This window comes from Stegodyphus dumicola, chromosome 11 (assembly GCF_044657685.1).
Source record: "Stegodyphus dumicola isolate Sdum_Otavi_A_Nest chromosome 11, ASM4465768v1".
In the NCBI taxonomy this organism is placed as follows: Eukaryota; Metazoa; Arthropoda; class Arachnida; order Araneae; family Eresidae; genus Stegodyphus; species Stegodyphus dumicola.
This window is the reverse complement of record NC_140778.1, coordinates 46,503,284-46,647,462: the sequence shown is the minus strand read 5'-3', so window position 1 is coordinate 46,647,462 and position 144,179 is coordinate 46,503,284. Positions and strand designations below refer to the sequence as shown.

General features: G+C 35.0%; 2 protein-coding genes across 4 annotated transcripts; both read right to left on the bottom strand.

The window, feature by feature from the left end:
• Positions 1–35,531: 35,531 nt before the first annotated feature.
• LOC118203771 (protein FRA10AC1 homolog) lies at positions 35,532–82,215 on the bottom strand. Of its 2 annotated transcripts, none has more exons than XM_085826644.1 (2): positions 80,953–82,215; positions 35,532–36,849 (listed from the first exon to the last, which is right to left on the bottom strand). In XM_085826644.1, the coding sequence occupies exon 1, from the start codon at positions 81,937–81,939 to the stop codon at positions 81,040–81,042; it is 900 nt and encodes a 299-aa protein (XP_085682770.1). In that variant the 5' UTR covers positions 81,940–82,215; the 3' UTR covers positions 35,532–36,849; positions 80,953–81,039. The 2 variants fall into 2 exon arrangements, with proteins under 2 accessions (XP_085682770.1, XP_085682771.1); XM_085826645.1 differs by lacking the exon at positions 35,532–36,849 and adding an exon at positions 68,348–72,441.
• Positions 82,216–99,164: 16,949 nt separating this feature from the next.
• LOC118189474 (uncharacterized) lies at positions 99,165–116,357 on the bottom strand. Of its 2 annotated transcripts, none has more exons than XM_085826431.1 (4): positions 116,218–116,357; positions 116,085–116,131; positions 114,944–115,996; positions 99,165–99,801 (listed from the first exon to the last, which is right to left on the bottom strand). In XM_085826431.1, exons 3-4 carry the CDS (start codon positions 115,259–115,261, stop codon positions 99,673–99,675), a joined length of 447 nt encoding a protein of 148 aa, XP_085682557.1. In that variant the 5' UTR covers positions 115,262–115,996; positions 116,085–116,131; positions 116,218–116,357; the 3' UTR covers positions 99,165–99,672. The 2 variants fall into 2 exon arrangements, with proteins under 2 accessions (XP_085682557.1, XP_085682558.1); XM_085826432.1 differs by having other exon boundaries at positions 99,165–99,820; positions 116,218–116,355.
• Between the last annotated feature and the right edge of the window lie 27,822 nt (positions 116,358–144,179).

The following is a 144,179-nucleotide window of genomic DNA, read 5'->3' as shown; positions in this document are numbered from 1 at the left end:
ATCTAGCTTTCGCTCTTTCCATTTTGTAGATGTTTTTATTGATTCTTTAACAGTTACGTAAAGTTCATTCTCGAGTCGTCTCATCGACCGGGAAAATGTTTCTGATATTTCCCAAAATAATACCTGAGGGGATTAGGTGAATAAAGAGGTTTAACAAATTTCTGGGGAAAAAATTATGATCTCTTAGAGAAAAATCTATAACACAAATCAATGTGTCTTCTTTTAGAAGGGGGGGGACATTTTTAAATTTGGCTGGAAGCTATCCTTAATAATGTTCGAAAAATCTCTGACTCGTGTGGCATGTCTCTCATACCTTTCTAATCCTCAAGAGTGTTGTCTGTAATGGAAACGAAAATTTATATCACTGTCTGTCTCTGACACGTCAATATGGTTTGAGGTAAAAGCTGGAAACCCGGTATGAAAAATCTCTTTCACTTCACTTCTGAAGATGGCGTGTGATAGACGGATTACGTAATGCAAAAAAAATTGAAGATGCCTTTAAACATAATGGCATCTCATTTCAAAGGTTGAAAGATTTTCTTGAACTGTGTTGAAATCTTATAAATCCAAACTTTTTGCAGAAAATTCTGATAAACGGATGGATGATAAAATTTGGTTAGAACAGATGCTGGAGATTCTGATAAACGAAAACTGATGAAATCCATACTATGGGCAATACCTTTTCAAATGCAACATTTTTCTATAAATTGAGGGAATATTTCTATTCTGTGAAACGCAAGAGAATGGAAGGAAACATATCTTCACAGAAGTTCTTTCCAGGATGATGGAATTTGTATCCTGGTTAATCCAAAGCACGGAGTGATCTGAAGCGAAACTCGAATGACTTAAATAGATGAGCGAGAGTCCATTCTTAAAAAATGGTGTCTTGTCGATCGAGTACGTTCGAAAAAATTTCTGATAGCTGAGAAAAAAAAAATATCTCTGTCTGGCTGGTTCGAGAGGGGAGAAAAACAAATTAGTCGCACAAGTCTGTTTTTTATTAAGGTGGCAAACGAAATCTCTGTTGCATTCTTCCTGCACCGCCTGTTTCATACTTCCGACACATAAAACTGTCATAATTAAGAAGGGTCTTATTTAAAACGTATAGTGAAACATATGAAACATGTCTGGTATAACAATAACACTAGGAACTGAAATTTGTTTTAGTGGTACATTACATCTTACAATGCTTTACTCGGAAATGTTTAAAAGAATACTTTGAGTAAATATTTGAAAGGACTTACCTTTCATGATAACCATGTCTATTCCAGACGAAAGCAGGAATAGATTTCGAAAAGCATTCTCATCCTAAAACTTTCGGGGCGTTCCATTATCGACTGAAATGATTTCTGTTTCCCAATCTACAAAAGGCTACATGTTCAAAATCCATAAACGATTCCATTGGAATCTTCTTCTTAGACAAATTGTTTCGAAATACAAAAAGAAATATCCTGCTCGTGTAAGGTTTACAAGTTGCAAGAGATTCCCAAGGAATTCCTCTTATTAAGAAAGAACATGAGTCCAGATTTGGGTAGAGAGAGAAAGACATGTTGCATCTTCGACAGCCCGCTCTGTTCTGAACGGAAACGCGGATTGCTTTTGTAGATGAGACTAGAAAGTAAAAACCAAAACACATAGGCTCGAAAAATTTCTCTTCTGATTGCACTGGAAAAAATTTCTAATAGCTCAGAAAAAAATTCTAAGACAGTATTAAAAAAAAACCTTTTTGTTAACTTTAATAATGTCTTCAGACATTATTAAAATTAACTGTACCCCCTTTTTGTTCGAATGATGTCTCAACATGTTGTCTTAATTGTTTCTAAAAATAGATTTCTTTGAAGTCTATTTTTAGAAACAGGGTTCTATTTTTAGAAACATTGCTCTATTTTTAGAAACATTGTTCTGTTTTTAGAAACATGGTTCTATTTTTAGAAACATGGTTCTATTTTTAGAAACATGGTTCTATTTTTAGAAACATTGTTCTATTTTCAGAAACATGGTTTTATTTTTAGAAACATTGTTCTATTTTTAGAAACATGGTGAGACACTATCAAAACAAAAAGGGGGTAGTTATTTTTTATAATGTCTGAAGACATTAAAAAAATTATCAAAAAGATTTTATTTAGTACTGACTCAGAATTTTTTCTGAGCTCTAAGAAATTTTTTCCAGTCGACTCAGCCGAAAAAATTTTCTAACCGATACGAGTGAGTGAGTGAGTGAGTGATTATGGCGCAAAAACCAGAGATGATTATGACGCGCCAAACAAAAGATGAGATGATTACAATTGATGACATTAAAATTCAATAAATAAAAACAAGTAGATAAATGTACCAAATCCAGAGGATGAAGTCATATAAACACAAGTTAAAAGCACATATTAAAATTCAAGACACAGTCTTCAAAACAAATTACATTTGGTAATAAAAGCCAATCTCTTTTAAATAATAAAATTAATTAGAATTGACCTCTCTTCCGATTAAACGGTCGAGAGGTAAGTCACAGCTATTAAAATATTTCTGGCGAAGACTATTAAAACATGGACACTCAATTAAAATATGACGAACAGATAAACGAACATTACAATTAAAACAAACAGGCTCATTTTCAGCTTTGAGAAGATAGTTATGTGTGACTCTAGTGTGACCAATTCTGAGGCGAGTCAAAAGAACGTCCTCCTTACGATTTCCAACAAAATCCCAATGCTCAATTCTAGGCTTGACGTTTCTCAACTTGTTGTGATGCTGAACATCCCAAAATTGCTGCCATTTTTTTCGGACCTTTCCCTTGATGACACTGCCGATATCTCTAAAAGGTATAAGGCGACTAGCCAGTTCAACAGCAGATTTGGCTGCGATATCTGCAAGCTCATTTCCCTTTATTCCACCATGTCCAGGAACCCAGCAGTACAGGACTTCATAACCTCGAATCGTTAAATTTATATGAATTTTGAGAACATCCACTACCACAGGATTCTGAGTGTTGGGAAAAGCTTCCAAGGATTTAAGAGCACTATACGAGTCTGTGTAAACTATGAACTTTTTGTGGCAGAGCTTTGAGATGTACAAAAGACCATAATATATTGCAGTTAGTTCAGATGTTAGGACTGAGAAAGCATGGTGCAGGCATCTGCCCTCTATGTAATTTTCAAATACAAAAGCCATCCCGACATGATCATTTGGCTTTGATCCATCTGTGTATATCGGATAATAACTGCTATATTTGTGCCTACGCTCAGCAAAGAGTTGTCTGTAAACGATCTCATTAGTGCTTGCCTTCACGTGATGTTTAAAAACATCAAGAAGCTGAATCCGTGAATTTTCCTAAGGTGGGATTTCAAAGTTCTGTACTGCTTGGGGGCGCATATCAGAGAGGGAATGTTCCTCAATGATAGGGCGAAGTCTTAAAGGAAAGGTAGGAACACAGGATGGACGTGTTTCAAATAAAGTGTTACACTCATTATCAAGTAAGCACAGCTTATTGGGATGTTCAGGTTGGGATAAGATATTAAAATATTGTAAAAGGGACAATTGTTCACGCCTCATATAAAGTGATGGTTCGTTAGAGTCAACGTATAGGCTCTGTACAGGAGAAGTCCTGAAAGTTCCTGAACAAATCCGCAAACCTTGATGGTGAACAGGATCCAGTTTTAACAAAACAGATGAGCGAGCGGATCCATAAACCACTGAGACATAGTCCAGTCTAGAGCGGATAAGCGCTCTGTAAATGCGAAGCATGGAGCAACGCTCTGCACCCCAGAAGGTGTTCGCCAACACTTTTAAAATATTTAGTGTTTTTAGACACTTCTTTCTCAGGTTTAAAACTTGAGAAAAAAAAGTCAATTTCTGGTCGAACGTCACTCCTAAAAATTTTACTTCGGGCGCAACTGGAATAATTGTACCTTTTAGATAACTCAGGTTCAGGATGGACACCGCGCTTCCTACAAAAGTGCACGCACACAGTTTTCTGTTTTGAAAAGGTAAATCCCTGTTTGTCTGACCATTCTTGGATCTTATTCAGAGCCATCTGCAATTGCCTCTCTATGTATCTCATGTCTGCTCCTCGACAGCTGATCTGTAAATCATCTACATATAGTGATCCCAAGATGGTAGGAGGAAGTTCTTTTAATACAGAATTTATTTTTAAACTGAACAGCGTTACACTAAGCACACAGCCTTGAGGCACACCGTCTTCCTGTTGGAAAACATCCGAAAAAATAGAGCCAATCCTTACTTGAAAAGTTCTACTATTCAAGAAATTCTGAATGAAAATTGGTAGGTTGCCGCGCAAGCCACTCTCGTGAAGATCGCGAAGTATACCGTAAGTCCATGCCTTATCATAAACCTTTTCAATGTCGAAGAATATCGAGACAAGGTGGCTTCTTTTTACAAATGATTTTCGAATAGATGTCTCTAAGAGGAGCATGTTATCTACAGTTGTTCTTCCCTTTCGAAAACCGCTCTGATAAGGCGATATAATATCATTCTTTTCCAAGAAGTAGACTAGGGGGCTGTTTACCATTTTTTCAAAGAGTTTGCAGAGGCAACTCGTAAGGGCAATTGGTCGATAGTTGGAGGGATTCCTTGGATCTTTCCCTGGCTTAGCAATGGTAATGACAACAGCTCTCCTCCATGCACTGGGAAAAATACACTTCTTCCACACTCTATTGTAAAGAGTGAGAAGGGCAGTCAGTGACTTATAGGACAGATGCTTTAGCATTTCATAATTTATGCCATCAAAACCCGGAGAAGACGTATGTCTCTGCAGTAAAGCTCTCTTTAATTCCAGCATAGTAAATGCTCTATTGTAAGGCTCAAATTTGGTAGAGTTGAATGCAGAGAAATGCAGGTGAATAGTTTCTGCTGGAAGAAACGGCAGCAAATGTCTCACCAATAGTATTCGCAATTTCTTCTATGGAGCTAATCACTCGGCCATCTTTTTCCAAAAAGGAAAGTGAGTGGTCTTTATATATGCCGCATGCTTTTTGAACTCTTTCCCAAACCCGCTTACTAGGCGTGGAGGATGTTATTGACGACACATATGAAATCCAGGAATCCCTCTGGCTTTGCCTTCTTACTTTGCATGCATTTGCTTTGGCTCTTTTAAAGGCTATGAGGTTTCGCAGAGTAGGATATCTACGAAAAATACCCCATGCTTTTTTCTGTTTTTTCAGTGCTTCATGACAGTCGCGATTCCACCACGGATTCGAATATTTTAGTATTTTTCCTGATGTTCTAGGAATCAAAAGCATAGCTGCCTGAATAATAGTATTAGTAAAAGCTTCCACAGCGTCATCGATATGCACATCCTCTACCGTTTCCTCTGTCAGTTCTGCGGAGAAAGAGAAGAGTTCCCAGTCTGTCCTATCGAGTATGAATCGAGGGGATCTCGATATGGGGTTATCTCCTCTTCGTGCAAGAGATATAAAAATGGGATAGTGATCGCTGTTGTAAAGATCATTTCCCACACTAAACGTGCAAAATGGCAGCAGAGATGGTGAATAGATGGCAAGGTCGAGAGCATGGAATGTCCTTGAAGGCTCGTGGAAGTAAGTATTCTGCCCATTATTCAGGAGACAAAGACTATGATCTTCGATCATCTGCTCAATTTGTCTTCCACGGCAATTTGTATTTTTACTACCCCAGAGCGGACTATGGCCGTTAAAATCTCCTATTATTATGAAAGGCTCAGGCAGCTGCTCTAAAAGATCATTTAAATCTTGCTGATCAATGTGCTCATTAGGAGGCAAATAAAGAGAAACGACTGAAACTACAATATGAAAGTTTACTTGTACAGCGACAACTTGGAGAGAAGTCGTCAAAAGAAAGGAACTTAGGAGGGATAGTCCAGTGAGGTTAGGAGACATACACCTCCACTGCCACGCTCACTTGCAAGGTTATCCTTCCTTACGAGAGAAAATCTCCGAAGTTTTGCATGTTGATCTGGTTTCAGATTCGTCTCTTGTATTACGAAGCACACAGCATGATAACTATTGATCATAGCTTTGATGTCAAGGAAATTTCGGTGGAAACCGCGACAGTTTCATGAGACGAGGGTGGCCATTATGATTGATGTTTGTCCTTCCTGTGTTCCTTTTTAGTTTTGCGCGGGAGCAGATGTTCAGGAATTTCCAATCCATCCTCCACTTCCATACTGTCTGAATCTGCGGATTCAGAGATCGTTTCATTTACAGAACTATTGCTGGGACTTCTATTTTTGTTAATTGGTTTTGGAGGGATATGTTTTGTTGTGCTTTGAATAACTATTTCTTTATTTTGTACGACATGTGTTGCATTTTCCTTTTTCTTGTTTGCAGATTGTTGGGTTTTATTTGGTGGAGTCTGTGTACTTATGGAAGTTTGAGTGGCTATAGTGCGTGTTGATTAAACGGCGCCGGCATATGATTTGTTTGACTGAGGCTGTGTGCTTTGAACTTGTCTTCTGGCTTCGGCATAGGAAATGTTTTTAGAAACTTTTATGGTCTGAACTTCCTTTTCTAATTTCCATTTTGGACAGGAACGGGAAAATGCTGGATGGTTGCCCTTGCAATTAATACACAGTGCTGCAGCGGTACAATTTTCGCTATCGTGGCCAACCGACGGGCATCGAGCGCACGTCAGGGTCCCACGACAGGACATCTTGGAATGGCCAAAACGCTGGCACTGGGATCATCGCATGGGGTTGGAATATATGGCCTTACGGGGCAATTTAGATATCCAGCCTTAATATTCTTCGGCAGATCAGGCGATTTGAAGGTCAGGATCACATATTTTGTGTCAATCAACTGACCTTCGTTACGCATCTTGATCCGCCTAGCACCACAGACTTTTTGGTCGGCTAACTCGGAAAGGAACTCTTCTGAAACACACAGAAGGTCGATTTCCGAGATCACACCTCTACAAAAATTCAGAGATTTATGCGCTGAGACAGTTATAGCTATATTTCCAAGTTTCGTTTGTGACAAAAGGGAAGCAGATTGGGTTGGCGAGACAGTATCTATAAGCAGGTCTCCAGAACGGAGACGCTTTATGTTCTTTGGTTCGCCTACGCAAGAATGGATATATTTGTTTATCAGAAAAGGAGACATCTTTTTAAATTCTTCAGAGGCACTGGAAACAACAACAAAGCGAGGACATTCAGAAGTTGCTTTGGCATTTGCATCGGTACGAATTTTCTTGCTCACTGATTTGTCTATGATTTCAATGTCTTGATTGGTGTCATTTGACTCAGGTTCTTTTAAAATGAAAAAGGAAGCCATGATAGAAAATATAAGATTCGGGTCCGACGGCCCCGCCCACCACGGAGCCCAACAAGGGAACACAGATTCCTGTGTTAGGGCTAGCCGGACCTATACGCAAACTGAAGCCCCACAGTCGGCTTTCCCGAAAGCAGGTACTCCCGAGAGCTTGACCCCAAGCCACTAACACAAGGACTAGTGACCAGCCGATTGACGCCCGTGAGGACGACTAAGGTGCCTCCCGTTTAGCTGAAGCAGAGGCCAAAGCACTGTGTTGGGGACAGTACCTCGCCCCTCAACTACCAGGACCCTCCTTTCCAGCGACACGGGTCTCCACGCACGGCAAACACGTGGGCAGTTTTCTCGCCACTCGAAAACTAGAAACAAGGTCTGTTCCAGCCTCTCGTGACAAGCCCCAAACTCCGTAGAGAGAAACCACAAGGGAGAAGGGAAGGGAAAAAGTTCCAGCCAAGAGGAGAGGAGACGGAAAAAAGGAAAGATCACTGGGGCTCCAGGATCGTGACACCCGTCTCATCAAGAAGATGATCCCCTGAAGGGCTAGGGTACTTCGGGGTTGCCACACCCATACTCACAAAAGTGAGCCCCCTGAGGGATCTAACCGATACGATTTGGCTTTTACTTTCACTTTCAGTTCATCTCTTATCTATAAAAGCATTCCGTGTTTCTGTTCAGATCAGTGCGGGTTGATGCAGATGCAAGATGTCTAACCCATCTCAATCCTGCACTCATGAAGAATAGATGTTCTCAAGAGGAAGTTTTTGGCCAGAAATTTGAAAAACGATGACATGGCTATTGCGATATTAGAATGAATGATTATTTTGTGCTATGTGATAAACCTTTTTATATTGATCCCCTTCTAAACATCCAAGGTATTGTTTAAATGGATAAGGAAAAACAAAACAGATCCCACTCGTATGAGGGCCACAAAAACGTTTCATTCTAACCTTTTGGAACCTCAACGATGTGATTTGAAAGAAACATGACGACCTGAGTGGAGGTGAGGAGGGACCACGAATAGATACAAGTTCAAAAGGTCATTTTCGAGAAGGGTATTGAGGATTGGCTAAGAAAATATTTTTCTTAGAAAAATGATCTAGCTTTGGCTCTTTCCATTCCGAAGATATCGAAACTTCAACACTCCGGAAGGTTTATATGGAGCTGTCTCACTGACTCGGTTCATATTTCTCGGATTCCCCAAAATAATATCTGTAGGAGTTAGGAGTGAAAAACATTTGGACACATTTCTAAAGGACTGGTTCTTGTAGTATTCCTTTGAACACGTCTCTCATACCTTTCTAAAAGTCAAGATTGTTGTCTGTAGTGGAAATCAGCTAAAACGTTCTCTAAATTATCTCTCCTATAGAATCCAATGGGTGGACCTTTGTCCATCCCAGCGGTATTGTTTAAAATGGAAAGGGATCTTCTCGGGTCATTTCTGAAACGGTGTTTTTGGAATGGGCGGTACTGTGGCAGACAAATCGATAAACATTTTTTGAGTCCTTTTGAAAATCTCAAGGGACACGGAAATGGGTAGATCTCTCACAAAACCGCGACAATGAATCGACATGATAGACAGCACGTCTCAGCTAAAACTTTCAACAGTATAGTCTGAAACGGTAGACAAAACCGCGACAGGGAACCGACACAATAGACAACACGTCTCAGCTAAAACCTTCAACAGTATAGTATGAAATGGTAGAAAAATCTCTGACGATGAACCGACATGATAGAGAACACGTCTGATCTAAAACCATCAACAGTATAGTCTGAAATGTTAGACAAAACCGCGACAGTGAATCTACATGATAGACAACACGTCTCAGATAAAACCTTCAACAATATGGCGTGAAACTGTAGACAAATCTCTGACGATGAACCGACATGACACTTCTCGGGTAAAAATCTCAACAGTATGGTCTGACAAATCTCTAAAGACTTTCAAGCGAAACGCCAAAGAGTTGAAAGGAAATGGTAATATAATTTCTATAAAAAACGACTACTGAGTAAACATTTCTAGACTGTGAAAAGCAAACGAATGGGAGGGAAAAAAATGTTAACATACTTCAAAGTAAAACGTCAAAGTATTGAAAGGAAATAGTAAGACATTTTCTATAAAATTGGTGACTGAATAAACATTTCTAGCCTACGAAACGCAAAAGAGTGCAAGAAAACAATGTTAACGTACCTTCACAGAAGCTCTTTCCAGGAAAGAGAAGCGTATATCCAGGTTGAATGAACAGCACCAGACTGATCTGAAGCCAAAACTCGAGTGGCTTAAATAGATAAGTGAGAGTTCCTTCTAGAAACAATTTTGATATGTCTCGTTTTGTTGATCTAGTCGACTAGGAAAAATTCTCAGAGCTCAGAAAAAATTCTGAGTTGGTATCCAGGTGGGTTAGCAAAAAGAATCTTCTCCAACGTTTCGTGGTCGCTGAAACGAGTCTCAAGAGAAATGGTTGGACTCCAGTCGTTACCGTTCTCCAGGCTCTCTTTTCTGTTAACACTACGAAGTTTCCAAATTTCAAAGCTCGCACGCGTATCTTTTAGGAAGAAACCATTATATTCAGGTTGGAGTTGAAGTCAACCCATCTTTGAATACTAGAGAAAGGTCGTATTTAAAGATCATGTTCTATTTTCACAAGCCACAATGGTCAATTTGAGATTGGTCTCAAAAATATTTTCCGAGAAATTTGAAAAATATAGAGTAGTAACACAGAAGCGTGTCTTCTTTCGGAAATGAGTAAGTACGGTCATTTTGAGACTGAGCCGGAAAATAATTTCTGAGAAATTTGAAAAAAAAATCTACGAATACATAATATATATTATACAATATATATCTTAACTTAATACCTTAATATCCTTTTTTATATGAAGACATACAGTGTGTCTTTTTGTGTCTTCTCAACCACATTATTATTATTATTATTATTATTATTATTTGATATCTTCTCCAACGTCTAGTGGAACTCTTTTTTCCTGAAATGGGTTGGTCAGAGAAAAAAAATTCTCTCAAGCGAAACGGATGTACTAATGGACTAAAGTCATTTCCATTTTTTAGGTTTCTTCCCCCTGCTTTCCGTTAACACTGCGAAGTTTCCAAATTTCAAAGCTCTCACGCGTATCTGTCAGGAGGAAACCATTATTCAGGTTGGAAGCTCTGAGTTGAAGTCAACCCATCTTTAAACACTCTAGAAAGGTCGTGTTTAGAGATAATGTTCTATTTTCTCAAACCACAGTGGTATGGCTAAAGCGAAACTCGGAATGCTTTATTCTGAAAAAACATTTCTTAGCTTTGCTTTCAAGAGGTTGAGCTAAATCTGTCAGGATAATGCTTGAGCCCCGATGATCGCTCTCGAACCTCAATGGTATAATTTGAAAGGAATAGGGTAAACAAATCGTCACAGATATCCAAAGAAACGCAAAAAGAGCTACGAGGATCTGAAAGAGCTACGAGAATTTCAGAAGTATGAAACTGGCATCCAGGTGGGTCCACAGCACGGACTGAACGGAAGCGAAACGGGAAATACTTAAATAGATAGCAGATCAATCTAAAAGGGTTTATCCCATAGCACAATATAATCATTCAATTCTAATAACATCACAATAGCCATGCCATCGTTTTTCAAATTTCTGGCCAAAGAATTCCTCTTGAGAAAATCTATTCTTCATGGGTGCGAGATCCAGATGGGGTAGACGTGGTACATCTTCAACAACCCGCACTGATCTGAACAGAAACTCGGAATTCTTTTATAGCTAGGAGTAAATTGAAAGTGAAAGTAAAAACCAAATCGTATCGCCCAGAAAAAGGTTTTGGCTGAGTCGACTGGAAAAAGTTTCTGAGAGCTCATAAAAAATTCTGAGTCAGTATTAAAAAAAGAAATCTTCTTGTTAATTTTTTAATGTCTTCAGACATTATAAAAATTAACTACCCCACTTTTTGTTTTCATGATGTCTCACCATGTTTCTAAAAACAGAACAATGTTTCTGAAAATAGAACCATCGTTCTAAAATATAACCATGTTTCTAAAAATAGATTTCTGAGAAATCTATTTTTAGAAACATGGAGACAACATGTTGACATATCATTCGAACAAAAAGGGGGTAGAGTTAATTTTAATAATGACCGAAGATATTACTAAAATTGACAAAAAGTTTTTTTTTTCTCTTTTTTCTAATTCTAAATGAGAATTTTTTTCTGAGCTCTCAGAAATTTTTTCCAGTCGACTCAGCCGAAAACATTTTTCTACCCGATACGATTTGGATTTTACTTTCAGTTTCAACTCTTCTCTTATCTATAAAAGCATTCCGCGCTTCCGTTCAGAACAGAGCGGGCTGTCGAAGATGCAACATGTCTTTCTCTCTTTACCCAAATCTGGACTCATTATGTTCTTTCTTAAGAAGAGGAATTCCTTGGGAATCTCTTGCAACTTGTAAACCTTACACGAGCAAGATGTTTCTTTTTGTATTTCGAAGCAATTTGTCTAAGAAGGAGATTCCAATGGAATCGTTTATGGATTTTGAACATGTAGCCTTTTGTAGATTGGGAAACACATATCATTTCAGTCGATAATGGAACGCCCCGAAAGTTTTAGGATGAGAATGCTTTTCGAAATCTATTCCTGCTTTCGTCTGGAATAGACATGGTTTTCATGAAAGGTAAGTCCTTTCAAATATTTACTCAAAGTATTTTTTTAAACATTACCGAGTAAAGCATTGTAAGATATAATGGACCTGTAAAACAAATTTCAGTTCCTACTGTTATTGTCATACCAGAGATGATTGATATGTTTCACTATACATTTTAGATAAGACCCCTTCTTAAATATGAATTTTATGTGTCGGAAGTATGAAACAGGCGCTGAAGAAAGAATGAAATAGAGATTTTGTTTCCCGCCTCATTAAAAAATGGACTTTTTTGTGACTTTTTCGTTTTTCTCTCCTCTGGAACCAGATAGACGGAGATATTTTTTTCCTAAGCTATCAGAAATTTTTTCCAACCAACTCAATCGACAAGACATCACCATTTTTTAAGAATGGACTCTCGCTCATCTATTTAAGTCATTCGAGTTTCGCTTCAGATCACTCCGTGGTCTGGACTAACCTGGATACAAACTCCATCATCCTGGAAAGAGCTTCTGTGAAGATATGTTTCCTTCCATTCTTTTGCGTTTCACAGAATAGAAATATTCCCTCAGTTTATTGAAAAATGTTTCCATTTGAAAAGGTAATGCCCATAGTATGGATTTCATTAGTTTCCGTTTATCAGAACCTCCAGCATCTGTTCTATCCAAATTTTATCATCCATCCGTTTATCAGAATTTCCTGCAAATAGTTTGGATTTATAAGATTTCAACACAGTTCAAGAAAATCTTTCAACCTTTGAAATGAGATGCCATTATGTTTAAAGGCATTTTCAATTTTTTTTTCATTACGTAATCCGTCTATTACACGCCATCTTCAGAAGTGAAGTGAAAGAGATTTTTCATACCGGTTTTTCAGTTTTGACCTCAAACCATATTGACGTGTCAGAGACAGACCGTGATATAAATTTCCGCTTCCATTACAGACAACACTCTTGAGGTTTAGAAAGGTACGAGAGGCATGCCACACGAGTCAGAGATTTTTCTAAAGAATAGCTTTCTAGCGAAATTTTAAAAAAATTCTCCCCCCTAGCACAAATGAAGAAGACAGGATTTCTTAATTTGTGTTTCAGATTTGTTTTTAAGATATCAGAATTTTTTTTCTAGAAATTTGTTAAACCGTTTTATTCATCTAACTCTTTTAGATATTATTTTGAAGCATCTGAGAAACGTTTTCCCGGTCGATGAGACGACTCGAGAATGAACTTTACGGAACTATTTAAGAATCGATAAAAACATCTACAAAATAGAAAAAGCCAAAGCTATATTATTTTCTAATAAAATATTTTTTGTAGACTTCTGAAAGACGATATGTCTGACCTGTTGTCCATTTGAGGCCCCTCCTTCAGCCTTACACAAATCATGATGTCTTTTTCAAACCATATCGTTGAAGGTTAGAATGAAACGTTTTGGGCAGCCTTCATACAAGCCAATCGGGTTTGTTGAAGATTCGCTTCATCCTGTTTTTCTTTCAAACAAAACGCAGGAATAGAATTCTTAAGATTTACTCAGAAACCCGCGATAATCTTTCATGGAACTCTGTAAGCGAAGCTCGGTGCGCATGATGCTGGAGGCCCACTCCTCTCTTTATCATTTGTGGGTAAGTAAAAAAGGGAGAACGATTCCCGTTACGTCCGTTCCGATAACACTGTTGAGGAGTTGTCCAATGGTTCCATGGGAAGATCCATTTTTTATCCATTTCAGGTTATCAAGAACATCGTTGAAGACACTTTTCCTGTAAAAAAAAATCGGTTTTGTTTTCTCTCATCCATCTAAACAGTACCTTGGATGTTTAGAAGGAGACGGGCTTAAAAAGACTTGCCCAATAACGCAAAATAAAAATTCGTTCTAATATCACAACAGCTATGTCATCGTTTTTCAAAATTCAGGCCAAACTATTCCTTTTGAAAACATGTTCTCTTCATGGGTGTTGGATTGGGTAGAGATGTTGCATCTTCAACAAGCCGCACTTATCTGAACGGAAACATATTACAATCGTCATGTCATCGTTGTTTTAAAATTTCAGGACAATGGACCTTTTTGGCGTCGAGTGCAATCTCTAAGAGTCTTAAAGTCTGCTGACTGGTAACTCTCAAAAAGCTAAAACTTTCGCATTGACAAGTTTTTTTCGCTAAATTCTAAAAGTTTAGCATTCCTAAATTTCGTGTTTCGATGCATTTCAAAATTCTGAATACATTGTCCCCAGTGCAGCTGGACGGGTTGCACTAGCTCTGACGTCGGCCCTGCTTTCAGTTACACAGTTCTACATTTTGAACGTTCTTCCCTTTCTACTAATTTGCATATCCTTATGGTTTGTGCGAATATACGTGACACGAATAAAAATGAAGTTAGGACAGTGACTAAATTGAGCTTAACTCTTCGTAAACCACCTTTACGTATGTTACGTAATATAATGTATAAAGTTTGTATAGGTTCATGGTTAATTCTTCCAGCACTCGTGTTACACCCCTCACCAATAATCTTGCAAAAACACAAGGAAATGTGTTTTCTGAACTTTTTAAAAGAACCGAAGCACATCAGCTTACCTCTTCACCAAACGTTGGAATGATGAGTCTTCTTTTCTACAAAAATTAATTCCGTGAACAGATTCATACATGGTCTTTGGTCTTGCGTACACGGTCATACACGAGCTTTGGCTTACAGAATTAATCATTCCAAGGTAAAAATTAAAGTCCATTTCATCACACGAATACTTCACTTGCGGAAGTAAAATTTTTCTGCCCGTTATAGTAGATTTCACTTCGGGCTTGGATAGGGTACTGTGTTTCTAGACTACATTCCTAGGGTTTGTACCACTAGAAGCGATCCGTGTTCCAAACTCAGAATGTGAGTCATATAATTCTCCCTCGTAAAAATGCATCTCTTGCGTCGAACCTTAACTCAGTATGGGAATGCCATGCGAAAGGTTTATCGTGCTTTCAGCGTCTGTGTGTGCGGAGATCTTGGCTTGTCAAAAAGGATATTTGTTTAGCAAAACGCAATTATATTTTTCGCGGGTGAGTTCTTCAAGTTCATTTTTAATTTGCTGCAGCGTAGGAGACCAGGGCTGGGCGGCTACCGACGTTCCCTAAAAAATGTAGGTCAGCAGTTCTCAACCTTTTGCTTAATGCGTACCATCTAAACAAAAATTGAAACCTTTAGTACCAACACTACAAAGTACCACTAGCAACATCACGCTTGAACAAAGCTCAGATCGCATAAATATACGAGTGTTAGAGAAAACATCAATCAGAATGTGGAGGTTTTAATTTTTGAATTTAATAGATAAAAATACTTTGCTTCTTTGCGTACCGCCTATTTTTCTCTTGCGTACCACCGGTTGAGAATCCCTGCTGTAGGTCATTCCCTCATCACCCCCGTAAACGCAGAAAAGTCGAGCTGAAACGTAGTGCCGTCCGTAAATATTCAGGTTTAAAAGCTGGAAAGGATAAGGGCACAATTCCATAAAGATGGAATCTGCTTTTCTTTGCCATGAAAATCTTTAAAATAGATCAGTATTAATTGATCATCAAATTTTCCAGTCATAGTGAGTATGGTAAGCGTTCAGAATGACTGCCTCGAAGTACAATCGTCTTGATTCAAACAGGAGGAGCGAACCACAGGCGGAAATTATATAAAATAACCCAAGCTTGGTCAGGCCTTGGTCGGGATCTACGAAAACCAATCACAAAGTATCTTGGGTGGGATTGCTGCACTATAACGGCCGTTGCTGAACTAGAAAGACTGCACTAGGAACTTCTAGCATGTTTCTAAATGTTGCAATCACGTGGCGGATACAGTATGACATCAGGGGCAGGTTGAGTTCTGCGTCAATAGATAAACGTGTACTTGGAACAGGACTGCAACACAAACAGGATGAAACATGTGGCTGACAGGATATGTCACGTCCAGACAGGAGCCATGTGGTTGATAACCTAGCAGCGATACGTTCCCCTGAGCCCCTCAGCAAATTCCTTCCGCCCGTGTGCGCCACACAGCAACAGCGCCACATGGCCCAAAACCGCTGTATTCTACTTACTGATAGTCCTCGAGGCTTTGTGTAATTAAATAAACCAAATGAAACCGTTCTTGGCGAACAAGTAGGGGTGCGAATTCTTCAGCTGCAGATCAGCTGTCTTCCCGATTACCATGCGAAGTCAGGTTTCTAAAGTACAATTTAAACGAAATGAAAACTTATTTTCTACAGAAGAAGGCACACAAATAATTGAAACAACTCTCCAAGTACTCTAAAATATGCTTTTATTCTGATCCTTTCAAATTTTGAAAACGTATTCTTGTAAATTATGATTCAAAGGTTTTGTACGTTCATCGCTGACGAAGTAAATTTTATAATAATATTAAGTAGTAATGACATTACAACGAACAACATATTCATAAACCTTTACATTTGTATTCCTTTTGCTATATATCTTAAACTGATTTCCAGCACAATAATTAAGATTGCAGCTGCTTAGGGTCAAGAACAGGTGACTTGAGTTTTTCCAAATTCGTTTCAATAAGACTGACGTCTTCGTCTTCTCTTTTACATAATCCTTTTTCTTTATAGATATTTAAAACCATAGATAAAAGTTCCTCTTGTTCTGCATCCCTCAGTTCGTAGTGAGTTTCGACATAGTCACTTGAATTATTCTCCTGTTCGTAACCGTCAATGATATTTTCTAAAGAATCCGGCATTATAGTTGAAATTCCGTGAGCGACGTTTTCTTTCAGTGTTACTGTATTGCTTTCAGTCCAGTTATTTCCACTGTCTGGTACAAACTGACTGGTGTCAGAGGAATCTGTTTCAAAATGTTCTGTCAATTGGCAGGCTAAGTTACAATCAGCTTTTTTGGGCAAATTTACACTGGTTCTGTTAATGCTCTTCTGTACCTGGTGGGTTCTTGCATTCGATATCAAATTCAGTCGTAGAGGAGATTTCATTTCCTGTGCATTGCTTATCAGATGCTTCACTGTTTTCTGCATGTACATCAGCAAGTCGTTCTGAATCAGAATAGCCAGATCCAGCGCAGGAATTATCCTCCAATCCTTCACCATTGGTAGCATGTTGATCCAAATCCAGCACTTGATAAGAAAACTCATGTCTGATATCTTCTTTAATGTTTTTTACTTCCGAAGACCCGTTTCTGTCTTTTAGAAGAATCTGACTGTTTGTAGAGGAGTCAGTTTCAACACATTCTTTCCACAGATCTGTTAAATTAATGTCATTTTGTTGGTTCATGTTTCTACTGAAGACGCTGCCTCGTAATACGCGAATGGATTCAAACACTGTACTCCTGATGTTTTTTCATCCAAACTTTGATGGTCACTATATCGCCCTTCAAGTGTTTCTGTACTTTTTATTAAAAGACTTCTACCACCATTCGCATTAACGTGAATTGGATCTCCACTTTCACCAATTTTAGTTTCGGTCATACCGACTATCTTCTGAGAAATGTTTTCATTTTTATTAGCAGTAGAATGCTCGTGAGAGATAATTTTTTCTTGAAAATATAAATCAAATTCTGTGGAGAGGTCTAAAAAGACAGTATCATTTTCAGGTTTGATAGTTTTGTTAGTTGACGATATTGACATATCGATAACATTACGTCATACATCAAAATATGCACTTTCATTAGGTTTCACATTATTTGCCTTAACTCTACGTGCGCGAAACGTTACAAAAATAATTATCACATAAAAGAGAAAAACCATGCAACTTGCCTGCAGTCCAAGATGTTTAAAAACAATAGCAGCAAAAGCATTGGTTGGTAAAAAGACCGCAACTGCTGTCGGTATCAAGAACAAAAAGGTATAAGTTATTCTACTCAACGGTTCATGCATTATGCACAGCAGAACGCCGTTTTACGGCTCACCCTCACCACCTAAAAGCAGTTTTATCTTACAAAATAGCTGTTCTCTAAAGCTTTAATTAGCAAAATAAATCACTTTCTAAAAGCAGTTCACTCCAGAAAGAAAATAAAACTTTATTTGAAGTTAATTGTTAAAATGAATTTTCCAACAATATTTTTCTCTTTCTTACGAAGAACAAACTTAAAAAATGCTGAAAGCTGTTGAAAATTTCGTCAGCAAATCCTCTTTGTTTGTTGCAAACTTTTCTGCATAATTAATAACAATAAGTATTTTAATGTCAGTTTTAGGATTGAATTATTTCATTGAAATGTTCAGTGTCCCGGCTGAAATATATGAGTTCAGAATAATAACTAACCGCGAAATTAAATTTTAAAGTACTGTAAATACAGAAAAGGGTGGCATATTAAAATCGTTATTAATAAAAATAATATAATCTTCGCAAAGTCAGGACTGTTCGAAGCCTTTTTGGCGTCGAGTCTTAAAGTCTGGTGCCTGGTAACTCTCCAAAATCTAAAACTTTCGCATTCACCAGTTTTTTTCGCTAAATACTAAAAGTTTAGCATTTCTAAATTTTGTGTTTCGATGCATTTCTAAAATTCTAAATATATTATGCAGCTGGACGGGTTACACTAGTTTTGACATCAGCCCCTCTTTCAGTTACATATCACCTTATCAAAGTGGTTTTCGAAAGGCGAGAACAACCGTAGATAACATGCTGCTCTTAGAGACATCCATTCGAAAAGCTTTTGTAAGAAGAAATCACCTTGTCTCAATTTTCTTCGATATAGAGAAAGCTTATGATAAGGCATGGAGTTACGGTATACTTCGCGATCTTCACGAGAGTGGCTTGCGCGGCAACCTACCAATTTTCATTCAGAATTTCTTGAATGCTAGAACTTTTCAAGTAAGAATTGGCTCTGTTTTATCAGATATTTTTGAAGAGGAAGAGGGTGTGCCTCAAGGCTGTGTGCTTAGTGTAACTCTGTTTAGTTTAAAAATAAACTCTGTATTAAAAGAACTTATTCCCACCATCTTGGGATCTCTATATGTAAATCTGCAGATTAGCTGTCGAGGGGCAGATATGAGATACGTAGAGAGGCAACTGCAGATGGCTCTGAATAAGATCGAAGAATGGTCAGACAAACAGGGATTTACATTTTCGAAGCAGAAAACATTGTGCGTGCACTTTTGTAGGAAGCGCGGTGTCCATCCTGAACCTGAGTTATATCTGAATGGTACAATTATTCCAGTTGCGGTCGAAGTAAAATTTCTAGGAGTTACATTCGATCGAAAATTGACTTTCCTTTCTCATGTTTTAAACCTGAGAAAGAAGTAACAAAAAAAAAAAACTAAATATTTTAAAAGTGTTGGCAAACACCTCATGGGGTGCAGAGCGTTGCTCTATGCTTAGCATTTACAGAGAGCTTGTCCGCTCTAAATTGGATTATGGCTGAGTTGTTTACGGATCCGCCCAGTCATCAGTATTGTTAAAACTGAATCCTGTTCACCATCAAGCTCTGCGGATTTGTTCAGGAGCTTTCAGGACTTCACCTGTCCAGAGCCTGTATGTTGACTCTAACGAACCATCACTTTATCTGAGGCGTGAGCAATTGTCCCTTTTGCAATATTTTAATATCCTATCGCAACCTGAACATCCCAATAAGCTGGACTTACTTGATAATGCGTGTAACACATTATTTGAAACATGTCCATCCTGTGTTCCTACCTTTGCTTTAAGAGTTCGCCCTATCGTTGAGGAACATTCCCTCTCTGATATGCGCCCCCAAGCAGTACAGAATTTTGAAATCCCACCTTGGAAAAATTCACGGATTCAGCTTCTTGATGTTTTCAAACATCACGTGAAGGCAAGCACTAACGAGATCGTTTACAGACAACTCTTCGCTGAGCACAGGCACAAATATAGCAGTTATCATCCGATATCAACAGATGGATCAAAGTCAAATGATCATGTCGGGATGGCATTTGTATTTGAAGATTACATAGAGGGCAGCTGCCTGCACCATGCTTGCTCAGTCCTAACATCTGAACTAACTGCAATATATTATTGTCTTCTGTACATCTCAAAGCTCTGCCACAAAAAATTCATAGTTTATACAGACTCGAATAGTGATCTTAAAACTTTGGAAGCTTTTCCCAACACTCAAAATCCTGTTGTAGTGGATGTTCTGAAAATTCATATAAACTTAAAGATTCGAGGATATGAAATCCTGTACTGCTGGATTCACGGGCATACGGTAATAAAGGGAAACGAGCTTGCAGACATCTCAGCAGAATCTGCTGTTGAACTGTCCAGTCGCCTTATCCCTTTTAGAGACATCTGCTGTGTCATCAAGGGGAAGATCCTAAAGAAATGGGAGCAAATTTGGGACGTTCAGTTTAACAACAAGTTGAGAAATGTAAAGCCCAGAATCGAGCATTTGGATTTTGCTGGAAATCGTAAGGAGGAAGTTCTTTTGACTCGCCTCAGAATTGGTCACACTAGAGTGACACATAACTATGTTTTAAAAGCTGAGAATGAGCTTGTTTGTTTAAATTGTAATGTTTGTTTATCTGTTCGTCATATTTTAATTGAGTGTCCATATTTTTATATGCTTTTACCTTGTTTTTATATGACTGCATCCTCTGGATTTGGTACTTTTGTTCACTTGTTTTTATTTATTGTATTTTAATTTCATAAATTTTGATCATCTCACTTTGTGTTTGGCGCGTCATAATCATCTTTGGTTTTGCGCCAAAACTCGACTCACTCACTTTCAGTTACATTTTTCTAGATTTTGAACGTTCTTTCCCTTGCGCTAATTTTCATATTCTTACGGTTTGTGCGAGTATACGTGACATGAATAAAAATGAAATTAGGACAATGACTATAATGTGCTTAACTGTTTGTAAACCACCTTAACGTATGTTTCCTAATATAATGTATAAAGTTTGTATAGGTTCATGGTTAATTCGTCCAGCACTCGCACCCCTCACCAATAATCTTGCAAAAACACACGGAAATGTGTTTTCTGAACTTTTTAAAAGAACCGAAGCACATCAGCTTACCTCTTCACCAAACGTTGGAATGATGAGTCTTCTTTTCTACAAAAATTAATTCCGTGAACAGATTCCTGCACGGTCTATGGTCATGTGTACACGGTCAAACACGGTCTTTGGTTTACGGAATTAATCATTCCACGGTAATAATTAAAGTCAATTTCGTCACACGAATACTTCACTTGCGGTCATACCGACTATCTAAAATTTTTCTGACCTTTCGACATATTCGAGTAGTTTTCACTTCGGGCTGGGATAGGGTACTGTGTTTGTAGACTACATTCCTAGGGTTTGTATCACTAGAAGCGATCCGTGTTCCAAACTCAGAATGCGAGTCATATAATTCTCCCTCGTAAAATGCATCTCTTGCGTCGAACCTTAACTCAGTATGGGAATGCTATGCGAAAGGTCTAGATTGCTTTCAGCGTCTCTGTGTACATTGATCTTGGCTTCTCAAAAAGGGTATTTGTTTGGCAAAACGTAATTATATTTTTCGCAGGTGAGTGCTTCAAGTTGATTTTTCCCCTCAGGGGGCTCACTTTTGTGAGTACGGGTGTGGCAATCTCGAGGTACACTAGCCCTACGGGGGATCATCTTGGTGAGACGGGTGTCACGATCCTGGAGCCCCAGTGATCTATCCTCTTTTCCGTCTCCTCTCCTCTTGTCTATAACTTTTTCCCTTCCCTTCTCCCTTGTGGTTTCTCTCTTCGGAGTTTGGGGTTCTTCACGAGAAACTGGAACAACCCTTGTCTCTAGTCTTCGAGTGGCGAGAAAACTGCCCACGTGTTTGCCGTGCGTGGAGCCCCGTGTCGCTGGAAAGGAGGGTCCTGGTAGTTGAGGGGCGAGGTACTGTCCCCAACACACTACTTTGGCCTCTGCTTCAGCTAAACGGGAGGCACCTTAGTCGTCCTCACAGGTGTCAATCGGCTGGTCACTAGTCCTTGTGTCAGTGGCTTGGGGTCAAGCTCTCGGGAGTACCTGCTTTCGGGAAAGCCGACTGTGGGGCTTCAGTTTGCGTATAGGTCCGGCTAGCCCTAACACAGGAATCTGTGTTCCCTTGTTGGGCTCTGTGGTGGGCGGGGCCGTCGGACCCGAATCTTATATTTTTCAATTATGGCTTCCTTATTTATTTTAAAAAAACCTGAAACAAACGACATGAATAAAGATATTGAAATCATTGACAAATCTGTGAGCAAGAAAATTCGTACCGATGCAAATGCCAAAGTAACTACTGAATGTCCTCGCTTTGTTGTTGTTAACAGTGCCTCTGAAGAATTTAAAAAGATCTCTCCTTTTCTGATAAACAAATACATTCATTCGTGCATAGGTGAGCCAAGGAACATAAAGAGTCTCCGTTCTGGAGACCTGCTTATTGAATACCTTTTCGGTCACCCAGTTCTGCTTCACTTTTACGACAAACCAAACTTGGACATGTATCTATAACTGCGTCAGCGCACAAAACACTTAATTTCTGTAGAGGCGTGATCTCGGAAATCGACCTTCTGTGTGTTTTAGAAGAAGACTTCGTCTCCGAGTTTGCTGATCAAAACGTTTGTGCTGCCAAGCGGATCAAGATGCGTAAAGAAGGTCAGCTGATTGACACCAAACACGTGATCCTGACCTTCAGTTCGCCTGATCTGCCGAAGAATATTAAGGCTGGATATCTAAATTGCACCGTAAGGCCTTATATTCCAAACCCCATGCGATGCTTCTAGATGCTTTCGTTTTGGCCATTCGAAGATGTCCTGTCGTGGGAACCTGATGTGCGCTCGGTGTTCGTCGGTTGCCACGATAGCGATAATTGCACTGCTGCAGCACTGTGTATTAATTGCAAGGGCGACCATCCAGCATTTTCCCGTTCCTGTCCAAAATGGAAATTTGAAAAGGATGTTTAGACCATAAAAGTTTCTAGGAACATTTCATATGCCGAAGCCAGGAGACAAGTTCAAAGCACACAGCCTCAATCAAACAAATCATATGCCAGTTCCGTTAAATCAACACGCACTATAGCCACCCAAACTTCCATAAGTACACAGACTCCACCAAATAAAACCCAGAAACCTGCAAACAAGAAAAAGAAAAATACAACACACATCGTACAAAATAAAGAAATAGCTATTCAAAGCAAACCAAAACATGTCCCTCCAAAACCAATTAACAGAAATAGAAGTCCCAGCAATAGTTCTGTAAATAAAACTATTTCTGAATCTGCAGATTCAGACAGTATGGAAGTGGATGACGGTCTGGAAGTTCCCGAACATCTGCTTCCGCGCAAAACTAAAAAGAACACAGAAAGAACAAACATCAATCAAAATGGCCACCCTCGTCTCCTGGAACTGTCGCGGGTTCCAACGAAATTTCCTTGACATCAAAGCTATGATCAATACTTATCATCCCGTGTGCTTCGCAATACAAGAGACAAATTTGAAACCAGATCAACATGCAAAACTTCGGAGATTTTCTCTCGTAAGGAAGGATAACCTTGCATGTGAGAGTGCCAGTGGAGGTGTATCTCTTCTCATCTCACTGGACTATCCCTCAAGTTCCTTTCTTTTGACAACTTCTCTCCAAGTTTTCGCTGTACAAGTAAACTTTCATATTGTAGTTTCAGTCATTTCTCTTTATTTGCCTCCTAATGAGCACATTGATCAGCAAGATTTAAATGATCTTTTAGAGCAGCTGCCTGAGTCTTTCATCATAATAGGAGATTTTAACGGCCATAGTTCTCTCTGGGGTAGTAAAAATACAAATTGCCGAGGAAGACAAATAGAGCAGATGATCGAAGATAATAGCCTTTGTCTCCTGAATAATGGGCAGGATACTTACTTCCATGAGCCTTCAAGGACATTCCACGCTCTCGACCTTGCCATCTGTTCACCATCTCTGTTGCCATTTTGTACTTTTAGTGTGGGAAATGATCTTTACAACAGCGATCACTATCCCATTTTTATATCTCTTGCACGAAGAGGAGCAAACCCCATGTCGAGATCCCCTCGATTCATACTCGATAGGGCAGACTCGGAAATCTTCTCTTCCATTGCAGAGCTCACAGATGAAATGGTAGAAGATGCGCATATCGATGAGGCTGTTGAAGCTGTTACTAATACTATTATTGAGGCAGCTATGCTTTCCATTCCTAGAACATCAGGAAAAATACTGAAATATTCGAAACCGTGGTGGAATCGCGATTGTCATGAAGCACTGAAAAAACAGAAAAAAGCATGGGGTATTTTTCGTAGATATCCTACTCTGCCAAAACTCATAGCCTTTAAAAGAGCCAAAGCAAATGCACGAAAAGTAAGAAGGCAGAGCCAGAGGAATTCCTGGATTTCGTATGTGTCGTCAATAACATCCTCGACGCCTAGTAAGCGGGTTTGGGAAAGAGTTCGAAAAGCATGCGGCATATATAAAGACCACTCACTTTCCTTTTTGGAAAAACGATGGCCGAGTGATTAGCTCCATAGAAGAAATTGCGAATACTAATGGTGAGGCATTTGCTGCCGTTTCTTCGAGCAGAAACTATTCACCTGCATTTCTCTCTATGAAGCAGCACTCTGAAATAAATCCCATCGCATTCAACTCTTCCAAATATGAGCCTTACAATAGAGACTTTACTATGCTTGAATTAAGGAATGCGTTGTTGCAGACACATAGGTCTTCTCCTGGTCTTGATGGCGTGAATTACGAAATGCTAAAGCATTTGTCCTATAAGTCACTGAATGCCCTTCTCACTCTTTACAATAGAGTGTGGAAGGAGCACACCTTTCCCAGTGCATGGAGGAGAGCTGTTGTAATTCCTATTGCTAAGCCAGGAAAAGATCCAAGGAATCCTTCCAACTATCGGCCAATTGCCCTTACGTGTTGCGTATGGAAGCTGTTTGAAAAAATGGTAAACAGCCGCCTAGTCTACTTCTTGGAAAAGAATAATATTATATCGCCTTATCAAAGCGGTTTTCGAAAGGGGAGAACAACAGTAGATAACATGCTCCTCTTAGAGACATCCATTCGCAAAGCATTTGTAAGAAGAACACCTTGTCTCGGTATTCTTCGGATATTCACAAAGTTTATGATGAGCCATGGATATATGGTATACTTCGCGATTTCCACGAGAGTGGCTTGCGCGGCAACCTACCAATTTTTATTCAGAATTTCTTCTACAATAGAACTTTTCAAGTAAGAATTGGCTCTGCTTTATCGAATGTTTTTGAACAGGAAGAGGGTGTGCCTCAAGGCTGTGTGCTTAGTGTAACGCTGTTTAGTTTAAAAATAAACTCTGTACTAAAAGAACCTCCTCCCACCATCTTGGGATCTCTATATGTAGATGATTTACAGATTAGCTGTCGAGGGGCAGACATGAGATACATAGAGAGGCAATTGCAGATGGCTCTGAATAAGATCTAGGAATGGTCAAACAAACAGGGATTTACTTTTTCAAAAGAGAAAACTGTGTGTGTTCTCTTTTGTAGGAAGCGAGGGCTCCATCCTGAGGCTGAGTTATATCTGAATGGTACAATTATTCCAGTTACGCCCGAAGTAAAATTTTTAGGAGTGACGTTGGACAGAAAATTGACCTTCCTTTCTCATGTTTTAACCTGAGAAAGAAGTGTCTGAAAACACTAAATATTTTAAAAGTGTTGGCGAACACCTCCTAGGGTGCAGAGCGATGCTCCATGCTTCGCATTTATAGAGCGCTTATCCGCTCTAGACTGGATTATGGCTCTGTTGTTTGTGGATCCGCTCGCTCATCTGTTTTGTTAAAACTGGATCCTGTTCACTATCAAGCTCTGCGGATTTGTTCAGGAGCTTTCAGGACTTCTCCTGTCGAGAGCCTATATGTTGACTCTAACGAACCATCACTTTATCTGAGGCGTGAGTAATTGTCCCTTTTGCAATATTTTAATATTATATCTCAACCTGAACATCCTAAGAAGCTATGCTTACTTGATAATGAGTGTAATACATTATTTGAAACACGTCCATCCTGTATTCCTACCTTTCCTTTAAGACTCCGCCGTATCATTGAGGAACATTCCCTCTCTGATATGCCCCCCCCCAAGCAGTACAGAACTTTGAAATTCCACCTTGGGAAAATTCACGGATTCAGCTTCTTGATGTTTTCAAACATCACGTGAAGGCAAGCACTAACGAGATCGTATACAAACGATTCTTCGCTGAGCACAGGCACAAATATTGCAGTTATCCAGTTTATACAGATGGATTAAAGTCAAAAGATCATGTTGAGATGGCATTTGTAATTGAAGATCACATGGAGGGCAAACGCTTGCACCGTGCTTTCTTTGTCTTAACATCCGAACTAACTGCGATATATTATTTTTTTTTGTACATCTCAAGACTCTGCCACAAAAAGTTTGTAGTTTATACAGACTCGTATAGTGCGCTTAAATCATTAGAACCTTTTTTTAACACTCAAAATCCAGTAATAGTGGATATTCTGAAGTTACATATAAACTTAACAAGTCGTGGATATGAAATTCTGTACTGCTGGGTTCCCGGGCATGTGGGAATAAAAGGGAATGAGCTGGCAAATATCACAACGAAATGTGCTGTTGAACTGTCCAGTTGTCTTATCCCTTTTGGAGACATCTGCTGTGTTGTGAAAGAGAAGATCCGAAAAAAAAAAAAGGGCAGCAACTTTGGGATGTTCAGCCTCTAAATAAGTTAAGACATGTAAAGCCTAGAATTGAGCATTGGGAATTAACCAAAAATCGTAATGAGGAAGTTCTTTTGACTCGCCTCTGAATTCGTCACACTAGAGTGACACATAACTATCTTCTTAAAGCTGAAAATGAGCCTGTTTGTTTTAATTGTAATGTTTGTTTATCTGTTCGTCATATTTTAATTGAGTGTCCATGTTTTAATAGGCTTCGCGAGAAATATTTTAATAGCTGTGACTTGGCTCTCGACCGTTTAATGGGAAGAAAGGTCAATTGCAATTTATTTTATTATTTAAAAGAGACTTGCTTTTATTACCTAATGTAATTTGTTTTGAAGACTGTGTCTTCAATATTCTTATATGCTTTTAACTTGTTTTTATATGACTTCATCCTCTGGATTTGGTACATTTGTCTACTTGTTTATTTATTGAATTTTAATATCATCAGTTGTAATCATCCCATCTCGTGTTTGGCGCGCTATAATCATCTTTGGTTTTTGCGCCATAATCTCTCACTCACTCAAGTTGATTTTTAATATGCTGCAGCGTAGGAGATCAGGGCTGTACGGCGACCGATGTTCCCGAAAAACTGTAGGTCAGCGGTTTTCAAACTTTTGACTAATGCGTACCATCTAAACAAAAATTGAAAACCTTTAGTACCAACACCACAAAGTACCACTAACAACACCACGCTTGAACAAAGCTCAGATCGCATAAATATACGACTGTTAGAGAAAAAACTCAATGAGGATGTTGGGGTTTAAATTTTTGAATTTAATAGATAAAAATACTTTGCTTCTTTGTGTACGACCTATTTTTCTCTTGCGTACCACCAGTGGTACGCGTACCACCGGTTGAGAACCCCTTCTGTAGATGATTCCCTCATCATGCCCGAAAACGCAGAAAAGTTGAACTGAAACGTATTGCCGTCCGTAAATATTCAGGTTTGAAGGCTGCAAGAGATAAGGGCACAATTCTGTAAAGATGGAATTTGCTTTTTCTTTGCCAGGAAAATCTTTAAAATAGAACATTATTAATTGATTGTCAAATTTTTCAATCATAGTGAGTATGGTAAGCATTCAGAATGACTGCCTCGAAGTACAATCGTCCTGATTGAAACAGGAAGAGCCAAAGCAGGAGCGAAACACAGGCGGAAGTGATATAAATAACTCAGGCATGGTCAAGCCTTGGTCGAGATCCACGAGAACCAATCAGAAAGCATCTTAGGTGGGAGTGCTGCCATGCAAGGGCCGTTGCTGAACTAGAAAGACTGCACTAAGAACATCTAGCATGTTTCTAAATGTTGCAATCACGTGGGGGATACGGTATGACAGGCACGTTTCAGATAACCGGCCCTTGGCGATTTTTCGGCCGCCATCTTGGATTTCAAAAATGCGCATTTTTGAAATCCAAGATGGCGACCAAAATTGTTATCCCTGTCCGAGGGAAAACAATTCTGAACTACCAAACATGCAACATGCAAAGAACAAGACAAAATTTAACTTACCCCAATTTATGCTGACATACTGACGATTATAATATTTTTTGCTGAGCACAAGTTTATGAGATATAAATTAAATTACTTAAATTGCCTTCAATGCGATTAATTTAATGTGGATGATCAAAATAAACTAAACATTAAAATTTTAATATTCTTGATTTTTCAATTATTTAGTAATTCTTAATTGATCTACATGACTATAATATATGTAATATTTGCTTTAAAAAATATTTTAAGCCTGAAATCACTTTAGACTTAAGTTTCATTAAGTATAGTTCTTATGTTTAAATGTTAAGATCGAAATACAGAAAGTGCAAAAAATTAGAGTTTTCTGCAAATCGCATATTTGAAAAAAGCATTAAAAAAATACAGTTTCATACATTAAAACTAAAAGAAATATGTTATAAAAACAATCAAGAACTGTACCCTTACATAAATAATAAATTTATAAACTATTTTGATATATCTAGGAAAGCTGTGAGCTTTAAAACATACAGTAAAAGTTTTTAAAAAAATTCTTTTAGTATCGTTAATAAAAGATTAAGTAAGGATGTTAAGTATTTACTTTATTCTGGTATCATCCTCCAACAATATACGGAATTAAAGTTAATTTATATTAGAATATAATTTAAAATAAAAATAATAAAGAATTGTACCTTTATATAAATAATAAATTTATAAACTATTTTTATAAATCTAGGAAAGCTGTAAGCTTTAAAACATACAGTAAAAGTTTTTTAAAAAATTCTTTTAGTATCGTTAATAAAAGATTAAGTAAGGATGTTAAGTATTTACTTTATTCTGGTATCATCCTCCAACAATATACGGAATTAAAGTTAATTTATATTAGACTATTATTTAAATACATGCAAATAAAATGTATTAAAATTAAAACTTACTTTAGCTCACAGGCTCGCAGCAATTTTTTTTCACCACGAGGTATAGTTCGCGCAAATTTAGCGCCAAAAAGCGGGTAACGAGTAGTTACGGTTGCAGTGAACAATGAATTCAGATCGTTAAGTTAATAATTTTGGGCAACATTTATTTTTTAGTTTGCATAATTTTTCTGATATTCAGACGCTTTTGTTTATACACAATCTACCTTTGTACTCATTCTAGAAACAAATATTTAAGGTCTTATCTGTACAGTTCATAATTAATAATACTGCTGTTTAATTTGATTAAAATAAAATAAATAAAAGTATTTCAAACAGAATGATACAGGTTATTTCGCTCCAAACAGTTATACTAATTAACCCTTTGCCATCCGGAACGTATTTGCGGTTCTACTTATGTAAAGTGCCCCAATAACATTATATTATAAAGCAGGGCACTTCGCGTAATGCGCAGTTATCGCGACGATACTTTAAGTAGATACCTTTCGCAGTTGAGAATTTAGCGCCGATCAGTAATTTCTATCAGTAATCTATCAGTTTCGATCAGTAATCAACTATTTGCAATTTCAAATTACAATTTTGGAATAAAAAATTTTAATTTTAAACTTTAAAATCTTTTTTAAGGAAAATGTAATTTTTTTAAGTGCCATTCTAGCTAATAACCTTTTTTAACCATTCCAGCTCCGGTTTATTTATTATATCTGTCTCCTATTTATCACAGTATAAATGGAGTCTTGGCCCAATTAAATAAATCTAAGATGATTAATTAAGAAAACTTATAGACATATATAATAGTAAGGTTGTTGTGTCCAGGTGGATTAACTTCCTTATCAGGAAACTGAGTTTCCTGATAAGGGTTTCAACCCTTCTTCTGTGTACAGAAGAAGGGTTCAAACCCTTTATTAACTCTTTAAAATTTACAATGCGTGAGCGTCAACTCGACGCTAACAAACTTCGCCTCTACTTGGGTGGTAATTGAAAGTCAGGTAATTGAAATTAAAATTTGAGATGTTTAACAAGTGATAAACTAGCCTACAGGGCTCAGCGAGGTCCCGAACTTCAACCCCTTACAAGCTAGCGCCAGCAAAGCAATGCAATTAAGCCACTTGAACCAGCAGTAAGTAAACGTATCTACGGCAGAGACAGCAGCTTTATCTCTCTCTTTATCTGTTGCCACTCTCAGGGCTACAACGTGTAGGTTACAAATTAAATAATTACAGCAGGGATAATTAATATAAAGATTTAATATGGATATCTCACACAAGCTGAAAACGTTACATTACTTTAACTAGTGCATACATATAACTGAGTGAAAAGGGAATTTCCCCGCTTAGTTCGCAGTTAAAGAAAAAATAAGAATAATAAAAAATAGTCCAATGAAATGCGGCGCTCCTGTCGACCTTCGCTGAGCCGTTACGTAATCGTTTGTCTGCAGCAGCCGTCTCCAACATTATCCTACCAACACTCGACTTTTAACTACTTCCTTCAACATAGAAAATTTGCATGCGTTCACGCGCGCATTTACAACATTTAACTGTTCTGGCACTGACAATTAGGGGAATGAAGGCTTACAGGAGATTTTTAATGAAAATTTTAAATTATTAGTTAAAATAAATATAAATCCCTACAAGGTTTTAAAAGTGATGTTTAAAATTTCAGCCAATTTTCAGTAATGCATCCCCGTCCTCAACTTCACATGGATTGCCAAATATTTTAAGGCACCTTCAATTTCGTAAATCAGTAGTAACAACTTTTGAGGTTTTACAGCAAGCCCTACATTAGAAACAACAGGCATTTAATACACATTGGACTCAAGTGTCTATGAGAACTTCGACACCGGTTCATCATGCCCCAATCCTACACTTCACAAAAGTTTCACTAAATACTCGCCTGTGTGATTAATGGGCTGGAGTCCCTTGGGGGTGGAATCGCAAACAGTGGAGTCATGGGATCATCGTTCAAAAGGTCATGCAAAATCTCGCATGCAAAATTCTTACACTTCGGAGTATCTAATTTGCATAGTAGTAGGAATTGACTCATTAAGCAGTTTCTTCCAAGTACCTAGTTTGGGTAGTAGTAGGTATAGACTCATTACACAGTCATCGACTTACATATTAAATGGTGAAGCGATGTTGAGTAATGTAACTGAATAGCAGTGCGTTCTTCTGGACCCATAGTTTGCGCTGGGATCGCGAAGACCTCTTTACAAGAAAAGGACTCCATAAATACATCTTCAAAATTCTAGATCCTGGAAAAAGAATCAAGACTGTTTGATAACTAGTCCATCATAAAGGTACTTGCACCCATGTGCAGATCGGCGGCTGCTTGAAAGGGTCTTGTTAGGAATGCCCCTGCCTGAAGATATACGTCCCTGATGAGTATCATTTTCTAACTTCAGAAAAGCGTCCTTCATAAACACAGATCGTATTTAATTCTCGAGTGCATCCTTATGTAAGTTCAATTTTTGTTTTCATTAATTAATTAAGCAGGGGATGAAATAAATTTCCGATACCGTTATGCAAATTCACTCCACTGGATTTGTATAAATATACCCTTTGCAGAAATGTGTGACGAGCGCTTTTGTAGAAATATCTTATTTTTCATAAAAGTGCCGAAAATTAATTTCATCCCTTGCGTCGTCAATCTATAATGCAAATGAAAACGACATTTGCAAATGTTTTTTTCATTTGCATAAATACCCCTGCCGTAAGTGTTCATATCCTTTTGGAGGTTGGATTTTTTTTAAAATTAGAGACTGATTTTTGTAAGGAACACACGTCTTTTGCCAAGGCACCCTTTTGAAGTATTTTATTTTTTCGAACATCGATCGATCTTTATAAAGGTATGTTTGCCTTTATATCTGGGTACCATTATGAAGGTGCTCATAAAGAGCCACTGCAAAAAATACCATACATTGAAATAACTAGACACATTGCAGATGAAATTAAGGAAAGGCGAGCTGCATAATATACACTGATTCTAGATACTCCTTTTAGACCCACAACTACATTTTAATCTTGACATTAGCTATATACAGCTTCCATAACATGCGGCCCATCCTCCTACATGCCAAGTGTTAGGGTTGATCTTCACCATTTGCCATTCTACACTCTTAACCTAAAAGGTTCATGTTCATTCACACAGGTTCTTTTGTAAATGCAAAAACATTAATATTATGATACACATATGATTGTATATATGTGTATCATAATATTAATGGTACATAATTCTTACGGTGGCTCGTTTTTTACCTTTCCCCGTATATTCTTACGGTGGCTCGTTCGTTACCGTCAACTATTCATTACATGAAGTCAATTTCTGGCAACTAAAGAGCTCTTGACAAAGAATCTTTAATCCTTAGAGATTCTTTGTTAAGAGTTCGTAAAGCGCTACATATTTTGCAGTTTTAATGAGAAAGCTCTCCAGGTGCCTACCAGGAGCGCCGACACAAAATGCAGATTTATCTGTTTTGCATTTTTGGCCTTGTTGCCCTATATAAATACGATTTATTTCTTGACGTTTCTTAAAGCTTAATCATAGATTTTTGAGTTAGCCTGTATATATAACAGAAAGATGAATTTTACTTTGTCGATGCATGTGACAGATGATCCCCTTAAGATGGGAAGCTTAGCAAAGTTATTCATATGTCATAATGGAAATTAAAGAAAAAATATTATACAGTCAAAAGTCTTTAATCCAGACTCGTCGGGACTTCGGCGATTCCGGATTATCGGTTTTTTCGGATTATAGATCATCAGTTTAAATCTGGTAAGATGGCATGCAGAAATTATAAAATTAAAAATATGAAACCGTAATTTATGAAATAAAGAGCAATTATGATCTAAAGGGTATCAAAATTTACAAAAAAAAAGTTTAATTTTTATTTGTTTACTTTATTAAACATTTCTTTCAACGCGCACACGCCTAAAGCATACATTACGCGTAGTCGAAATTAGAAAATTGCAACCAGAAAACTATTTGATGTGTATTCGTGATATTTATAATGACGAGGAATTTGATTTAAATCATATCAAAGACGGAGTACATCGAGGTGAAATACTGCATTTAGTAAGGAATTATAAGGTGAATAAAATAAAAACATCTGCCTTGAAGATAAGGATAATGCTGACAGATCAACTTCCAGTTCATTGCGCCGCCGCGACGTTCCCTCCCCCCCACAGAGCAGCGTGAAATTGATAAACAGATTCAGAATGGTTAGAGAAACAAAGGATATGCCTTTATCCATTTTTTGCAGCAATTCCACTTTTTGTTTGATGGACATTGAAACATGCTTTCGCTTTGTAGATCCTTTGGCAGCTCCAGAATCGGAAATTCTTTTTGACATAATCGAAAGTTCAAGCTTAGTTTTATAAAATTGCTTTAACAGTCTGCAAAAAATAATAAGCCGGATCCAATTAGAAGATTAAGGAACAACGCAATCTGCAACATTAACTGAAATAGATAATTAGATAATTTTAGCTTAGCATATAGCGTCCGTTATACATTAAACGCGCATGCGTAAACGTATTATGCGCATGCGTAAACGTATATGCGCATACCTTTGCGCAATTGCGTTTATGCATGCGCCGAAAGTTCGTAGCTTTGAGGTCCGGATTATAGATCATTCCGGATTATGGACGTCCGGATTAAAGACTTTTGACTGTATCATAAAACTATGGAACATGACTCCATATTAATTTAATTTACTGAAAAACAAGTCTAGAAAAATTTAATCATTATTAATAGGAAGAGTTGAAAGGTATTTCTTTCTCTTTAAGGGGGTCCTTTGTGGTATAATCGGAAGCACACTCCACTAGCAATCAGAGGTCCGGAGTTCGAAACTCGGCGAGGAAAACACATATTTTTCCTGACTGTTGGCTCCCGAACTAAAATGTGGTAGACTGTAATTTGTCAATATCAGGATTTAGCAAATGTGTCTCCACCTTCCTAGTCGCCCTTGAAGTGGGAGAGAATGTAAGGAATTTTTTCCTTTATTCCCAAGCGCCTTCGTAGAGTAATTGGAAATAAATCCTGCTAGCAATTGGAAATTAGGCTAGTGTGCTGCATCTTTTTCATATCCTGCCTAGGCAAAGGTGTAAAGGAAGGGCAGAACATACAGGCCACTTATTAAGGGATTGCCTCCGAAGAACCTTGATTTTTTAAGCATATGTTAAAAAGGACGAAGCTAAAAAGTTGTCTGTATTGTGAGAATCAGTTATATATTACATTTGCCGTTTAAGATTTTTTTACAGTGTATGTTTCAATTGCTCCTTGCTAGAGAAGTTTAACGAAGTTGAAGTTGATTAAAAGCTATCTTCCATCAACTATGTGCTAAGATTTAATGGTTTGGCAGTCTTTTGCATTGAAAATAAATACAGTAGCTAAAAACATTAATGAATTTTTGACGAAGCTATAAACAAATTTTCAGAAGTCAAAACTCACTAAAAACAGTTATAGCTTTTTTTTTTTTTATTATTATTCACAGAAAATTTAACATTTTTTAAATCATAAAAATGGCTGATTAATAAGACTTTTTTTAGCATAAATTTATCTGATTAATGTAAATTATTTTTTCCTTAATCTTAAGACTTTTGTTTTCCAAATCAATTCAAATATTTAATTTTATTTAAATAAATGTTAATTATATATTTCTGTTGACATTTTATATGTTGATTATTATAATAAGGGGTGGAGGAGCTAGTGAGATTTCCCTCCTGAGCCTCAATTACTAGGTCTGCTACTGCAGATAGGATTTTGCATGTTTGGCATATTTCTTGCTTTGACAAACCTAATGATTTTAGAAAATTACATTTTATGTTTGTACAGTTCTTCCATCCTTAGAACGGTCAATATACTAAGCATAAAAACCTATCTCAAACATTCTGTGCATGTATATTTTTATATGTTATGTAAGTTAATAGGAAATATTTAATAATGTAAATTTCCCTCATTCATAGTCAGTTTAGAATCCACAAAAGACAATAGGAGTGTTATAAATAATGTACATAAAGAAAAATGCGTAATATATTCTAAAAAATTGAGGAGGAAATTGCAGATATGTGAATGTTGAAATAAATATCGATAAACAAAACAACAGTAAACTCAAATTTATGCTTATTTTAAAATCGAATGATAGAGTTAAAAAAAATATATATCTGAAGAGTAAGATTACGTATACTACATTAAAAGGAACGATTAGCTTTATTTATGACTTTTCACTCATTAAAAAAAAATTAGAATTTTATTATTGGTTAAAGAAGCTAATGGGATAGATGAAGCTAACAGAATTATATATATGTTGTCCTCTATTGAAGACATATGTGTTATTTCGTTCGATTGACTAATCTTAATTTTCATGTTGTTCTTATATATGAATTTTAAATTAAGAAGGTATCTGTGTCCCTTTTTATTTCCAGGGTAGGGAAGCATCTTTTATAAAATTATAAGTATGCACTATTTACTATTGAACAGGAAATGAGAGCTGTATGAAAAACTACCACAAAAGGGAAATTAAATTTTTTGGGAGGATGAAATATAAAATACTTATCAACAATTAAAGTCCTTGTTAATAATATTTAGCTGAATTTTAAATATATATATATATAATTTAATGAATAAAAATTGAAGATAACACAATTAAAATAATAAATTAAAAAATTTATTTACATGCATACAATTTTATATTAAATACACAGATAATTTTCCTACCATTACAAAAAATAAACAGATGATTATTTCTTTCTCATACACTAACAGACAGGAATAAAGAATTATTTTATTAGAGTTTTGAAATAACAGCAGTACCCCCCCCTTCCTTTTAAATTCAACAACTTTTAAAATTACAGTGATTTTTTCTTAAAACATAATAAATATAGTTTGATTAAATATTCTTTTGACAAATATTTCAACTAATATTACATAGCTCATATTAAATGTCTCTACTATTAAATAAAGGATCTTTTTGAAAAATTCTTTTTTATATATAGACATATAATTATAAATGTATCAGTTCACTTCTTCTGTAATTATATTTTGTGAAAATATTCTTAAACTATTAAAAAGAAAGAAATTTCCTTCATTTTAAAATGGTTATGAGATGGATTTGAATGTAATGATGACAAAGAAGACATTTTTTAATAATAAAAAGAGAAAAAAAAATCGAAAATAGCTTAAACATAGACACCGTGGAAAAAAATTATAAATATTAATAAAAATAAAATTTTCACAGCACATCATTTTAGCACGAAAAAAAAAAATCTATCAAACTTTGCATACAGCCACTTTACCGAAATCTTCATTTCAGTATAAAATACATAAATTTCATCTTTCATTTCCTATTTATCTGTTTTGGTATTTTCTAATTTAAGAAATTTTGTCTCAAATCGCATTTCATCATGAATCATGATGCATTAATTCTAGATTCAATGGCAATTACTTTCACAGAGCATATATAAATTGAACTATATGCTATCAATTTCGTATGAAGGCTTTCCATATGAAAATGAAGTAATAACACATAAGCTAGAATTTTAATAGTAACAGCACTGTGAGACATTACAGTTGGCTTACTGTAGGAGCTATCCAGCAATGCAATCATTACCATACTTTTGCTTATCATCTGATAAGCTTGCTTTAAAATGATTTCATTGAAGGACACTATAAGTCAGTGTATTGCCATCTAGCAACTGAAGAATTGGTATGCAGGTTTTATGGCTTAATTGTCTGATTTATCAAGATTTAGGTATTAAGTTTTTATTTTGTTTAATGTTTCTTTTTAGAATGTTGCTTGGTTTGCTTGGTTCAGCCATTTGCCCTGGAGTTGTTGACCTTGGGTGATTACAGCTTAATGACACTACTAGAATGATGCTGACCGCAGGATGAATAATTTTGTTGCATAACTTAGCTGACAGCTCCTCCATATATACTAGTCTGCTGTTTCTGCTCACTAAATCAGCTGGAAGCATTAAAAATTATAAACATGAAACAATTTGCATAATAATTACAAAATAGAATTGTAATAAATTAATTTATATTTTTAGTTCATTTATTTATTGAACAAAATAAATGTTAAAGTTATTAAAATGCAGCACTAGATTGAAATATTAATAACACTTGTAGTATAGTATAAAAACACTGATGCTACAAATGCTAAATTAACCGAGTACTGGGACTTTAAAGTGACTTATAATGCTAGGTTAGGTTTTTGAATGCATTTCAATTAGGAAGTGACTGATAATACTAGGTTAGCTTTTTGAAAGCATAAATTCATATCATACATAGAGAAAATTATGAAAATATCCATGTAGCCAGTCTATTTGGCATGATACAGAAGCAATAAACATGTTTAATGATAAAACTGAAATGAATAAAAATATTAATGAGGTTAAATTTAAAATTTTGTTGTTCTTTTGCATTTCAGCTAATATTTAAGTACTAAACTTTTATATCAGCTTTATTTCAGTTAATATTAAGTACTACTTTTTAACTTTAACAAGCTAATATTTAAGTACTAAACTATAATACAGTTATATTTCTGAAGTTATGTGATAGGTGCAACTAATGAAAGTTCTAAAAATGCACTTGTTTAAAAAAATTATACATTTTATAAGAATTTATCAAATTTTCTCCTTCGCATAATTTAAATTTAAATTATGAAAATTTAATTGTATACAAGTAAAAGATTAATTATTGCTGTGAACTAATTTTCAGAATGTATAATTCCATTCACTTTTTTGAACCAAAGAATGAAAGTAACAGCACTGTGCATAAAAATGTAGAACAACTACATTGTTAACACAATTAATAACTCAAGTGCTGTTTTGAAGAAAAGTATAGGTGTTTTTAGAGCAATTAGCATAAATTATTAGACTTGGCTGCTACTTATTTTATTAAAGCTAATTCTTATGTATAGACACAGGTTTTGTTCACCAGCATTTTAAGAATTATTCACAATTTCAAATACAAATTAACTACAGGTATAAATGTGTGAAATAAAATAAGCAGCCTTATTAAAGCAGACAGAGCCTTGCAATATTTAAAAGTTACATGTTACAAAATTGGCAATTCATTCAGCTTATTTTGTTATGGTGGCCATTTTAATATACAAGTGTCACCTGTATATATTCTAATATATTTTAGGAGCATTGAACTTAAATTAAAAGTTGTATTTTACCTTTCTGGTCCTTCTTCCCTACATAAATTTAGCATCTGATGTAGCTATTTTATTTTACAAAAGGTAGAAATAAATATAATAGAGCTTTATTTTTTCAATTGCAATTAACTCCCGATAACGATTTACGAAAATATGAACTAATTATGATTTGCGATTTTTTTTTTGGGGGGGGTTCATGCAACTACCTTATTTTACAAAAGGTAGAAATAAATAGACTGGGAAACGTAGAATAAATAGAATACAGCTTTATTTTTTTCAATTGAAATGAACTCCCGATAACGATTTGCGAAAACATGAACTAATTAGGATTTGCGATTTTCCAACTTTCATTTTGTCTTACCGTGAACGTTCCGTAAACAGAATAGAGCTTTATTTTTAGCATTATCGGGAATAAAGCGTTATCGGGTGTTAATAACGATTTGCGAAATTATGAACTAATTATGATTAACACCCGATAACGATTTGCGAAAATATGAACTAATTATGATTTGCGATTTTCCAACTTCTATTTTGTCTTGCCGTAACGTTTCCTAAATCTATGTAAACAGAAAAAATCCCTTTTCGTCCTTCAGGAAAATTTCCTGAGTGGGTTGCAGGTTTGTAACGCTTGTCAGGGTTACCATAATCTGGCGCACACGCACTCTTCCGAGATGTCAACAAATCGCCAAGGGCCGGTTATCTGAAAACTGCCGTATGACATCAGAGCAGGTTGAGTTCTGCGTCAATAGATAAACGTGTACATGGAACATGATTACAACACAAACAGGATGAAACATGTGTCTGACAGGATACGTCATGTCTAGAGTTGAGCCATGTCGTTGATAACCTAGCAGCGACACGTTCCCCTGAGCCACTCAGTAAATTCCTTCCGCCCGTGTGTGCCACACAGTAACAGCGCCACATGGCCCAAAACCGCTGTGTTCTACCTACTGATATTCCTTGAGGCTTTGCGTAATTAAATAAACCAAACTAAACCGTTCTTGGCGAACAAGAGGGGTGCAAATTCTTCAGCTGCACATCAACTGTCTTTCCGCTTTTCATGCCAAGTCAGGTTTCTAAAGTACAATTTAAACGAACTGAAAACTTATTTTCTGCAGAATAGGGCACACAAATAATTGAAACCACTCTCCAAGTACTCTAAAATATGCTTTTATTCTTATCTCTTTCAAATTTTGAAACACAAAGTGAAGAGAAATTTAAATGCCACCAACCTGCACCCCCTTAATTCTCATTCTAAACTTTCCAAAATAAATACAGATTTATCACATGAATACAGTGCATGAAAACAAAAATATATATGGTACTCAATTTTTTTTTTTTTTTTTTTTTTTTTTTTTTTTTTGTTCATTCTTCAAAAATCTCTTATGTGACCTCAATAATTTGAAAGAAAAAATGAAATTATATCTGAACTGTATATTTAGTAGTAAGCCCACTCAATCTCTAAATATTAAAAATAAATATTTAGGATTTATAAATATTTTTAATATTCTGAAATATGTTATTCCCGAATTATATGACTATAATAACTAAATCCTATCAGCTTGACACTATTAATTAAAGTAGTTGCCACAATTTTCAAACTTTAAATTTCAAGGTAGTTATTTCTTGTAAGTGCGTAGTGCATATTAATAGCACATAATCTAAAATAGCAACAATATGCCAAACTTATGGTGTATATAATCCTTGCTGTATAATAATCGGGGAAAAAATACTAAAAAATAAATAAATAAATAAATAAAAATAAAAAAAAAATCTGAAATGTTTCAGATTTTAAATTACGTCCAAAGGGGCGTTTTTTGACATTTTGTGTGTTACCTTTCTTTATTAAATATCATGTTCCTCGCACTTAAATGATAAGATCCAGTGCAACAGCAATGTCGCAAAATAGTTTTAAAACGAGCATATCTTTAGAATTTCCGATACAGAGACTCACGCGCTGGAGATAAAAATGTTTTTTCTGCACAACGTTGCCATTGCTCGCTTTGAAATCCTTGAGTTTGTTAATCAAAAATTCGTCAAAGTTTTAAAAAATAGGAAATCGATCATAAAACAAATTTCAAATTTCAAATTTGGTCTTCCACATGCTCATATTCGTTGGAGGATTACGTTATTCAAAATTCGATGACTCTATGCACCGTTATTTTATGACAATGTGAGAAATATACATACATTTACGCAGATTTTCATTATTTAATTTCTTCAAATATAATGCAGGACTCTAACATTTTATGGCAACAGTTTGAAAAGTGAACCGACATTTATCCGTCCGACGCAAAATGCCAAACCGAAACTAATAGTCCTTCGGGATTCAAATCCCTTTGGACTAAAATAATCTGAAATTTTTCAGATTTTAAATTACGTCCAAAGGGGTGTTTTTTTTTAACGTTTTGAGTGTTACCTTTATTTATTAAATATAATGTTCTTTGCACTTAAACCATAAAATTCAGTTCAAGAGCAATATCGCAAAATAATGTTAAATTAAGCATATCTTTAGAATTTCCGATATACACAGTCTCGCGAGCTGGAGATAAAAGTATTTTTTTATATATATATAACGTTGCCATTTCTCGCTTTTAAAGCATTGAGTTTGTAAATCAAAAATTCGTTAAAGTTTTACAAAATATAAAATCTATAATAAAACAAATTCCAAATTTGGGATTTCAGATGCCCATATTCGCAGTAGGATTTCGTCATTCAAAATTCGATGGCTCTATGTACCATTGTTTTATCACAATGCGAGAAATAGACAATCATTTATGCAGATTTTTCATTATTTAATTTCTTCAAATATAATGCAGGACTCTAACATTTTGTGGCAACAGTTTGAAAAGTGAACCGACGTTTATGAGTCCGACGCAAAATGCCAAAACGAAAGCAATAGTCCTTCGGGACTGAAATCCCTTTGGACTAACAAGTCTTAAAATATTTTCATACTTTTAAAATGAGATACATTTCTTGCAAGAGAGTTAGCACATAAAATTGTCATTTTGCCAATGTAATTAATATTTAAACGCTACAATTGTCAAATTACTTAGCTGACACATTAGAAATAATTTTTCTCTTGTAGTAAAATGCTTCTATATTGTAAATCTTATGTCCATTAAGAATTCTCTTAACCTGTTCAGTGTCCATACGATTGCCATTAACTCTAATTTGCTGGTATGATAAATACATCTATATATTTTTTAACAATTTTCATAAAAATTAAAATTTGCAAGAAATAATTTTCAATATTTAAGATTAAGCACTGTTGTAGTTTAGATGAGAAATCAACTAGGATTTGATAAAATTATAACGTTGCGCGCCTCTAACTAGCACGCAACCAAGAGGTGACTGTGAAAGCTTGTATAAACCACAGAGTCTTATAAAGGGTTTAAGTCCCTTTTTATTCAACGTACTAATTTACAATTGCGTTCTCTTGACGCTTACAAACGGTGCCAACTCGGCAGTCAAAATAAAAATAAAAACCTGAAAAGAAATTAAAGACAATATTCTAACTACGAGGCTCTCTCAAATAACTAACTCACCGCGTTTTACAATACGGCTGCTAATTCAGCAGACTTGAAGCTCACTGGAACAATTGCAACTACTTCCCGCCAAGCACATAGGCCGCAACGCGGGGTTTTTCAAATCTCTATAACTACCTCCGCGCTCGCTAAGTAAGAATAACTCTCTCTCACCGAACTTTTTTCCTTCTATTTAAATCATACTACTTCCGCTGATAATTTGAATGCTTGCGCGTTCTACTCAAATTTACATATTCTGGCATTGGCAGTTCCAGGGGAAAGTAAGGATTGACAGGAAAGATAGTTTAAACTTAAAATAAATGTTAGTTAAAATAAATATAAACCCTACATTTGCCGCTGCCAGAATTTGGAAAACTTGGAAGCAGGTCCTACAAACGACCTGTTGTAAGTTTATCTAATTCTGAACTAACTGGCGAAAGCCTCGTTTACACAAAAATAATCTTATGTAACAATTAAAATTCTGTTACTCTTTACAAAGGTTTCTTCTTACAGCAACTTTTCCTGGACTTCATCAATCAATCTTGGTCTTTCCTTCCAGCATCTGGAAGGAATAAGTATCAGTATCTTTCTACATACATTATAATTTACACTTTCTTGACACAATAAATTTTTGTTTTTAACGTTTCGTTTTTCTTAGTTATTGCTTACTTCACATTCATTCAATTTTTCAAGCATTAATTTAACTTTACCCTGGCTCTCCACCGTGTGTGGTGTCAAACGGGAATATTCGTGTTTTAGTCTTACAACACTTCCCCTAACCACCATGATTTGTTAGAATTCAACAACCAAATAGACACACCTTACTCGACATTCTACAACTCAATGAGCTACTTTAATATTCTTAAAAATTCAAATGTAGGTGGAGAACCCTACAAAACACATTCATTCTAACTTCCCCCTCATTCATCTTTTAAACATGCAGGCTTTCGCTCTAAAGCATGACTTTACAGTTTAATACTTAAATTTTGACTTCATTGCTTTTAAGCATTCACTTTTAGCATCTACAATTTTATGCTTCTAGACTAAATTCTACTTTTACATAACATGCAAGTATTTACATACATTTACAAAAGTTTAATACATATGCTTTTTACAATTTACCATAAAATGAATAAGAGAAAATAAATTTTTACTTTACTCATCCTTAGCCAAGCTGGCGGCACTGAAACTAAAATTCTTATTAGTACATACAAGAATACGAAGTTATTTTTATCTCCGGCCAAATTTTGGCTTTAACATAACAGAATTAGTCTTTCGACCAACAGAAAATGCTTGTTTTTAGCTTTTACACTTAAAGAAAATAATACTTTTGCCTTAGCTAAATAAAGTAAAACAAAACTAAGTCTCAACCGAGACATATTGACTTTCGTCAAAACATAGAACTTCGTACTTATGCATAACATTTCGGAACAAAAGAGAAAAATATTTATAGAAGGTTTTAACTTATCTTTGAGTTTTCGATGCTTGAAACTCCGTCATCCGTTTTTGACAAAATTGATCCCAAGTTAGAGGTGTCATGGATGTCAATCTTCTCCTTGTTGATCTCCAATTGTCGTCCCCGTTGATCTTTCTTTTGCGTCCTCTACATGCTGGCCTCTTGACGGAGTAATCGTCTGGTTGTTGGCTTTTGCGTTTCTGCCTGGGACGGCTGGTCTTGACGTCCTCCGGTCTGGAGTCCTTGAATTTCTTCTGTTCCTCGTACTTCTGTGCTTCCTGTTGGCGTTTCAGTTTCCGGAACGGCGGCTTTGCTGGCACCTGACTCTGTGGCCGTGTGCGCGTTCTTCTTGATGTGTAATTCCTCCTGCCATCCTTTGTAGGTGGTGTTTTTCTTTTTACCACGGTTTCTTTACCCGGTTCATCTGTACTTTTGTTTTTCTTAAACGCCGGAGTTTGATAATCATTTTTTCTTTTTGATACCGACGTCCGGGTTGTAGAAGTGCTAGGTCTCTCTTCAGTTCTCCGTTTCTTGAGTGGTGAAATAGTTGTTGCAGTCTCTGGCCCTTCTATTTCGTTTAGACTTGAGTCCTGCAAGAAACTTTTAAGGATTTCAAAATCATTGGGATTATAGTATTTTTTCACCTGGTCGGGACTTGCTTTACAGATTTCCCCTCTCTCGTTTTTAAGATATAAAACTACTCCTTTGATTTCCTGAATTACATAGGGGCCTTCAAACTTTGGAGCTAGCTTTGCCATAAAATTGTCTGGGGCACTTGATAAAGAAAATTTCCGTTTCAATACTTTATCACCAACTTTAAAATCTGCTTCACGGCGTTTTTTATCGTAATAAATTTTCTGCCTATTTCTTGCCGTATCCGAGGTTTTAAGCGCCTGATCAATTAGTTTTTGCACGTCCTTTTGTTTGAATTCCTGCTCTCTTTGTTGCACAAAGAATAATTTATCTAAAGGCGTAATTAACTTTCTGCCTAAAAATAATTCTGCTGGAGTTTTTCCCGTAGTATCATGATGTGCCGTTCTTAAAGCATAAGCTAATTCATTTATGTAGCCATCCCAGCGCTTGTGATGTGTGCTAACGTAACTGCGAATTATTTTTACAATGTTTTTATTAACTCTTTCTGCTATGTTAGCCTGTGGTCTATACGGAACCATTTTGATATGGCGTATATCAAGTCCATTGCATATGTTTTCAAATATTTGACTAATGAATTGTTTTCCGTTATCGCTAATGACTTTTATCGGTGCACCGTATTTTAAAATGTATCTGTGTAAGAATGCATCTGCGACTGTTTTGGCTGACGCGCGTTTAAGTGGAACAATTTCTATCCATTTTGAAATATGATCTACTATTACTAAAAGAAAACGATTTTTATTTAACTCGCTCTGGGGGAAGGGACCAAGGAGATCTATGCCTAAAATTTCATTCGGAAATGTAGCGCGAATGCTATTTAAGTACCCGGCCGGGCTGTAATTAATATCATTTATTAACTGACATTGATTGCAGGACCTGACATACGCCGTTACTATTTTGTATAATTGCGGGAAATATACCGCCTCGCGTACCCTTTTTAAAGTCTTTCTGACCCCGAGGTGGCCCGCTGTTTTTTTTTTTCGTGCAACTCCCTCAAAATGCTTAATCGAAGCGAGGCTGGGATGACTGGCTTATACTCAAGATTTTCGTTCGTTGTTTTCGTATAGAATAATAAATTATCTATTATTTCATAGTTTTTTGCTCTATTTCTTATCGCATCGATATCTGTATGCTCAAAGCCTTCGGGGTCTTTCAAATAAGCATAGATATTTCCAAATTCAGGATCAGCTTTCAGTTCAGTAATAACCGTATCTCTAGAATCTAAAATTTTTGAAGTCAACACAGCGCATTTAAGTTCATTACCTTCCTCGTCCAGTTTTATACGAGAAAGTGCGTCAGCTACATTGTTTTCCTTACCCGGTTTATATTTTATTGTGATATTATATTCTTGGAGTTTTAAAGCCCATCTTATTAACCTGGGCGTTAGGTTTTTTCCCGAGTAAAGTCTACCAACAGCCGCATGATCCGAAAAGACAGTTACTGGCGATTTGCCGAAATAAACTCGAAATTTGTGTACAGCCATTAATACGGCTAATGTTTCTCTTTCTGTAGCTGTATAATTCCTTTGTGTTTGATTCAATGTTTTACTAAAAAATGCCAGCGGATGGTTATTTTGCATAAGAACCGCACCCACCGCATAGTCTGATGCATCTGCCGCAATTTCCAGGTTTTCGTCCCCCTCAGGGAATTTTAAAACAGGGGCATTAATAAGCGCTTCTTTTAATCTTTCAAAAGCCGTGTTAGCTTCCGCTGTCCACGTAAATTTACTCTTTTTTCTTTTGATTACTAAGAGTGGTTCAACAATATTAGCGAAATCTTTTATGAAAGATCGATAGTAAGAACATAGTCCAAGGAAAGACGAAAGTTTCTTGGCGGTGTTGGGCGGTGGGAAATTCTTAATAGCTTTTATTTTTGAATCTTGCGTTTCTATACCCTTTTGCGAAATTTTATAACCGAGATATTTAAGTTCTTTAGTTGCGAACTTGCATTTTGAGGCGTTAATTGTAAGACCGGCCTCTTTTAATAATTTAAAAACTTGTTCGAGATCACTAATGTGTTGTTCCAACGTACTACTCGTTATAATTATATCATCTAGATAAATTAAAGTTGATTTTCCTAGGACAGGCTTTAGAACAATGTCCATAGCTCTCTGGAATGTTGACGGGGCCCCACACAACCCAAAAGGCATGCGTAAAAAATGCATAAGTGCCCGATTTTGTTATAAACGCGGTTTTATGTATATCTTCGGGTCTCATAGCTATTTGATAGTAGCCAGACGTTAAGTCCAAAGTAGACATATATCTCGTCGATTTGATCTGTCTAATGATCTCGTCTATAACCGGCAAAGGGTAAACTGGGAATTCAGTTATGCTATTTAGTTTTCTATAATCGATAGCAAACCTCCAAGCCCTTTTATCCGAAGGAGGAAACTCGTTCTTTTTCCTACATAGTACGACTGGACTCGCGTATTCACTATTTATGGGCGTTATTATTTTATTCTTTAACATCTCCTGAATATGTTCTTCGATGATTACGTCTTTTTGTTTGTCATAGCGGTAAGGTTTAGTCCTACAAGGTTTTTCGGCATTTAATTGAATCTTGTGAGTTACAATCTGACAGTTTCCCGGCTTTTCTGAAAACAAATGAGAAAAATTACTCACCACTTGCTGTATTGCTTTACTTTCCTGGTCATTCAAATGGCTAAGGTCCAATTCAGGTGTCTCCACCGGTTCCACCACCCTCTGGTCCATCTCCAGCACCACGGAACTATCTTGAAAATTTAATTTGGCCCTCGCGGCCCTTAAAAAATCCATACCTAAAATAAGAGAGTGTTGGAGGTGTTTCACCACAAAAATTAATACTTTGAGATTTTCCTCTTTTACCTGTATGTTTAATGATACTTCCCGATGCAGTGACATGTTTTTCCTTGCGCCGCTATAATTTCCGTATTTCTGGTTTTAAAGAGTCGTATCCTATAAAAATTCTTTTTGAAGAACTTTTCACTCATGAAATTTCCTTCTGCTCCTGTATCGATGAGGGCTTCTACTGGTACATCGCCAACCAGGACTTGTATAATTGGTAGCTGTGAGTTTTTTACGATGACTGTATTTAGATGTCTATTTGAGGGTTTTTCTAAAACTTCCGGGGTCTGGACCCTCCCTTTCACAGGCCCCTCTAGTCGTTTAAAGCTTTCCTTTCAATCTGTGTCTTCTGGGTACGCGGATGCTTATTTTCAAATTTTCTTTTTGGGCCTTGACCTTCGAGTTTCGATGCGTTAGCTTGATAGTTCTTTCCCCCATATGAGCGATTTCCATTTCTGGTTTCCTCCTTCCTTCTGGTACTTTGAGAATATGTTTCCCCTCTCGCTCTTTCCGCTATTCTGCGATTTTGAAATTTCACCGCCAATTCGAAAAGTTCCTGCAATGTGGTTGGGTTTCTAATTTCAAAGTAGTCTTGGACAGCGGGTAACAATCTTGGTAATATTATTTCAATTATCTCCGCATCGGGTTTTTTCCCATACAACATATCCGTTAGTTTGATTTTTCGTAAAATAAAGTCCGTCAATTGTGCTGTATCCCGTTGATAGAAACTATATAGCTCGGCTTCCAGCCGTGCGCGATCTTTCACTATGGAGAAGGCCTTTACTAACGATTTTTTGAAGTTTTCAAATGTATACGTCGGGCTTCCAAATTCACCTAGAAGAAATTTGCCTATATTTTTCCACCATAGCGCGGCCTGTCCTCTTAGTGCTGATGTGGCGATAGCAACTTTTTGTCTTTCAGGCACAGGATAGAGCTGAAAGTGGTTTTCTATACCTTCTAAAAATACGGACACCGAATTTTTTCCGTCGAAATAGACGTTTGGCTTGATTGATGCTCTCAAAGTCTGGACCAGGTATCCAAATCCTTCTAACTGCGTTGTCATTTCTTGGTGTTGTCCAGCGGCTTCCATCCAATTTTCGGCCATTTCAGTTCGATAAGTGTTCGGGCGCCAATATAACGTTGCGCGCCTCTAACTAGCACGCAACCAAGAGGTGACTGTGAAAGCTTGTATAAACCACAGAGTCTTATAAAGGGTTTAAGTCCCTTTTTATTCAACGTACTAAATTACAATTGCGTCCTCTTGACGCTTACAAACGGTGCCAACTAGGCAGTCAAAATAAAAATAATAACCTGAAAAGAAAATAAAGACAATATTCTAACTACGAGGCTCTCTAAAATAGCTAACTCACCGCGTTTTACAAAAGCCGCAGCTAATTCAGCAGACTTGAAGCTCACTGGAACAATTGCAACTACTTCCCGCCAAGCACATAGGCCGCAACGCGGGGTTCTTTAATTCTCGATTTCTACCTCCGCGCTCGCGAAGTAAGAATAACTCTCTCTCACCGAACTTGTTTCCTTTTATTTAAATCATACTACTTCCGCTGATAATTTGAATGCTTGCGCGTTCTACTCAAATTTACATATTCTGGCATTGGCAGTTCCAGGGGAAAGTAAGGCTTGACAGGAAAGATAGTTTAAACTTAAAATAAATGTTAGTTAAAATAAATATAAACCCTACAATGTAATAAGAAATTTGTGTAAATAAGTACATAAGCAACAACAACAACAAAAGGCACATCAATATCACTGCCACACCATACAATTACGTTTGAATAAGAAAACAGAGTTATGCGCACTGCATTGAAAGAATACCTTTGAAGTACACCATATTCATTTCTTACCCTGAATCGAGCAGAACCATGTAATTATTTAATCTGCAACTACATTTTGAAATTTAATAATACACACAAATTATATACATTTAATACACATTTTGTACTGAAATTAAATAATTACAAATATAGTTTTTACTAACCTATACATGCATAAATTCAGGGAAAAAAGATCGCCAAATCGCATTTACCAGTTTGCTTTAAAAAAATGAATTAACATAAATAATTACAATTGAAAACCTATTCATTTAAGCAAATAATGGATTATAAATTTTAATTTTACCTTACAATCAAGAATGAGAATAGCCACATCACACCCACACCACGCTACATACAGGCAAGAGAACATTAACTGGGCTGAATAACAAAACAACCATCACAGCAAAAGCTACTGCTTCTTGCTGCAATTTTTAATTTCGCTACAAATAACAGAATAATACTAAAATTGCTTACAATAAGTGTACATAGAATGTTAGGCTTTTGGTATTAATATTACACACTCTAGCTCGGCTGAAGTTAATATGTTAATGTTTCTGGCTAAGCATGTTCAACTAGATGCATTATTAAAGCTGATTTCCAATAACGTCAGGAAAGTTGAGCGCAGATAACCAAAATATTTGCTCAGCCAGATATTTAACATTACTATTAATACGATATCAAAGAGAACATGAAAAAATGAGTATATTTGTTCAAAAGAACACAGAAATACAAGAATATATTACATTTCGCAGTATTTAAAGAAAAATGGGTGAATAAGTACATAAACGACACGAATTTTTTTTCTTCCTTTTAACTGCACACACAAACCAATAAACTATATACAATTCATAAATAATTTTGTATTCAAAGTTAATTAAATATTTACAAAATCAAAAATAATTCTGTGTATTAAATGTATATAATTTGTGTGTATTATTAAATTTCAGAATGTAGTTGCAGATTAAATAATTACATGGTTCTGCTCGATTCAGGGTAAGAAATGAATATGGTGTACTTCAAAGGTATTCTTTCAATGCTGTGCGCATAACTCTATTTTCTTATGCAAACGTAATTTTATGATGTGGCAGTGATATTGATGTGCCTTTTTTTTTTTTTTTTTTTTTTTTTTTTGTTGTTGTTGTTGTTGTTGTTGTTGTTGTTGCTTACGTACTCATTTACACAAATTTCTTATTACATTCTGTGAACAAATTTGTAATTTTGTTGTTGTTATTGGATGAGCATTGGTGCTAAATGTCTAGCTGAACAAATTAATATTTTTCTTAATATCAGCAAATATTTCAGTTATGTGTTCATTTGGCAGCATTTACTGCAAACCAGTTTTAATGTTGCTTCTACTTAACCAGAAACATTAACATCGAAGTTGCTATTTTTTATGAGATTCTGGCCATGTCTAACCATAATGCTTTTGCAGTGCCTTTCTTATTTTTTTGTCTGCCATGGTCCATATGATTTGTTTTTAGGATTACAGTATTTTTAAATTGTTAAACTTGTACTCATCTTCAAACATGTCTTTTCACAACAACAATATGGTAAAACTAGATATTACGGTCCAGATTGGTGAGTTTTAAAAAAATTCCCAAATCGATTGTTTTCGTGTGTTTTAGAAAATCGCTAACTCATCATATTGCCAGTTACAAATTTGAATTAATTCTGTAAACATGCAAAAATATCTAAAACAGGACTTCAAGAAAAACAATGAAGAATCACCCACTGCTTGGCGAATTTTTAAGAATTACACATCCTCGGTATCCATGTACACATCGACCAATTTTTTACTTGAAGAAACATCTTAGAATTTCACAACTGCAGAGTCGTAGGCGAGAAGTTGAGTATGCAGCTGAAATCATAGAATGAATGTCAGTTTGTGTTTGCTTCACTGTGTTTCAACAGTACTTGTGTTAAGTTGGCATTAAGGTAATAAATTACAAGATGGTGTGGTGTATTTAATTATGGCAAAGCACACTAGGGCTATCTGCCTAAGAGGAGGGATGCCTTTCGTGGAGGGCTTTCTAAGGGAAACTGGCTCGTATACACGTTACACATGGGGAAAACCACGAAAACGCCCATACAGCCAGCCCGTTCGCGGGATTCGAACCTCGGACCGAACTACCAGCGTTCAGCGACTTTACCGCTCGGCCGCTGGTGGGCCAATAAATTACAAGAAGAAAGGTTCAATGTAACCTTTGTATGTATTTATGGGATTTTGTCTTTGTAAGTAAGACAATGATTACCACATCAACAAATACATTTTAAACTATAGGAAAGCTCATTCTAATAATGTATTGAAAAAAGTGGAAAATGAGGGAAATATTTTTAATAAATTTCAGCACTGTAAAGTGGCGGGGGAAGGGGAATATAGCAATCCATCATTGGCAGGTCTTCGATAAAGCAACATGCATCATAATAATCATCTTTATGACTAAAGGTAAGAATCAGCCACACTGCCAAAAAAAAAAGTCCCTATTCTGTTTTGACATTCAAAGTTAAAATATGCATCAGATGATTGTATAGTTCATTAATGCCATATATTTTGTTAATTTCACAAAACTGGATCAAATTATTTCGTAACAGTAGTATATAAATTTCATAAAGTTGCCAGCTGGAATGTCCTCTGGAGCAAGATTTTTAATTTTCTTTTCTGTTTCAAGGGCAAACTTGCTAGCAAATTCCAATCTGTGTAATTATGTCATATATTAACCCATTAAATGCTGTGGTGTCCATTTGGTTATCATAAACTGTCAAAAGTCTTTAATTTAGACTCTTCGGCGATTTCAGATTATCGGTTTTTTTGTATTATAGCTCATCAGTTTAAATCTTTTAAGATGGCATGCAGAAATTATAAAATTAAAAATATGAAATAAAGAGCAATTATGATCTAAAGGGTATCAAAATTTACAAAAAAAAAGTTTAATATTTATTTGTTTACTTTATTGAACTTTTCTTTCAACGTGCGCATGTGTAAAGCTTACATTACGCTAGTTGAAATTAGAAAATTGCAACCAGAAAACTATTTCATGTGTATTCGTGATATTTATAATGATGAATTTGATTTAAATCATATCAAAGACGGAGTACATCGAGATGAAATACTGCATTTAGTGAGGAATTATAAGCCGAATAAAATAAAAACATCTGCCCTGAAGATGAGGAGAGTGCTGACAGATCAACTTCCAGTTCATTGTGTGCTGCAACGTACCCCCTTCTCCCGCAGAGCAGCGCGAAATTGATAAACAGATTTCGGAATGGTTAGAGAAACAAAGGATATGCCTTTATTCATTTTTTGAAGCAATTCCACTTTTTGTTTGATGGACATCAAAATATGCTTTCGCTTGTAAATCCTTTGATATCTCCAGAATCGGAAACTCTTTTTGACATAATCGAAAGTTCAAGCTTACTTTTTATAAAATTGCTCTAACAGTCTGCAAAAAATAATAAGCCGGATCCAATTAGAAGATTAAGGAACAACGCGATCTGCAACATTAACTGAAATAGATAATTTTAGCTTAGCTTATACCGTCCATTATACATTAAACGCATATGTGCATGCGTTTAAGCACGTGCAGAAAGTTTGTAGCTTTGAGGTCCGGATTATAGATCATTCCAGATTAAAGACTTTTGACTGTACTTTAAGCCACCTAGTAACACCATCTAGCTATCTCTGAGGGGAAAAAAAGGCAACATTCAACTCATCCACTGAATGTCATTTGTAGAAAACCTAAAGTGATCACTACCTATACGCTCTTATGCTGAGCTCATGTTCATTTCCACATTCCACTCTCCTCTTATCACAAAAGCGAAACGTGTTTTGAAAACGGATTAGACTTAGTGGATTGAGGCTAATTTTGGTCATTGTGATTTTACTATATTATTAGTGAGTGTTGATTAAAGCAGTTATTTACTTCTAGCAACAGTCCCTGCTAGACGGGACTTTGCTGAGAAACAAGTTTTTGGTAGCACTGGTTTAAATAGGAGGATTCTTAGAAAAAAAAGAATCCCACGAAGCTACAGAAACAATATAGTGGCTATGTGATATTTCTTCAAACCTCGGCAAAAATGTCTCAGCTGAAAATCTGTCCCGGGTAGAAATGAACCAATCAGATGAAAGTTCTGCTTCTGAAGGATCATGTGGTCCCAATCTGAGCGATAATCGATTATTGTTTGGCGTTGTCTTTGTAGTAAGTGAAAATTGTAACCTAGCTACATGGGTTTCCTGGAAATGTGCGGGTTCTGAGAATTGCCCCTTTCGTCATCCAGTTCGGCATAGCCAAAAGATAATGTAATTTTAAAAATTAGATAATGCTTTTTTTTTTTTTTTTTTTGGTCAGTGTAATTTGTATACATGATGGACACAAATTCATAAAGCCGCATTTGGAGATTACAGTTGATACTGAGTAGAATTTCAACAAGCATTTTATGATTGCATTGTACAACAAAACGGTTGAGAAAAGCTTTGAAAGAATTTAAAGATAATATGAGATTCCCAGAACCTCTGTAATTCTGCCTTTGAAGACGATGGCAATGATTTTATAAACGTGGAGCTTCCTCCACAGCAGGTTGATTGAGTTTTCTGATGATGGACTAGAGGCAGAATGAGGCATTGCTAGGAGTGACAAGTGTTATTTAAGATTCTGTGTTTAGCAATGAATCATTACGGGCATTTCAATAGAGATTAAAAATTGTCTTCAGTTAGTCATTTATCTTCAGTAACCTACGAGAGGATGCTGAACAGGCACTGGAAGCTGTAGACACACTAATGGTTGTGAAAAATGCAACACCATGAAGGAATTGTTGGAAATGAATGAAATTTATTCCGCATATTACCGATAGTGATACAAGTAAACGATCACATTTACAAACAAAAAAAACCAAAGTTGGAAAATCAGTACTTTGTGTTTCTGTCATGCTGAGCGAGAGCCTGTACACATCGTGGCATTGAATCGTATAGGTTCTGAATGTAATCCTGGGGAATGGCTTTGACTTGATGTGAAAGTTCAGTTTCAGTGTGTGCCCCACTAGCTGTACGTGCGAGTCGCTGACCGATGAAATCCTAGGCATACTGATTGAGCAACATATCTGGGGAAGATGCAAAATCTGTTGTACCTTAAAGAAGGCTTGTGCACAGTCATTTTTTTTTCTCCCTAAAATATAATGCCTGGAATGCATCAAATAATGCATACTCTGTCATCATTATACTCCAGATTGTAGCAAGATTTGTTGGAGAAAGCAACTTGTTGCCACAGAGCACGCCACGCACTGAGTTGCAGTGCTCACTGAAGTCGGAGGCATATGTTACTCAGCGACAGGGCAATCCTGCGTAGAGGAACCCTTGCATGCAGTTCATGTTGCAGCAGACAGCGACGAACACTTGTAACCGTGCTCCAATGTTGTACTAACATACGAGAGGATGCTCTACAATCCATTACAACCATGCAGATGAGGTGTTTGTCGTCCTGTGCTGTTGTGTGCCCCATTGCCAGGATTTCACCTTGTTTGGTTCTCGCTGTCCATTTCTTCAAACATGCATCACTTTTGTGGCATTGTGCTGCGTGCGGGCTGTGATTGTTTGATATGAAAGTCCAACCTCTTGCATACAGACGATGTGGCCTCGTTCAAACTTGTTGGTATGGCATCCTCTGCTGTTGACGAGGCATACTGAGCACAAATTAAATGTTCACTGCAGACGGAGGATGATAAACAGATTTCAGCACAACTTTACAGTCTTTTACAACTGCCAGTTTTCATTTCATGCATGCATAATCCCTTTGTAATTCTAATCATTTGTATGTCTTAACTCATTTTACATTTCATGTAAGTTTGGTTCAAAGTGCATAATTCCTTCATGGTTGTGATTTTTACAAACATTAGTGTATATTAGGTAGTCCTAACTAAAAAAGCATCTTGAAATAAAAGTATGCAGTTGTCCAGAACAAATGTTTATTTTACAGAAAAATATAAACAGCTTATGCATACATGCATTGTTTTTATAGGATTCTGATCATACCTGAATAATAATTTTTCACTAAGTTGTATTTTACAATAATTCTTTCAAATAAGTAACAGTTACTTATCCATTAATTTAATTAAAAGAATTTTGTATATATTTTTGTTCTTATCAACTAATGAAAGGGATGTATATGTATTAATTTTATAAAATTCATGTGAATGTATGCAAATAAGTTGTTTATAAATGTCACATAAGTTTATACCTCCTTAAACTATTTTCATGTGAAACAGAAGCCCTATTCATAACAATATAATCAAACATACCAAGGTATAATTTTATTAAAACCCTGAGTTACATCAGTATGAACTTATGATGGAACTATTGGAACAATACTCATCATGAGTTGAGGATTACTTATATTAATTTGTCAGTAGGCATGTATGAAAATGTGTTTTGTAATTAATATTGAATGTATAACTTTTTCTTTTCATATAAATACAGAAGGATTTCATGTCTGCAGATAATATATTACAAGAGGCTGTTGTGTGCCAGTGGACAAGCTGGTGAGAAGCTGAACACTAATAGCTTGAATCCTGGTGAATGGACTGCCTGCATAAGCGTCGTCAGGATTTTTCCACGTGTAATATGAATGCAAGCCAGTTTGCCTTAAAGCATCCCTTCTTGGAAAATATCTTCTAGTATTTCATAACAAAAATCAGTCAAAAACTGTTTCTCATGAGCAAAGTAAGCAGTATTGTATTTGATGTCAGAACAATATTTTTTTATTTTTTTATTTTATACTTGTATATTTTTGCTTATGATTGGAATTTTAGTACAAATTATTTTGGCATGATGTGGCCTGTTCTCATTTAAAATGCATTTTGTATTTTTTTTTCCTTCTGTTATTTGCATTATAATAGTTTGGCCATAACAACTATGGATGCCAAATCAACATGTATGGGAATAACTGTACTAAATTTTGAGAAAACCTTTCGGTGTCATTTATTATAAAGGTTGAGATGATTGTTTTTATAAATTCATTCATTCTTATCTATTTAAGAATTATCATTTAACATAAAAATGTGAAAAAGAGTAATATATTATAATACTAAAAAAATATACTTTTATATATATATATATATATCCAAGCTCACTATATGCACACTCAAAGAGATACATTTCTTTTTTGTGATGTATGTCATGATAATTTACTGTTAAGTATCTTAAGTTGTTCATAAATAGTGCTCATTTTTCATAATGCACCAAACAAACCTCACATAATTAATTTAATATAATATTATTGTAGAGACATATTTTTGAAATTGACATTAGTCCTCTATCCGTCCGTCCCATAGGGATAACTATGGGGCAGATTCCTACTGTCATCTACAATATGCCCAAGCCCTTCGCCAATGACAGTTGCTTCTCAATACCCGTATTTTACAATTAAATTCACGAATCTGATCTGGCTGAGTTTCATATCAGGGGAATTAAAAAAGCAAAATACATTCATTACCTAAAACCATTTTTCTCCAATTAGCTGGATGATTATGTGATTGGTGTGCATGGATGGTAATGGGAAAGGATATGATTAGATTTCTTCTAGGTCATAACAGTTTTTAATAATGAAAAGCTCTTGTTCTTTTTTCTTTAAATTCTTGGCTTTTTTTTTTTTTTTTTTAAATTTTTTTTATTTTAATGCACACTTTTTTAAAAGCAAACTGAATTAGCTGGATGATCACTACAAGTTTCTTGACATATTTAAAAGTAAAATATTGCATCTACATTCATTTTGAATAAATTGTTATTACTATAGTCTGCAATCATTGAGTTCATTTTAAGATTATTTGTCCTTTTTTGTTTGGGGAATAGGAGGCTGTATTTTTTAGATTTTCTGTTTATTTAGCCAGTTTTCTATATAACGGCTAACATAAAATATAATTGATGTTAGCCATTATATAGAAATTTATGTGCCCAGTTTTAAAAATTATGTATATCTTAATTTAAGTTTATCTCATGTCAGATGAACAATGCTGCTAGTCTGGTTGAGAAATTAAGAAAGTCTGACCATTCCATGAAAAATCTTTTAGAACAGCTCACTGATTAAAATACATATACACACCAATTAACTGCGCTCATCAAAAGTGCTGTATTATTTAATCCTTCTTCCGATGAGCAAAATTCAAAGCATTATTTCTCTTATTTTATGTGTATGAAGTTTGTAGCAAAATGGAATTATTATTTTTTTTTAATTTCATTCACTGATATCACTATTTTTATATGTCTGATAATGATCTACTGCATAAGTAATATCTATATGCAAACATAAACCAAAATCTTGCTTTAGAAGAATTCCACCGGTTTCGGTTCTCGAATAGATAAGACCACAGAATACTGGTGATACAATTTAGGTTTGAATTCTATCAAATGAGTTAGCTACATCTCTGTTTTTACAGTTTTCCCTATGTTTAATACGAATACAAGTCAGTTTCATTCAAAAAGTGCTCAAAGAAGGGCATCTCTTGTTTTAAGCAGATAGCCCTCAAGACCTTTGCCATAAAAATTCAACAGCTGAGCATGTACTAAAAGATAACATAGTATACAGATGTCCATTTTATAACTTTCAAATGAAGTGGTCGATTTAAATTTCACATCTGGTGCTATAGCAATATATGTGACTTGGGTAAACAGCCAGTTGATATGGTCTAAGGAACAGGGTTTTTAATTTTCTTTTCTTTTCGTATAGCAAACTAGCTTGCCTATGCATATATGCAAGTCTAATTTATTTTTTACAAAAGATTCATATTAAAATACATACACATATGACAAAGAAATGTATGCACATAAACTATAACTAATAAATCAATTGAGCAATATGTGAACATAGATGCTAATGGTTCAAGTGTCGTGTAGCAGGGTATGACTGCAAACCCTATAGTGGTGCTGCAAACAAAAATTAGTGTCTGATTCAAAGCAGGAATAAAAACTAGTATACAGTTTGTCCCCATATGACACAAAACAAAAAGTATGTAATCAGAAAAAATATCATGTAGACATTGATTTACCCAACTTATAAGCTTCGGTAAAGGCCTTATCATTCGCCTTAAATCTGTAGAATGATCAGCACCCTTCTGCTTTGGAAACAGCTCCAGAAAGGCATGTTAACCTAATCCACACTATAGTAGAACATGTGCCTCTGAACCATTACCATCGAAACTGCAATTTCAGAGGCACTATTGAACACTAATCTCGATATTAAAGCACTGGTAGCTCTATTTGCGATTGTGCTACTGTAGATGAGTGTAGAGCACCATAGAATGGTGATATATAATATTAGGTTTATTTAGGAGAAAAAAAAATTAGAAATGACCTATCCTGGATTCGAAATCTGGGCTTAAAAAGACTGCCATCCAGAAGTGCTTTTAATTACATCATGAAAGCATGCGTTGATAAAAAAGAAAATTCCGTACATTCTTCCCCATTTAAAAGGCAGTTGGGGAGGTGGTAACCTAATCGCCACCTGCTGGTGGTGAAGAATTATCGTCTACCACATTTTAGTTTGGGAACCACTTGGTTAGTTGGTTGAGCCTTTAGGTATTTATTTGAAATAGAAAATATGAGTGAATGACCGCCACAGGATTTGCATTCTGGACTTCCCTATTGCCAGCCGAACGTGCTTCTAATTAGAACACGAAGCCAAGCGGTAGGGAAAGAGAAAATTAGTGACTTAGTATCTTATTTTATTTTGGCGAATTTCCTGGTCAGTAGCATAAATCCCAACCTTCCTAGTGGACAGCGTGCTTCCGCTCCTGTAAAATATTGCGATTTAAGAAGTCATCCACGATAGCTGATCAGTTTTGCAATTATATAAATAATAAAAATTAAGAATGAAATGGAGAAATTAATGTAACGTTAGTACAAACAAGAAGATGCAACAAAAAGATGAATTAGGTGATCACTTAGGGTCCGGTATTGTACAGCATGCACATATACGTAGCATGACATCTATGGGGTGTAGGAGAGGGTATAAAGCATGGTGTATGCTCAAAACATGAACGGAAGCTACTGCACGGTACATTTGGTTTTAACAACATCGATTTGTAGTCTCGGCGTGACAGTTCTATAGACAATATCTGGACGACTTTGTCTGGAAGTTTGAAAGAAGGCCAAAGTGCGACTATACACATCATGTCAGTAGTTTGGATTACATTTCGAACAAAGGGAGCAGCTATCTGAAGGTTTAGTAATGCTCATTGCCAAATTAGACTTTTATATGTCGGTAGCACTTCAAAGATTTTGCTGCCTCCACATACCCATCTATAGTATAACGCCTTTTTCTCATCATTCCCTCTTTCTCGGGCTTGGATTAACTGCACTATGTATTCCCTTCTAAAATCTGCAGTCAGAATTTTATTTTTGTGGAGTCTTTGCACTCTTTCTTTGAATCTTTAAGCACCTTTTTGTAACGCCGCCTTTACCTGATGCCCTAAGCACGTGCTTAATTTCCTTAATGGCTAATCCAACTGTGGTAGTGGTTTTCCACAAACAACCACGCCAGGATATGAAGAACTGATATCTTCTCTTACAGATGATGAGTTGGGTTCAGTTTATTTAGTTATGGCGAAACATTCGAGGGCTACCTGTCTAAGAGAAGGGATGCCTTCGTGAAAGACTTTCTAAGGGAAATTGGACTGTATATAGGTTACACATATGGAAACCATGAAAACGCTTAGTTAGCAGCCAATCTGCTCGCCGGGATTCGAGTCCCGGCCCGAGTTTATCGGCTTTACCGCTCGGCCACTGGAGAGCCGTCTTTAGATGATGCGATATCTATGCTAATGACTCCCATCATCTGGTGGTGGTGACAGTGGGTGACATCCTAAGATGCATGCAATCTATTACTGGACATCCAATATGGCTAAAGACTTGCTATAGTTTTCAGCGCCTAAAGACAACTGCAGATTTCATACCCCCTTCTGTTTTCTAAGTATGGAAACTGTTTCATTCTAAAACTTCGTCAGTTTGGCATTTCCGTGACACTACGCCCAGGGACAGTTGTCCATCCTCGCCCGTCTCTAGCTATAACACTGATATCACTACGAAACAATCTCATGGTGTTTTGATCGCTTTGCGGACTTTCATGCCTTCTCGTCGGAGGCAGTGTCTTCTGTAGTTTTGCAAACAAAAGATCTGAGTAGCTCCAGTAGAGTGACGAGCATAACTGGCGCCCGGGGCAAAATACCTTTTTGGCGCCCCCCTTCCCGAAAAAAACACAGTGATATGATGAAAATCTTGTTTGGAGACCATTTGGCGCCCCTCTGCGACCGGCGCATCATACACCCCCTTTACGCCACTGAGTAGCTCAGCAATAGAGTTGAGCTTTAAGGATAGCAGCAGTCGCTGGCAAGACTAAACAGGGAAAGGGGGGTGTCATCCAGTTTTCTAGGACAATAGATCAGCCGCTGCAATATTATATGAGGCGTTATCATCCCGGTTCAAGAATAAGATAACAGCTTTAATCTTCCGATATTTAGATTATCTAGCCATTCTGGAAGTCTAAATATCTAGATAAAGCAGAGATTACGCAATCGTCCCTCTAAGATCATTGAAAGGAAACAGTTTGCAAGTGCTCAAATTTTCGTTTGTGGAAGTGAAATGCTTGGTCGCTATATGAAGCTCCATACATCTGAAGAAGATTAATTCACTACTGACTGCAGTTGTGCTAATGTTCTTCTCCTCACGTGCATCTTTTCCAAGATTCTTCGCGAACAATAGTGCTACACTTCATGGTATACCAGTCGCTAGCTTGTTAAGGAGTGAAGATATAGCACCTGTCTTAGCGTAGGCATTCTGAAGGCTGTCGTATGCTCCAACTTAATATATGGTGTATGGTCTGGGGACTTTTGACAGCCCGTCGCTAGTGCCTTTCAATGCTTTCATAGCTGTAATCAGCCCTGCAAGAAGAATTGAACATAATCTCTCAGAAATTCGTGGACGATCTCGTACAGAGCATGAATATGCAGTAGAGAGACTGCATCACAATTAAGTAGGATTATATCCCCTACAGATAATTGCGTTTGATTTACCCTTATCATATGGGCATTCACCTTCTAATTTGAGTAGAATACAGATGTATTTCGAATCTGCTTTTGTATCCTTTGCATTCCTTTCTTAGTCAGGGTTGTCACATTTCTCACTGTCTAATACGTTGACGATGTTATACTATGCTTTCCACCATTCTAATTACTGCTTGCACATGAGACATAACATGCGAAAATCTGTCTGTCTCAACCAATATACACGAACACCTGACAAAGAATCCAAGCACGATATTTCAGTAGGATAATGAACGCCACTCATAGCGTATTGCCCAAGAATGGCTACGTCATTTACTGACACTTACACAAACTACCTGCTCCAAAAATATGTCCCTTGTTGAGCATAAACCTACCAGTAAATTTGGTGAATAATGTTAGTTCGACTGGTTTGAAATTCCAGCGAACGGACTGGTCGCATGGGAGTTTTTGATGTTTTCTCTTGCGAAATGTGAATGCCAGCTAGTTTTCTCCATCATGTAGCCATCAAGAATCTTTGCTCTTCTTAGACAAATAGCCCTCAAGTGCTTTTCTAAAATCAAATAAACCAAATCGAACCTTTAAAAAGTGCTCCACGAAAGCATCTCTGTTCTTAGGCAGAAAGCCCTTGCGTGCTTTGCAGTGATCAAAATAATGTGACTTAAGCTCTATCTGGCCTGCGTAGGCTCAGTGCTTCGATGTCCTCAATATGAAACACATTATATAGCAAGTGTGGAATGTTTGCCATAGGATTATACGAGTGCCTGTTCAATTTTATGCCTCAATGCATTGTGGTCAGTACTTAATTTTTAAAAGAAGAACGACTATGAAAGGTCGTCAACAAAGATAAAAATAAAGAAAAAATAAAAATAAAATGTAAATTAATAAATAAAATTAGATAATTCAATTTAATTAATGAAAATAGTTCAGTAGAAAATTGAAATACCGGAGCTCATCTTAATTTAGACTCCAACAGGAATTATACTTTTGCTCAAATAGTGAAAAGTACTGGGACTGGATTTTAGGTGGATTAAAGACGTGACTATGACTTGAGATCGTACTGAAGATGATTGCACTGCATGCATATCCTTCTTTAATTGACCTGCTGCTCTGTTTTGATGAGCAGATCTCAAAACAAGAGAATAAATAAACAAGAGCTAAGTTCAGAATCCAGAAAGCAAACGGAATTAACATTTTTTATGAAGAGCATTGCTTATAGATTATAGGTCACATAGTATCATGATAAAAGGTGTTTATTACGCTAACCTGTTGACTCAACTTGTACTAGGCCCAACAGCGGCCGAGAGGTAAATCCGCTGAATACTAGTAATTCGCTCAGAGTTTTATCTTGACGAATAGGCTGGCTCCAGAGGAGATTTTGTTGTTTTCCTCATGTATAAAGTGAATCAGAGCCAGTTTTCCTTATATTGTTCCTTTGAAAAGGCATATCTTCTCTTAGACAGATAGTTCTCACATTTTTTGACGTAATAATCCAATACAATTCCTATTAACTATAAAACTGTGTAGCAAACTCAGCAGTAAAATTCCGCTATGCATAAAAAACGCTGCAGCACACAAGACTAAAATTTGCCAGATTGCTGTTCCAGGAACAATAATTTCAGCTTATACCCTATGCACAATGTTCGCTAGACCTTGTCATCATTCTTTTTTGTTTCAAAAACAGAAGAAGTATTTGTATATTTCATACTGCAGTCTGATGATGATTTGAATGATGTTCAGGAATGATCTGAAGGCTGTGATAACAAATATTTTTATATTGGAATTCAATACGTAATTGATTGCTATACTAAATGCATTTAAGTCTAAACAGGAAACTGAGAATGGAATTTTAGACATTTATCTTCTACAAATTTATTATGCTTACTGAATATCTCTATATATGGAATAAAATTAAGCAGAGAGAAGGAATATTTCACAAATGGCATGACATGACAAAACTAAAATGTACATAGGCTGTACAATGAAATTTTCTACTATTATGAAGATGTAAGACACAGAGCTCTTAAGTTGTCTGAATAATTTAAAAATAATACACTTGTTATGAATCCAGGTAAACATTGAAATTTAAAATGGAAGTTAGATTTTGAATGTTGATCATAAGTTTCAAGGCTATTAAGTTAAGCTGCAGAAAACTTTTCAAAAGAGAAATTAAAAACTGAAAACAACAAATTACAGAATTAATGTATTCACAAAAAAAAAAAAAAAAAAAAAAAAAAAAAAAAAATTCACAGGAGTTCACCAGACAAACCAGTTAAAAAAAATAATAATTGAACTAAGGAAGTAGCTGTTATTTTGGAAACAAATGAACAAAAACTTTTCATTTGAATAATAATAAAAAAATATAGAGAGATTTTAAATCATTAGTGAAAAGATCATTAAAAATGCCAGTGTGGTAACTGTATTAGAAATCTCGGCTCTTCTACATATAAATCCATTAGTAACTTTAAATAAATAAATAAAGGTAATACAAGACATTCTGATAATTCTGATGAAGTCATATATGTGTGCTGATTCATTGCAGTTAGCAATATTTCTTGAAATGTGTTGGTCCTGAAATCAGTTTCTCATGTATTTCAAGGTTTTGAAAAGAAGTAAAAAAAAGTATCAAATTGGTTAAAATTTATTGAAAGGGGTTAAAACAAAAAGAGTGGCATTTATCTCATGTACATATTTTAATTCTTTTAGAACTTGTATTTTAGAACCATCAAAAATTGTTTTCAGATTTTTTCATTAAATAGCTTCACAAAACTCACTTCATTCTCTGAAAGACTTATGACTGAAAGTATTAAATTATATTTCTTGTATTATTTGTTACTGTACTAAAAATGGTTTGCCTTAATAGATGTTGTGTATTATTTATTTTTAGATTATTATATTAGATTAAGTTTATTCTTATAGGAAAAAAAAGTAATAATGTATATATGTGCAAGATAAGTTGATAAAAAGGTTAATTTTTTTGATTGTTTACTTAAAACATCCAACAGAAGTCATACACTTAAAATTTATATGTATAAATTGATTCACATATTTGCATTAAACTGAATATTTTTAAATACATTATCTTAGAATAATAATGTACTTATGTAGAATTTAGTTATATTTTACTCTATATACATACAAATGTGGGAGTCATCAACGTCCAATGCTGAATTAGAATACCAGGATTATGACGTCATCAGTATACCATCACCCAGCGCAGTAAGAATCATCCTACAGACAGCGCTGAGACCTGGTCGAGAGTGGAGGGCAGACGTGAGCAGACGGCTCACACGTCTTCAAGAGTTTATGAATTTAGATTGTGCTTTTATGTTATGCCTTTAGGTGTAAAAGGACTGTTGATGCATCATTATGTGAATCCTGCATACCGTTAACTTCATCTTTATTTACTTTCCTTATTTACTTTTATTTCTTTCTATTAAATAAACCATTTAAATATTACTTCGTGCTCTCATGCTGTCAAATTCTACAAAAAATTCTACAAAATTAAGTCAAATTCTACAAAAAAATATGCGACCAACCGTGCGGCCTCGAATTCCAAAATGTGCGAGTAGTAGAACTGTGCTTTAAACTAACTGAGTGAACCGTTCTTTACAAGTTATTCGATTTATTGGATTACTCGATTATTGGATTACGTGTGGATTACCCTTATTTACGACGATCATCTGTCGGGTGAGTACAAAACTTTCTTTCAAATATGAAGTTAGTAGAAATTCCAGAATAGGAAGCAGCTTTAAAGAACCGTAAATGTTCTGAAATCAAAAGTTTGTATAAGCTTATTTTTAATACTGATGGAGACCGAAATAACCGGAAAAGATTACGTGAATTTTCTGGCTTTATATTTAAACCAGATTCTGAAGAATTTAATAAGAAAATAGATACAGTGCAGAATAGTTTTACTTTGAATGAGTTAATTAAAGTGTGCAATGTATTATGCATAAATTCAGAAGGTTTGAAATCAGAAGTAGTAACCCGAATTGTCTCTTTTCTACGTGATTTATCTGTACTTTTTGAAAATATTTTGCATGAAGAAAATAGTGATATTGAAGATGAAACTATTAATAAAATTTCTGAAGTGATGCTTGATGATAATCAAAGAGACAATCCTGGTTTTAATGAGTCTCAAGTAAATAACAGTATGCAGCTTCCAATTCAAGATCATTTTAAACCTCATCTTAGTTTTTCTGATATTGAAAGTATTGTTAATCCTTTTTCTGGTAATGCATATGAAAATGTTGATAAATGGATTGATGAATTTGAAGATGTTATAAATTCTTTGAAATTAAGTGATTTGCATAAATTAGTTTTTACTAAAAGATCATTAAAAGGTAAAGCGAAACTATTTATTCAGAGTGAACCTAAAGTTAATGACTGGTGTAAGTTAAAAAAGCTTTTGAAATCTGAATATGGTAAAGCTTTTAATTCTGCTGAATTGCATGAAATGTTATGTAAACGTAAATTAATGCCTAATGAATCTTTAGATGAGTATTTTTTGAAAATGAAAGAAATGTGTTCGCGAGGTAATATTGAAGATGCTTCATTAATTAAATATGTTATTGATGGTATTCCCGATTCTGTGGTTAGGAAAACTATACTGTATGGTTGTGAAACAATATCTGAATTTAAACAAAGGCTTAAAATTTATGATAAAATGAGATCGGACAATGATAAGTTTAAAAATCCGAAACCGAAAGTAGACACTCAAGTTAAAGATAGAAGTAAGCTTTCGTCATCAAACCGAAATCAATCTAACGTTAATAAGGTCAAATGTTTTAATTGCTAGGAATTTGGGCATTATTCAAAGCATTGTGTAAACAAATCGAAGGGTGTAAAATGTATAAAATGTAAGAAGTTCGGGCATTATTCAACGGACTGTCCAGAGCGGAACCCCGAGACACAACAAGCAGCTTTATTACAACGAATTTGTGACAAGGATAGAATTATGAAAACTGTAGAAATAAATAATCATTTGGTTGATAGTTTAGTTGACACTGGTTCAGATGTAACGATATGCAGCGTAGAGTTACACAAGCAGATTGGTTCTCCTTATTTAAATTGTAGCGATATCACATTAAACGGAATTGAATCAAAGCAAACGTACACCATCGGCTTTTTCATTTCTGATATTTTAATTGATAGTTTTTCACTTCGTAGGAAAATTTATGTTGTTAAGTCATTATGTAATGAAATTGTATTAGGTTTGGATGTATTGAGTCAGTTTAACTTCTCTTTTACCGAGAATGGTCTTCAAATAATTTCTCATCGGAATAAAAGTAATGTAAACTTGATAACTGCTGAGTCATCTCGAAATTCTAACGTTCGTTGCGTTATGGGAAATTTGAATATTGCAATGTCATTGAAGAATGTTTATGATCCTTCGCGATCGTCTGGCGTCTCTGTTAATGTAAACAAAAGTCCCGAAAGCGGAAGTAGCGCGACGTTTAATTACCTTTCACATCTGGTGAATGCTATTTCTGTCAACGAGATTGATTTATCGCATATTTCGAATGCAGAACATAAAGAAAGACTGTGTAATTTAATTAATTCGTACCAGCCTCGGAAAAATAGACAATCTGACTTCAAGATGCAAATAAATTTATGTGATGATATTCCTGTCTGTCAAAATAGAAGATACATGTCTTTTGCGGAACAAAAAGTTGTTGACGATCAAATTAAGGAATGGTTAAAAGAGGGCATAATAAAGCCTAGCAATTCTAATTATTCGGCGCCTCTTGTTTTGTGTAACAAGCGTGATAATTCGAAACGTTTATGTATAGATTATCGGAAATTAAATAAGAAGATTATTAAAGACAAATTTCCACTGCCTTTAATTTCGGAAGTACTAGATCGTCTAGAACAGTCAAAGGTATTCACGACACTAAATTTGAAAATGGTAAAGATCTTCTAGTAGTACCAGAATCCTTACAGAATGAAATCATACAGAAGGTACATAAAAAAGGTCACTTTGCTGTAGATAAAACTGTGAATGCTGTAGAGCAAGAATTCTATATTCCCAGACTGAAATGTAAAGTTGAAAAAGGAATTGCTAACTGTATAGAATGTATACTGTACAACAAGAAGCAAGGAAAAGCAGAAGGATTTCTTCATCCTGTACCGAAAGAAAACGTTCCCTTGAGTACGTATCATATCGACTTTATTGGACCTCTTCCATCAACGAACAAGAGATACCAACACATTTTAACTGTTGTCGACGCTTTTACGAAATTTACTTGGTTCTATCCAGTGAAATCACCAACTACGCAAGAAGTTATTTCAAAATTGAAGCAATAACAGACTGTATTTGGGAATCCAGCCAGAATCATTTCAGATCGAGGTAGTGCCTTTAAATCGAAAGAATTTTCAGCTTATTGTACTGAAGAAGGAATAGAACATGTCAAAATTACTACCGGCATTCCAAGAGGTAACGGACAAATTGAGCGAATTCATAGAATTTTGATTCCTGTTTTGTCAAAATTATCACATGAAGATTCAACGAAATGGTTTAAATATGTTCCAGATGTTCAGAGAATCATCAACAGTACGACTACGAGAAGTACGAAATATTCACCGTTTGAGCTTCTCATAGGCACGAAAATGAAGAACAAAGAAGATTTGAGAACTAGTGAGATATTGAATGAAGAATATCTAAAACAATTGATGGAAGAACGTGATGAAATGAGAGAAGATGCGAAAAACAACATTTTGAAGATACAAGAAGAGAATCGAAAACAATTCAACAAGAAACGTAAGAAACCGAAACTATACAAGATTGGCGACTTGGTAGCCATTCAGAGAACTCAATATGGGACTGAAACTACGAGCTAAGTTTCATGGACCGTATAAATCATAGCTGTTCGACCAAATGACAGATATGAAGTCGAGAAAGTAGGATGCCATGAAGGACCAACTTTGACATCTACTGCGGCTGACCATATGAAGCCATGGTCAAATTGATTTGATGTTTGTATCAGCTCAAAGCCTAAGGACCTGATACTTTTTTTTTTTATTATTATCTTTGCAGGTACATGATAGTGATGTCCATTCAACAGACATCGAGGACGATGCCTCTTCAGGCTGGCCGAAGCTGTGGGAGTCATCAACGTCCAATGCTGAATTAGAATACCAGGATTATGACGTCATCAGTATAGCATCACCCAGCGCAGTAAGAATCATTCCAGACAGTGCTGAGACCTGGTCGAGAGTGAAGGGCAGACGTGAGCAGACAGCTCATACGTCTTCAAGAGTTTATGAATTTAGATTGTGCTTTTGATGTTATGCCTTTAGGTGTAAAAGGACTGTTGGTGCATCATTATGTTAATCCTGCATACCGTTAACTTCATTTTTATTTACTTTTCTTATTTACTTTTATTTCTTTCTATTAAATAAACCATTTAAATATTACTTCGTGCTCTCATGCTGTGAATTAAGTCAAATTCTACAAAAAAATATGAATATTTTTAAATACATTATCTTAGAATAATAATGTACTTATGTAGAATTTAGTAATATTTTACTCTATATACATACAAATATATTGCATTATTTCAGACTTCCAAATTTAGATATTTGGATAAAAAAGGCCAAGTATTTTTGGATGTCATATCTGTAAATAGTATAAAGCAAAACTCTTACAGGAAAAAAAAAAAAAAAAAAAAAAAAAAAAAGGACATTTGAAGTACAGTTATTATACTAGAAATTAGGTGCTTTGATCCTATAAGTTCTTTTGATAAATTTAATGACAAGACATAGTGCTGCCATTTATTTCTTAAATAGAATATATAAATATGTCATCTATAACTTGAATATAATATATATATATTAATATATAAATATGCTTGAATATAATGTATAATTATTTTCAGGAAAATATTCATAACATTATAATTTTTCTAACAAAAATAATAATCTGTATCATACTTCAATACCATAAAATATATTTGGAGGTAAAATGACTTTCCTGTATAAAGTTTTATTTTTGAGCTTATGAGGGCAGGATATGATAATAAAACAAATACTGCATAAGTCATTTGGAAGCGATTATTTTTTCTATATTCAGAGTGTGTAATCAGTCACATATATTTATAAAAAATACCTTAGAATTATATTTATTATAATTTTGTACATATCCCCCCTCCTTCTTTTCAATATTAAATATAAAAGAGTCGATTGTGTTTTTAATAAATCATCAGGTACACTATCAAAAGGTAAAATATTTTCACGTCTTTATATTAAAATTTGAGTTCTAAGAGTTTAAAACAAACCCACACACAAAAGTTTGCTGTAGAAACCAAAATTATGATAAAAAATTTCTAAACTTTTTTTTTAAGGAGCTGGGTAGTTTGTTTACATTCTTTTTCAGCAAGACAATTTTCGAGACCAGACTCAAAAATGTATGTATGCATGTATATCTGTGCACACACACACAAACGTATGTACACACACATATATGCTACATGAACACCTACATCCGTACATACAAGCATATGCAAATACATTTTTGAATTAATCTCCTCAACACACTCTTTATGTATATAAATGCTTCTGTATGCAATTTTATAGAAATATTTAGCTACGCATGACAGAAAAATTACACAAGGTTTTAAGACGATTTTTCAATTTCGTTTCATAAGAATATGATTTTGCTGCTTGCATGCATGATTTATTTAAATCTGTTGATAAGAATTTCAAGAAATTTTGATTATTTGTGTAAACTCCGCATCAGTATAAAATGATCAAACATTAGCAATTTAAAACAAGAATAATATTCAGATATATTCATAGTTCTTTATTTTATATAATGTTTTAGATATCTATCAAAGAATGATAGTAATTAGTCATAAAACGAAATAAAAAATAACTTTTTCTTGACATTCTAGCACTACACGGAAAAGCAATTCACCCTTCCGATATCAACACAAATAATGTAAACAAACATCTCTTTACGATTGGTTGGAATGCGCAGAAATCACGAAAGTGTCTCTGCGCAACTAGTCGTACGTTTAGCATTTTTACCATGTTTCAGCTAAATATATATTTTAATTTTTTTGTTGATTACCAAAGTCTTCAGTCATTACTGTCTCATTTTGGAATTCTAATGTTACATAACAGCAGCAATCAGAAATAGCTTCCTCCCCCCAAGAAGTTTTATAAATAGCACTCTTTTTTTAGCAACACTGCAAAAGTTAGAAGTGCAGTTTTTTGAAAGCGGAATTATATAATATATCACTTTTTACATGACTGTAGTGTGTAATATTCAATTAACTTTGAGCTGGTTAACATTTATTAATTGTATAACTCTGTACATTTTATTTTATGAAGTTATGGATATAATATAAAAACATTTTAATTATGTCAGAACTTGAACTGTTTAAAATCATTTTTTAAAGGTACTTCTCATCTGAATCAGATTTATTAGTTAATAAAAGAGCATCAACTTTTGTGCCATTATTTCAGAGAAGAAATGACTGGCAAAACATGGAATGAAAAACACTTAAATGAAAAGCAACATCCTTCTAAATTATGCAAAAAATTATGTAGTACTTTTAATTCTAATAATATTACTGTTTTCAGTATGTTTCCACAATTTAGTTTCTTATCATAATAGACTATTGGAACATTTCTGAGCTATATCTAATTAGTAATCTGTAAGGTTTACCAGAAAATTCTGTCTGGTTGGGAAGCGAAACAAAAATAATACACTTTTCATACCTTTAATAATGATTATTGTACAGTATAGTTTCCATCACTGCTTATGACATTTTGCTAGCATGAAGGTAATTTGAAAATAGTATCATTTTTTAAAAATATCTTGTCCTTAGAGGTAAAGAACTCAAATAGTGCTTTACTGACACCTGCTTCAGTTTTGAATTTTTTCTTTTAAAAATGTTTTGCCAGAAATGAAACAGGTGACAATCAGAGGATACGAAGTCTGGGGAGTGTGGTGAGTATGGCAGAATTTCTCGGTCTAGCTCTGGGATTTTCTGACAAGTGGCCAAAGCAGCATATGATCTGGCATTATCATGATGCAGTACGATGTGCTTCATATTGAACATTGCCAGCCTCTTTTCTTTGACTGTTTTGAATAAACTATCGTTTTACTCACAGTAGCTTTCCAAATTGAGCTTTTTGTTAGGTTTCAAAACCTCATAATATATTCATTCTTGGATACCCCAGCATATGCACAGGATTCTCTTACTCAGGCTGAAGCTCGGTTTAGAGGTGGTGTGGGCAGGTTCTTGAGACTTCACGGCATGCTTTTTTTTTTATAACACTGTTTTCGTTCGCTTTTCATCACCATTATCATCTAATCCAAGAAAGTTCGTTTTTGTTATGAACAAGCAGAGATGTGCATGTCATTACTCCATCATACAAATTTTTCTGACATAGGCGATTTGTTGACAAATATCACAGTCAGCGTATCGCAGTCGGCTCTCCTAACCACTACGTTGGAAAATATGACTTATAGTAAACCTTTTACTGCATCATCTCTCCTCCTTGAAATGTTTATTAGGTTTAGTTCTTATTTTAATGTAATATAGTAGGTACTTCTTCTTTTTCTTACTGCCACTGTTTGCGTTGAGAACGGACTGTTTCAACCTAATTAAGATGCAAAAACGAAACATGATGTTACGTCATCTGGAAAGCCGAATCGTGCCGATAGCTGATTGGTTGCCGTGAGATGACGTCATGCCTACTTCTGGTACAAGTATCTCGCGTCGCTCTGGCTCAGCCCTTCTAGTTCCTGCTTTCCTGGCACTTAGGTGTGCGGTTTCCAGCCCCTTTTGAAGGATGCGTGCAGTCCGCTGAATAAGTTCCTTGGTTCCTGTCCACAAGATGACTGTTCCTGAATAATTTCCCTGGTTCCTGTCTACAAGATGACTGTTCCTGAATAAGTTCCTTGGTTCCAGAAGCTACAATGTGAGTGACTGCCGTGGGCGGCATCCATGTTCTTCATGAAGGTGGCATTTAAAATAAGTTAGCGGCGATTCCTCGTGTTCAACTAATGTAAGCGGAGTTAGGCCGGATTTAAGTGCTTTCAAGAACTTAACTTAAATTTCAGGTGCTTTCTTGACCATTGATCATGGACTTATTGAATGTGTAGCCAATTTCATTTGAGACTGCATAATTACTGTTTAGGACATTTTGTTTGTATTGAATGCCAGTATTTTTGGAGACCAGGTAAAAATATTATTTGATGAATGATTGTTATAATATATTTTTTATAAGACTCTGCTATTGTTTAAATTTACTTTTTGTGTTTTTATTCTTTTTTATATTGTTAATGAATTGGTTAAGTTTGAAACCTCTAGTCTTCAATGTCTGCACAACATGTTATCTCAGGGAGCTTTTATTGCTAGTATTGCTAAAATGTTTAATTTTATAAACTTTAAACTTTGCTTTAGCATCACACTATACAGTCTGGGTGGCACGTTGTAAGTTATAAATACATATATTTTTTCTTGGAGGGAACTACAAAAAACTCCCATACAGACTGCTCATTTGCGGGCATATGAGCTGGAGGTGATCTAGCTGTTTTCAGTAATTTTACCATGGGCTACTGATGAATCTTAACAATGCTTTAATAGTGGTAAAAATTTGAAGCTAATGCATGATTTGCAACACTGTCGCCATGCATATCAATGTATAATTGGTCAGCAGTTCCTTATCATTGGTATTATAGCACTTAGCTTAGCAACGTTTCCTATTCTGAAAAGAGTTGAATTTTAAATTTCTTATTCGAGTAAAAATAGTAAGCCCTACTTTTAAGTGCTAACAAAGAGCTGAAATGACGAAATCAGAACTTGAATTTATGATGTATTCACATGTCTTAAAGTTTAGACATATACTTTTATTCAGATAATTTGCTTCCATTTTCTTATAAAATTAATTGATGCTTTTAATTATATATGAAAATTTCATTTTCTTGTTTTTTCAAAATTTCATTTTCGTCATTTCATTTTCTTGTCTCTAATTCATGTGATGTGAGACACAGTAGCTTAGCTAGAGGGGGCCGGTCCGCCACGGGTGACACAAATTGGAGGCACCATTTTCTAGTAAAATAATATTTGATGGAGGTTAGTCCTGTGAATCATTTAGGCAAATAAAGAACAATACGATTCTAAATTACCATATGGAATTAATTTTTAGAAAAATAGATTTTTTTTTGCTGATCATATATCCAAAGAAATCACGAGAAAAGAAATGATATTCAAAGCAATATTTTACGTATATTTTCAGAGGTGGTCATCTTATGTTATCACACAAAGAGTTTAACTAAGATACGATTAAGCTATATTTTTATTTTACCGCTATTACTAATTTTAATGTGGTAAAAATTTTATAATGTCCGATGCTGAATAAGCAAACACAATTCCTAAATAAGACAGGAATACAAATATTAGCAAAGCAACTCAGGGACCAAAAAAAATGGTAGCTTTTGATTATTAATAATTGCTATCCTAGAGTTTATAATGCTATCGAAAAACAAATCAGCATTTTTAAATATTGCATATGAAATTTGCTGAATCTACAGTAGGCAATGAACGAACAAAAAATATTAATTCATTAACAGCATTTAATATTGCAAAAGTGAATGGTTATATTTTCTAAGACAATCGCTGAATGTATTTTCTTTGAAAAAAGCCAAGGGCCCCCTACGAAGTTTTTTTTTTTTGTCATTGTCCGTATTCCAGATGGTGTTCATAGCTTAAGGCGTCATCTTATTCAAATCCTAATGCGGTGCTGCTATGGTTACGTGGGTCATTAGCTTCAATTTGCTTTGACAAAAAAATTCCATTTCGACGCCCGCGAGAATCCTTCCAAAGATTCTCATAGGAATTCTGCCATCAGACGTAATGCTGATGTCAGAAATTCAGTGCAACAGTCAGCATTATTCAATGACAAAAGGCTGCATTCATTTTTCTCAAAACTTCCTCTTAACTCGTGAGACATCCATCTGTAAAATTTATAGGCCTGGCCTAGTTTCCGAATATGGTCCGAAATGGTTTGTTCAGCTGGGTTAACAAAATAGAATCTTACTCTATCATGGTCTTGACAATATTGTCATTGATGAAGGATGGATGCTCAGAGGGTAGCTTATCATTAAGTTTGAAATAACCTGCTTTAATTTTTTTTTTTCTGCATGTTTTATCTGAAACTGCACCTTCACTGAAAACTTTCACTTAATTTCGACATCCTTCTGTGACCTTTCTTTCTTGTTGGAGTTTGTACAAAATGCATTGTCGTAAATTGCCTTTATGGTAGACATAATAATTAAGATGACATGAGACATCTTTGTTTCAGTTAATTTAGATGAGCACATATGTATAAATGTAAAGAAAGACAACCATACATGCGTCAAATGAATACCTGCATGCGTGTTGAAACAACGTTGTCAAATAAAACATTCTGATAGACTTTAAATTTCCTTGAAAGTATGTACCAAAACTGATTGCGAAACAGTCTACTTGTTTTATTAAGTTCTGCGGTGTTTAAAATTACAGCATACTCATTTTATCTCTTGCATAGCTTTCAAATTAGAATTACAAAAATGTCCATATCTCAGTAAATTTCTTTTATGTGAGATAGACTGTTAAAAAAAAAAAAAGAAAGGATAATAAAATAAAAGTATGTGATTTTTGTACGGCCTATTAAATTATACACATTTTTTGCTGCATTTCATTTAAACTTATTTCATTTGAAGTTTTGAGCATTGGGCTATGAAAAGAGATATATTTCTCATCCAAACAATTCAGTTCTAATTTCGCAGAAAAGCGCAAATACATAAAAACTCAAAGCATCTTCATTAAAAATTGTAAAATACAGAAATATCTAAAACACAGTAAAAAAAAAAACAGATAAAAGAAATATTTTTTACAATTACAACTAAAGTTTCTATGAAAAAACAAGCAATCCACCCAATAGGCAGGAAGAGCAAATCTTCGATGCACAAAACTGAAAGTTAACTTTTGATCCCACTCTGCAAAAAGACACTGAAGTTCATGCACCAAATGACTTCATTCATTATTCTACTAAGACTTACAAATGTAAACAGTACCCAATTGGGATAGTGGGTAGCGATTCTGACCGTCGTACCAAAGGGCCCAAGTTCGAAACCTGGAGAAGGCATGGATGTTTGTAAATGTATGGTATCTGTGCGGCATAGAGACACTCTAAATATGTGACAAGTCGAAAGTCTTCTCGAGAGGTTGATGGTAGAGGAAGAGGGGTTAGAGACCGTTGGACCCCTTCCCCCAGGATGCTCTTCATCAAAATTGGGAACAGAACTGAGCAAAGTTGTACTTTCACCTATATGGTGCTCAATATATGTTGTCTATATATATCTCAGAATATATATAGAAGTAATCTATATATATCTCAATATCTGTATGTTGGCAACGATAGGCACAATCTTGCACTCCTTGCCACGATGAATTTTGTGGGCATGTTCTGATATCATCAAAGAAGCAAGATAAGTTACAGCAAATGTAAACAAATGGCAGCCTTGTTAGCCTTAGCACCACATTAACTTTTAAATTGTTAATAATTCTATAAGTATTGCATGCAGATTAACTAAAGAAATAAATATCTTAACCATGAGCCGATTGCAAAGAAAGAAAGAGGTGCACAACTATATGTTATAGTAGTCCTATATATAAATTTCAATGTTCTATGGCTACTCCTCTTTGAGTTATGTGAGATAAGTATGTATGTATAGATGTCACGAAAAAAATTTCTTCTGAATCCATTTTGGAAAAAAAAAAAAAAGAGTCCTTTATTCTGGTCGTGCGTACAGCATCACACAAAACTTTCATTCAAACTGATTCAAGATTGGTCAAAATAGATATTTTCGATGAAATATGATACTCGAAATTTTTTGCAATTACAATACTTCCTTTACTTCGAACAAAGTAAAAACTAATTTATACTAATCTTGGAAGACTTTTTTAAAAATTATTTTCTCACAGTGCTTCAAAGATTAAATTAGGTTATGATAATGTGAAAAGGTTTTCTTACAAACAGAATGCATACTTAAATTAATACCAAGAATAAAAATAAATATCAAAGCGTAGGAAAAAAATAAAAAAAAAATTCTCTGGAGAGAGAGAATGTCAAAGATTTTTTACCAAAGCCCATTTAATGTTGGGAAAACCATTTCAGTAGATCAGTTGTAAAGTATTTCTCCCACTTTCCTAGTGTGCCTTCATGGTGTAGTGGTCAGCACACTGAGCCAGTATTATTTCTTAAGTCCGTAATTCGATTCCCGGCGAAGGCGTTTGCATATTTTTTCAATCTCTCTTGCTTCCAAAAAAATCCTAATGTTCCTACAGTGGCATCCAAACTAAAAGGGTGTTGGATGAAAATTCTCCACACCCAGGATTTGGTGGTTGGGTCCCTCCAAAACCCCAGTCGTCCTTTAAAAAGAGGAGTATATAAGGTATTTTGCCCGCTTTCCTAGCGTGTCTTCATGTTGTAGTGGTATTCCAGAGGTCTGTGGTTCAATTCCTGGGGAAGGCGGTTGTTAATTTTTCATCTCTCTGGCTTTTCTAATTAACTTAATGCCTCTACACACTAAATGCTGCTAATGCAGTGTCCAAAATCTATATTTATACTATTTGAACATTAATATTGGAGATAAATTGAATGAACATTTTATAGTGAAACTGCTATGTTCACTTTGAGTAAGTATGAATACATGTAGGCATTTTGTTGTTTTTAGTTTCATCACAGTTTTCCAGAGAGCAAGTATTAGTATAATTGTATAGTAACAGCATTGAAGTGACAAAAGTCATGGGATAGCAATATGCAAATATACAGATGGCAGTAGTATCGCGTAGAAAATGTATAAATGCGAAGTGCTTTGGCAGGGCTTTCATTTGTGGTTATTCATGTGAAGAAGCTTTGACATGATTATGGCTGCTTGACGAAAATTAACAGACTTTGAACGCGGAATGGTAGTTGGAGCTAGACGCATAGGTCATTCCATTTCGGATATCGTTAGGGAATTCAACATTCTGAGATCCACAGTATCAAGAGTGTGCCGAGAGTATCTAATTTCAGGCATAACATCCCACCATGGACAGCACAGTGGCCGACCACCTGCACTTAACGACCGAGACCAGCGACGTCTGCGTTGAGTTGTCAATGTTCACAGACAAGCAACACTGCGTCAAATAACCGCAGAAATCAATGTGGTATGTGTCCGATAGGACACTGCGGTGAAATTTGTCTTCCTTGGACTATGCCAGCAGAAGACGACTCGAGTGCCTTTACTGACAGCACGACATCGCCTGCAGCGACTTTCGTGGGCTCGTGAGCATATCAGTTGGTCCCTAAATGAATGGAAAACCGTGGCTTGGTCAGATGAGTCACGATTTCAGTTGGTAAGAGCTGATGGTAGGGTTCGAGTGTAGCACAGACCCCACGAAGCCATGCACCCAAGTTGTCAATAAGGCACTGTTCAAGCTGATGGTGGTTCCATAATGGTCTGGGCTGTTTTTACATGGCATGGACTCGGTCCTCTGGTGCAACTGAACCGATCATTGACTGGAAATAGATACCTTCAGCTACTTGGAGATCACTTACAGCCATTCATGGACTTCACGTACTCAAACAACTATGGGATTTTTATGGATGACAATGTGCCATGTCACCGGGCCACAATTGTTCGCGATTGGTTAGAAGAACATTCTGGATAATTCCAGCGAATGGTCTGGCCACCCAGATCGCCCGACATGAATCCCATTGAACATTTATGGGACATCATCGAGAGGTCAGTTTGAGCTCAAAACCTTGCACCGTCAACACTTTCACAATTATGGATGTCTATAGAGGCAGCATGGCTCAATATTCCTGCAGGGGACTTCCAACAACTTGTTGAGTCCATGCCACGTCGAGTTGCTGCACTTCGCCGGGCAAAAAGAGGACCGACAAAATATTAGGAGGTATCCCATGACTTTTGTCACTTTAGTGTACATAAATTCTAAAGTGTTATTGGAAAATTGAGCACATGTGAGACAAAAAGAAGATGGAGGTCAGAATTAAATATTCTATGACAGTCGTATGCAAGAAAAAAAAAAAAAAAAAAAAAATTTAGAGGAAGGAACTATGAGTGATCTGAAGAAAATATGATGCAGCAATGCGAAATCAACAAAAGATTATATGTAAGAGCAATATTACAGACTTTTAGCTTATATACCACAAAGCCATAAATATGCAATTAAAATTACAGGGAAAACGTCCAACAATCCAGCATAATCAAGACTTAATACCAGATTACTGAACTAAACGTGCATAATGCTTCAAAATAGTTTTACCTATTAGTAATTAAGTTTAAAGGCAAATAATTTTGGTTGAATTTCTTTCCTTACCACTTTCTATTTCTTTTTCTACCAGTGGATTCAATGTGCTTTGAATTATGATCTTAGCAATTAATTTTTCCATCGTAAAGGTAATAGCATTCGTAAACAACATTCTTCCATAATTGATTAATTTTCATCATTTTCAATCCATTAAATAATTTCTTTTTTTTCTTCTTCTTCTTCTTCTGAAAGTTTGATTAATGTCAAAGGAAGACTCAACCTTCTTCAATAGAATTTTGCTTTATAGCATTTGGCAAAAATAAATTTTTACCAGCCTTTTTTGTAATGTTGGATTGTTTACATTTTACAAGTGTAATGTATGCATGAGAACTGCATGTTCTGCATGAACTGAATTTGAAAGCCCTTGATGTTGCAATCAAGAGTTAATAAATTTTGTACAAATTAATTCCATATTTGCATCTAAAGCTTACAACAATTACCTGATCCATAGGTTGGATTAATATTATCTAAGCTTGTAATGAATCGTCACGTCTCTCTTTTGTTTCCTTATCAACGCTTCTATCAAGTTTTAAAAACATTCCAAGTAAATAAATAAAGCATATGATATACAAATGTTAAAAATTTAAAGAAAAAAAAAACTGAAAAATGGCAAAAAGATGTAAAACAATAACTAAACCTTTTAGATATTATCAAATGATATCCTGGTACAGTATGTTATTTCAGGAATGTTAGTGAAAGGTATGCTGAACTACTGGATTAACTCCTTCACACATCCAATCTGCCGGACATTGAAACAACCAGAACCGCCCGAAAGCGGCCGAGATTGTAATCTTCTTTTCTTCCCTCCCCCTAAGGTATGCACTAGCAGGTGCACTTTCTCCAAATGCACTGTATCAGTTTACTGCAGACAGCTTGTCCTAAGAGGTTTTTTAATCTTTTGTTTGATCGTGACATTTCATTGTTGATTCTTTTGTGGTACAGTGTGCTTTTAAGCTTTAAACAGCAATAAAAGAGCAGTTTAAAAATTTAAGGATTATATTTATTTTTAAACAATTTATTCCTTCCTATAAAAATAACAGAAATAAACAAAATCTCAGTAGTGATCATAACAAAGCAGGAAAGGCTTATCGAGCTGACCTTTAGAATAGTTTTATAAAGAACGGTGTCAAAGGCTAATGGAATCTTTGTTAGAAAGTACAAAGGATGCATTGGAAATCTTCACACCTCTTTTCTGCGTTAATGGATGGGGAGGGGAGGAAATTGCTGGGAAACTGGAAAAGTATTTCGGGCGGTTCTGGTATTTTGAGGATACCGCTTAGCGAAGGGTCTGGATTTCAAAGACTTAAAGGCATTTGGACCTTTACTATACTTGAACTTCCCATCACGTTGAAATCATATTTGTTGTTTCTCAAATCTGTTCTGTAGAAGATGTTCTGCTACTGTGCATGGCTGAGGTTTTGAACACCATTTATTATTTTTACTATGCAACATAATAAAACGTCAAAACTTATTAATAATTCTGCTATTGATACAAAAAGTTGGTGAAACCTTGTATATGTATGCCAGTGAAGCATGTAAATAAATATATGTAAAGATCAAGATTACTTGTTAGTTAATAGATAAAGATCCTTAGTATAATTTACCCCATAAGATAATACAACTCTTAAATTACGATCTAATAAATATTAGGTTCCAATAATCTTACCTATATAAGTTGTTAGTTTAATTAAATTTGCATGCAAAGAAAGGAGTAAAACAAAACCCAAACTAATCAACTGCACTTAAAAAAACACAGCCAAATATTTAAGTCATCGCATTACCAAAATAACTACTTCTAATATATAATGCAACTGCAAAAACTTGCTACAAAATTAATAATACTTATTGCTATAGATGTTTAAAAACGAGACAGATAATAGCTATTTTGTTACAAATGAAAAATTATAACTCGATGATTACTATTATTATCACTTAGATAACTATAAATATTTTTACTTACTGAGTACAGGAAACAGAACAATTGAAATGTTTACATTGATGTGGATCTGATAAGAATATTTTGTTTTGCTGATAAAATGCAAAGCTTATTCATTTAAAATAAACTTAAAAGTTTTTGAACGCTATTATAATATTGTTCACAATTATGTAATTGAGATAGGATCAAATGGAATATTATGATTATTTACAGAAGTATATGTTTATTAGTTACAAAATTGCACAGATTCTCTACAATTTCAATTTTCATATCACTTTTTCAGTTATCAGTAGAACTGATTGTTTGATTTTTAAAGATCTAAGCAACGATTTTAATTCTTAAACACTTTATATCATATTTTGTCAGTGTAATTTGATATATACAGGCCAAACTAAAAGAGAGTTAAAATTCTACATCAAAGAAAACAAATTACATATTGAAACAGGTGAAATAAAGAAATCTTTGGCAGCTGGTAACTCAATTTTCACTTCTGTTCCACAAAAATTATTCACTAAGATTCAGTTGGCGAACTGGATTTGACTAAACTTTCATACACATAAAAATTTACCTTCTTTAGTTAATGGCAATAATACCAATTCAGTTCTTGCCAAACTTTGAAAATTCTAACATCTTAACTTTTTTTACATCATTATTATTGTTATTAGTGACTAATAAAGTGATTCATTTTCTCTATTGATTTCATTATAAATATGATTCTTGCTCCTTCCAGCTTTATGTCTGATCACCTTAGAAATCGATAAAAATGTTATTCAAAATCTACATCCCCCCCCGTCTACTTCTGAATTCTATATTGCTGTCAAAATACATGTAATTATTTTCTAATGACATGCTTTTATTTATTATTAACGAAAAACATAAATGTTTAAGAATATATCTGATTGTTTTTAAAGGTAATTATTATGATATATTCACAAATTTCAGTACAAAAGTCAACTATGATGATATCTCATTTTATCATCACTCATTTGGGGAAGGAACTTGAATTTATTATAAACTTTAGCCTATTTGTAAAACTAAACATAGTTTGTACATATTCATGTTATACGCACTTTCCATTCCAGAAAGTTATATATTTATTCAAATACTGTTAATATTATCTTAAATAAGTAATAGTGTCTTAAAGTTTTAATTGCATGAAGAAATAAGCACAGAAAAATGGATTTTCTAAAATACACATCAAACTCATTAGGAAGACTGAAAAAAAAATACAGTTAGTACACGACTTTCTTGAAAATTATACTTACGGAACTCATACATGATGATTTTTTTTAAATACTATGATTTTTACTATGATTTTTTTTAAATATATATATATATATATTTAAAAAAAATCATAGTAATAACTCTTCCAAAAATTCTTCAAATGCATCTTCTTTTGACTGATCAATTTCTTCCCTAACTGGTTGCTTCCATACATCACTTTCTTTGACTTCAGTTTCATCAGTATTTTGTTTCACTACATTTTCAGTTACTATTGAAGAATCAATGCTATCCTTTGTTTCTTCTTTTCGGGTCTCTTCTGGTTTTGCTTGACGTTTCTTTTTTAATACTGCTTTACCTTTGTATCCATAATTTAGTTTATACGAACACTTTTCACACAAACGAAGCTTGACTAGAGCACTTTTTCTCTCACCGTGTTCAACATATCCAAAAAGAACTTCCCAACTGTTCAAATTATCGTTTTCATTACAGTGAACACTACCACAAAAGAACTGTCCTTTTCCAATAACTAGTTCCTTTTCTGTCCTCCATCTCAAACCTATTCTTTGCTTTCTATAATAGCTGAGATCACATAAGCAGTATTCTCTGAATAACCGATCATAATACTTTTTTGCTAACTTTTCTCCCCAAGTATGGGTTTCATCATCATCTTCCCATAAAAAGCGATGATTTTCTTTAATAATATCGTGATCTGTTTTATAATGACTCGTATCTCTCTTTAATTCTGAAGTTGTCCCACGGTAGCACAATACATAATCGTTTATTAATTTTTTATGCCTTGAATATGCATCTAAAGCAAGGAATGCTTTCTGCTGTATTCTGCCTTGTTCCCTACTACATTCATCATGGAACGCTTGTCGGTTTGGCTTAAAAAGTTTAGTTTCTGGAGCCTTGATAGCTAAGTCATACCTTGCTTTCCGTTTCTCGCCTACTTCAGCATCATATTCAAAGTCTGATTCATAATCTTCATTATAGGGAATCTGTTGAGAACTACTGCCTGCCTCAGCCATATTATATGTTGTTTTAAAAATCTCACCGTAAGTAGTTGTCTCTCAAAAATGGATATGTCCACCGTTTTCTCCCTCGTCTGATACTAGCGTCTACATCTCAAAACGGCAGCCTATGAGAGAGGCGATTCTATTATTTTCATCGGGGAGTAGGGAAGTTAGAATGGTTTTCTGAGGAACGCCAACGGAAGTGCACGATGTTTGCTTACATCGGCTGGAGGTCGCCGCTTTTTCGGATGGCCCAAACTGTCCTTTTACTATCGATAGGCAGCTTTTTGCCTACCCATACGACGTCGGACGTTTAGCTGAAACATGGTAAAAATGCTAAACGTACGACTAGTTGCGCAGAGACACTTTCGTGATTTCTGCGCATTCCGACCAATCGTAAAGAGATGTTTGTTTACATTATTTGTGTTGATATCGGAAGGGTGAATTGCTTTTCCGTGTAGTGCTAGAATGTCAAGAAAAAGTTATTTTTTATTTCGTTTTATGACTAATTACTATCATTCTTTGATAGATATCTAAAACATTATATAAAATAAAGAACTATGAATATATCTGAATATTATTCTTGTTTTAAATTGCTAATGTTTGATCATTTTATACTGATGCGGAGTTTACACAAATAATCAAAATTTCTTGAAATTCTTATCAACAGATTTAAATAAATCATGCATGCAAGCAGCAAAATCATATTCTTATGAAACGAAATTGAAAAATCGTCTTAAAACCTTGTGTAATTTTTCTGTCATGCGTAGCTAAATATTTCTATAAAATTGCATACAGAAGCATTTATATACATAAAGAGTGTGTTGAGGAGATTAATTCAAAAATGTATTTGCATATGCTTGTATGTACGGATGTAGGTGTTCATGTAGCATATATGTGTGTGTACATACGTTTGTGTGTGTGTGCACAGATATACATGCATACATACATTTTTGAGTCTGGTCTCGAAAATTGTCTTGCTGAAAAAGAATGTAAACAAACTACCCAGCTCCTTAAAAATAAGTTTAGAAATTTTTTATCATAATTTTGGTTTCTACAGCAAACTTTTGTGTGTGGGTTTGTTTTAAACTCTTAGAACTCAAATTTTAATATAAAGACGTGAAAATATTTTACCTTTTGATAGTGTACCTGATGATTTATTAAAAACACAATCGACTCTCTTATATTTAATATTGAAAAGAAGGAGGGGGGATATGTACAAAATTATAATAAATATAATTCTAAGGTATTTTTTATAAATATATGTGACTGATTACACACTCTGAATATAGAAAAAATAATCGCTTCCAAATGACTTATGCAGTATTTGTTTTATTATCATATCCTGCCCTCATAAGCTCAAAAATAAAACTTTATACAGGAAAGTCATTTTACCTCCAAATATATTTTATGGTATTGAAGTATGATACAGATGATTATTTTTGTTAGAAAAATTATAATGTTATGAATATTTTCCTGAAAATAATTATACATTATATTCAAGCATATTTATATATTAATATATATATATTATATTCAAGTTATAGATGACATATTTATATATTCTATTTAAGAAATAAATGGCAGCACTATGTCTTGTCATTAAATTTATCAAAAGAACTTATAGGATCAAAGCACCTAATTTCTAGTATAAGAACTGTACTTCAAATGTCCTTTTCTTTTCCCTTTTTTTTTTTTTTTTTTTTTCCTGTAAGAGTTTTGCTTTATACTATTTACAGATATGACATCCAAAAATGCTTGGCCTTTTTTATCCAAATATCTAAATATGGAAGTCTGAAATAATGCAATATATTTGTATGTATATAGAGTAAAATATTAGTAAATTGTACATAAGTACATTATTATTCTAAGATAATGTATTTAAAAATATTCAGTTTAATGCAAATATGTGAATCAATTTATACATATAAATTTTAAGTGTATGACTTCTGTTGGATGTTTTAAGTAAACAATCAAAAAAATTAAGCTTTTTATCAACTTATCTTGCACATATATACATTATTACTTTTTTTTTCCTATAAGAATAAACTTAATCTAATATAATAATCTAAAAATAAATAATACACAACATCTATTAAGGCAGACCATTTTTAGTACAGTAACAAATAATACAAGCAATATAATTTAATACTTCCAGTCGTCAGAGTTTTGTGAAGCTATTTAATGAAAAAATCTGAAAACAATTTTTGATGGTTCTAAAATACAAGTTCTAAAAGAATTAAAATATGTACATGAGATAAATGCCACTCTTTTTGTTTTAACCCCTTTCAATAAATTTTAACCAATTTGATACTTTTTTTACTTCTTTTCAAAACCTTGAAATACATGAGAAACTGATTTCAGGACCAACACATTTCAAGAAATATTGCTAACTGCAATGAATCAGCACACATGTATGACTTCATCAGAACCATCAGAATGTCTTGCATTACCTTTATTTATTTATTTAAAGTTACTAATGGATTCATATGTAGAAAAGCTGAGATTTCTAATACAGTTACCACACTGGCATTTTTAATAATCTTTTCACTAATGATTTAAAATCTCTCTATATTTTTTTATAATTATTCAAATGAAAAGTTTTTGTTCATTTGTTTCCAAAATAACAGCTACTTCCTTAGTTCAATTATTATTTTTTTTAACTGGCTAGTCTGGTGAACTCCTGTGATTTTTTTTTTTTTTTTTTTTTTTTTTTTTTTTTTTTGTGAATACATTAATTCTGTAATTTGTTGTTTTCAGTTTTTACTTTCTCTTTTGAAAAGTTTTCTGCAGTTTAACTTAATAGCCTTGAAACTTATGATCAACATTCAAAATCTAACTTCCATTTTAAATTTCAATGTGTACCTGGATTCATAACAAGTGTATTATTTTTAAATTATTCAGACAACTTAAGAGCTCTGTGTCTTACATCTTCATAATGGTAGAAAATTTCATTGTACAGCCTATGTACATTTTAGTTTTGTCATGTCATGCCATTTGTGAAATATTCCTTCTCTCTGCTTAATTTTATTCCATATATAGAGATATTCAGTAAGCATAATAAATTTGTAGAAGATAAATGTCTAAAATTCCATTCTCAGTTTCCTGTGTAGACTTAAATGCATTTAGTATAGCAATCAATTACGCATTGAATTCCAATATAAAAATATTTGTTATCACAGCCTTCAGATCATTCCTGAACATCATTCAAATCATCATCAGACTGCAGTATGAAATATACAAATACTTCTTCTGTTTTTGAAACAAAAAAGAATGATGACAAGGTCTAGTGAACATTGTGCATAGGGTATAAGCTGAAATTATTATTCCTGGAACAGCAATCTGGCAAATTTTAGTCTTGTGTGCTGCAGCGTTTTTTATGCATAGCGGAATTTTACTGCTGAGTTTGCTACACAGTTTTATAGTTAATAGGAATTGTATTGGATTATTACGTCAAAAAATGTGAGAACTATCTGTCTAAGAGAAGATATGCCTTTTCAAAGGAACAATATAAGGAAAACTGGCTCTGATTCACTTTATACATGAGGAAAACAACAAAATCTCCTCTGGAGCCAGCCTATTCGTCAAGATAAAACTCTGAGCGAATTACTAGCATTCAGCGGATTTACCTCTCGGCCGCTGTTGGGCCTAGTACAAGTTGAGTCAACAGGTTAGCGTAATAAACACCTTATTACGCTAACCTGTTGACCACATAATATCATGTCGAATTATCATGATATTATGTAACCTATAATCTATAAGCAATGCTCTTCATAAAAAATCTTAATTCCGTTTGCTTTCTGGATTCTGAACTTAACTCATGTTTATCGATTCTCTTGTTTTGAGATCTGCTCATCAAAACAGAGCAGCAGGTCAATTAAAGAAGGATATGCATGCAGTGCAATCATCTTCAGTACGATCTCAAGTCATAGTCACGTCTTTAATCCACCTAAAATCCAGTCCCAGTACTTTTCACTATTTGAGCAAAAGTATAATTCCTGTTGGAGTCTAAATTAAGATGAGCTCCGGTATTTCAATTTTCTACTGAACTATTTTCATTAATTAAATTGAATTATCTAATTTTATTTATTAATTTACATTTTCTTTTTATTTTTTCTTTATTTTTATCTTTGTTGACGACCTTTCATAGTCCTTCTTCTTTTAGAAATTAAGTACTGACCACAATGCATTGAGGCATAAAATTGAACAGGCACTCGTATAATCCTATGGCAAACATTCCACACTTGCTATATAATGTGTTTCATATTGAGGACATCGAAGCACTGAGCCTACGCAGGCCAGATAGAGCTTAAGTCACATTATTTTGATCACTGCAAAGCACGCAAGGGCTTTCTGCCTAAGAACAGGGATGCTTTAGTGGAGCACTTTTTAAAGGTTCGATTTGGTTTGTTTGATTTTAGAAAAGCACTTGAGGGCTATTTGTCTAAGAAGAGCAAAGATTCTTGATGGCTTCATGATGGACTTTTCGAAGAAAACTAGCTGGCATTCACATTGCGCAAGAGAAAACATCAAAAACTCAAATGCGACCAGTCCGTTCGCTGGAATTTCAAACCATTCGAACTAACAGTATTCACCAAATTTCCTGGTAGGTTTATGCTCAACAAGGGACATATTTTTGGAGCAGGTAGGTTGTGTAAATGTCAGTAAATGACGTATCCAGTTTTGGGCAATAAGCTATGAGTGGCGTTCATTATCCTACTGAAATATCGTGCTTGGATTCTTTGTCAGGTATTGGTGTATATTGGTTGAGACAGACAGATTTTCGCATGTTATGTCTCATGTGCAAGCAGTAATTAGAATGGTGCAAAGCATAGTATAACATCGTCAACGTATTAGACAGTGAGAAATGTGACAACCCTGACTAAGAAAGGAATGCAAAGGATGTAAGGATCTTAAGTTTTACTAACGTTTATTTTATTTTAAATCTTTACTATCACTTCTTATTTTCTACTTCCGGCCAGAATTATAAGCGTGAAGGTTTTTATGCAAAGTTTGTCTGGCGAACGCCAAGTATTTAAGTGTGGCCTTTTTGCCAAGCGAAGGGGAGGAAGCAGTGAGTCAACGCAGGCCGCTTACCTTAGAAGTTACGCAGTTGCTGTTTGCCTTCCAGGCCAGAGGTTTTAATCCTCTTGATAAATTAAACGTATTGTAGTGTTCACAGTCTCTGTGCTACATACGCTTCCTGTTATTATAAGGCCAATCTTCCACGTGTATTATTCTAAAGTTAAATTAGAGTTTAGTTTTATTTTTATACTTTTACGTTAGACCCCGAGTGGCGGGTCATTGTATTCCGAAGTACGGAAGTTATTGTATATAGAGAAAAATAAAGGGTTTTGTATACCCTTCGTCTGTATCCTGTCTACTTACCACAATTAGTGAACATATCTTTAGTAAGCTCTCTGTTCCGAGTCAGGTCCTTGTATGTTCCCGAAGAAGGTTAGAAGGAACATTGAACCTGATAGTGGCGCCCAACGAAGAAGAATAACCATGGCCGAGTTTCAAGAAGAACCTGTGCTGCCTGCAGAAACGGCTCAGTATCCAGAAATGCCAGCTGCCGCCCTGGAAGGATTCCGTTACATCGTCCAGACCATGCGCGCTTCGATGAAACCAGAAGCAACGTTTAACGGAAACTCACCGGTAACCAGTTTTTTGGAAAAATCGGATGACCACTTCATGCTCTACCCCGTGCACGAGTTTCAAAAAGTTAGCTTAGCTACCAGCGCTTTGAGGGGCCAAGCGCTTAACTGGTTCAAATGTATAGGCAGAAGTCTCTTGGGTCAAGCAGGAAGTCCCACCTATAGTTACGAGAATTTCAAGACTGTTCTACTAAAAGCCTTCCCTGTTGTAAGAGATCGTGCGAAATTAGAAACGGAACTTTTTAGTATATATCAACAAAGAATCGAAAACCTCTCGAGCTTTATTTTAAGAAAAATTCACTTTTTCAAGCTCTTGTATGGAAACCGTCCGGATCCTGAAATAATTCAAGTGATTTTGCCGAGGTTACTGCCCCAAGTGCAAGACTTTATTGAATTAAGAAATCCGACTACACTGGAAAAGTTATTTGAGCTAGCAATCCAGTTTGGAAGTAGAAGAACGGCGGACGTCGAAAGAAGACGCCAATATCAACAGCGAAACCAATTTGGTACGCCAAGACTACAGCAAGCTCAAGCATACGACAACGGAGAAAAAGCGAATCAGTTGGCAAGGAAGCCCGAGCATTCAAAAACAGCCGGCGAACGTCGACAGTTCAATAGCAACCCAGGAAAAAAGTCTCAAGGCCAGGGGAAAAAGAAGGAAAGCACGGAAAGGAAAAATAATTTAAACTAAAACGGATTTCTGCTGACGAGAGGGTGCGGAAATCCGAAGGCCACGAAAATCCCTCTTCCTACAAGTTAAATACAGTAATGGTGAAAAATTTGACTCTTCCGAAGATTGAAGTCTTGGTGAATAATATCCCAGCCACCGCACTCCTGGATACCGGCGCGCAGTGTTCCTGTGTGGCAGAACAGTTTTTTAGAAAGTATTTTCGCAAATACCGCATATATAATGCGGATAATACAACAGTGTTAGCGGCGCAAGGAGAAAAATGTAAGTGCGTAGGTAAAGTACCTTTGTATATCCGTATCAAGGACGAACAAATAAAGGTGATGTTTTTTATAGTAAAGAATCTGCAAGCACATTTAATCTTAGGGATAGATTTTCTTTCAGACGGACAAGCAACACTGGATTTTAATGAAGCGTCCCTTAAGCTGACAATGAGACCAGTTCGTACTGAAAAGGCTGAACCGCCGATGGTAAATCTTGACCACCTGCCTAATGACGAGCAAGATAGAATCCGACAAGTGGTAAGTGAATTTGCTTCGTTATTTAGTGATATTCCAGGATTTACTCAGGTTACTAACCATAGTATTGACACCGGAGATGCATTGCCAGTTCGTCAAAAACCATACCGGTATGATAAGAATAAGGAAAAATTATAGAATGGCATATTACCGATATGCTACGTAAAAAAATCATAACGCCCATCTCAAGTAGTTATGCTAGCCCGGTGGTTTTATGTAAGAAAAATAATGATTATCCTTTGGAGCATCCAAAAAGGTGGAGATTCGCTATTGATTACCGTAAATTAAATTCCATAACGAAATATCCGGTATATCCGTTACCGATCATAGAAGAAATTTTAAGGAACATAAAATCAACCAAATTTATGACGACTTTAGACTTAACGACTGGTTATTTTCAAATAGGGGTGAGGCCTGAGGACGTGCCTAAGACTGCTTTTATAACCAAGTCTGGCACTTATGCATTTTTGCGTATGCCGTTTGGCCTTTCAGGGGCCCCAGCAACATTTCAGCGATGCATGGACATTGTGTTAAGACCTGTTCTTGGAAAGTCCACATTTATCTATTTAGACGATATCATTATTACTAGTGATAATCTGGACCAACATGTACAGGATTTAAGACAGGCGTTTTCTTTATTAAATGAGGCCGGTCTAAAAGTTAATGTCGAAAAGTGCAAATTTGCAGCCCCTGAATTAAAATATTTAGGTTACAAAATATCTCAAAAAGGGATCGAGACAGATGAATCAAAAATAATCGCTGTACAAAAGTATCCGACTCCAAACACGGCAAAGAAGCTCTCTTCTTTTCTAGGACTTTGTTCATATTATAGGTCCTTTATAAAAGATTTTGCGGCTATCGCGGAGCCATTGTTAAAATTAAAAAGAAAAAAGGCAAGATTCTCGTGGACGGCCGAAGCCAATAGTGCTTTCGAAAAATTAAAACAAGCATTAACGCAAGCCCCTGTGTTGAAATTTCCTGAAAAGGATGAGAATTTAGAAATTTCAGCGGATGCTTCGGATTATGCGGTAGGAGCGGTACTTTCGCAAAATCAGCAGCCCGTTGCATTTTTTAGCCGAACTTTAAATCAAACACAAAGAAACTATTCCGCGACCGAGAGAGAGGCACTTGCAGTTCTGTTAGCAGTGCAAAAGTTCCGAGTCTATTTTGGAAAGGCGCCGATAACAGTATACTCTGATCATGCGGCGGTAACTAGATTGTACTCAGGGAAAAATTTATCCCCAAGGTTAATAAGATGGGCACTCAAGCTGCAAGAATATAATCTGGTAATCAAGCATACCCCTGGAAAGGAAAATATCGTAGCAGATGCCCTATCAAGGATTAAAATAGACGAACAAGGCAATACCGTAAAGATGGCAATGCTGACAGCATGTACAATAAATTCCCGAGAAACTGTAATAACCGAACTGGGTAAGGATCCTGAGTTTGGAAGTATTTATGAGTATTTGAAGGATCCTGAAAATTTTAGCCACCAAGATATTGTGGCGATAAGAAATAGGGCGGACCATTACGAACTAATAGATGGTCTATTATTCTATACAAAAACTACGAATTCCAACAACGAATTTCGACCTGTTATCCCAGCTAGTCTTAGATTAAATATCCTGCAGGAGCTCCATGACAGCCCTTTAGCTTCTCATGCTGGTATTCGAAAAACTATCCAACGCGTACGCGAGGCAGTCTACTTTCCTGAACTGCAAAAGTTAACAAGGGCGTATGTCCAGTCCTGCCCAACATGTCAAGCAGTTAATTATATTAATTTCCGCCCGGCCGGGTTTCTAAATAGTATTAAATCCGAATTTCCAAATGATATAATTGGCATCGATTTATTGGGCCCTTTCCCAAAAAGTCAGTTAAATAAAAGTCGCTATCTCCTTGTTATGGTTGATCATTTTAGTAAATGGACCGAAATTGTTCCCTTAAAACGAGCCTCCGCGAAATTAGTTACTGATTCTATTTTAAATAAATATATTTTAAAATACGGGGCGCCCCTAAAAGTTATATCGGATAATGGTCCTCAATTTGTAAGTAATATATTTGAAGACACGTGCCAAAAACTGGGCATACGTCATTTAAAAATGGTCCCGTATCGGCCGCAATCAAATATAGCGGAACGGGTCAACAGAAATATAGTGAAAATTATCCGTAGTTATGTTAAAAATTTTCATAAAAGCTGGGATAACTATGTCAATGAATTTGCTTTCGCCCTTAGGACCGCAAAACATGATACAACGGGCAAAACTCCTGCTGAGTTATTTCTAGGCAGAAAGATTATAACACCGTTAGATAAATTATTTTATGTGCAACAAAGAGCCCCAGAATTTAAAATGGGTGATATAGAAAAACTAATAAAAGAAGCAAAAAAGAATACGGAAGTAGCACAAAGAAAACAGAAGCTATATTATGATTTGAAACGACGGGGAGTAACTTATAAAGTAGGGGATGAAGTTTTAAAAATTAAGCATTCACTTTCTTCAGCAGCAGAAGATAAAACTGCCAAATTTTTTCCCCGATTTGAAGGACCATATGTTATAGAAAAAATAACTCACGCTGTTGTAGTGTTAAAAGCCAGAAATGGTGCAACCTGTTCCGCAAACATTGATCAAATCAAGCCCTACTTCGATCGTAATAAAATGCAAAACTTTTCAGATCTTTTGCAGGATCCGGCACGGCATACACCGCAGGTACAAGTTCCAGAGGTGGAAAAAGTACAAGGGCAAGCCAATGAGAGACAGAAGCAAGTGAAAAGAAAATTGCCCCGCGGAAAAATTGAAGGTAACAAGAAAAAGAAGCCGTTTCACCGTCCAGAAAACAGAGTTCACGAACACCCCCAGAATGAAGAAGGGAGAAGGACGACGTATGTGAAGAGGACCAGGAGAAATGACGGCAACTATAACCCGGCTGTAAAACGGAAGATCTACTCATTCGACAGAACTCTCCGCAGCAAAAGTCGCCGAACTGCAGAAGGGCCATCAGCGGCGGAGGAAAAAGTACAAGGAAAATTTGAACGGCCAACAACGAGGTCCAAGCAGGATCACGACAGAAGTTTCCCGGTTCCGCCAAGACCAGCTGCCTTGAAACGGCCAAGACCACAAGCAGAGGAGAAAAGGAAGGTGTTCAAGGGTGGCCGAACTGGTGAAAAACGGAAGCTTCCAGAGGAAAGCACTGAAGGGCGAGCCCGTACAAGAAGGAGGATAAACCAAGCTACTATCTGCAGTACCTTTAAAGACTGGGCCCAGAAAAGGATGTCCGAATATTACAAAGATAAGTAAAATTTTATGTTACTTTGCAAACTTAAGTTAATCTTTCATTCTTACTGCAAGTGGCAGATTTCAAGAAGTTTTACCTCATGCGAGGTCTACCTTTATCGCCAAAAGGGCGAGAAATGAGTTGTGACCGATTTTCGTATTATGTTTTTCAATTACTCGTGCGTAAAACTAAAGTTGATGTATAATAGCGTTGTGTAAAAACTTAAATATTGTAAAAAGTTATTGTATAAATTTTATTTAAAACATTCTAGCAAGAGAGAAGTTTTAGTCTGAAAGACTTTTTTTGAAATGTATTATTTCAATGTAGAAAGAATTGGCACTTGCTTTGAAAAGAAGAGAAGTTAACAATGTACTACTAATGTATGTTTTCAAATCTGTAAAATTAACGGCATGTTGATATGTTCTGTTATTTTAAATGTTAAGAAATACCGTGATATGGTAAAAGTGAAAGTAATGTTAAAAATTTGTTATTGGTGTGACTGTAAAGATTAAATCATGGCGAATATGTGTTAAAGGTTGAATGATGTAGTTAGGCTCTCTGACGCTATACTTTAGAGTTAGCCACTTTTAGAATAGTACCTCAGGGTTTAGAGTTGAAATTAGGGTGTGTTAAGAGGTCTCGTTATGTTGAATTTTAACACGTTAGTGTTTTGATTGTAGGAGGAAGTGTGGCACACGTAGACAGAAACACATTCGTGTTTGGTGTTCTTTTACAACACATGTCAGAGAGCACGGGGAGAGATAATTAAAATAGTCATGAATGAAATAAGAATGTTAATGAGCAGTATAATTGTATATGTTACTTGCCATGTCATTGTGTAACATTTCATTAAACTAGTTTTCCTTCCAGATCTCTGGAAGGAACCAGAATTGAATAAAAGCTCCTGTTTAGATGCAGTACAGATGAAAAAAAGATTGTTGTATATCCTGGGAGCTGCTATTGTAACAAATTTCTTTCTTTTAAATTTCTAGTTTCTAGCGAAGTTATGTTTGTAAAAGATTGGCCTCGCGTTAGATTCTAGAGCTAAAAGTTTTCAACAAGGTCGTTTTAGACCTCAGTTTCAAACTAATTAACTCTGGCGGGAAGTATGTAAGGATCTTAAGTTTTACTAACGTTTATTTTATTTTAAATCTTTACTATCACTTCTTATTTTCTACTTCCGGCCAGAATTATAAGCGTGAAGGTTTTTATGCAAAGTTTGTCTGGCGAACGCCAAGTATTTAAGTGTGGTCTTTTTGCCAAGCGAAGGGGAGGAAGCAGTGAGTCAACGCAGGCCGCTTACCTTAGAAGTTACGCAGTTGCTGTTTGCCTTCCAGGCCAGAGGTTTTAATCCTCTTGATAAATTAAACGTATTGTAGTGTTCACAGTCTCTGTGCTACATACGCTTCCTGTTATTATAAGGCCAATCTTCCACGTGTATTATTCTTAAAGTTAAATTAGAGTTTAGTTTTATTTTTATACTTTTACGTTAGACCCCGAGTGGCGGGTCATTGTATTCCGAAGTACGGAAGTTATTGTATATAGAGAAAAATAAAGGGTTTTGTATACCCTTCGTCTGTATCCTGTCTACTTACCACAATTAGTGAACATAGCTTTAGTAAGCTCTCTGTTCCGAGTCAGGTCCTTGTATGTTCCCGAAGAAGGTTAGAAGGAACATTGAACCTGATAAGGATACAAAAGCAGATTCGAAATACATCTGTATTCTACTCAAATTAGAAGGTGAATGCCCATATGATAAGGGTAACACAAACGCAATTATCACTAGGGGATATAATCCTACTTAATTTTGATGCAGTCTCTCTACTGTATATTCATGCTCTGTACGACATCGTCCACGAATTTCTGAGAAATTATGTTCAATTCTTCTTGCAGGGCTGATTACAGCTATGAAAGCATTGAAAGGCACTAGCGACGGGCTGTCAAAAGTCCCCAGACCATACACCATATATTAAGTTGGAGCATACGACAGCCTTCAGAATGCCTACGCTAAGACAGGTGCTATATCTTCACTCCTTAACAAGCTAGCGACTGGTATACCATGAAGTGTAGCACTATTGTTCGCGAAGAATCTTGGAAAAGATGCACGTGAGGAGAAGAACATTAGCACAACTGCAGTCAGTAGTGAATTAATCTTCTTCAGATGTATGGAGCTTCATATAGCGACCAAGCATTTCACTTCCACAAACGAAAATTTGAGCACTTGCAAACTGTTTCCTTTCAATGATCTTAGAGGGACGATTGCGTAATCTCTGCTTTATCTAGATATTTAGACTTCCAGAATGGCTAGATAATCTAAATATCGGAAGATTAAAGCTGTTATCTTATTCTTGAACCGGGATGATAACCCCTCATATAATATTGCAGCGGCTGCTCTATTGTCCTAGAAAACTGGATGACACCCCCCTTCCCCTGTTTATTCTTGCCAGCGACTGCTGCTATCCTTAAAGCTCAACTCCATTGCTGCCCACCAGCGGCCGAGCGGTAAAGTCGCTGAACACTGGTAGTTCGGTCCGGGGTTCGAATCCCGCGAACGGGCTGGCTGCATGGGTGTTTTCGTGGTTTTCCCCATGTGTAACGTGTATACGAGCCAGTTTCCCTTAGAAAGTCCTCCACGAAGGCATCCCTCCCCTTAGGCAGATAGCCCTAGTGTGCTTTGCCAAAATTAAATACACACACATACAACTCCATTGCTGAGCTACTCAGTGGCGTACAGGGGGTGTATGATGCGCCGGTCGCAGAGGGGCGCCAAATGGTCTCCAAACAAGATTTTCATCATATCACTGTGTTTTTTTCGGGAAGGGGGGCGCCAAAAAGGTATTTTGCCCGGGCGCCAGTTATGCTCGTCACTCTACTGGAGCTACTCAGATCTTTTGTTTGCGACACTACAGAAGACACTGCCTCCGACGAGAAGGCATGAAAGTCCGCAAAGCGATCAAAACACCATCAGATTGTTTCGTAGTGATATCAGTGTTATAGTTAGAGACGGGCGAGGGTGGACAACTGTCCCTGGGCGTAGTGTCACGGAAATGCCAAACTGACGAAGTTTTAGAATGAAACAGTTTCCATACTTAGAAAACAGAGGGGTGTATGAAATCTGCAGTTGTCTTTAGGCGCTGAAAACTATAGCCAAGTCTTTAGCCATATTGGATGTCCAGTAATAGATTGCATGCATCTTAGGATGTCACCCGCTGTCACTACCACCAGATGATGGGAGTCATTAGCATAGATATCGCATCATCTAGACGGCTCTCTAGTGGCCGAGCGGTAAAGCCAATAAACTCGGGCCGGGACTCGAATCCCGGCGAGCAGATTGGCTGCTAACTAAGCGTTTTCATGGTTTCCATATGTGTAACCTATATACAGTCCAATTTCCCTTAGAAAGTCTTTCACGAAGGCATCCCTTCTCTTAGACAGGTAGCCCTCGAATGTTTCGCCATAATTAAATAAACTGAACCCAACTCATCATCTGTAAGAGAAGATATCAGTTCTTCATATCCTGGCGTGGTTGTTTGTGCAAAACCACTACCACAGTTGGATTAGCCATTAAGGAAAGTAAGCACGTGCTTAGGGCATCAGATAAAGGCGGCGTTACAAAAAGGTGCTTAAAGATTCAAAGAAAGAGTGCAAAGGCTCCACAAAAGTAAAATTCTCACTGCAGATTTTAGAAGGGAATACATAGTGCAGTTAATCCAAGCCCGAGAAAGAGAGGGAATGATGAGAAAGAGGTGTTATACTATAGATGGGTATGTGGAGGCAGCAAAATCTTTGAAGTGCTACGGGCATATAAAAGTCTAATTTAACAATGAGCATTTCTAAACCTTCAGATAGCTGCTGCCTTTGTTCGAAATGTAATCCAAACTACTGACATGATGTGTATAGTCGCACTTTGGCCTTCTTTCAAACTTCCAGACAAAGTCGTCCAGATATTGTCTATAGAACTGTCACGCTGAGACTACAAATCGATGTTGTTAAAACCAAATGTACCGTGCAGTAGCTTCCGTTCATGTTTTGAGAATATACCATTATCAAGCTTTATATCCTCTTCTACACCCCATAGATGTCATGCTACGTATATGTACAAGCTGTACAATACCGGACCCTTAGTGATCTCCTAATTGATCTTTTTGTTGCATCTTCTTGTTTGTACTAACGTTACATTAATTTCTCCATTTCATTCTTAATATTTATTATTTATATAATTGCAAAACTGATCAGCTATCGTGGATGACTTCTTAAATCGCAATATTTTACAGGAGTGGAAGCACGCTGTCCACTAGGAAGGTTGGGATTTATGCTACTGACCGGGAAATTCGCTTAGCTACATATAGGAACTGTCTGCAGCCAAAATAAAATAAGGTACTAAGTCACTAATTTTCTCTTTCCTTACCGCTTGGCTTCGTGTTTTAATTAGAAACACGTTCGGCTGGCAATAGGGAAGTCCAGAATGCAAATCCTGGGGCGGTCATTCGCTGATATTTTCTATTTCAAATAAATACCTAAAGCCTCAACCAACTAACCAAGTGGTTCCCAAACTAAAATGTGGTAGACGATAATTCTTAACCACCAGCAGGTGGCGATTAGGTTACCACATCCGCAACTGCCTTTTAAATGGGGAAGAATGTACGGAATTTTCTTTTTTCTCAACGCATGCTTTCATGATGTAATTAGAAGCACTTCTGGATGGCAGTCTTTAAGCCCAGATTTCGAATACAGGATAGGTCATTTCTAATTTTTTTTTTTCCTCCTAAATAAACCTAATATTATATATCACCATTCCATGGTGCTCTACACTCATCTACAGTAGCACATCGCAAATAGAGCTACTAGTGCTTTAATATCGAGATTAGTGTACATAGTGACTCTGAAATTGCAGTTTCGATGGTAATGGTTCAGAGGCACATGTTCTACTGTAGTGTGGATTAGGTTAAGATGTCTTTCTGGAGCTGTTTCCAAAGCAGAAGGGTGCTGATCATTCTACAGATTTAAGGCGAATGATAAGGCCTTTACCGAAGCTTATAAGTTGGGTAAATCAATGTCTACATGATATTTTTTCTGATTACATACTTTTTGTTTTGTGTCATATGGGAACAAACTGTATACTATTTTTTATGCCTGCTTTTGATTCAGACACTAATTTTTGTTTGCAGCACCACTATAGGGTTTGCAGTCATACCCTGCTACACTTGAACCATTAACATCTATGTTCACATATTGCTCAATTGATTTATTAGTTATAGTTTATGTGCATACATTTCTTTGTCATATGTGTATGTATTTTAATATGAACCTTTTGTAAAAAATAAATTAGACTTGCATATATGCATAGGCAAGCTAGTTTGCTATACGAAAAGAAAATAAAACTAAAAACCCTGTTCCTTAGACCATATCAACTGGCTGTTTACCCAAGTCACATATATTGCTATAGCACCAGATGTGATATTTAAATCGACCACTTCATTTGAAAGTTATAAAATGGACATCTGTATACTATGTTATCTTTTAGTACATGCTCAGCTGTTGAATTTTTATGGCAAAGGTCCTGAGGGCTATCTGCTTAAAAGAAGAGATGCCCTTCTTTGAGCACTTTTTGAATGAAACTGACTTGTATTCGTATTAAACATAGGGAAAACTGTAAAAACAGAGATATAGCTAACCCATTTGATAGAATTCAAACCTAAATTGTATCACCAGTATTCTGTGGTCTTATCTATTCGAGAACCGAAACCGGTGGAATTCTTCTAAAGCAAGATTTTGGTTTATGTTTGCATATAGATATTACTTATGCAGTAGATCATTATCAGACATATAAAAATAGTGATATCAATGAATGAAATTAAAAAAAATAATAATTCCATTTTGCTATAAACTTCATACACATAAAATAAGAGAAATAATGCTTTGAATTTTGCTCATCGGAAGAAGGATTAAATAATACAGCACTTTTGATGAGCACAGTTAATTGGTGTGTATATGTATTTTAATCAGTGAGCTGTTCTAAAAGATTTTTCATGGAATGGTCAGACTTTCTTAATTTCTCAACCAGACTAGCAGCATTGTTCATCTGACATGAGATAAACTTAAATTAAGATATACATAATTTTTAAAACTGGGCACATAAATTTCTATATAATGGCTAACATCAATTATATTTTATGTTAGCCGTTATATAGAAAACTGGCTAAATAAACAGAAAATCTAAAAAATACAGCCTCCTATTCCACAAACAAAAAAGGACAAATAATCTTAAAAGGAACTCAATGATTGCAGACTATAGTAATAACAATTTATTCAAAATGAATGTAGATGCAATATTTTACTTTTAAATATGTCAAGAAACTTGTAGTGATCATCCAGCTAATTCAGTTTGCTTTTAAAAACGTGTGCATTGAAATAAAAATAAATAAATAAATAAATAAATAAAAACAAGAATTTAAAGAAAAAAGAACAAGAGCTTTTCATTATTAAAAACTGTTATGACCTAGAAGAAATCTAATCATATGCTTTCACATTACCATCCATGCACACCAATCACATAATCATCCAGCTAGTTGGAGAAAAATGGTTTTCGGTAATGAATGTATTTTTCTTTTTTAATTCCCCTGATATGAAACTCAGCCAGATCAGATTCATGAATTTAATTGTAAAATATGGGTATTGAGAAGCAACTGTCATTGGCGAAGGGCTTGGGCATATTGTAGATGACAGTAGGAATCTGCCCCATAGTTATCCCTATGGGACGGACGGATAGAGGACTAATGTCAATTTCAAAAATACGTCTCGGCAATAATATTTTATTAAATTAATTATGTGAGGTTTGTTTGGTGCATTATGAAAAATGAGCACTATTTATGAACAACTTAAGATACTTAACAGTAAATTATCATGACATACATCACAAAAAAGAAATGTATCTCTTTGAGTGCGCATATAGTGAGCTTGGATATATATATATATAAGTATATTTTATTTAGTATTATAATATATTATTCTTTTTCATATTTTTATGTTAAATGATAATTCTTAATAGATAAGAATGAATGAATTTATAAAAACAATCATCTCAACCTTTATAATAAATGACACCTAAAGGTTTTCTCAAAATTTAATACAGTTATTCCCATACATGTTGATTTGGCATCCATAGTTGTTATGGCCAAACTATTATAATGCAAATAACAGAAGAAAAAAAAAAAAAAATACAAAATGCATTTTAAATGAGAACAGGCCACATCATGCCAAAATAATTTGTACTAAAATTCCAATCATAAGCAAAAATATAGAAGTATAAAATAAAAAAATAAAAATAAATATTGTTCTGACATCAAATACAATACTGCTTACTTTGCTTATAGTACTTAACATTTTATTCAGGGTTAAATTAAAACATCAAAATTCTCATAGAGATACAGAAAATATATTAAAAAAATGTATATGATATAGTATACAATCTCAGCATGCACAATTTATCAATTAAATTTGACTTCCTTTATACGTATTTTTCAAATCATGAGAAACAGTTTTTGACTGATTCTTGTGATGAAATACTAGAAGATATTTTACAAAAAGGGATGCTTTAAGGCAAACTGGCTTGCATTCATATTACATGTGGAAAAATCATGTTGACGCTTATGCAGGCAGTCCATTCACCAGGATTCAAGCTATTAGTGTTCAGCTTCTCACCAGCTTGTTCACTGGCACACAACAGCCTCTTGTAATACATTATCTGCAGACATGAAATCCTTCTGTATTTATATGAAAAGAAAAAGTTATACATTCAATATTAATTACAAAACCCATTTTCATACATGCCTACTGACAAATTATAAGTAATCCTCAACTCATGATGAGTATTGTTCCAATAGTTCCATCATAAGTTCATACTGATGTAACTCAGGGTCTTAATAAAATTATACCTTGGTATGTTTGATTATATTGTTATGAATAAGGCTTCTGTTTCACATGAAAATGGTTTAAGGAGGTATAAACTTATGTGACATTTATAAACGATTTATTTGCATACATTCACATGAATTTTATAAAATTAATACATATACATCCCTTTCATTAGTTGATAAGAACAAAAATATATAAAAAATTCTTTTAATTAAAATAATGGATAACTAACTGTTACTTATTTGAAAGAATTATTGTAAAATACAACTTAGTGAAAAATTATTATTCAGGTATGATCAGAATCCTATAAAAACAATGCATGTATGCATAAGCTGTTTATATTTTTCTGTAAAATGAACATTTGATCTGGACAACTGCATACTTTTATTTCAAGATGCTTTTTTAGTTAGGACTACCTAATATACACTAATGTTTGTGAAAATCACAACCATGAAGGAATTATGCACTTCGAACCAAACTTACATGAAATGTAAAGCGAGTTAAGACATACAAATGATTACAATTACAAAGGGATTATGCATGCATGAAATGAGAACTGGCAGTTGTAAAGGACTGTAAAGTTGTGCTGAAATCTGTTTATCATCCTCCGTCTGCAGTGAACATTTAATTTGTGCTCAGTATGCCTCGTCAACAGCGGAGGATGCCATACCAACAAGTTTGAATGAGGCCACATCGTCTGTATTCAAGAGAGTGGACTTTCATATCAAACAATCACAGCCAGCACTCAGCACAATGCCACAACAGTGATGCATGTTTGGAAGAAATCGACAGCGAGAACCAAACAAGGTGAAATCCTGGCAATGGGGCACACAACAGCACAGGACGACAAACACCTCATCTGCATGGCTGTGATGGATTGTAGAGCATCCTCTCGTATGTTAGTACAATATTGGAGCACGGTTACAAGTGTTCGTCGCTGTCTGCTGCAACATGAACTGCTTGCAAGGGTTCCTCTACGCAGGATTGCCCTGTCGCTGAGTAACATATGCCTCCAACTTCAGTGAGCACTGCAACACAGTGCGTGGCGTGCTCTGTGGCAACAAGTTGCTTTCTCCAACAAATCTTGCTACAATCTGGCATATAATGATGACAGAGTATGCATTATTCGATGCATTCCAGGCATTATATTTTAGGGAGAAAAAAAAATGACTGTGCACAAGCCTTCTTTAAGGTACAACAGATTTTGCATCTTCCCCAGATATGTTGCTCAATCAGTATGCCTAGGATTTCATCGGTCAGCGACTCGCACGTACAGCTAGTGGGGCACACACTGAAACTGAACTTTCACATCAAGTCAAAGCCATTCCCCAGGATTACATTCAGAACCTATACGATTCAATGCCACGATGTGTACAGGCTCTCGCTCAGCATGACAGAAACACAAAGTACTGATTTTCCAACTTTGGTTTTTTTTGTTTGTAAATGTGATCGTTTACTTGTATCACTATCGGTAATATGCGGAATAAATTTCATTCATTTCCAACAATTCCTTCATGGTGTTGCATTTTTCACAACCATTAGTGTGTCTACAGCTTCCAGTGCCTGTTCAGCATCCTCTCGTATGTTACTGAAGATAAATGACTAACTGAAGACAATTTTTAATCTCTATTGAAATGCCCGTAATGATTCATTGCTAAACACAGAATCTTAAATAACACTTGTCACTCCTGGCAATGCCTCATTCTGCCTCTAGTCCATCATCAGAAAACTCAATCAACCTGCTGTGGAGGAAGCTCCACGTTTATAAAGTCATTGCCATCGTCTTCAAAGGCAGAATTACAGAGGTTCTGGGAATCCCATATTATCTTTAAATTCTTTCAAAGCTTTTCTCAAGCGTTTTCTTGTACAATGCAATCATAAAATGCTTGTTGAAATTCTACTCAGTATCAACTGTAATCTCCAAATGCGGCTTTATGAATTTGTGTCCATCATGTATACAAATTACACTGACCAAAAAAAAAAAAAAAGCATTATCTAATTTTTAAAATTACATTATCTTTTGGCTATGCCGAACTGGATGACGAAAGGGGCAATTCTCAGAACCCGCACATTTCCAGGAAACCCATGTAGCTAGTTTACAATTTTCACTTACTACAAAGACAACGCCAAACAATAATCGATTATCGCTCAGATTGGGACCACATGATCCTTCAGAAGCAGAACTTTCATCTGATTGGTTCATTTCTACCCGGGACAGATTTTCAGCTGAGACATTTTTGCCGAGGTTTGAAGAAATATCACATAGCCACTATATTGTTTCTGTAGCTTCGTGGGATTCTTTTTTTTCTAAGAATCCTCCTATTTAAACCAGTGCTACCAAAAACTTGTTTCTCAGCAAAGTCCCGTCTAGCAGGGACTGTTGCTAGAAGTAAATAACTGCTTTAATCAACACTCACTAATAATATAGTAAAATCACAATGACCAAAATTAGCCTCAATCCACTAAGTCTAATCCGTTTTCAAAACACGTTTCGCTTTTGTGATAAGAGGAGAGTGGAATGTGGAAATGAACATGAGCTCAGCATAAGAGCGTATAGGTAGTGATCACTTTAGGTTTTCTACAAATGACATTCAGTGGATGAGTTGAATGTTGCCTTTTTTTCCCCTCAGAGATAGCTAGATGGTGTTACTAGGTGGCTTAAAGTACAGTCAAAAGTCTTTAATCTGGAATGATCTATAATCCGGACCTCAAAGCTACAAACTTTCTGCACGTGCTTAAACGCATGCACATATGCGTTTAATGTATAATGGACGGTATAAGCTAAGCTAAAATTATCTATTTCAGTTAATGTTGCAGATCGCGTTGTTCCTTAATCTTCTAATTGGATCCGGCTTATTATTTTTTGCAGACTGTTAGAGCAATTTTATAAAAAGTAAGCTTGAACTTTCGATTATGTCAAAAAGAGTTTCCGATTCTGGAGATATCAAAGGATTTACAAGCGAAAGCATATTTTGATGTCCATCAAACAAAAAGTGGAATTGCTTCAAAAAATGAATAAAGGCATATCCTTTGTTTCTCTAACCATTCCGAAATCTGTTTATCAATTTCGCGCTGCTCTGCGGGAGAAGGGGGGTACGTTGCTGCGCACAATGAACTGGAAGTTGATCTGTCAGCACTATCCTCATCTTCAGGGCAGATGTTTTTATTTTATTCGGCTTATAATTCCTCACTAAATGCAGTATTTCATCTCGATGTACTCCGTCTTTGATATGATTTAAATCAAATTCATCATTATAAATATCACGAATACACATGAAATAGTTTTCTGGTTGCAATTTTCTAATTTCACCTAGCGTAATGTATGCTTTACACATGCACACGTTGAAAGAAAAGTTCAAAAGTAAACAAATAAATATTAAACTTTTTTTTGTAAATTTTGATACCTTTTAGATCATAATTGCTCTTTATTTCATATTTTTAATTTTATAATTTCTGCATGCCATCTTAAAAGATTTAAACTGATGAGCTTTAATACAAAAAAACCGATAATCCGAAATCGCCGAAGAGTCCAAATTAAAGACTTTTGACTGTTTATGATAACCAAATGAGCACCACAGCATTTAATGGGTTAATATATGACATAATTACACAGATTGGAATTTGCTAGCAAGTTTGGCCTTGAAACAGAAAAGAAAATTAAAAATCCTGCTCCAGAGGACATTCCAGCTGGCAACTTTATGAAATTTATATACTACTGTTACGAAATAATTTGATCCAGTTTTGTGAAATTAACAAAATATATGGCATTAATGAACTATACAATCATCTGATACATATTTTAACTTTGAATGTCAAAACAGAATAAGGATTTTTTTTTCTGGCACTGTGGCTGATTCTTACCTTTAGTCATAAAGATGATTATTATGATGCATGTTGCTTTATCGAAGACCTGCCAATGATAGATTACTATATCCCCCCCCCACTTTACAGTGCTGAAATTTATTAAAAATATTTCCCTTATTTTCCACTTTTTTCAATACATTATTAGAACGAGCTTTCCTATAGTTTAAAATGTATTTGTTGATGTGGTAATCAGTGTCTTACTTACAAAGACAAAATCCCATAAATACATACAAAGGTCACATTGAACCTTTCTTGTAATTTTTTACCTTAATGCCAACTTAACAGAACTGTTGAAACACAGTGAAGCAAACACAAACTAACATTCATTCTATGATTTCAGCTGCATACTCAACTTCTCGCCTACGACTTTGCAGTTGTGCAATTCTAAGATGTTTCTTCAAGTAAAAAATTGGTCGATGTGTACATGGATACCGAGGATGTGTAATTCTTAAAAACGCGCCAAGCAGTGGGTGATTTTACATTGTTTTTCTTGAAGTCCTGCTTTAGATATTTTTGCATGTTTACAGAATTAATTCAAATTTGTAACCGGCCCAAGGCGTTTTGCTTACGGAGTACCTTTGCAAATAAATGCAATAACCTCCACAACTTCGTTAAGAGAAATATTGAATAATTTAGATAAAGCATAGCTAAAGAGAGGAGTGAGGACCGTTAAGGGTTTAAGAACCAGTAATGAATGAGGAGTCCACTCAAGGGACGAGAAATTCCTTCGACTTTCAATTTCGCTAAGGAAGGGTCAGAGACCTGTGCGATAAGAAAGTTCGAAGAGAAAGCAGTCGATTTCAATGAAATCAAGACTGTTGGATGAGAACTGGGGTGAGAGGAACTTGCCTCTGGCCCCGGGAAAGGTTATGTCTTGGCTACTCTGAAAAGCAGCGGAATCGCTAATGCCTTGGGATGAGCATGGGAAGAGTGCCGGTCCGAAGACCAAAGATGGCTAAAGGGGGACAAAAATGGCAGAGGAGAGGGGAGAAAAGAGGAGCGAAGGGTTAGGCGGGGGGGAGTTTTCACTCCGACCTCCCGTGGAGAAACCGTTAGGGGCTTAACTGCGAAAATAACTGGAGAAATTTTTTCGCAGCGGTCAGAGGACCAAAGATGGCAGAGAAGGGGCCAAAGATGGCGGAGGAGAGGAGAGAAGAGAGGAGCGAAAGGGAAGGTGGGGGGGTTTGCACTCCGACCGCCCGCAGGGGAACCGTTAGTCGCTTAACTGCGAAAATAACTGGAGAACTTTTTTCATGGTGCGAGGAGTGGATGGGGGGGGGGGAGGGTAAGGCTATTGTGAAGGAAAGAGAAGCTAGGAGCGGAGAGGTTAAACTTTAAACTTGGAGGGGATTATTTTTGCGTTATATTTAGAAGGTTTTTTTTTTCTGGCTGGAGTTGTAATTGAAGAAATGCAAGCTTGATGATTGTGCCTGGAAATTAAAAACATGAATTCAATACTGAGGGATTAGTATAAGTTTTGTGTTAATTGTTAAAGCTTTAATAGAAAAATTTAAGGTATTAAGATAGAGTGTTGATCAGGTTAAAATATTGATGATGATTTTTACTAATCGAATCTGTTTTATTTTGATACATTCTTTGATGAGTGGTAAAGGTCATGGCAAAGGGAGATATGATGGACGGAGCAGCATGGATTTATTTGTCACGATGAATGAGGCTGGATTAGGTCCAGGGGTAGGAGAAATAATTTAGAATTGTCGGGTTAGGCCCGTGAAGTGCTTTAGATAGAATTAAGAGATTTCCCTAGTCAAGCAAACACCTCCGTTTTGGCTTCCTAGGAAAGATGTTAAATGTTCTCGAGAGAACGCTCCTAGGTCGCTTGGCAGAACTAGGTTCTGCCGGATTGTATACAGGGAGTGAGTGCAGGACCGGGTTATCTATAAACGTTAATCTATTAAAGAATTTGGCCGAATTGTGCCGGAAATAGGCATCCAGGGGTTGAATTTGAAGATCATTATGAAGCACTTCATTTCGGACATAATAGTGAGCGTTAGTCAAGATACGAAGTGTAATACTCTGAAACACTTGAATTTTCTTGAGGTGGCTGTTAGCTGCTGTTGACCATATTGCTGCGGCGTAGGTGAGTATAGGAAAGATGGTGCTTTTGTAGAGTAGGATTTTATTTTTCAGGGAGAGATGGCTGGTTCTATTGATGAGGCTGAATAATTGCGTTCTGGCTGTTCTGGCTTTGGCTATTGCATAGTTGATATGGGTGTTCCAGAGTAACTTCGAATCAAGATAAACTCCTAGATATTTGTATGAGTCCACCCAGGGTATATCCTCTTCGAAGAGCCTGAGTGGTTGGAGTTGATTATGGACATTCCTCTTCCTGGAGAAGAAAACGGTGGCGGCACTTTTGGCAACGTTAATTTTGATTTTCCAGGTAACGAGCCAGGACTGTAAGTCTGATAAGTACTGCTGTAGGTGCATGAGAGTAAGGTGTAGTGATGAGTGCTGTGAGATGATGGCTGTGTCGTCTGCATAAAGTGCGAGATCAACACTGGGTGATTGTAGTATGTCATTTACATACAAGTTGAAAAGCAATGCGCTAATTATTCCTCCTTGAGGTACACCCGCCTGGATAGGTCTAGGAGAAGAAATAGAGTTTTTAACTTTGACAGAAAAGGAACGATTACTGAGATAAGAGTGCATTATGTGCACAAAGTTAGCGGGAATTTCAAGTCGCATGAGCTTGAATAAAATTCCGATATGCCAACACCTGTCGAAAGCCTTTGCAACATCTAAGTAAACAATAGCTGTAGGCTTTCCACTGCGAGATCCTGTATGAATGATTTCTACTACCCTCAGTAGCTGGGTCTGAGTGGAGTGTTTAGCACGAAAACCGAATTGTTGAGAAATAATGATATTTCGGCTTCGGCAGAAATCATTCAGGTATCTAAGCAGTATAGCTTCGTAAATCTTACTAATTGAAGACAGGAGGCTGATCGGTCTATAATTTTGAGGGACCTTTGGGTCCATTCCAGGTTTTAGAATAGGAATCACGCAGGCATTTTTCCAGCTATTTGGAAAGTATTTTAACCTGAGCATGGAATTCATCAAAACAGCTAGGTAAAATACAAATTTGACAGGTAAATTCTTAATCATGCGATTGGAAATCCTATCTAGGCCGGGTGCCTTGGTAGGTTTGAGATTTTTGATGAAGGTAGAAATCTCAGTCATGGTTGTGATAATGGGTTCCTCAGGTTGATCTGAGGAGAGAAAAGTTTCAACTTGGTGTTGGACTTCATGCGTGTGCTGAGCACAGGAATCGAACATGAGTCCAGTATTCAGTGAGAATTGTGTTTGAAGGCTGTCCGCAATGCGTTCAGCTTTCTCGGTGTCTGTGAGTGCCATCCGGTCATTGACCGTGCCCATTAGGGGGGGAATGTCGTGTTTTGGTTTGCGAAGCCGTGCGCTAGCAACCCATAGGCTTATTGTCAGAAGTCTTTAAGGACTTAAGATAGTTTGTATATTTTTCGTCTGAAAATTTCTTAATGTCAGACTTAATCTCGTTCTGGATCCTTCGCAGTTGAGTTCGAATTGATTCTAGTCTTGTGTTCTGCCAATCTCTGCGAAGGCGGTTTTTAATTTTGATTTTTTCTTTAATATTGGCCGGTAATTTGGAATAATTTGTTTTAAATTTAGGTTTGGAAGCTGCATTAAATGCGTTTATGAGGGTTTGGTTGAGCCTTTGAATGGCAGAGTCAACATCCTGATTATTGCTAATTTGGATAGGGGGGAGAATACCAGATTCTAAAACATACCGAAAGTCATCCCAACTTGTTGAGATTTGCGCCGGTAAATTTTCATTGATTTTGTTAGAGTTAAGGGTCAGGTGTACTGGATAGTGGTCAGAGGACAATTCCTGTATCACCTCTATCGAATAAGCTAAGGGAATATTTTTGAAGAGAGCCAAATCAATAATTGAGGGAGCACCTATACCCCCAGGAAACTGATAATGGGTAGGTGCATTTGGCGCAATAATTTGGATATGGGCGTCCTGAGCCCAGTTTTTTAGTTTGTCGCCATAGTTGTTGGCAGTGACACAATCCCAAGTTCTATGACGAGCATTGAGATCTCCTGCAATAATCAGGTTATTAGAAATTCCACAAAGTTTTCTGAGATCGGAGATAAAGACAGGTCCCCGTCTCGGAGGCATATAGCAGGACGCTACTGCGATGGGGGGGGGCAATTTGGGAGATAAATTTGTACAATTGTTGCCTCTAAAGCCTCTAATTGTGGAGTAGGAATTCTTGAGTGTTTCAAGGAGCGTTTTATATAAATGGAAGTACCGCCACTAGCACGAATAGTGTCACTGTTGCTATCCGCTCTGTCACTGCGGTAGCAGATATAATTCGCGATATTCGCGCTAAGTCCCTCAACCAGGTGTGTCTCAGAAATGAGGAAGAGGTCCATGTGGTGCTCACTAGTATAGTCCCGGACTTCATGTATTTTTTTCTTGATGCCGTTGGCATTCCAGAATGCTATTGAGATGGGGTCTTCTGCTGCTGGGCTATTGAATTTGAATATTTAATTGAGAAGGCTGCAGTACGCCTCGTAGATGCAGAAGGCTCGCTCCGGCCCAGATGAGACAAGTCTGAGCTTCGGCAGAGCCTCCCGGAATGCTTGGAGGAGTGTGGAATGTTGGATTCCGAATTCCCTTGAAATTTGGAATACGCTGCGCAGAGTATCTGTGCAGCTTCCGTCGTCAGGAGTCAGGGCTGGGACCTGGGCTGCTGGTGGTGGCGTCTGGTTGCGAGGCTGCTCTTGCATCTGGATAGGAGAAGGGCTGGTACGCTGAGGCTTTGGCTGGGGAAGTCCGGGATTATTTTTATGTCCGGAAACAATTGTGGAGAAAAGGGGATCCGTGCTGCTGAGAGGAGCAGGGGTTGGAGCGGGTACGAATTTAGTATTCCCGGCACCTTTTCCAAAAGTTGGGGTTTTTTGCTTTTTATTGCGATTATTAGGGTGTCTTGGGCAGTGAAGCCAGTTACTGGCATAGCTGCCAAGGCAATTGGCACAGGTGTTAGGTGCATCAGGGTCCTTCGTACACTGAGCTGCGTAATGCGGCCCAGCGCATTTCAGACACCTGAGAGGCAAAGTACATACTGCCAAGCTGTGGAAGAAACCCTGACAGCGCCAGCACTGGCTTGGTCCTTTCCTGCCGATGTGCTTCTCAATGCTAATATCTAAACCCATCATTGAGGTTTCTTCGAAAATATCGAATGCATTTAACGATGGGTTCAACTGGATAAGAAATAGAGGCATGGGGTGCCGGGTTTTGTGCTTTTTAAATTGTGTTACACTTAAAACACTGTAACCAATATAAGTAAGTTCTTGTGAAATTTTTTCTGGCTTGGCAGTAATGGGGAGACCCCTAATTACTGCTTTAATGGGTCTATCTTGCTTGAGATTAAAAGACTTGTATTGTGCACCGTGCGTGTTAAGAATAGACGCAACGGTGCGGTAGTCGTTTTCAGCTTGTACAGCAATGCGTAAATATTTCCCCTTCATTTGGCACTGGGCCGAAGGTACAGCATTTTGTATTACTGTTACTAGAAATTCGAAATCTTTGGGATCGACGAAGAAATAGGGTATTCTTCGCGATCGGGTGGGGGGGGAGTACTGCTCTCTCCTTGCTCCTCTGATTCTATTCTTTCATCTGCGGCTGCAGGACTGGTTTCTGATTGGGGGGGTCGTTCTCTCGGCGCTCGCTCCAAAAGGGGGGGAGGCTTTGAGAAGCGACCGGTTCAGACTTGCTTTGCGGTTGCTTTCCCACGTTTTTAGAGACTAAATGGCGGGGAGGCTCAGTAAATCCTTCATTATCGGTTATTCTAATTTTCTTTGATTTTGGATTGGTTTGGCTGTTTCTTTTATTTAAGTTGAGGTTTTGAATTTTTTCGCCAGTTGAGTTAATTATTTTTTCAGTTTGAAGTCTAGCTGGAGCTAAGATACTCTTTTTTTCAGTGCTTTGGTTTAAATTAGTTTTTGATTTTTTAGGAGAATTAGTTTGCTTATTTTCTGAGATATTAGTTTTAGATTTCTGTCTATGATCATAGACGGGTCTATCCAAGGAATCATTGGTGCTCTTTTTTGTTGAAGGTATTCGTGGTTCATTTTTGTTTACTGTTACAACTTCGCTAAATCGAGACGAGCAGATGAATAAAACAGAATTAAAGTTCTTACCTTAATAAAGTGTAATCCAAGCTGCAGAGGTAAGGAACACGATCATTGTATTAGCAAACACAAAATAACATATTTATTAGGTATATGAAGAAAAAAAATATCTAGAGATGATTACAAGCGTTGTTTACTGTCCATTGCATAACGCGAGAAGTGAGTCATACAAGGAGAGAATGTTTCTCCTTGTTTTTTGGATCAAGTCCAATCACAGTTAGCGGGGGTGAGTGGGGGGTTGTACAGCCTCATCGCCTCCGTTATTAATTGCTCCATAATCTCCTACTCGATGAGCTGTTCTGTCCAAAGTAAGCCCGATTCCTTTCAATAAAAACTCCAGCTGTTGTCTTGGCAAAGGTTTTGTGAACATATCTGCATACATCATTTTACTGTTGCAGTGTATTAATTTAACAATTCCTTGATTTTGTAGATCACATACGTAATGATATTTCACATCGATGTGTTTGGTGTAACTGCTTCCTTTCTCTTTTCGGGAAAGATTTATGCATGATATATTGTCCTCGAATACGATGTTCGCTTCCTGTTGAGCGAAACCTAAATCTCCCATCAGTTGTCTAATCCATTGTAGCTCCTGCAATGTTAAGGCTAGAGCGATGTATTCGGCTTCTGTCGAAGATAGGGCGACACAATTTTGTTTCTTGCTTCCCCATGATACCGTACTGTTTCCTATTTGAAATATATATCCGGATGTGGATTTTCTGTCAGAGGTATCTCCTGCCCAATCAGCGTCACTATAAGCTTTGATGACTGGTGCACCATTGGATTTTAGATGTAATTTGTAATTAATTGTAGCTCTCAAATATCGTATGATTTTAATGATACGGTTCCAGTCCGATGTTGATGGATTTTCTACTTTTCTGCTAAGTATTCCAACAGAATTTGCTATGTCAGGTCTTGATACTGTTGCTAGATATAAAAGTGCTCCCACTGCTTCCCTATACTTCCGATTATCGGGAAAAATGTCATCCTGGTTGTTTTGGTTCTTCGTAAAATTTGTAGTCATGGGTGTATAGCTTAGTTTCTTTGGTGACTCTCCGTCGAATTTTTCGATCATACTCTTAATCTTGTTAGCTTGATGAAGTTTAAAGCTTCCGTCTTTTTCTCTTTTGATTTCAATTCCTAGATATGTAGACACTTCTCCAAGATTTCGAATGTCGAAATATTCTTTGAGAATTCGTTCAACTTCTTGAATTGATTCGCACTTGTCGCTCGCGACTAATATGTCATCAACGTAAACGATTATGTAAGTTCTTGCGTTTTTCTCGATTAGTGTGAAGGAACATGGATAAGCCTTTCCTTGAACGTATCCTTGTTTGCGCAGGATTTCAGCTATCTTGTGATTCCAGTTTCTGGCTGCCTGTTTTAGTCCGTAGATACTTTTATTCAGTTTACAGACTTTATTTGCTTCTGAAGCAGAGATGTAGCCTTCCGGTTGCTTCATATATATATCTTCTTTCAGATCTCCATATAGAAACGCTGTTTTTACATCGAAGTGATTTACGTGCATTTTCCTTTGAGCTGCTATTGCCAAAATAGTCCTTATTGTTGTATATTTTACGACTGGTGCGAATGTTTCGTCGTAGTCGTGCCCAAATTTTTGGCAATATCCTTTAGCTACTAAACGAGCTTTATATCTGATAATGTTTCCTGAAGCGTCGGATTTTGTTTTAAATGTCCACTTGTTTCCAATTGCTTTCTTTCCTTTTGGAAGATCGACTAGTTCCCATGTTTTGTTCCTCTTCAGTGCTTCCATTTCTTCTTTCGTAGCTTTTAACCACAGTTCCTTTTCTTTGGTAGGAAAAGTTTGAAGTTCTTTCCAGTCTTTAGGAACTTTGATTTCTTCGTTCTTAGCCATGTATGAGAATCTGTTTGGTGGGATTCCTTTAGTCGTTCTGTGGGATCTTCTCGGTAATGGGGGAATTTCTTCTGTTTCAATTACTTCCTCTGTAATATCATTTGGACGTGGTTCTGTCAATTTATTTTCTTTAAAAGGCCATTCTATTTCCTCATGCTGATCATTTGATTGACAAGGCATTTCTTCTTTTTTGTTTTCATCGAATATTACGCTTCTTCTGATCACGACGTTGTTTGCATGTGGCATGTAAATTCTATATCCTTTAGTACGATCACTATATCCAACAAAAATTCCTTTTTCTGCTCTTTCGTCTAGTTTGCTTCTTTTCTGCTTTGGAACTCGACAATAAGCTGTGCTGCCGAAAACTCTGATATGGCTTAGGTTCGGCTTCTTATTATTCCATAGTTCATACGGTGTTTTTTCAACTGATCTTGATGGTAGCCTGTTTTGTAGATAGGTGGCTGTCATTACGGCTTCACCCCAAAATTCTCTTTTGAGTCCTGAATCGAGTAGCAGGCATCTTGTCATTTCCATTAAGTATCGATTTTTTCTTTCTGCTCTACCGTTCTGTTGCGGTGAATATGCTACGGAGGTTTGATGTTCGATTCCCTCTTCCTTTAGATAGTCTTCAATCTCTTTGCTTGTATATTCTCCTCCATTGTCTGTTCTTAAGACTTTTGGCTTCTTTCCAAATTTGTTCTTCGTCATGGTTACAAATTGTTTTAACTTGGAGATAGCTTCATCTTTTGTAGCTAGCAAGTAGATCGTTGTGTATCTCGAATGATCGTCGATGAATGTTATAAAGTATTTCTTTCCTCCTAGTGATGTTGTACCGATTGGTCCACAAATATCTGAGTGTATCAAGTCTAGAACTGATTTCGCTCTATAGTTGTTTAGCTTGGGATACGGCAATTCAGTCATTTTTCCTCTGATACAGCATTCGCATTCTTTTTCCTTTTTGGCTTCTCCGTCAATTCTTATTCCGGTTGCCAGGTCATCATTCTTTAGCCTCTTGATTGCTTCATAGTTTCTATGTCCTAGCCTTCTGTGCCAAAGATCTATACTATCTTCTCCTCTTTCTGCGGCTGCAATTTTGGCTGTTTTTCTTTGCGATTCAACTACGGTATATAAATTTCCTTCTGCTTTAGCAATTCCTATGGTTTTATTTTTCTTCTTTATTCTGCAAATATCTTCTTCAAATTCAACTGTAAATCCTTTCTTTGTAATTTTTCGTACGGATATCAATCCTCCTTCTAGGTCAGGAACGTACAAAACATCTATGAGTCTCACTTCTATTTCGTTATCTTCGTCGTCTGTACAGTATAAGTATCCTTCTCCTATACCTTCGGACTTCATCTGCGTGCCGTTAGCAATTGTTATCTGCTCAGTTTTGCTTCTATCCAATTTGGTGAAAAAGTTTATGTTATCGGTCATATGACAAGTAGCGCCTGAGTCAACTGACCAGTTTGAGTTTTGAGATTTTCTTTCTCTGGTGACTTCGAACGTGTAATTCTCAGTCTTCTCATGATTCTTATTTTCGTTTTCATCTTCATGTGTATCCTCGTTTACAGCAACTTTCGTTTTCTGTTTATTTCCATAATTTCCTTTATTCGTTTGCTTTTCATTCTTGAAAAATGAGTTACTTTCGTTTTTATCTTTTTCTTTGTGGTTATTTAAGAATCTGCACTCTTTTTCTAAGTGTCCTATTTTTTTGCAATAGTTGCATCTTCGTTGATTTAAATGCTTGAATTTTGTGTTAAAATTCGTTTTGAAGGCAGTCGTTTCTTCTGCTCGCGTTACTTCTTTTCTTCTCAGGCATTCGTCGATGAGTTTCGTTTTTACGTATTCCAGCGTTAGTTCTTCTTCTGGGCGTGCTTCTAAAGCTGTAATGAGATTTTCGTAGCTTTTTGGTAAGCCGCTTAGTAAGAGCGCTGCAATGTGACTGTCCTTTATTTCTTCACCGATTCCTCGCAGTTCGTCTACGATTTCGAGCATTTTGTTGACGTGTTCTTCAAGTTTGTATTCGTTTTCTGCTTTTAACGTATACAGCTTTCTCAGAAGGTAAAGTTTGCTGGAAAGATTCTTTCTTTCATGTATTTTCTTTAATTCATTCCATATTTCTTTGGCTGTCGTTTTATTTCTTATGTGTACGATTTGGTTGTCTTCTACGAGTAAACTAATGGTAGCTTGTGCTTGTTCATCTCATTTTCTCCATTCGACGTTTATTTCTTTTGGTGTATCATCTGCTATTAAATCCCATAAATTTTCCTTTTTCAGGATCATTTCAAGTTTGTATTTCCATACTTGATAGTTGTTATTGTTTAGTTTCATGATCGAATATTTATTTTCGCAGCTAGTAGCCATTTCTGCTTCTGTATTTCGAATGCGCAGTACGCAACTATGCAGTTTTGTTTCGCTTTTGAAGACAGGCTTGGCTTTTCCTTTTTCGGATTATCCAGCGATGATTTATGGTAAAGTATCTTTTCTGTTTTTTATTCTTAATGGCTTATATCGATATATTTTATGCGTTTAGTTGAAGTAAACATATTTTCAGTCTCATAATCTTTTGTTGAAGGTATTCGTGGTTCATTTTTGTTTACTGTTACAACTTCGCTAAATCGAGACGAGCAGATGAATAAAACAGAATTAAAGTTCTTACCTTAATAAAGTGTAATCCAAGCTGCAGAGGTAAGGAACACGATCATTGTATTAGCAAACACAAAATAACATATTTATTAGGTATATGAAGAAAAAAAATATCTAGAGATGATTACAAGCGTTGTTTACTGTCCATTGCATAACGCGAGAAGTGAGTCATACAAGGAGAGAATGTTTCTCCTTGTTTTTTGGATCAAGTCCAATCACAGTTAGCGGGGGTGAGTGGGGGGTTGTACAGCTTCATCCCCTCCGTTATTAATTGCTCCACATTTTTAACTACAGATAAGATTTTGCTTATACATTCCTCCTCTGTAGGAGGAATGCTAAAAAGTGGCAGATTTAAGCGTTTGGCAAGATTAGTGAGGGAAGATAAAACTACCTGACTTTCTTGCTGGACTTGCTTCAGATCAAAGTTGGCTAGCGTCGCCGCCCTCTTGCTTCTTGCTAGGGTCTGTTCAAGGTCCGTAAATCGCGCCTTCAGCTGGTATAGTTGCTTTAGTTCTATTAATAAGGTATCCGGGTCTGGAACAGGAGTGGAATCAGGAACTGGAGTTGAAGAAATCGTCTCCGGAACAGAGGTAGATGGTAAAGAGATTGATGATAGCTGAGGTGAGGTGGTGTCCATCGCGGTAGGAGATGGGGTGCCGGCCATTGCTTCCGGCGTCGTCGGGTTTTCATCGGTGGGGACGGAGCTCATTTCTGAACGTCTTTCTCCCACGGCGGCTGCCCTGCGAATGATTTGTAACCGGTGATATGATGAGTTAGCGATTTTCTAAAACACACGAAAACAATCGATTTGGCGACTTGGCAATTTTTTTAAAACTCGCCAATCTGGACCATAATATCTAGTTTTACCATATTGCTGTTGTGAAAAGACATGTTTGAAGATGAGTACAAGTTTAACAATTTAAAAATACTGTAATCCTAAAAACAAATCATATGGACCATGGCAGACAAAAAAATAAGAAAGGCACTGCAAAAGCATATGGTTAGACATGGCCAGACACATTAGCTTCCTGGCAAAACATACTTTGGCTCAACTTCGATGTTAATGTTTCTGGTTAAGTAGAAGCAACATTAAAACTGGTTTGCAGTAAATGCTGCCAAATGAACACATAACTGAAATATTTGCCGATATTAAGAAAAATATTAATTTGTTCAGCTAGACATTTAGCACCAATGCTCATCCAATAACAACAACAAAATTACAAATTTGTTCACAGAATGTAATAAGAAATTTGTGTAAATAAGTACATAAGCAAAAAAAAAAAAAAGCAGCATGTCAATATCACTGCCACACCATACATTTACGTTTGAATAAGAAAATAGAGTTATGCGCACAGCATAGAAAGAATACCTTTGAAGTACACCATATTCATTTCTTACCCTGAATCGAGCAGAACCATGTAATTATTTAATCTGCAACTACATTCTGAAATTTAATAATACACACACATTATATACATTTAATACACATTTTGTACTGAAATTAAATAATTACAAATATAGTTTTTACTAACCTATACATGCAGAAATTCAGGGAAAAAAGATCGCATTCACCAGTTTGCTTTAAAAAAATGAATTAACATAAGTAATTACAATTGAAAACCTATTCATTTAAAGCAAATAATGGATTATAAATTTTAATTTTACCTTACGATCAAGAATGAGAATAGCCACATCACACCCACACCACGCTGCATACAGGCAAGAGAACATTAACTTGGCTTAATAACAAAACAACCATCACAGCACTACTGCTTCTTGCTGCAATTTTTAATTTCGTTACAAATAACAGAATAATACTAGAATTGCTGGAACAGCTTTAGTATTGGTCCTTTTGGCGATTTTTTTATTTGGCGACAAACTTCGGTCGCCAAGGTTGACCCGGTTTTGAAGATCGGGAAAAAAAGACGGATTGTCAACAAAACCCGATCTAGACTAAATAACAATCTTAACAAATAAGCTCTTAATCAAATAAACAGTCTTTAATTTTCAATATTTCTAGTATTGCTATGATAAATTCTTGAAACACTACTGTAAATGAATTTATGACAATTATTATATAATGAGTAATGAAATTTACAAAATGTTAATATTTTTAATTACAAAATATAATGTATTAAACATTAATATTTTAAGTAGTTAGTTCACATTTATATTTTATTATATTAGTACTTAGCTAATATTTTAATTTACAAAAGGTTAATAAATGCATTTCAAACTAGTATATGTTACTTTAGTTTCTTAGATTCTGTTTTTAAAAGAAAATAAAAAAATATTTTAAAGTGAAGGAAATCAAATTCAATTATAATAGGCAAGTTTTGTACCAGTGTTAGAAATATTTTTAATGATTAAATATTGTAAATGGTAAAAATATTAAGAAGTGTGTATTTTTTTATCCCTCAATTTATTACAAGTAATTTATGATTATAATTTAAAAGCTAAAATTAAATTATCATGAGTAAATTTTGTACCAATGGTAATAATACAACAATCATCGTAAATGATGATTTCTGTGAAAAATTCGAACAGTCATTGGAATCCACTAGTGGTGGAGTGATAGCCACTGAACAGTGGTAGTTCAGGCTGGCTATATGAGAGTTTTAGTAGTTTTCCATAGATGTAATGTGAATCTGAGCCAGTTTCTCATAAAAAGTATTTATGAAGGCATCCTTCTTCTGCTAGCCAGAATATGTATTTATTTTCTATTCATAATTCTCTCTTATTTTCTTATTTCTTAATTCTAAATCTTACTTCTGAAGAGAAGAAGTGTTGCATCTATAGGTCGAAAAATATGGTCAATATGTTTGCAAAATCCTGTCAGTTTTGGAAAGCATTTAAATAAACTAAATAATTTGTATGTGATGGAAAAAAAAAAAAAAAAAATCATTACACTATTTTATGTACTGAATAATTAATCAGGGAACAAAGTATATTGTAACGTTCCTTTATTTTGTAACCAGAGTTATTTTATGCTTGGGATGTTTACTGTCAATTTCCTCCATCCGTTTTCTCACCAGAATCCAAATGAAGTTTTTATTTTGTAAAACAAACCGTGTTTTGTCTTTTGAGGCCACATTAATAGGTTGCTAGATAAGAAAAGATTTGTAGTCTTCAGCCTTGCATTATAATTGCTGATAATTGAATTCCATGCCAGTTAAGTTTTTAACTAACTTTGCATTAAACTGATTTGTGCAGCCTTTGGGTTACAAATTTATTTGAATTTAAATTTTACATTTGAACTTAATTGTTATCATAAGTTATCTTGCCACAAGTGGTTGACTGAGTCGTAAGCACAAAGTGTGCCTTCTGTTCTGTACATCTAAACTTTATAATAGAATAAAAGTATATCTTAACTTAATAAGAATATATCTAAACTTTATGATAATAACATTTAAAGACATTGAAATCAGTATCTAAGTGCTTGCCATGTAGTCAAATTTTTATATATAAACTAGCGGGCTGAAGCCCGCTTTTCATTGTTCAATGTTCATGAGTTTCCATTGTAATTTCGCCGGTATTCGAAAGTTGGACCGAACTACCAGTGTTCAGCAATTTTGAGCGGTCTGTGTCCGCTTTGTTCACCTATGCATGGAGAAGATACTGCATAAACAATACACATGCGTAAAAGCAAAAAAACACCCATGGAGCCAGCCCGTTCGCTGAGATCGACAGTTGGACCCAACTACCAGTGTTCATCTGTTTTGTGCTGGCTGAGCCCGCTTTATTCACATATGCATCCAGAAGACACTGCATACACGATACACATGCGGAAAATCACGAAAACACCCATGCAGCCAGCCCGCTCTCTCGGATTCGAAACATGGACCGAACTACCAGTGTTCAGCGGATTTGAGCGGGCTGCGCCCGCTTTATTTACGTATCCGTCTATTAGATACTGCATACACAATACACATGCCTAAAATCACAAAACACCCATGCAGCCAGCCCTTTCGCGGGTATTCGAAAGTTAGATCGAACTACCAGAGTTCAGCGCTTTTGCTCGGGCTGCGCCCGCTTTATTCACGTAGGTTTCCAGAAGATTCTGCATACAGGATACACATGTGTAAAATCACGAAAACACCCATTATTCGCATATACGTCCAGAAAATACTGCATACATGATAAATCATAAAAACACCCATGCAGCCAGCCCGATCGCCTTTATTCGAAAGCTGGACCGAACTACCAGTGTTTAGCAGTTTGCGCGGGCTGCGTCCGCTTTATTTACGTATGCATCCACAATATACTGCATACACGTTACACATACGGAAGATTACGAAAGCACCTATGGAGCCAGCCCGTTAGCCGAGATTCGAAAATTGGACTGAACTACCAGTGTTCAGCGATTTTACAGCTCAGGCTTTTTGCCAAGTGTAATCGCAAAAATTTTCGGGTATTATATTCAAACAGTAGATTCGTTATTAAAATTCCTTTTGATAAACTTTAACATAATCACACACAAAGCTGCATCAATATATATATATTAATGTAATTAATCAATCATAATTATTTATAATAAGAAAACTTTCCATATACCATATCCGAGCAACAGAAATTCAATTTAAAACCCTGAACGAAAAAAAATTTAATCAGAATTTAAATAAATAGTTTAATTATTATTTTTTGCAATTAAAATTTCTTAATTAAAATTTAATTTAATATTAGCTTTATGCGAACAGAGACATTATATTAATGCATTTATATATAATAACAAAAGCAGTGAATGATTACATAGCTCAGTAACACAAATGAGCATGTTCATTTAAGCTATTAGACATATTAATTTGTATTACTCAAAGTTGCTTTTCTTATTCAGATCCAAAAATCACGAATTATTCGAAAAATGCACAAAAAATACGTATCTCGGCAACCGACAGTCCGATCGGCTCGCAATTTACAATCTTATAATTGCCAAATTTTGAAAAGAAGTTTGGTCTTTGTTCCAGACAGATTGGCAAATTAGAAGATTAATTAGCCATAATGAATAAAAATCCTCCACTACTTTAATTTCATCCCTGGCGAATGGCCTTGACGATTCCAAAAGTCGTGCGGAAACCATCTCCCCCTCTCTGACAACCAAGAGTTAGGAAGGGGAGTAAGGTAGTAGCGCTTTTTTAATGAATCTTCTAATTAGGCTCCTAATTAGCAAAACAGTTTACAACGAACACTAACCTTTATTTGAGCATCCGGGAAGTGCAAAATTCAAAATTTGAACGAAATCGATTAATTCCTTCAAGAGTTACGTATTTTCGGGCATTTTTCCGGCTGAATTTCTCTAATTAAGAAAAATGCACAAAAACCACGTATCTCAGCAACCGACAGTCCGATCGGCTCGCAATTTACAATCTTATAATTGCCAAAAACCAACTCCCTCCCCTCAAAACCCGTCGCCTTCATTCCCAACCTGTAGCGTTTTTAATTACCCCGTTAATTAGGCTCCTAATTCACAAATCAGTGTGGAATCAAGGCCATCAGTCGTTTTATCCCCTCGCGGGTTTAAAATTCAAAATTTCAAGGAAATCGGCTGGTAAGTTCCAGATTTACCGATTTTTTGTGCATTTTTGGGCTCAATTTCTCTAATTAAGAAAAATTACTATCTTGGGAACTAATAATGCGATCGGCTCCAAATTTACATGTTTACAACTCATAGATAGTCAAATGAAGGATGCTCTTTGTTTTAGAGAGATTGGCAAATTAGAATATTAATTAGCATAATGAATAAAAATTCTCCACTACGTTAATTTCGTCCCCCGCTATGGCCTTGACGATTCCAACTGGAAAACGGATACAGCTGCAACCCCTCAAAACCCGTCGCCTTCGAATCCCAGCCTGTCCACAAAGATATGGGAAGGAAAGAAAAAAGGGTATTAGGGCGTTTTTAATTACCCTGTTAATTAGGCTCCTAATTCGCAAATCAGTGCGCAATCAATTCCATCCGTCGTTTCATCATCTCGCGGGTTTAAAATTCAAAATTTCAAAGAAATCGGATTTTACATTTGAACTTAATTGTTATCATAAGTTATCTTGCCACAAGTGGTTGACTGAGTCGTAAGCACAAAGTGTGCCTTCTGTTCTGTACATCTAAACTTTATAATAGAATAAAAGTATATCTTAACTTAATAAGAATATATCTAAACTTTATGATAATAACATTTAAAGACATTGAAATCAGTATCTAAGTGCTTGCCATGTAGTCAAATTTTTATATATAAATTGTACTCTTACTTTTATTATAGAGTTTTTATTACAAAAAATTCAGATTTCTGTTAGATAAAATGTTTAAGTAATGTAGAAAATTTGCATAAAATTTAAAATAAAAAGTTGACTGTTATGTCAACATACTATTAATAAAAGTAATAATACTCAGTGAAGGTTATTCATATACAGCTGTTAGGTTGTAAGATTTACAAAATTTGAGAACTCTAAATTATAAGCAATATATTCCATAATCTAAGCAACATTATATTTTTTATAGTCAGACAAATTATGAAAATGTTATAAAAGCAATAAGGAAACCTGATTTTGGTCCTGATTTGAACCTATGAATGCATGCAATTACACATCCCTATAGTTCTAATATGAGGTAAAAGGGTATTTTTAGACCATGGTAATTTTGATCTCATTAGCAAAGGAAACACCAAGAGTTTATCTCATGCTACTGAAAATGTGTTTTCCTTGAAGGGGGGTGGAGTTTATAATAATATGCAGAGTTGACATATGAAAAAATGTCAAGACTCATGTAATGTAATATTAACAGCACCAGTTTTAACTATCAAAAATTTGGCTTTTTAAAAAATATTTTAAATGTTGTGCTTTCTTAACACAAAAGTAACTTTAAGAAGAACACACAATTTATCCCTCCTGCCATCAAACCATCAAAGCTCCGATACCTATCAAATTCGTTAAAGTTATGTGGACAGAAATGGCGGCATGTTTGAAGCTCAGTATTTAGGGTTACCAAGGTTATCATAATTTTTCATTTATCGCTCCAAAATGTCGCCAAACAAATTTCTCGCCAAATAGGACTAATACTAAAGCTGTGCCGAATTGCTTACAATAAGTGTACATAGAATGTTAGGCTTTTGGTATTAATATTACACGCTCTAGCTCGGCTGAAATTAATATGTTAACGTTTCTGGCTAAGCATGTTCAACTAGATGCATGATTAAAGCTGATTTCCAATAACGTCTGGAAAGTTGAGCGCAGATAACCAAAATATTTGCTCAGCCAGATATTTAACATTACTATTAATACGATATCAAAGAGAACATGAAAAAATAGGTATATTTGTTCAAAAGAACACAGAAATACAAGAATATATTAATTTCGCAGTATTTAATAAGAAAAATGGGTGAATAAGTACATAAACGACACGAATTTTTTTTCTTGCTTTTAACTGCACACACAAACCAATAAACTAACTATATAGAATTCATAAATAATTTTGTATTCAAAGTTAATTAAATATTTACAAAATCAAAAATAATTCCTACCTATACATTCAGCAGAAAACGAATTATGCCTATAATTGCGGTCTGTGCAAGAAAAAAAATAATGATTAAAATTAATCAAAAAGACAATTCATTTAAGTGGAAAAAGCATTAGAATTTTAATTTATTTGAATTTCAACTTAAAATTTGGAACAATAGATATCACTTATCACTCGTATACTCACCACTACACCATCCGACCACGTTCGAGGACAAAATGGCACTCGATTCGCATGGCACATCGGAGACATGTTCATGCGCAGATGGTCTCTGCGCAACCAGTCGTACGTTTAGCATTTTTACCATGTTTGAGCTAGCCGTCCGACGTCGTACGGGTAGACACTTCCTAATGAAATGGCCGTTGTTTATCGATTACGAAGGTTTTTAATGTTTGGATTCGTGTATAAACTTTGTCAGAAGGAAAATTAATATCGCGAAACCTTGCAATTTAAAGGAATACTTTGCAGACACGAAGTAGAAATTTTTAAAAAAATTTGCTTATTATTATAGAAAATCATAACCATTCGATGATAAGAGTATGTTACGAAGTATGTTATATATCATACGAGTTATGGAAGTAAATGTAAAAATAATGTATGTATGTATGTGAAGTAAATAAAATCCTCTAGAACGCAAACACTTTATTTGGTTATCTAGTTGAAAGTTTGGCCATTTTGTTCTTAAGTATTTATGAACATAAATTTTTATTAATTTTATTGCCTAAGATCTGGTTGATGTTTCCAGATCTGGCCCAAGTTAAAAAAAGAAAAAATGTTTATAGACGTTCATATTCATTAATTTTGTTCCATAACGTGTAATAGAACTCTGTTTGATTTTTATTTGGTTTCATTGACAGCTATTGCGTGCTTTTTTTTTTTTTTTTTAATAGCTGATGCTTTACAAAACCTTCCATACTATATTAAACATTATACAGGGTATACTATGATAGATTTGAAAATTTTTATTGTTTCTTCAGAAACTCAACAATTGGCTCAATGACTACTGCATTTTTCATCCTGTCTTATTGTATAAATGCAGTCTGTTGATTTGAAATATAATAATTTAACAGTCAGTGTGTAAAGAAAATCCATTCTTTAGTTTTATAACGAGCAACGTTTTTCAAAATAATCTTATAATTAAAACAGGTTTTCTGAAGTGTATTTATTTCTTTAGTGATGTATAAGTCAATGTATTTGCCAAGGTATTTTGTTAATATTGATAAAATTCAATTAAAAAAAGATTACTCATGTTATTATGTAGAATTGATGCTAAAATTCTATATTAGAAACAAGTATCGATTAATTGTGTTAGGTAGAATTAATAAACAGTCGGGAGGAAATTTATTAAATGCATAAAACATAACAAAAGCCGGCGCTGTATTTATTCCTCCATTTAAAAAATTGTGGCTTTTCTATCCAACTGTCTTCAAATCTGTAAATTCAGAAAAAACTCTAAAATTGTAATTTTTTAGAGAGAAGCATTTCCATCCTCAAAAAAATAAATGTTAAAAAAGAATTGAAATACAAAATTTGTGCATTTTATGCAGAAAGTGAAAAGAAAATCATTATTTCATTATAATGTTAATCATAAAAACAGATCTGCTTAATATTTTTTGTAACAAAAACTTAAAGAAATATTTTTATTCTATTGCATGTTCAGTGATATTAAAAACAGTTTTAAATTTTGATTTTAACTTATAGATGCCCCAGAGGAGTTGCACGTTATCTAAAATTTCTCTGAAACTTAGTTTGAAAACCTTCAAACTACTTGAAAACTTCAAATTATGTGAAAAAAGAAATGTAGATATAAACAGCAGTGATTAAAAAGTTGTAATGACCAAAATATTTTCATTCCATCAGATAATTTGTTTATTTTGAAGAAGACATTGTAGAGACATTAGGATTTTTTTGGAAGCTGAGAGACGTGAAAAACGAGCAATGCCCTCTCCGCGACTAGAACCATGGACCTCCCGAATATGTGCCGAGGCATGCTACGAAGGCAGGAGAAATACCTTATAAAACAATCCGATAATGAGATAACAAGTAGAAGATAAGAATTTTTTTCTTCTGGAAAATTAAAAATAAAAATTCCTATTGCATATATACAAGCCTATACCATAAATTATAAGTATATAAAATTCTTGGATTATCTAACGGGGGGAGAAGTAATAAATGTAAATATTAATATATAAGAAGTAATAAATGTAAATATTTCAATAAATGAATAGATAAAAAATGGCCTTAAACAACCTCATGTTTAAATTACTTGGAGAAATTAATGCCAACAAAAACATCATTATTGAAACAAATGTAGATAATAAACACAAATTGCCTAATGTATTTAATTTGAATATCTGAATCACAGAATTTTCAAATAGAAAGGTTTCACTGAATAATGACCAGGTAAAAGATAAGTTATTATGATGGAATTAGCCTTTGGGTATCGGAAATGGACATGTAGTTGAAGAACGAAAGCTTGCTTTAAATTACAGAGATTTCTAATACATTAATTTAATATATTTTTAAAAATATTTTAATAATATAATACTTTTCTAATACATTTATTTTATTATCCAAAATTATTTTCTAATTAACAGAAAGGTACGGCGTAAGTTTCATTGATTAATTATCAGAAAGGCTTCTTCTGAATGGTTTAATAATAATAATACAAGGAAATAAGCTTATTTTACACATGCCTTATGGCATAAGAAAAGGAACTTTTGAAATATATTAAAAACTAAAAAGATTTACATATACCATAGAAATGATTTTTAACTCTAAACAAAATTACTGGTTATCGTTTCGGAAACAAAATTCAATACTTGCCCATAGTAAGACCAACTTGTGAAAGATTTTTTGCCAAACTGCAAATCATTCCGTAAGGAAGAAAATTTCCAAAAGCCATTTTCAAATTTTTAATAATATGACTAATAATCATAAGATACTACTTTTTGATCCATAACATGGGATGTTTGAACTAAGAAAAAACTTTAAATTGCATCAGTATTATAACGAGCTAATAAATTTTAAATCACAAAATACAGTAAACCATATGTAAGACAGCCAGACACAGCTGCTAAAAAAATATTTCTATGGAAGTGGTTGTCTTAGGGAGGGGATAATTGATGCCAATGTTGTTAAATTACCACTTTTGTCGTCCTGGTACAGTTTTCTGTCTACACATTTTGAATCTGAAATAATGCATTCAGCACGGCATGCACTCTGGGTGTAAGGAAAGAGAAGCAACAGAAAGAAACTGGAGAGTATGGTTAAATGATAAAAACCAAATCCTTAATACCACTATTGACAGAAAGAGACTAAAATGCAAATAAGAAGCAAATTTCCTTAAAAGCTAACAATGAAGAAGGATTAAAATTAGAATCAATGGTTAAAACCATGGGATTTTTATTGATATAAAACATCAAATGCCAAATGAAGTTGTGTCTCCCCCCCCCCCCAGTATAATTTTTCGATGTGGAGAAATGGAAAACATGATTTTTTTTAACTAGCAATCGTAGGCAATGCAGAATTTATTAATTTTTCTTTGAACATAATTTTGTGTTGTTCAGTACAAAATTTAGGTTACGCATCTCTGCTGTTTGGGGGAAACTTAAAAAAGAACTTTGTGAACATAATTAAAAAAAAAAATACGGGTCACTAAAATAAATAAAAATTCAGATTCTTTTCTTGTGTTCTAACATATGTAATTATTACTTCAGTATATTCTAATATTTATTTTATAATCATGCATTATTACTACTTAGGCAACAATACAGACATATATAAATTTTCACTATTTTTTACTGTCATTACATGCACAATTGCTGTTTTTTATTATCAAGAGAATTGAACAAAGCATATCAATACTTTTGTATCAGCAATATGAGTAAGTTTCTGTTTATTAAGACTTTTAAAGTTCTCAAGATGAATTAATAATGGAAATAACTGTAATAAATTTCGAATAATGGAAATAACTGACTGTAGCACAGAGATTTATTCATATTGCGTCCTCTCTCGTATACAGCAAGAAAAAAAAATTAAATATGAAGAGCGGTCCTTATCAATTCCGCAAGATTTTCCATATACAATCTTACCACAATTCCACATAAAACGTAAACAAAGTATCGAAGCTTCGTAATCGATTACAAAGCGCAAAGCTATCAGCTATTCGTCATCGATGGGGAAAAGACAGTCTGGGCCAAGGAGGTTAGAATAGAAGGAGGGAGGGTTCGCAGTTTTCTCCACTATCAGGGAATGAAACTCCACGGAACAAGCGGCGTCCATGTTTGTTACTTCAAAACATTGCAATATGGTACCTACGTGTTTGTAAGCTGTTTTATGCATGAATTTTCCAGTAAAAATATGTTAAATTTATAATGAAATGTTTCGCTATTGTTAGTTTTTTGTTTATATAGTTATAAAGTTAATATCTGTAATATACTAAATACAGAAAATCATTAAGAAATATTTCGAAATCTAAATGCATGTGCATAACATTAAAGCCTTTAAAAATTATATTTCTGCATAATTTCAAGAATTTTTTTAGGTTTTATTAGCAACTTCTCGGGTATACTTTCAATTGTTTCTTTAAGAAGTGATATTTCTGATTTATTCGCAATATTATTATAATTTATTAAAGAATCATTTTTACCTGAAATTAATAGCAGATAATTATCTAAAAAAATGGTAACATGTTGCTTTTTTTAAAAAAAAAAATGAAAGTTTTAAATAGATTCTTTTCACAACCAAAAACCTTATATCAACAAGAAAATAAATATTAATAAAATAAAACAGATTTATGTGAATTCAATGATTTCATTTTATGCGCGTTAAATATTTATGAATCTCAAAGAAATTACCTTGAATCAAGCTGAATTACAGAAATATATCTATATAAATTTTTGGATATATCTTTTCACATGTTCAGTTGTGTAAATATTTTACTTATGTTTATCGCTATACTGCCCAGAAATTTGTAAGGTTGTGCAAAAACATTTTAATAGAACAGTTTATCTTGATCAAATGCACAAATTATATTCGTAACAGTTCATTAAACTTAAGAATGAATAATATTTAATACATAAAGAAAAGTGTTGCTTTATTTAACACCTTTACATTTCATAAAAATAGTAACAATTGATTTCTTACTTTTCATGAAAATTATAAAGCGAATTATCTAAGCGTTCAAATTATACAGTTTAAATCCTAGCATATATCATTGTATGTTAAGGAACGAAGATACTAGCTGTAAGCAAAAACATTAAAATGTATTTAACATGTTTCGATTATTATTAAGTCTTTTTTGTCACATCTGGAAAGAAAACAACATGACATTGTGACATTTTTTTAACATATTTATGAAATTACATAAAAAAAAGAAAATCAATACTTACGAGTGAACAGTAATCCCAGGAATATTTTTCGAAAATCTATTTGTGCATCCATATGCAATATAAGCAGACATGCTTCAAAAAGAAAAGGAAAAAAAATGTTACAATTACAGACTTCCTTGCACAAGTCACAGTGATAACAGTAACATGGCCGCCAAGCTTCACCGTTTGAGTTGAACCTTCCCTCCTTCTATTCTAACCTCTTTGGTCTGGGCCATCCGAAAAAGCGGCGACCTAGGAAGTTCAGAAAAGACTGACAGACAAAGTAGACAGATGTCTTTTGTTGCACCCGCTAAGTCTTTCTGCACCGATAGGCGAAAAATCAAGCATAGGTGCGAAGGAAAGGTATATAGAAAGGGGGGCAATTTCGTATTTCAGAGGAGAGTAAAAAGGAACTTCGTATATTTTATACGAGTTCGAAAAGCCAGGAAGAAAAGATGGGACAAAATAAAGTAAAAAATAAATGGCCCAAAAGAAATGGAGAGGAAAAAAAAAATTATTTATAATTAAAAAAAAAGGCCTATAGAAAGAAAAGGAAAGGAAGTAAGAGAATTTTGTTTTAAAAAAAAAACCACGATTGTGTTCATGAGTGTAGTCAAAGTTGTTATCATTTACATTAAATACAGTCTTCCAGGTGTGTGTATTGAGTGTGTTTTGTAAAGCTGAATAGATGTAAAGATGGGGGAAAATTAATAATAAAATAATAAATATTGGGGGTCCAGTCACATAACAGTATAAGTCAAGTTTAGAAGCTAACTTTTGCTATAACAGGAAAACTAAAATTTAAAAATTTTTAAATTTAAACTTTTATTTTTTAACATGGAAACCAATATTAGCCTCTACCTTGAGACACAGTAACAGAAGATCAAGATACATATAATATCATGCAAAGTTATACATTAAACTAAGTAACATCATCTACTGCGGTTTCCAACATATTTATATACTCAGAAAACACCATCAGATAAAATCATAAATCCAAAACAAGGCGAGAACATATCAGCAAAAATAAATAAGTAAATAAATTACGGAGTTTTTTTTTATTATTAATTAATTTTTTTAAATAAGCATTTTATTTATTTATTAAGCTAATGGTCATAATTTATTATATGTGTACTATTTTATCAATTTGAGGCACACTGTATTAATATATGCTTTTAATTTAAATAGATAGGAAATATAGATTAAAGGAGCAAAAACTACAACTCTGTACATTCATTGAAGCCCGAGATCGTGTTTTTCCCTCTCGAGAAATTCCTCAAAGGGGCCCCAATGGGTAGGGCTAACATTATTGATAAGGGCTACTGATAAGGATAGCGTCCCTACGAGATGGTAACCAAAAAAGAACCACATGATTTAAAGCAATTACTAAGTATTTAATGCCAGAACATTATAAAATGAGCATAATAATAATAATGATCATAATAAATAAATAAATTTAAAGGTACTTTAGTGACAGATATTTGATTTAGCTTAGAGAAAAGAAGTTCTACTTATCTGAACGCTCCGTCTTAGTGCTGCAATAGATTGCAAGGAAGACAAGACCCCCCAGGTACAGGAGAACTCCCGGCCTTGAGAGAGACAATGCAGAGGATATTCGCGAAAATTTTCTGAAATAAATGAAGATTTTCCGGAAAACACTTTTGAAAATTCAAGAGCTATTCCAAGATCCTGCCTCCATCGTACATGATCACAGCGCCCTCCACGGAAGTTCAGAAAATTGCAAAGGTGGATTGCCTTAGTTTCTGTGGTTACTTTCAGAGAAATATTAGGCAGTTTTTTTGGTTTGCAGATAGAGGGCAAATAGATAATTTACCTTTATAAATCCGCGTATATCTATTTAAACTTCAGAAGATTTCAGATGAAGTGAATATATTTAACACAACAGAACGCAAGCTTAAGACTTGTAAATCTTTTAAAAAACAATACATCGATAATTAAAAATATTATTTATAGTTCATTATTAAAAACTTTTTATAAATGCATAGTTATCATATAATTAACAATTCATCCATGCATTATCTCATTATTTATTATAATTAGAAGAGAAGATATTTTTTACAGTAATGTTTAAAAATTTGCTGTTGTCTTTTAAAAGATTTACAAGTCTTAAGATTGTGTTCTATTGTGTTAAATATATTCGCTTCATCTTAAATCTTCTGAAGTTTAAATAGATAAACGCGGATTAGCAAGCACCTTAGCAAGCAAACATATAGTCTACTGCCATTGCATTCCTCAGAAAACCATTCTAACTCCCCTACTCCCCGATGAAAATAATAGAATCGCCTCTCTCATAGGCTGCCGCTTTGGGATGTACACGCTAGTCTATAGTTTGTCCATCTCTGCGCATGCGCTAGCCAAACAATTTCGCCAAGACCTCGTAAATCGCCAAATTTAGTCGCGGGGTGCGTTTCCTAGGGAGGAAGTAAAAAACGCTCGCCGACAGTGGAGGGAAAATGCCAACTTCCCTTCTTCTACTGCTAAAAACATAGAGTGAATTTGAGTTTGTAAAAGCAGCGCCTTCTTTTACTCTGTATCACGTGAAGAACATCAGTAAAACAAAAAGACGAAAGTAAAAGTCAGATGGCCGCCATCAGTCGACGAAAAACCCTTCTTCTATTTTGACTTGATATCGCTTGGGCTTGCCCTTAGCCTGACAAATTTTACATACCTTCTCACGCAAATGTGAATCATAATTTTTAGCGCTGCGGCCAAAAAGATACAGAGGGTGCAAAACAATACGACGGTTACCTTTGTTTAATTCTATTCTACAGTAAAATACTTCGCAAATTTTGAACCGTGAAACTGAGTACTGTTAGCGCTTTTAAATAAGTAACTTCTTAATAAATTCTACCTAAAAACTCTAGAGAAAGTGAAACTTCACTTAATCATATTGTAGCGCGTATGACTTAGACAAGGGTCTGCAAAGTGCGACCGTTGAAATAAACATAATGTGAAATAATGTGGGGACGAAATTACTGGTAGATGTGTCTACAACACAGAAAGTACCGTCTCGCCTCGTTTATCATGCTCCTTTTCACTTGTGAAGCTTTCCTGGCAAGTTCTAATTTCGGTGTGTTTTGAATGAATGAAATTTTTTTTTTACAAACTAATATAAAGTTTGTTTTCTTATACCGCAAACTATTTTGCATATTGTGCGCAGTGAAAGGCAAGCATTTTTTTAATAAGAAACATCTTGAATCTGCTAAGCGGCAAATAAGAACTCTAGAAAAAAATACTTTAATACATTGGATAAAGTAGCACACATAACACGTTTGCATGAATAAGTAATTATAGTTTTATCAGTGATAGGGCCATAAATAAAAGTTATGAAAATATAACACGCATTTCTCATGATGTATTCCCAAACATCTTTCCATGCATATACTGCATCATAAGTATGTTTACAATATGTATTTTAATTTTTTTAATTCTTTCCTTTTAGGCAAGATAACTAAGTTAGTGTAAAGAACGCAGTTACTAATTTCCTTAAAATAAATGTGTGCAAAACAAAAGGCGGTTTTCTAACTTGCATAGTGATTTACAAGATATCAAAGTTGTCAGCTTATACTTCTCTACATAAGGGAAAGAAATTCCATTTTCGGGAGATATATTAAATGTCATGTAGAGAAATAAATTGTTTTCTCACACCTACCCACCCAACAGAAAATTATGACATATGTAATGTACGTAAAGAATCAGTTAGACAAAATGGTGATTTAAATGAGCATTCACATACAATAAAAACCTCATATGTGTGAGATACTGAAGATGGTTACTCTAAAGCTGAAGTTAAATAAGCATATGGTTATTCATACTGCAGAGAAGCCTAATGTGTGTGAAGTATGATACAAATCCTTTGGACTTAAGTTTCATTTAAAAAGGAAAATGCTTATTCACACAGAACACAGACCTCATGTGTGTGAAATATGTACAAAGTCCTTTAGAGAAAAATGTAGCTTGAGAAAACATGTACAAATTCACAGCGGAAAGAAACCTCATATGTGTGAAGTATGTAATAAGTCATTTAGAAAAAAATATTCATTAAAGCAGCATATGCTTATCCACACAGGAGAGAAACCTCATGTATGTGATGTATGTAATATGTCATTTACAGAACAAAGTACATTGTACCAGCATATAGGTATTCACACAGGAGAGAAACCTCACACATGTGAGGTATGTAAAATTTCATATCGTCACAAATCTGCATTAAATCAGCATATGCTAGTTCATACAGGAGAGAAGCCTCATGTGTGTGAGATATGTAACATGTCATTTAGACTGAAGTTTGAATTAAATATTCATCTACTTATTCACGCAGGACAAAAACCTCATTTATGTAAGATATGTAACATGTCATTTAGAGTAAAGTTTGAATTAAATAGGCATCTACGTATTCACACAGGAGAGAAACCTTATTTATGTGAGATATGTAACACATCATTTTCTCGAAAATGTTCATTAAGGAATCACATGCTTATTCATACAGGAGAGAAATCTCATGTGTGTGAGATATGTAATGAGTCATTTAGACTAAAGTTTCATCTAAAGAGGCATTTACTTATTCACACAGGAGAGAAGCCTCATATGTGCGTAATATGCAACACGTCATTTGCTCGAAAAGATTGGTTAAATGATCACATGCGTATTCATACAGGAGAGAAACCTCACGCGTGTGAGGTATGTAATGAGTCATTTCGAATAAGAAGTGATTTAAAGAAGCATATACGTATTCACACAGACAAGCCAGTAAGACAATACAGAAGAGTTCTTTAAATAAGAATGTGCTTATTCACAAAGGAGAGAATTTCCTCTAGTTACATATGTAACAAATGACTAATATTTGAAAAAAATGAAAGGTATGTTTCTACAAATAATAAAAGCTTGTTGTTTTTATGGTAGATTTATAAGAATCTTTTCTTATCTGTACAATAGGGGATTGTTCATGCAGGAAAGAAATTTAGTTTTACTAGTGGTGTGTAAATTGTCATATCATCTAAATTCTTAATAAATCATGTATTTCTGTCCATAAGAGGTTATGTTGTAAGTTATGTTATGCTGCCTTGTGTTTATAAGATAGATCATACTAATGTAATGCTGATTTAAAACAATATTTGCTTATCTTTGGTATTTAACTCGTAATGAAGGTTTTAGTGTAGGAATATGCTGCTTTAAAGCTTTTGGCTAATCTTTGGAATATGGTAATAGGTAGTTTGGCAACATTTTGGTAAGGCAATAAAGGTTACTATCTAGGACTTTAGCAATGTACGTGGATAAAGTCGAGTGTGCACAATGACATTTTTGTGCAATTCTGGGATGTTTTTTTAAGTGAAAATAGGTCGACGTGTACATGGATATCATGTATGTGCAATTCTTAAAAACGCAGCAAGCAGTTTGCGATTCTGCACTTTCTCCTAATTTTGTACCTAATCTTCATCATGATTAAGCACTTTTATTCCATGAAAGTTCTAGCATAAGCGTCATTCGGCTAGCAGATTGTTGGAAAAAAATGTTGAGTAAAAAAAAAAAAAAAAACATGCCTTTACTTCGTGAAAACAAATTGATGTCCAAACAAAAACTAGCAGGTTGCTGTAGCAGGGTTGGTCGCCAAGTTACCATAATCCAAAGATTAACCAAGGTTTCATTTAGACTATTTATTGAAACTGATAACCTTTATGGATATCGCTTTCCTTCCATCTGCAAAATTTCATTTTAGTTCTTTGAAAGATTGAACATTTTCATTGAATATATTTCACACTGAAATATATTTTTTTTCACATATTTTTTTAAAAAGTACAAAGCTGTGAAATATCTTTTGTGACGTCTTTACGGCTGTAGGATGTTATTTCAGTACTCTTCTGTATGCAGTAAAAGTATATTTACGGGTGCCCTTTGCCGAAAATTGGCATTCTGCGGCGGTACATGGATACTGAGTTTGTACCATTCTTTGACTGGGTTTTCATACGCAGAGAACCCGTTAGTGCCGTTGCATTTTTACTCGCCAAGCGATGAGCCGAGCCACAAACATGATTTTTTAGTGCAAGTAAATTCAAGTTAGCAGAGAAAACAATATATTAAGCATATGGTAGTAAAAATTAACAGATAATAAGCATGTAGATGTAAAACTAACCGGTTAAATGTGATATACGAAAGTATTTTTGTATTAAATTCAAGTTAGCACAGAAAAGAATATATTAAGCATAAGATAATATATAAGCATTTATAATGGAAATAGAAATTAGTTGATCTTTACAATATGGTAACTGGTAGTTTGGCGACATTTTGGAGGCGATAATTTAATTATATCTACCTGTGACTTTGGTAATAATGTGAGCAGTACTCAGTTCCGATTACGCATTATTTTGCGTGAGGGAAATGAGAGATCATGGGATATGTTATGTGATATTAATGGACGAATTACGGTTCTTTAATCGGAAAAGGGGGGAAATCGGGAAAAAATCTGGAAATTTTGTATTTAGCTTTATTCTGTGTTGTGTGAAACAGTGTTGGTTAATTTTTGGATCCAAATGGCCCTAACTAAAGTGAATTCGAAATGGGTATTTAGGCATTGTGATAAAGAGAAGTTTGCTTTTTATTTAGCGGAGGAAGTATGGAGGAAAAATTCGCAGAAAAAATATTTCAATAATTTTATTGAATGAATTAGAAAAGTGTATCCACCACGTAATCAAGATTCTGAAGAAGATTAGGTAAGTTAGTATTTTTAATTATTTGAGGATATTATTTTTATGCATTGTTCTAAATGTAAGGTGGAAAGGAATTTGGTATTATCGGGAAAATTGTTATTAACAATGATTTAAAGTAATTAGGATTGTAAGGTAATTTTTATTAATTTAATGTATGTGCTCATTTATATTTTAAGTAGTGTTTTTGAATTTAATTATATTTTAATGAAATGATAGTTATTTTGTGAATTTTATGTTTCTAGGAATTTGGTATACGTTTTAGTTGAAGTAAATGTGCATGGAAATAATTTAAATATCTGACACTAAGTATTTGTAATGGTTGCTGTATGAATTCGTTGGTGACATTTATAATATAATAGATGATTTAGAGGTAAAAGTTTTTGGATATTTTATTTATTTTATATGTGGAAATGTTCATATTTGTAAAGGGTAAATACTTTTTCGCGGTCAGGTAATTTCATATATGTTCTTTTTACCGGGTTTAAAGATTGAGAAAATTGTCATGTATTTTCATGAAATTTTTCTAATTTATGAGAAAAAAGCAGTGTACATGGATATAGTGAAGAGTGTGCGCAATGCCATTTTTGTGCAATTCTGGGATTTTTTTTAAGTAAAAATAAGTCAGCGTGTACATGGTTTATGTGTATGTGTTATTTTGAAAAACTCGTAAGGAGTATGGTATTGTGCACTTTTTCCCAATTTTGCAGTGAATATTTGTCATGATTAAGCAGTTTTGTTTGATAAAATTTCTAGCATAAGTGTAATTCGGCTAGTAGATTGTTGGAAGAAGTGTTCAGTAGATAAAAAGAAAAGAAACGTCTTTACTTCGTGAAGACAAAATGGCGGCGGGGAAAAAAAAATAGAGGGTTGCTGTAGGAGAGTTGGTTGCCAAATTTTCGCTAAAAAATCGCCAAGTTACCATAATGTAAAGATCAACCTAGAAATTCATATAAAAAATATAAATTAGTATTAATGTACTGAAATTACCCGGTTAAACGTGATAAACGAAAAAAAATTGTCTTTAATTCCAGTTAACACAGAAAACAATATATTCCTTACACCAGCAGTGGTTTGCTAATTTTGATGACCATGGTGATGCATCAAACTATTCTGTCATCTTAGATAATCAATAATATTTTTTATTTCAATTTAATCATCAATTTATGTCACACCTGCCATCCTCTGAAAGGTTATTGTTAGAAAAGCATTAAAAATATATTCTCTTGTTAAAATTTTACGTCATAAAAATGGATTTATTCTCATAATTTTAGATGACAATAACCAATAATAAAAATAAAAACATTACTTAATTATTTAAAATGCACATTTTTGTAGCCTATGGAAACAAATTATTTTAGAGGTTGGAAACCTTATGGTTCTTAGAGCTGTTAATAATTAAGAACACAATGTGAACAGCCATGTTACAAATTAGCATTCACCCCTATCGCCGTATTTTCTTCCTTTCATCCAAAACCGAGAACCAACATCTATCTACGAAAATATTTCTATCTGTTCGTTTTTAAAAAATTCAGAAAAAATAATGATAAATAAGAGAAGAATAATATAAATCTGCAAATGCGAACAACGACAGTGATACTACAACAAAATGAACGCAAGAAGAATGGTTGCAAACTTCAAACAAGCGAATAGGATAAATCCGCTGGGTTAGCAGATTTGAACTATTATCGCCATAGTTGGCGATGTTTACATTTACCGGGTTCTCTGCGGAAGTGCTTCCCTTTGACTTGCTATTTTGGCTTGTGTAGCCAAAAGCGGCAGTACACAAAGACAGAATAACAAGACAAAGAATTGCATGAACTCAGTATCCACGTACACATTGATCTATTTTTCACTTAAAAAAAACATCAGAGAATTGCACAATTTTGCCATTGCGCACTCCCTTGACTTTATTCATGTACACATCGACCTGTTTTCACTTAAAAAGACATGCACAAATTAGGCTTTGTGCACTCCCTTTATAATTACAGGGGGCACCCTTCAATATAGTATAACCCTGTATACATGTATGTACATTATATCTCGGTGTATAATGCGCATTCCTAATACAAAAAACGAGATCTAAATTTATGTGTATGCATTATACACTGGATGTAAAAATGATAGATTCAAAAGTCAGGAAAAAATAAGCACAGAAGAATTAAATTTGTACATGTACCTAATGCTGCTTGTTTAACATAAATGACATAATTTATAAACTTGAAAATTTCCATTATCGGTTAGCATGAAAGTTTATGATATTTGTTTTCTGTTATATCTTCAGGCACATCATGGTTACTCTGATGGATAAATAAATAATCATGTTTCATTTCATCTGGATTGTTAGATATATTACACTTTTTTAATTATGTCAGGTTCGATTCCATTCCATGGTTTTGTTATCCATTCACTCACTATTGCTAGACTAGCAGGACACATTTGGCCTGATTTTTTAAATGCTTTTTCACGTACCGTGAATAACTGCCATGTCTATATTATTCTTTCAATGATATCTTCTTTTTTATCTGTTAGGTAAGATGTCCCAAACTAAAAAATTTTGTGAATTCCTTAAGGCAACAGAGAGCTTTTGCCAAGCATTTCTTATCTGCAGTTTCACATTTTCTTGATCAATCCATCCTTTTTTGTGAACATGAATGAAAACACCATTTGGGAGATTATATTTTGGCATCATCTTTCTTTTCAATGTAATGCGGTAATAATTTTGTACTATCAACTAAATGGAAAAGCACTATAGAGAGGTCTGATATCTCATGTTGTTTTTATGCAAACCTTTTTTTATTTCTTTCACATTATTTGTTTTATTTCCTATCATATCAAACATTACTGGACTTTCGTCCATATTTCCTGTAAGTGACAGAAGACTTAGTAGGTCAATAACATTCTTGCAGAAACTTATCAATACGTTGTCCAATTCCTGTAGAAGCCTTTTGTAAAACTTTTGTTTTTTCCATAAAACTAAATTATTCTATGTCATAAATCAACTATATCAACTTGAAGTTGTTTTTAAAATTTCACTTTCATTTTGCTTTTTTTTTTTTTTTTTTGGTTCATTTTAAGGAAAATAATCGCAAGCTCTTTCTTGTTATAATTAATTCATTTCAGATCCAGTTCGCAATACTTTGTTCTGGGATAGATTATTTCATTACTCCTTTGTACAAAGCGTATGTGGTTAGATTTGACTTTAGGGTACCGCTTGTATTATCACGAAGTTGTTGTTTCATTTATAGCCAAATTGTTGTTTTATTTATAGTAACCCTATTATGTTGTAATCGTTTGCATTATTCTGCATAATTTTGAATCATGAGATTTTTTTGTAAGGACTTTTATGGTGCGTGTGGTTAGGAAGTATATTGCTTGTTTCATTGTTTGGATGGTAGAATGGCTGAATGCAGTAAGATTAATTTGAATTTTCTGTACGATTTGGAACGAAAAGGGAAAAGTGCATTAATTGACTGGTGTGTAAATGAAGGTTTACTTAGTAGCCATTTTCCGGACAGTCCGGAATACTTAGGATATTTTTTACTTTTATTTTTGTGTATTTATGTTGCGATGCCGATATACAGACTCTAGTTTAGATAATTTTAATAAGTTTCTGGATGCTGTTAATAATTTTGTGTGCCACAGACTGAATAAGATTTTCTAAATAACGGCAAGTGGATATTTGCTTTGTTTAGTGCTTAAATGTATAACAGGTTTTTCCTTTTTTATGTTATTTTATTGTTTGGTTTAAAATGTAGTTTATTGAGATTAAGTATTTTTTGTTTTCCTCTACTGAAGTATTGGGTACTGTTTTTGACTTTTTAAGTGAAAATATATCGATGTGTACATGAACAAACTAAAGATGGTGTGCAAAGCCTAGTTTGTGTAATTCTCTGATTTTTTTTATGTGCAAATAGGTCGATGTGTACATGGATAAAGTCAAGGGAGTGTGCAATGCCATTTTTGTGCAATTCTGGGATTTTTTATTTAAGTGAAATTAGGTCAATGTATATATGGATACTGAGTTTGTACAGTTCTTTGTCTTATTATTTTGGCTTTGTGTAGCGGTGATTTTTGCGCAAGAAACCGGTGCTAAGCAAGCCAAAATAAGAAGTCAAAGAATTGCACAAACTCGGTATCCATGTACCACCAAAAATCTCCAAGTTTTGCCAAGGGGTACCCTAAAATATAGTTTTACCGCATATGCTTATTCTTTGGCATATTAATTATTGTGATTTAATTTTTCATTACTTTTCTATTTTGCTAGCGCAAACGATAAAGTCAGCAATAGTGGTACAACTGATGCCGAATGGAATATCTTCGCTGGTAATCCTTTATGCTTTATTTTCAAAACAAGTCGCAGCCATTCCTTATCAGATTGATTGTTTCTTTTAATACTGGCATACAATTATATAGAATTTTTACAAAGATCGTTAAATTTTATGACTATTGATGGTAATTAAGTCAATTAGGATGCAATCACACCACTCACCCGTAGGTGAAACTATAGAAAAGGCAAAATCAAGGGTAAATTCATCAATTCTCATGAGAATGCACTAACAAAGTAAAGCACTGTGGTTTTACATAATTTCTGAGTAAGCTATTCGTATAATAATAACTCGTATAATAATGAAATAATTCTTGCATTTAAACTTGTATTCCAAATTAAGATTTAACTTCAAATTAATGTTGATAATTACTAAGAGAATTAGAGTTTTGTAGTGTAGTTTACGTGAAACGAGATCACTTTGAGTCACGTGATACAAACTGGCGAATCAGGATGTTGAACCATGAAGGCATAGTAAATTCTTAAATTAATGTCTTGTTTACAAATTTATTGTCTTTATTTATTGGTTTTTTACAAAATTTTAAACCATTTTAAAATGTTTCGAAATGAAAAATTCTTAGAACTAACATTTGTTAACATTTTTTATGTGTATACTGTATGCTGTCGCCAACAATGTCTGCTTGACGAGATTTGTGCCGGCAAAATGGAAAAGTACCAATTTTTCTTGCACTCACGTATTGAGGATAAACAATGCCAAACATTTTTCAGCAGCCCAGATTCCTTTTTCTTTCGCATATTAAATCATTTTGCATTTGAAACCAGCAATGTGTTTAATTTGTTAGGAGCCATATTTACTATTAAAAGGAACATTATATAGCTATATTTCAACTATAGCAAATGCAATTTACTAATGTTCACTTCACATGACTACAAAAACGGAAAACGTCTGACTCCTAATTCCACAAATTCATTCAAGTTGGAAGAGCAATCTTTCACCAAACCATTTGTCTTGAATCCCTAGCCCTCTGAGCAATATGAGTTTTTGGATCTGGCAAGAGGATCTGTATCTGAACAGCATATATTGACTAAATTCCAATAATTACTTATTTTAGTCTCTATCTTCAAAAACTTCCATTCATCAAGATGATGCTTAGATTAAAGGAAGTAAGAAAGCAAAATATCTTAACTCATAAGCTAATAAATTAAATTAAGCTTAAATTATAAGCCAACCGATCAAAAAATTCATGACTAGTATAACCGGTACTCACTCTGAATACAACCCACTCTGTCTCCAGAATTATTTACTTCCTCAAGCATTTCCCCTTAATTGCTTGTCAGTTCAGTACCACCAATGTTTGAAAGTCTGGGGTGTGTATGGTGTATTGAGAATACGGCAAAGCACACTAGGGCTATCTGCCTAAGGGGAGGGATGCCTTCGTGGAGGACTTTCTAAAGGGAACTGGCTCATATACATGTTACACATGGGGAAAACCATGAAAACACCCATGCAGCCAGCCCGTTTGCGGGGTTTGAACCTCGGACCGAACTACCAGTGTTCAACGATTTTACCGCTCGGCTGCTGGTGAGCCTCGAAAGTCTGTGGAAAATCTTCAGACGAGTTACATAAGATAAGTGCATCTCATATATATTTTTAAGGTTTCTTCATAAAGAAAAGGGTGCACGCTATATGGTAAAAATTAAAAAAAAAAAAAAAAAACATAGTTTGAAATCACAAGTGCGTGTTATATGCCGGAGTATACACAGTATGTGTTCAGCTATGCATATGTATATGTACGTACATATGGGGTAGATGTGTGTATATACACACATAATATGCACATCAGCCCCCGTAACTACCTTTTTTATGTTGAGAAAGCTTTCAAATCAGATATCACAAAGTTCATGTGCACAGTATTGTTGTTTTAAAACACTAATTTTGGACTATACTTTTGGTGCCATAGTGCAGCCAGTGGGGAGCTTTTATTAACTTAATACCAAACTCTTTTAAAGAAATAAGGTTTTCTTTCTTTATCGTGGCTTCATGCAAATGTTCAAATATATTTATACATGTCAGTCACTGTTCATTCATATTAGTCACTGTCCTAAAATTAAGTGTTCAATTTTGACATCTGACTCCTAGAGAATGAGTTCCATTTCATGTTACCACCTTCAATTTTGGAATCACATTTCATCACCATATGCGTGATGTAAGGGCATTGTATTAAACTAAACTCTTTTTAAGTTTAACACGACATTCGTTTACAGTTCTGTCATTAGTCATTGAAGTATGTTTCTTAATCACTGGAACTAATGTAGTAAGTATTTCTGTTCATTTCTCCCCAGCTTTTGAAGGTTGTTTCTATATAATTCCTAGTTCAAACATGATACATATAAAGTTCACAAAGCCATATACAAGGTTACCGCATCAAATATCAGGAATCAAGTCTGCGTTAAAAATTTTCACTCACTTTCTGCATATGTCCATACTGTACAAGTATGGACATATGCATAAGGTGTATAAGAACATATTTGCAAAACTGAATCATTTGGGAAGCTTCTTTCCCATGAAGGTAAGAAACACTTATTTACCAACTGTTTATTTCAAAAGCATTTTATGCTTTATTTTTGCTTCATATATAAGTGTTTTCCCAAAATCAACTTTATAAGAAACAGAAGCCTTAATACTTTTTTGCATTCATAGAGAGTCTTTGGCTAAATATTTCTTTAATAATGCAGCTTTACAGATTAAAAGAATCTGACCAGATTTCACACTTTGCCTGTTTTGTAATTTTAATATAAGTGACAGTGTATTTTGGAATTATACTCAACTGATTTTTCCAAAACAGGACTATAATAGGAATAACAAGGATTCCCAAATCATTTTCAAATTTTATTTTATGGAATTCATTGAAATAATATTGCATCTATTTTAGTCTGCTTGTTTTAGTTAATAAATCAAAATATCTTTGTTTAAAAATTATATCTGTAAATGTTTTTTTATCACTATTTCAAAGACTTGAAATCTAAAGTGAAAAAAGTATTGAAATTGAGGAGATATTAAGTAATTAATATCAATACTTTCTCCTTAGATTTTAAGGCTTTAAATGATGATAAAGAAAACATTTATGGTTATGATTTTTATTGGGGTGATAAAAATATTTACAGTTATGATTCAATATTTTTATAAATATATTGTAAATTTTATATCTTTATGAAAATATTGTAAAATTTGCATCATGAAAGTTTGAAGCTGAAAGTTTTTACTTATTTGAAAAGGTTATTCTGATCTAAAACAAATATTAAGAAATATAGGAAAAGAAGTTCCAGAAATTGGAATGAGTTTTGCCAGTTTTATTGGGTCCCCTCCCCCCCCTCCTGAATACTTAGTACAGCCAGCAAAGATATATTAAATGTCAAATCAGTAACTTTTAAAATTCGTATCCACAAAAATTTAACAATTCATCTTTTAGAGACATGTAATACATTTTTCATAATTCTCATGTGAATTAAATTTGGAAGAAAGTACTTGAAACAAGATTATTTTAGTATGTTGTGCGCCTTCATGTGCATAAATTAAGATATGGTTATTTGGATACAGATGTTAACTGAATTCACATGAACTTCTGTGAGTATCATTAATTTAAAACGCAGTCCTTTACTGAATAACGCACACTCACATAAATTAATTTTAAATATATTATTGGTTTTCAATATTCAAGTATCGTTCTCTGTAAATAAACTAAACTCAGTGGCGCAACAGCCCTAGTAAGCCAAGGCCTACTGTGCCCCGATATCTGTTTTCTAGACTGTGAGCATATGCCCTGAACAAGTGGTCAGTTTGTTGCAGGACGTCCCAGTGTTTAGTCCCCAAGTGAACTCTGCACTCATTTTATCAACCCACTCAAGGGATGAAAGGCTGTGTCAACCTTGCATGGCCTGGGGATCGAACCTCAAACCTGTGTTGCTGCTGTGCTAGCCACTGCGCCATAAGGCTTTATTCTCTGTAAATAACGCGCCATCAGGCTTTATTCTCTGTAAATAATATGTTTTAATATGCAATAAGGTTCTCTGGAAAAATATCCCTGCCTATAATATGCAAAATAAAGCATATAGGTATACAAATGCATAAATGCAGAATTATTTAGACTCAAATATGCAACAGAACACAGGTACAAACATGTAACATAAATCAAACAAGCAAAATACATATATATATGAATGTGTTTATTAAGAAATTTAGTTACGTAGTGTTATCTACAAGATAAAGCTAATCGTATAAATAGAAATGATTAAATGATAATTATAAATTTTACTTTTTTACTTCTATTTAATAGATATAGAATGTAATACTAAACAGCTGCTTGTATAGGGTAACATTTACAAATAAATTACCTTAGAATGGATATGTGAAATTGACTAATGTATGCACAAAGTACTTGTATTAGAATATGTTTTTACAGTTAAATTGATAAGAAGAAACTAATCTCAAAATTATGAGAAGTTTGGGTATTACAAAATTAATTGTTCTACATTTTTATTCTACTCGCAGATGATGTATTCCGAGTGCAGCGCCACTAACTTGCATATTGCAGTTTTACTCAGCTACTCTTACTTGGCAACGTATTCAAATTTTACATGGTTTGACTTATTTTTGTGATTTTTCCTTAATTTATGATAACCAGTGATTGATGTTAATGAGATGACTATGAGATAAATCTGCTTACATACAGAATTATGAATGCTTTTCTAAATGTAGTATATATATGCACGTAACGGAGGTAGGTACAAATCTTTAAATTAGTCTTTAATTAAATATTTTTGTCACCAGATAAAATTAATATGAATATATGCATCATTTGTGCTGTGCTTTAGAGTAGATGTCTCAAGACAAAGTTTCTCCCTTCTTTTTGCATTTTTCTGTGACTATAGTAACATCTGTCTGTGATAAGATTTCAGACAATAAACAAAATTTTCCCATTTATATTTATTATTGGCATTTATCATCTCAAATGAAAGGACAAAATTATTTCAGTGGGAATCCATTCTAAGCAAAAATTTAGGTAAACTATGGCTTTGAGTTACGTATGTAAGATAACAAAATATAGTACATGCAGGTAGCAATATCAGATAATTATGTGAAGATGTAACATACTCGGAGCAAAAATAAAAGAGATGCATGCGAATTCTTACATTATCATCTGCTTGTGTATCCCATTTTATAATTTAACCCCAATATTATATGTAATTTGTTTATCATTCCCATCAGTTACATTCATAAACTGATACTGAATTGTACTAAATACAGATGCTTACTAGAAAAAACAACTACCTATATATGCATGAAATGAAATATGTACAGTGAAGTTATATGCATAAACTTATAACCAGTATACTATTATCTGTGAGATAATTAGCTTCAAGGTATTTCAATGGAAGAAGTATTAATTTATTTTATTGTCTCTTACATACTGTAAAAATCTGTGTATGAAGTGATGATATTGCATTTTTTCTGTGTAAGAATATTACATAATTTGTTTTCCAAAATTAAGATGTTGACATAATTAAATTTATAATTCCAAAACGAATTTAGCCCAGTAGCCATAAAGATAAGATTGGAGAATACGGATACCTTGAATCCTAGAAAAGCACAAGGGGGATGTGATTTTGTCCATGTGTAGCATAAATATAACCATACTTTCTTTAGAAATTCATTTCACGAAGGCATCATTCCTATTGGA

Coding starts and splice junctions, on each gene's coding strand:
- LOC118203771 (XM_085826644.1), bottom strand. CDS start 81,939: ATGGCTGAGGCAGGCAGTAGTTCTCAACAGATTCCCTATAATGAAGAT.
- LOC118189474 (XM_085826431.1), bottom strand. CDS start 115,261: ATGAGCTCCGTCCCCACCGATGAAAACCCGACGACGCCGGAAGCAATG. Junction 99,802..114,943: donor AAGTCCAGCAAGAAAGTCAG/GTAGTTTTATCT, acceptor TCATGTCTGCAG/ATAATGTATTACAAGAGGCT.